General features: G+C 34.5%; 4 protein-coding genes, 1 long non-coding RNA gene and 2 pseudogenes across 7 annotated transcripts in view; 2 read left to right on the top strand and 5 right to left on the bottom strand.

The window, feature by feature from the left end:
- The window catches only part of LOC142607532 (beta-glucosidase 12-like), a 12,560-nt gene extending 9,596 nt beyond the window's left edge, over positions 1 to 2,964 (bottom strand). The window contains exons 1-2 of one of the 2 annotated variants that reach the window (XM_075779070.1): positions 2,809 to 2,964; positions 2,616 to 2,685 (exon numbers count right to left, since the gene is read on the bottom strand). In XM_075779070.1, coding sequence (XP_075635185.1) covers positions 2,616 to 2,685; positions 2,809 to 2,964 — 226 coding nt within the window. Of the gene's footprint in view, positions 1 to 1,804; positions 1,875 to 1,996; positions 2,239 to 2,615; positions 2,686 to 2,808 lie in introns of those variants that run through there. The other variant, XM_075779069.1, reaches the window with a different exon arrangement.
- Positions 2,965 to 7,393: 4,429 nt separating this feature from the next.
- On the bottom strand, positions 7,394 to 38,403 carry LOC142607531 (beta-glucosidase 12-like; annotated as a pseudogene).
- Positions 38,404 to 51,911: 13,508 nt separating this feature from the next.
- On the top strand, positions 51,912 to 53,350 carry LOC142606500 (uncharacterized). The gene is made up of 4 exons (XM_075777838.1): positions 51,912 to 52,289; positions 52,452 to 52,637; positions 53,016 to 53,225; positions 53,309 to 53,350. The coding sequence occupies exons 1-4, from the start codon at positions 51,912 to 51,914 to the stop codon at positions 53,348 to 53,350; spliced, it is 816 nt and encodes a 271-aa protein (XP_075633953.1).
- Positions 53,351 to 53,866: 516 nt separating this feature from the next.
- LOC142606499 (uncharacterized) lies at positions 53,867 to 54,301 on the top strand. The gene has a single exon (XM_075777837.1). It carries the CDS (start codon positions 53,867 to 53,869, stop codon positions 54,299 to 54,301), a length of 435 nt encoding a protein of 144 aa, XP_075633952.1.
- A 17,662-nt stretch (positions 54,302 to 71,963) lies between these two features.
- Positions 71,964 to 112,315, bottom strand: LOC142607534 (beta-glucosidase 12-like; annotated as a pseudogene).
- LOC142607536 (uncharacterized) lies at positions 76,382 to 78,646 on the bottom strand. 2 transcript variants are annotated; one of them, XR_012839346.1, is made up of 4 exons: positions 78,430 to 78,646; positions 78,205 to 78,271; positions 77,937 to 77,990; positions 76,382 to 76,846 (listed from the first exon to the last, which is right to left on the bottom strand). It is a non-coding gene; the product is annotated as an uncharacterized LOC142607536 (long non-coding RNA). The 2 variants fall into 2 exon arrangements; XR_012839345.1 differs by having other exon boundaries at positions 76,382 to 76,759; positions 78,430 to 78,643.
- A 13,771-nt stretch (positions 112,316 to 126,086) lies between the features above and the next one.
- On the bottom strand, positions 126,087 to 135,237 carry LOC142608008 (beta-glucosidase 12-like). Its single transcript, XM_075779710.1, has 14 exons — positions 135,082 to 135,237; positions 134,923 to 134,992; positions 130,497 to 130,555; positions 130,147 to 130,222; positions 129,907 to 129,984; positions 129,733 to 129,820; positions 128,953 to 129,208; positions 128,551 to 128,666; positions 128,189 to 128,409; positions 128,056 to 128,087; positions 126,972 to 126,974; positions 126,624 to 126,726; positions 126,388 to 126,496; positions 126,087 to 126,255 (listed from the first exon to the last, which is right to left on the bottom strand). Exons 1-14 carry the CDS (start codon positions 135,235 to 135,237, stop codon positions 126,087 to 126,089), a joined length of 1,536 nt encoding a protein of 511 aa, XP_075635825.1.
- Between the last annotated feature and the right edge of the window lie 8,942 nt (positions 135,238 to 144,179).

Genomic DNA, 144,179 nt, shown 5'->3' with positions numbered 1-144,179 from the left:
AATAATTATTTAAATTATAAATAAATATATTAAATAAATAAAAATTGAAAATTTAACTAAAATAATCCAAAACAAATATAGATAGTATTTTTTATAACATAACTTTCATAATACAAATAAGAATTATTAAATTCTAAAAAAAACATAAATAGCTATTGAGTTTCTAAATTATTTTTAAGTCATGACAATGCACACTTTAGTACCCAATAAATTTTATTTTATGAAATCCAATAAAATAGTTAAGAGACAAATTAGTTTATTTGCTCATGGCCAAGCCCATTTGAATAGTCAATGTTCACCATTTATGATGAATTTTAAAAAAATAAAAATAAAAAGCTAGATCTGAAGATGTCCATGCATTTAAAAATTGTTAAAGTTAAATAAATAACAAAACCCAAGAAGGAAGTGCTTGACAGCAAGCAAGCATTATATGTTAGTAGTTGACAGCAAAGCAAATATAAGTGGTTGACACTAAAGGGTGTTTGGTAGAATAGTTTGAGATGAGATTTTTTGAGTTTTTTTTTTATAGTTTTTTGAAATACGTGTGGGTGAAAATGTGTATGAAAATGTGTATAATGTTATTTAAAATGTGAAAATATGAGTTTAAGTTGGCCTACCAAACAGGCCCTAAAGCACACAGCAACAAAGGAGAAGTGTTCAGAAGCAACGAAGAAGTCTATAACATTTTAAGCAATACTTTCACAACAAAATTTATGTGAAAAGTTGTTATTAGTTCTAATTTAAATCTACCATTAAAATTATTTTTTTTACTCACCAATATTAACTAATAACAATCTATTACTTAAAATTTATTGTGAAAATATTGTGGTAACATTTTATATATTGTGATTTTTTATTCTTTTTCCTTTCTTTCTTTGCATCCATACATTTCTTTTTCTTTTCTTTTCTTTTCTTTTTTCTCTTGTTTTTTGTCCTCCACACATGTATCCCCATCCCCATCCCCATCCTCATCCTCACTCCTCTCATCTTGTTTTTATTTTTCTAGAACTCTTCCTCCACACATTTCTGACTACTCTGCTTTTATTTTTCTTTCTTCATCTCTAGCTCTCTTTCTCTCATACTCTCACCCTGTCACACACACATTACCAGTGGAGAACAAAGCCAAAATTTAAAGCTATGATGTACTCTAGTGGATTAGTTCTGTCAATTTAACCAATCACAAGACTCAAACACAAGCTTCGGCAGCAGCCGTCCTTCCCCCTTCGTCGGAATCCCTCGTTCCTTCGATCTCCTCTACAAAGACCGTTCGCTCCAACAATTGGCCCTCTCCACCATCAACTTCTACTCTGAAGGGAGCAGAATTTAGAGCTTGTTTTTATGTGTTTTTTTTTTTTTTTTTTTAAGGTTCAGATTCAAAGGGAAGTAGGGAACTGTGAGAAGCGGTCTGATCACGGTTCTCAGAACCATGAGGTCCGACCGCGGTTCGCACAAGTCTCTACTTTTTCCCATAGAGCGGTTCTTGAGGCTAAAAGAACTGCAAAAATAAGCATTTCGAGGATTTTCCAGTAGGACCGTACAGTCCGGTTCAAATTTCAAAACCATGGTTATTATAGGCGGACAAAAAATAATTTAAGTTGTGGATTTAAATTATAAACAATAAGTGTTGTGGACATAGCATTTTTTTAATTTTAAATAACAAAAACAGCAAATTTTATATTCCTTTAAATTTAATAATAACGATTCATAATAAATTTTATAAATCTACAAGTATATTGACTATCATATTACTCAAAATTTTAAATAACATGACATTTGGTACATTGTTGGAGAGAGAGAAAGAGACCTGGATGTTCATGAGTGTAAGTGTCCCATATATTTGGTCCTTTACCATCTTCATATGCTGCACCTTCATACTGGAAATTTGAAAGAACAAGAATTTGCAAATAATAATATTGATCTTATGCTTGACATCTCGGGAAATTTGCTGTAAAAACTATGATACAAACTAACATAGAGGAAATTGTGACTTTGTTACCTGATAAGCCGCTGCTGCTGTCCCAAAAATAAAACCTTCAGGAAAACTGGTCCGGTTGAGGGAAGCAGTGTCATAAGCACTGTCATGGCTTGATGAAACAGCAATGATATTAGTCAATAACCCAAGAAGAACTAGGAGGCCCAAGACTAGATAGCCTTGTGATGCCATAATCGATTTTGGATTTCTTTTTTTCTTTTTTTTTGGTGTCGAGCTCGGTATAATCTGCTGGTTTTTTTATTTTTTATTTTTTTTATTTATAAAGGAGCATTACATATCTTATCTATTTAGAAAAGATAAAAATTGAGAAGAAAAAAAAAAAAAAAAAAGGACAGGCAATATTAGTCAACATAGCTGTCCTTCAATTGATTGTTTGACATTGTACATAGATTATAGCTATCCTCCAAAATACATTGTCACTTTGATTAGCTTGACTAAAATTTCTCTGATTGGATTGATTAATTATTATACGAAATAATTGCCTAATTTTATATTCTTTTAAATTTAATAATAATGATTCATAAATATAAATGCGTACAGATTATAGCCTATCATGTTACATGTTATACAAAATTTTAAATAGCATGACATTCTATACATTGTTGGAGAGAGAGAAAGAGACCTGGATGTTCATGAGTGTAAGTGTCCCATATACTTGGTCCTTTACCATCTTCAAATGCTGCACCTTCATACTGGAAATTTGAAGGAACACACGTGCACAAAATATTATTATTGATCTTATGCTTGACATCTCTGGACATTTGCTGTAAAAACTATGATACAAATTAACATAGAAAAAATTGAGACTTAGTTACCTGATAAGCCGCTGTTGCTGTCCCAAAAATAAAACCTTTGGGAAAACTGGTTCGGTTGAGTGAAGCAGTGTCATGACTTTGTGAAACAGCAATGCCATTAGTCAATAAGTCAAGAAGAACTAAGAGGCCTATGGCTGGATAGCCTTGAGATGCCATAATTGATTATGCGTTTTAAGTTTTTTTTTTTTTTTTTTTTTTTTGGGTGTAATCTGGTGGTTTTTATAGAGGAGCACTGCATAATCTTATCTATTTAGAGAAGGATAAAAATAGAGATGAAAAAAAAAAAAAAAAAACGTGGAAAAGGACAGTGTCAGTAAAATAGTAGTATCATAGCTGTTCTTCAACCGATTGTTTGACGATGTCAGTGGAATGGTAGATATCCACCAAAACAGATTCTTCCCTGTATTGATTGATTAATTAGTCTATTCAAAGACTTTGTGAAGGGAAATGTTATTTTCACAACATTTTTACAATATTTTTATGCACGTTGCGCATGCTTAGAAACTCTTCTATTTATTATTAAATTCATATTTTAAGAATTTTACTGTTGAATCATATGTTCTATATGTATTTAACATGCATGTCAATTTTCATGTTAATCAGATGTTATTTACCATGTGATCCATAAACTTATCTTTTATGAATTATTTTAAACTACAAAAAACTTGAATTTAAATAATTAATTGATAACATGACTATTGATCTTTAATCATTGTTAAATTTTGCAAGCATGGAGAGTATATGAATATAGTATAATTCAACGGTAGATTTGTCAAAATTTACATCTAATAATAAGTTATTAAGTGGCGTAATATCACTTAGAGTTACACTAAGTATAACTTGAATCCAACTTATGATTAAAATTGCAATAGAGAATCTTTTCAAAAAAAAAAAAAAAAAAAAAGAAGTAATAAAGCACTGTAAGAAGTTCAGAATAGAGAGGCTCATGGAAGTGGGACTGTTGTCCTTGAGAGAGTAATGTTGTTAACAGAGATAGCAGCAGTAAGTCCTCCTTTCAAAGAAAAGCCATCTAACGATGTCGTTCTACAATCTACACGTGACAGAACTTAATCCCAAGATTGACACGCGTGTTTAACTTTATCAAACCTGTGTGAGTTGTATTATATAAAGATAAGTTCTTATTTTTTATTTTTGCTAAGATTACTCTCTCTCTCTCTCTCTCTCTCTCTCTCTCTCTATATATATATATATATATATATATATAATTACTCCATATACTATAAAACGGAAAATTATAAAACTGAAGTCTCTAACTCTTTTTTTTACTTCGTAAAGCTTGTCACGGGATTGAAGCTCTCACATTTTTCCATTTTAATACTATTTAAAACAAAACAAAAACAAAACAAAAAAATTCTCACTTTTTCTCCCCCGAATACTTCTTCTAAAAACTAAAACTAGACCCTAATGGTAAATAAATAAATAAACCAAACCAAAATAGTACACATGAACACAAACCTAAACCAAAACCGAAGGTTACTTCTTTTGGTCAGAAAACTAATAACAACCAGTAAATATCTTGAATTGAAAAAAAATTCGTGAGAGAGAAAAATTAGAGAGCCACATTCCCACCATCACTGAGATAGAAATTCTTTGATGTTGCGAAACAAGGTTGAGAGTTTGAAAGTTCTAACTGAGATAAGGAGAAGATGAATTTGAAAATTTCAAACTATGAGAGAGAAAGAGGGGAGATAAAAACGTGTGGAGGTAAAGAAATACGGTAAGAGTATTAGCATCAATATGTGTAAAATTTTCCTTCTATTTTAGCATAAAAACTTACTTTTTCAATTTTATTTAATCAGTTTTGCAAAAACACTCACATCAAATTATCTATAATACACCCTTTTTTATTTAAATAATATATTCTCACTTTTTTTTTTTAATATTATTTCACACCTATTTATCCACGGCCCCACCACCTTACCAAACACTCCAATAATATCTCTGAACACTCTCTATCTCTCTTTCTTTTTCTCCTCCTTTCTTCTTTCTGCTTTCTCGTTCTTTCTTCTTTTGCATTTCTTCTTCTTCTCATTCTATTTGAGTTTGATTATGGACAGTGATTTTGGGTTTGCAATTGGGGTGGTGATTTTAGGCAAATTTTTCCACTACAGTGGGTGGTGATTTTGGGGCTCTCCACTAGACTGCTGCTGCTGCTTCTTCTTTGGCACCTTCTTGTTCTTCTACTATTTCTTTATTTTCTTCTCCTTCTTTTGCAATTTGGGTTTGATTATTTATATGGGTTTGGTGATTTTTTTTTAGGAGAGGGTTTGATGAATTTGGAATCTAGATTTAGATTAAGTTTGAAGAATTTGATGATTTGTTGTTGGACTTAAGAGAAGATAAGAGAAGAAAGAGGGTTGAGGAAGAGAGAGATCGAACGAGAGAGGAGAGATAACCAGATGAGAGATGAGATAGAAAAAATAATAAAAAAATAAAATAGAAAGCTACAGTAACTGTGTAAATACGTACGGTTGTAATTTCGAAAATGAATAATAATATAAAAGGATTGATGTGGGTAGATTTTGAACAAAAATTTGTAAAATGATGCACTTTTTCTATTATAAAGGTATTGATGCAACTGCTCTAATACGTGGGCTGTAAAGTTGGAAAAACGTGTGAGAGTAGGAAAAGGATGTTGGGAGACATGAAATATGGTATTTAATTATTGGGTTAAGTTAATGTATACTCTTAAGACACACATTAATTATCTATATTTGGAAATATTTTACAGAGAATTGAAAAAATTGTCAAAAAAGTTTATAATTTTTTCATAAAAAGTTTCATAAAATTGTTTATTAGTGTATGCCTTAAAGACACACATTAGTGAAACCCTTAATTGTTTTACTTTTTTTTCATTGGTTTTCTAACCCGGGCACTAATAGTAGAGTAGCAGAGTACTAGAGACACTAGATAATAGGTTTTACTTTTTCTACTACTATTTAAGGGATTTTCTCTGTTTGGAATCCTCATTGTTTTTGTTCACCTACACCTCTATATTTAACTAGAGACAAAAAAAAAAGGATAATTTGATAAAAATACAACTCTAAATCTCACTAAAATATTGCCTAAAAAATAGGGCTACTCATCTATTGATTGTCAAATTGCTTTATCCACTTAAAAATTATATTCTCAAAATAAAAATTATATATATATATATATAATAAAAACATAGGTTTTTTTTTTAATTAAAAAAAAGTCTCATTACACGCACGAAGCGCGTGTGATGAGGTTAGTATTTATATAATACCCCTTTTTACTCCAGTGTCCAATGTCTCTAATTTCATACCAACATTAATTCTCTTTTTTCTTTCTTTCAGCCAAATATTATTTATTTTTTTTATTAATTTCTTTCTCAGTTCCTCTCTATCACAAAATCCAACAAAAAGCATAAGTAATTTTTTTTTATTCCTTTTTGCTTTGGTAAATTGCTAAGTTGCCAAAAAAATTTAGCTTTTACACCATTGATGTTGGACTCCTTTTGGTGCTTGAGGTGGTAAAATAGCTAAATAGTTATTTTACTACCACCAATACTGGTGCTCTAACTTACTACTCCTATATTAATATATTTTATTAATTTTTTTAATTTAGTTAGCTAAATTTTATCAAATAATTAAATTTATGAACATATAAATAATGTATATTATAAGTACATTTAAAGAAATACCATATTTATGTTTGCTTAGGATATGAAAAATACATTTGAAAGATCGTTCTCTTAATTAATTAGACTATTTTAGTTAATCGTTCAATTTGTATCAATTTAATATATTTATTTATATTTTCAATAATTATTAAATTAATTATGACATCATCATGGTTCAACATTAGTTCTACTTCAATCCGACCTCATAAACCTTGAACATTTTCCTTCTACTGCTGTTTGAACGGTCTAGGAAAGAAAACCATGACAATAACATTGCATAAGTGATAATTTTAAATTCTTCATTCATTATTGGATATTTTGGTCGTTGTCAAACGCTTTTCCATGCATTGCACTAGTCAGTAAGTTTTTCTTGAGCTGTTCTTGAGCAACTTTTGAGTTTTCAACTAGACCTTCAATTGCCACTTTCAAACACATCAAAAGTCATGGTTCATAATTTGACACATTTTTGCACAACAAAGAAGTTGACACATTTTTGCACAACAAAGAAGTTCACTAAGAAGAATATTCCAACCAGGTTGGGTGGGGCTGTAGTTGGATAGCTCAGTAAGTTTTATTGTAAATAGGTACTCTGGGATCATGTATATTCCTTATATTTGTAACCTCAATCTTTCTTACTAAATTCTTAAAGTTGCGGTTACCTTAAACCACTCGTGAGATTTTTTCCATTAGGGTTTTCCTCATCTTAACCAAATCATTGTGTCTTTAAATTTACTTTTCCATTACATGAAATTTAGTTTGGCAATATGGTTGTGCCTAATACATAAAGCCAAATAGTCAATATATTTTTCCATGTAAATAGTGACATTAATTTTATTAAGACACATTTGGGTTTGTAAACAGTGACAATTTTATTTTATCGAATACAGATTACAGCCATTATTTAAAATAGAGAAGAAATGATCTTTAAGTCTATATAAAAGAATTATTCGAGTTTGTAAACAGTGACATTAATTTTATTTTAATTTAATTTATTGAATACAGATTACAGACATTATTTAAACATGAGTATATCCATAGTATCTATATAGTTCAACATGAGTATAGTCATAAAGTCGTCATCTCATGGCTTGAGGAATTTCTTAAACCAACGGGCAGACAATTTGGGATGTCTTTTCAACCCATTTTTGTAGTCTACGTAGTTGATGTCAAACCGAACAGTGTAACCATTACTCCATTCAAAGTTGTCCAATAATGACCATGCAAAATATCCCTTCACGTTAACACCATCTCTACATTGAAAAATGGATCAATTGGACTTTAGACAACAATTTTCATAATTGTTTATTTGTCATATTGATATTAGTAGTAATAAAGTCATATTAGTATTAGATCTGAAAGAGAGAGGTCTTTTCTACTTACTTGATAGCCCTATTAAGATACTGAAAATGTTGATAGTAGAAATCAATTCTATAGTTGTCTGCAAGGGCTTCCTTAAGCGATAATGTAGCATCATTGAATTCATCAATTCCTATAATATAGTGGTAGATTTTCAGATTCATTAAAAAAAAAAAGGAAATCAAACTACTATTCCTTTCAAATTTTATATTTCTATGGCTAGCACTGTAACTTCATGAGAACATAATTGAAAAGTTCAAAAGAAAATTACCATTCTCGGTAATAAAAATTAGTGGATTATTGTACTTTTTCTTTGTGTATAATAGAATGTCTCGAATTCCCCTTGGATAGACATAGAGCCAATCCGAAGCAGCCTGAAATGTCATTTTAGAGAAAGAATAAGGATTCAGTATTAAAATCTCTTTACACACTCTAATGAAATGGTGCCACCTCATTTTTTTTTTCTTTTTCAAATGGAAGAATAGGGAATACCACACACAAGAACAACTTAACAACATAAAATCCTATTCATCCTGATTATTCAGATTTTTTTATAAAAATAAAAAACACAAGAACGAACTGGTTAAAACCTCAATGCCATAGAAGCCATCATAGAACTCAACGGCAACGCCAACCAGTACGATAAGCTGCCAGAGATTATCAAAAGCTCTAGGGTTCACCATTAGGGATTACAAATTTTAAAATGGAAATCTTTTTCTTCAGAATTTTTTCATCAAATACTACTTATTCATCAACTTCTATCCCTTCAAAGAACTTGTTTTTATTAATCAATTTAATTAGTATCTTACATCCATCAACCGAAATATTTTTCATCAACCTCTTTTTTTTTTTTTCTTTTTTTCCTGGAATTTAAGGGTTTAGTTAGAAAATATTTGTAGCTTTTCAATTTTGTCCAAGGCATTGAGTTTCAAGAATAAAGGAGAATGAGAATTCCGGTTAAGATTCCTGAAAGGCTTTTCATATTTTGTTGCATTTTTCGTTGTGTGTGTCTATTTAGAGATTTCCTGGTGGTTGTTGGCGTTCCTGGTGAGTTCTCCAATCATATTTCTACGGCATTGGGTTGTTTTTGGTTTTTTTATTTTATATATATATATATATATCTTCAAGTTGTGTGAAAATTAAACCATTTAAGAATTGCATAAAAGAAAAAAAAATTGAATCATACTATTGTAACCATCTTTAAGATCTGTATCAATATTATGTACAATTTCATACTCACCTTTGGACCAATGGGGATCCCATTGCGCTCAGCTGCCACAACAAAAGAAAAAGGCATGGTCTTGTTAGTACATATGAGTTACGTAAGAAAAAGAGAATCATGGCTCCGAATGTTTGAGTTCATACTAGAAGTATTAGTTTGCGAATCTGTCAAGTAGCTTTTGTTTTCAGCTTTGGAGTGATCTGAATCAGCTGCATAATTAGCAGTATAGTAGTTTAGCCCTAGAAAATCAAATGACCCTTTTACTAGCTTGGATTGCTCTTTCGTGAATTTGGGTAATCGGTCACCAACTAGAGATCGCATGCTATGTGGATAGTCACCGTTGGTTAGGGGATCCACAAACCTGCCACAAACCACAATCTTTTAAGCTTTTATTTTACCTATTATATTAAACTAGCAAAGGGTTATTCTTTTCTTTGAAAATAACTAACAAATAGTGAAATAGATGTCCAAAACAAAGAGTCGTGTAGTTTTAGTATACTTACCATCCAAAGATGAAATCAAGGGCTCTTTGTGCAGCATCACGGTCATGCCTCGCATTAGAAAATGGCTCATACCAGTCTGAGACTAGGGATATACCAATAGAGCCTTTCTGTACTTTCTGCACATAGCAAAAGCTTGCTTATTTATAAGGACACACTCAAGCTAATGGAATTTGTATTTTTGGCAACTTTTAACAAATTAATTGATAAGCTTTCAACAAAAAGTTAATCCGATCCCACACTAATGGAAAAAGATAATACTTACTCAATTACTAATACTGAAAAACAAATTTAACTTGCAAATTTATTTTCTCTGCAAATAGTTTTTAAATCAACTACCTAAGATTGTCCTGTATCAAGTGCATGTCAACCATGGGAACTGTAGCTAATAAGTGTGCCCTGAGTGGAACCCAACTTATACTCTTTCAACTACATTGGCAGGACGGGTGCCAGGTTATTATTGGATGTGGTACAATTTTCAACCAAAAAAAAGGTAAAAAGAATAAACATAAAACAATTTAGGCGTGGAACCTGATACTTTTGCTTGTACACTTTGACAGCAGATGCATGAGCAAGAAGTTGATTATGTGACACCAAATATGGCTCTGTCCCAGAATCTCCACCGGTGCAATTTAACTGTTGCCAACTAGAACATCGACCTGGTGGTGATTTCCCATTAATATAACCATACTTGACATAGCTCGATGGCTCATTTAGAGTGATCCAATGCTTGACACGATCACCAAATTCTCTAAAGCAAAGCTCAGCATAATCCCGAAAATCATCCCTAAACATATACATTTAAAAGTATCAAAACTATCTAATAACTGACATTACACCAATTAATTCTGCATTTGTATTTGAGCATGTCATTTATAGCATGATTCAGTTATGGATCTAACATTCTAATTTTTCTTCACAACGTTTTTCTTTCTCTCCTCTAGGTAGGAGCTTTTCCTCTCACATTAGGTGAGTTTTTTCTCCACTATCTCCATCACAGTAGCAATGGTTTCTGTTCTATTACATCCATTTGCCTCTCACGATACCATAGAGTCACAAACATGGATCCAGACTTACTCGAAAGAATGCAGAGAATAAACCTCACAGCAGAGGAGGGTGAAATTATCCAAGTGTGTCCACGGCAAAGGGAAAGATTACTAGAGGAATGTTCACTAAGTTTGTTTGGAAAATTCCTAACAAATAAACCAATTAATCAGAGAGCGGCGAAGAACTTGCTATGCACAACGTGGAATTTTGGCTCTGATCTCAAAATCATCGATGTGGGAGAAGGGCTATTCCAATTCAAATTTACTATGTAAAGCCAACTGGTGTGGGTACTTAACAATGGGCCATGGAGCTTTCACAACTATTATCTATTACTTCGGCGATGGGAAAAGGGAATGAATGCGAGCACAATCAAGTTTACACACTACCCGTTGTGGGTGCAAGTATGGGGACTACCTTTTCAATTGTTTAGTGAAGATGTAGCGACGAACATAGGAAAGGGGATTGGAAAGGTGGATGAGGTGGATTGTAAGGGCGTTGCTGCAGACCCAGGCAAATTCTTAAGAATTCAAGTAGAGATACCGTTGGACAAGCCACTCCGACGAGGAAGCAAAATCAAAGGCCCTGATGGGGAAGTCGTTTGGGTGGCATTCAAATATGAAAGATTGATAAGCTTTTGTTTCCGCTAAGGAATTCTTGGGCATGAAGCCAAAACTTGTGAGAAGCCACAAGGTACGAAGGAGCAGGACAATCATTATGGAGAGTGGATGAAGGCGGGATTCCTGCAAATGGAGGAGCCAAGCAACAAGAAGAATAATAGCCAATCACAGCGGAGAGAGGCGGCGCTGGTAGAACAGACACAAGCAGAATCAGACCAACACATTAATGGTACCTCCGAAAATCATGGGAACGCTCATGACAGCTCCGGAAATCACGGGATTAAGGAAATAAATGCCATTACCGTTTCAGGAGTAATGCAGCATCAGTTACGGCTGGGAATTCTTTTCCATCTATAACTGATTCCTCCCCAGTGAATCTGGACGTGAATACAGAGAAGGGGAATAACCAACGGCTGGATACTGAGGGGCAGAATGAAGATGATGGTGTGCAATTATACTCGGTCCCAATCAGCATTGATGTGGCCACTAAAAACCTTTCAAACCTTAAACCCAATGCCCCACCTCTCATGCCTAAGTCACATGAGCACTTAAGTGACAAACACACAGCCACCAAACTGAACACAACAGAGGGAAAAGAGAAGGCCAAGCCGCAGTCATACAGGAGGAAAATACCAAAGAAAAACAATCTAATTCTCATGGGTCCAACAATAGGGAAGGCAAGTGGCAAGAAGAGAGGATTGGAAGTGGAGGAAAAAATAGAGATAAGTGAGAAGAACACAGAATTAGAGAGTAGGAAGAGACAGAAGTGCCAAGAGGACAATGATAACAAGCAAACACCAATGGCGGCGATTGCTCCTCATCCCTACCAAGAGCAATGATCGTCATAAGTTGGAACTGCCGGGAGCTTGGGAACCAACGTGCAGTGAATGTGCTCTCTCACTTGGTGAGGGAAAAAGCTCCCACTATTTTGTTTCTAATGGAGACAAAACAAACCATTGAGGAGATGAGAGGAATACAAGGTGAGTTGCATTATGATTTTATGTTGGTTGTTCCATGTCTAGGAAGAAGAGGAGGCCTAGCAATGCTCTCGAAGAATGAAGTCGACCTGCACATCCAAACCTACACACAATCATATAGAAGCCCTTATTATGGAAAATCAAAATTCACCATGGCGAATTACAGGTTTCTATGGTAAGCCGGAAGAACAACTAAGGCATGAAATTTAGGAAGAGACAGAAGTGCCAAGAGGACAATGATAACAAGCAAACACCAATGGCGTCGATTGCTCCTCATCCCTGCCGAGAGCAATGATCGTCCTAAGTTAGAACTATCGGGGGCTTGGGAACCAACGTGCAGTGAATGTGCTCTCTCACTTGGTGAGGGAAAAAGCTCCCACTATTTTGTTTCTAATGGAGACAAAACAAACCATTGAGGAGATGAGAGGAATACAAGGTGAGTTGCATTATGATTTTATGTTGGTTGTTCCATGTCTAGGAAGAAGAGGAGGCCTAGCAATGCTCTGGAAGAATGAAGTCGACCTGCACATCCAAACCTACACACAATCATATAGATGCCCATATTATGGCAAATCAAAATTCACCATGGCGAATTACGGGTTTCTATGGTAAGCCGGAAGAACAACTAAGGCATGAAACTTGGTCATTACTCAAGCACCTGAAATCCAGAGTTCAGCCCCATGGTTGTGTATTGGGGACTATAATGAGATTTTGGAATCAAGGGAAAAGGAAGGGGGAAATCCTAAACCACTACAACTTATGAATAATTTTTGCAACACACTACTACACTGCAATTTGGTTGATTTGGGGTATAGTGGAAACATTTTTACCAGGAATAATGGAAGAGAGGGTGATGCTTTTGTTCAGTTAAGGCTTGATAGGGCCTGTGCAACAATGGAGTGAAAAGAATTATTCCCATAGGCTCGGGTCTCTCATGTTTAAGCTTCATACTCTAATCATGTCCCTAACCTACTCACCACACATCCTCTAAGCCACCAACATTGAGTTAAAAAAATTCCACGAAGATTTGAGGAGAAGTGGGCAACACACCTTGATTGTGAAGCTGTCATCCAACAGGTTTGGAGTAATATGGTGACTACAGGCAGCCCTATGTATTGTTTATTTGAAAAAATTAAACAATGCAAGAGTGCTTTAGTGGGGTGGAGTCGAGTCACCTTTGGTCAATCAAAAATTAAAATCCAAGAGAAGCAATGGATATTGGAGGAATTGACTAGGGATAATCCAGGAGGGCATTTGGAGGAAATTAGGAGGGTGAAGGAGGAAATTAATACATACCTGTACCATGAGGAGATCCACTGGCAACAAAGATCTAGATCTATCTGGTTGCAGGCAGGAGATAAGAACACAAAGTTCTTCCACTAGAGAGCAAGCCAAAGACGCCGGAAGAATAACATTTCAGGAATATTTGATAAAGATGGTGTGTAGCAGGTTACTGATGGGGGTATAGCATTAGCTGCTGAAAATTATTTTCAGGAGTTGTTCACTTCGGCAAGTCCCTTAGAAATGGATACGGTATTGAGTTCGGTGGATAGGGTGGTCACTCCGAAGATGAACCAAAGCCTCCTCCAACCCTATACAGTAGAGGAGGTCCAAAGAGCTCTCTTTCAAATACATCCGTCAAAATCTCCAAGTCCCGATGGTATGCCCCCTTTTTTCTTCCAAAAATTTTGGCATATTGTTGGAGTTGATGTCACAAATGCTGTTCTGTCTGTCCTCCATTCGGGTCATATGCTACATAAAATGAATTATACACATTGTATTGATTCCAAAAAATAATGAACCACTATATATGACTAATTTTCAGTCTATTAGCTTAGAAAATGTGGTAGCTAGAATTATATCAAAGGTTATTGCAAATAGGCTGAAATTGATCTTGCCAAATGTAATATTTGATGCCCAAAGTGCTTTTGTACCAGATAGGCTGATTACTGACAATACCCCAATAGCTTATGCAGTGTTACACAGGATGCGAAATAAGAGGAGTGGAAAAAAGGTACAAATGGCGGTGAAGCTAGACATCAGTAAAGCATATGATAGGGTGGAATGGGGTTTTCTTAGACAAGTGATGTAGAAATTGGGCTTTGATGAGAAATGGGTCCAATTGGCAATGGAGATGGTGAGGACAGCTTTGTACTCAATTTTAATAAATGGGGAGCCGAAAGGTTATATTCAACCATCAAGGGGTATTAAGCAAGGAGACCCCTTATCACCATACCTATTCTTACTTTGTGCTGAAGGTCTATCTGGAATGATAAGAGCTGTGGTGAATAGAGAGCTACATGGGGTCTTATCTAGCCCTAATGGAGTGTGCATTTCCCATCTATTGTTTGCTGATGATAACCTACTATTTTGTGAAGCATCATCAGAGGAATGTCAGCGCCTAATGGACATTTTGGTCCTTTATGAAGCAGCTTCCGAGCAAGTAATAAATAGGCAGAAAACATCATTGTTCTTTAGCAGGAATACAAGAGAGGAGGTCAAACACACGATTTAACGAATGTTGGGGGCAAGAATTATGACGGATTGTGAAAAATACCTTGGTCTTCCAATGGTATGTGGAAAATCTAAGGTCACTACTTTTAAAGAAATCCAAGAGCAGATTATAAAGCGGATCATAGGATGGAAGGAAAAATTTATCTCCAAGGTAGGTAGGGAAATATTGATTAAAACTGTTGCACAAGCCATTCCCACATATACTATGAGCCTTTTCAAGCTTCCAAAGTCCCTATGTGACTCTATCAACTCTACAATAGCTAAATATTGGTGGGGGCAAACAAAAAATAAGAAGAAGATACATTGGATAAATTGGAAGAAACTATGTACAACAAAGAAGGGGGGAATGGGCTTTCGAGACATAGAAGTGTTTAATTTAGCTATGTTGGCTAAACAGGCTTGGAGATTGTTACACCATACACACTCTTTGTTCTACCGGGTATATAAAGCAAGATACTTTCCTGAGTGTTCTTTCATGGAGGCTGAGTTGAGCCACAACCCATCCTATGTGTGGCGAAGCTAATTGGCTGCAAGAGAGGTGATACAAGAAGGCTCTAGGTGGAGACTGGGGAATGGAGTCAATATTATGGTTGATTGAGACAAATGGCTCTCCCATAAACCTGTCTTTAAAGGGGACGTGCAACCAAGCCAAAGAGTTGCGGAGTTGATTGACAAACATTCTTGGCAGTGGGATAGAAATAAAGTGGCTGGGATGTTTGCCACAAAAACATGTGACAAAATAATGGCCAACCCACTTAGTAGAGACCGAAGGAGAAACACATTGATATGGAAGGAAAATAAAAAGGCACGAGTTCTCCGTTAAGTCGGCTTATCAAGTTGCTATTCGACTGAAACAAGGGGTGGAGGCAGAACACTCACGAGCTGGGGAGGAAGACAAGCTGTGGAAGATGATTTGGGAACTCAATGTGCCACCAAAGATCAGAAATTTTATGTGGCGGGCTGTGTCCAATATTCTGCCAACACGAGATAACTTGTATAGAAGAAGAGTGGCTGTGGAGAGTACCTGCGAGTTCTGCCGCCAACACCCTGAAACAGAAGTTCACTTGCTGTGGGAGTGCCCCTTTGCCCGCAATGTGTGGTCGTTGGCTGGAGGAAGAGTGCAGAAATGCATCAACAATGCGAGAGATTTTTTCCAGCTCTTCAAGTTGATGCAAGAGAAACTGACACGGGAGGAGATGGAACAGTGGTGCACTACAACTTGGGCGATTTGGAACGCAAGGAACAAAGCCTACTTTCAAAATGTTCAGTCACAACCCAAAGTGATATATGATGGGGCCCTGGAGTTGCTTGCTAAATACCAGACACTCTCGGCTACTCAAGAAACTATGTGAGAAATGTCTAGTCAGTTTTGCTACTATGGTCCTTTGGTATACAAACACTGAGTCAATGTTCTTTTTTTTCAGCAGCTGCTTATCTTTCGCCTGGTGACACACAGCCATACATGTACCTGATTATAGTTTTCGTACATCAAATAAAATTCTATCTATTACCTCAAAAAAAAAAAAAAAAAAAAAAAGTTACTGATCTAGAAGGCCTAACTATCCAAAAAGCAAAAAGCTCTCTTTCAGTAGTTGGGGGAAGTGGATTTGAGTTTGAATGTCTCTAATCTCTATTGGAAACACTAGGAGGTACAAACTAGTTGAACTATAAATCTCTTAGCAACAAAAAACTTTTAAGTAGATAAAAAATTCTTTGTTAGTACAACACATTTGTAAATGGATAATAATAAAAATACTAAGTGATTGGTATAAATAATGACTAAATTACAAATTACTGAAATTGCACTTTCTAACTTTTACAGATTTTCAATTCAATCTTGTAAATTCCACATTTCTCATTTCAATCCTCTCTCTAATATATTTTCAATTTAATCATTCTATCTAATTTTGTCCAATTTCACTGTTACTTTCAATATTTTTCATTTTTCAAAAAGTCATCATTTTAGTGGAGCATATTGGACAGAGTTATACAGTAATACTGGAAAAAAAAAAATCAAATAACTCATTATAGGACTATTAAAAGCAAGAGGAAGTTAAATGTCTTATTTGAAATTGTAGGTTAATATTATGCTAATGTATCGTATCATGAACTCACATAAAAAAATTTCAATGATAAATTCTTAACAAATAATATCAAACTCAATAATTCTGTAAGACAATGAGCAAGAAACTTCACAAATAAGTCATTTATTGAAAATAATAATAATCTAAATGGGCCCCTCCATGATTCCTTATCTTCAAAATGGGTCATCAATTTAAATTTTAAACATCATAATAGTGACGAAATTTGTAAAAAGTATGCTAATTAGAATTCGGATGAATAAAATGGTCGATCATAACGTAAATTAACCACTTACACAATATGAGGACTCAAAAAAGCACCATACTCATCTTCCAGTGCTTGGGGAGGGTCCCAATGGAAAAGGGTCACAAAGGGCTGTAGACCTGCATTCATAAGAGGGCCACAGTAGTGAATTAATAATGCATGATAAGTTGATCACACACTACAAAAAAAATGCCTATTAGCGACCAAGAATTTTCGACGGACCCAAAAAGCCCTCTCAAGAAATATTATTTGTAATGGCAAAATAAAGCCCTCGCAAATACTTGGTAAAATATGAAATATTTGTGACCAACAAAAAAAGCTGTCGCAATTATGTCTTATAGCTGTCACAAATACTAATATTTTAGAGGGAAATTTTCCCTCCATATTATTTGTGAGGGACAATTAAAAAACTCTCCCAAAAAGTGTATTATTTGTGACGGTTAAAAAAAAGCCATCACTAATACTAAATTATTTGCGAGGGCTAGGATCGACCTTCACAAATAATCATTAAAATGTCAAAATTTTTGGAGGGAAATGCTTCCACTAAATTATTTCCGAGGGACAATAAAAATCCCTTGCAAAAAGTTTATTTTTTGTGTGGGTTAAAAATATGCCCTTACTAATAGTAAATTATTTGCGAGAGCTACGACTGATCTTCACAAAAAATCATAAAAAAATATATATATATATATTTTTTGAGATAAAAGTTATTCTAAAATTCAAAGAAAAAAAAACATATAAACATCTAGATATTTATATTCTTTAGATGAACCTTTTGTTTACAGTCTAAAAGAAAAAAAAAAAAACCCTTTTATATATATCCTATATAAGAAAGGTCTATCATTATTTTCTAAACAATTGTACCCATAAAAAAATTATTGCACTTTCAACTTCAAAATGGTAGCCTAAAATTCAAGAATTTCAGCCTTTTGTACTCTCTCTCTCTCTCTCTCTCTCTCTCTCTCTCAAAAGTGAATAAAAATTTCTTCCCATTAAAATAATGCATAAAAGACGAGTTTATAAATTAAATGGTAAATTCAATCTGATTGGCATGAAAATTGGGATGCATGTTAAGAACATATAAAGCATGTAATCCAACAGTTGGATTTTCAAAATATGAATTCAATAATAAGTTATTAGGTGATGTAACATTTTTTAGAGTTACATCACGTGTAACTTGAACCCAACTCTGTATTTCTTATTTCGATCTGAATTTGACAAATCTACCGTTAGATTATATTATCTTCATATATTTTTCATGCTTATAAAATTTCAAGACGATCAAATATTAATTGCCATGTCATCAATCAATTGTTTAAATTCAAGTTTTTGTAGTTTAAAATAATGCACAAAAGATGAGTTTATAGATCAAATGGTAAATTACATCCGATTGGCATAAAAATTGGCATGCAAGTTAAGAACATATAGAGCATGTAATCAAACGGTTGAATTTTGAAAATATGAATTCAATAAAAAGTTATTGGGTGGTGTAACATTTTTTAGAATTACGTCAGGTGTAACTTGAACCCAATCCTATATTTCTTAATTTGATGTGAATTTTGACAAATCTTCCGTGAGATAACACTATCTTCATATATTTTTCATGCACACAAATTTTCAAGGTAATCAAAGATTAATAGTTATGTCATCAATTAATTGTCTAAATTCAAGTTTTTGTAGTTTAAAATAATGCATAAAAGATGAGTTTATAGATCAAATGGTAAATTACATCCGATTGACATGAAACTTGGGATGCATGTTAAGAACATATAGAACATGTAATCTAAGGGTTGGATTTTCAAAATATGAATTCAATAATAAGTAATTGGGTGGTGTAACATTTTTTAGAGTTATGTCAGGTGTAACTTGAATCTAACCCTATATTTCTTAATTCGATGTGAATTTTGACAAATCTACCGTTAGATTACGTTATTTTCATATATTTTTCACGCTTACAAAATTTCAAGGTGATCAAAGATTAATAGTCATGTTATTAATCAATTGTCTAAATTCAAGCTTTAGTAGTTTAAAATAATGCATAAAATTTGAGTTTATAGATCAATGGTAAATTACATCCGATTGAAATGAAAATTGGCATACATGTTAAGACCATATAGAACATGTAATCCAATGATTGGATTTTCAAAATATGAATTCAATAATTAGTTATTGGGTGGTGTAACAATTTTTAGAGTTATGTTAGGTGTAACTTGAACCCAACCCTATATTTCTTAATTCGATGTGAATTTTAACAAATCTACCGTTATTCTGCGTGAGGTTCCGAGGACCCGAGAACCCGAAGACCCGAAGAGAGGAAGGCCGATATACAGTAGGTAAGATGGAGCAAAGGAGTAAGGAAAGTTACCTGAAAATACCCGAAGATGATGTGACATGGGCATTGCTGACATAAGGGTTACAAATATCCGAAGGTGGTAGGCTAAGTTAGAGAGATGCATTAAATGCCCAGCAACAACCATTCTGGCCGCATTAATTGGGAGATATCGAGATCAATCCTGTTGCATTAATGTGGATATGACTCGAAGTGTTGAATGCAAAGCTAGAACTCGCTCCATTACCGATGCATGTGTGTCAGAAGGAAAACATAGTAGCTTGTGAGGTGTGCAGAGCCATGATGAAAAGAGCAAATAGTATAAATAAGAGTCGGGGCATTATAGAGAGGGGCTTTTTGTTGTTGAACCCTCTCTACCAAATGTATTGTACGAGGACTTTGAAGTGAATAAAGCAGCAGTAACGTTTTTGAGCTGGTTTTTCTTCTTTTTTGGTCCTTACAATTGGCGCCGTCTGTGGGAACAACAACAGCGTAGCATAATCCATTTAGAAGTGTATGACGGAGGTGTATTTAGAAGGGGAAGAATCAGTAAGTTCACGAAGCAGGGACGTAGCTGTAAGTCTCCAGCGTGACAAGGGGAAAGGACATACTTCGGGGGTGGTGAAGGAATATGATGGCGGTCAGAGGGCTAAGCAAAGATCGTTAACTGAGGGGCACATGTCTCGCGACGATGTATTGCGACAGATGCAATCTGAGATAGCATACTTACGCAAGCGCGTGGACAGTAAGAAGCGTAGACGTAAGGGTCATGCTAGCTCTTCCAGTGATAGTTCGGAAGCAAACCCAGGAGGAATTCATCCCCCAACGTTTGAGCCTACTCGAAGTATGACCCGTGCTAGTGTGTCTTCGGGCGTTAGGGCAGAGCAGCTGAAAGTGACGAGGATGCCCGATACTGATGGAATATATCGCGAGGACGGGAGTGATGCAATGGGTAAAGCCCTGAGACAAATTGCCAAATCCCCTTTTGTGGCAAGGATAAACAGGGCAAAGCTACCTCGTAGGTTTTCCCAACCCATCTTTACTGTATAACGGGAGGACTGACCTCGTAGAGCACGTTAGTCATTTTAGTCGAAGATGGCCGTTTATTCGAATAACGAGGCATTGATGTGTAGAGTTTTTCCCTCCGGGTTGGGTCCCGTGGCTATGAGGTGGTTTGATGCTTGGGCGGTTTAAGGTTCCCCGAGGTCTTTTCGAGGAATTGACTAGTGGCATTTGGAGCAAGGTTCATAACTTGTACAAGGATTCCAAAACCTTTGGATGCTCTACTGTCTATGTCTATGAGGGAAGGTGAAACACTCAAAACCTATTCGACCGATACCGGGAAACGTATAATGAAATTGATGGGGATGTGGAGAGTGTAGCCGTGAGAACTTTCAAGGTGGGTCTTCCCACGGAGCATGGAGTTAAGGAAGTCTTTGACAATGAAGGCCGCGATAGACATGCGTCGGCTTATGGACCTCATAGATAAATATAAACGGGTAGAAGAGGATCGATGCAAAGCAAAGGCAAAATGAAAGGGTATCTAGAGAGGAAGGATCTTCGGCAGGGGGTTTCAAGGTATTCGGCCCAAGCGAGACTTTACAAGCCCATCCGAGGACCGCCGAGTCTCCCTCTAGTTAACTCACTATTTAAGGAACCCAGCATCACATACCTGGAGAAAATTCGGCATGAGCCATATTTTAGGCCACCAAACAAAAATGAGTGGAGATGCATCCACGAGGAACCAAAACCTCCAATCGCCATTACCACCGGGATAAGGGACATACCACGGAGAAGTGCCGGACGTTGCGTGACCATTTAAATCAATTGATTAGGGCCGGGAAGATCAATCACTTATTGGCAAAGCCGAATGGGAATCAGGAACAACTAGATACTCGGAAGTTTTGGGGTCAGGCCCCTCAACCATCTTTAGGCACTATTAACGTCATCTTGACCCAGCCGAGAGGAGACTTTGGGAAACCTTCTCGGGTCATGACCGTTCAAAACAAGTATGGGAATGAGGACGTGGAAGAGAATCATCAAACAAATAAAAGACTCAGGTCCTCGGTGACACTTACTTTGGGTTTTTCTGATAAGGATAAAGAGGGAACGTTTCAACCCCACGATGATGCCTTGGTCGTCACAGTCAGACGGGGATATGATGTGAAACGAGTCTTGGTGGACGATGGAAGTGGTGCCGAGATTATGTATCCCATTCCATTCAATGGATTAAAGTTGAAAGAGGAGGACTTGGAAAAATACGACCATCCCTTGGTCGGTTTTGATGGAAACCAGGTGATCCCACGAGGAATGATTAGGCCGCCCGTGCAGTGGAGTGGTTCCGAAGTACATGTAAACTTCATAGTTGTTATGGCATATTCTCCATACACGGCCATTTTGGCTAGACCGTGGTTGCATGCAATGGAGTGCGGCTTTCATCAACTTTACACGTGATGGTGAAGTACCCAACATGGGGAAGCGTGGGAGTGTTACATGGCAAATAAACGGTGGCTAGGCAATGTCTAATGTCCGCCACTATTCGCACAGTGGCCGAGGTTCGTTGGAAGGGGACGTTCCCGAGACATCATAGCAATTAAAGGAGGCCTGCTTCGTGAAGTCGGCCCGATTGAGGATGAAGGATCCTCGGAGAAGCTAACCAAGGTAATTATTGGGGAAGATAAAGAGAAGTATTTTCAAGTCGGATCCAAGCTGAGCACAGAAAGAGAAGAGTTGATTCAATTCTTGCGAGATAATATCGATGTTTTTGCATGGACGACTTATGATGTACCAGAATTAATCCGGTATTCGCCACCATTTGAATATTAACCCTCATGCTACGCCTAGACAAGGAGCCTCCCCTGCGAGCATCTCAAGAGCACGCCGAGGCGATTAAAGAGAGGTTGGTAAGCTAAAGCAAGCCGGTGCGATCAAGGAAATCTTCTATCCCGAATGGTCGTCAATACCGTTGTAGTAAAAAAGAAGAATGGGAAATGGAGAGTCCGTGACTTTACGTATCTTAATAGGGCATGTCCCAAGGATCCTTTCCCTATTCCTAGAATTGACCAATTGGTGGATGCAACCGCGGGGCACCCCGAATGAGTTTCTTGGATGCGTTCCAAGGGTATCATCAAATCCCGTTGTCACCGAATGATCGTGAGAAGACGGCTTTTCGTGCCCCGAATGGTAACTACCATTACCGAGTAATGCCCTTTGGTCTAAAGAATGCGAGGTCCACTTATCAACGAATGGTGACCGGTAATGTTTGATGCGCAATTGGGACGTAACATGGAAGCTTATATCGATGATATGGTAATCAAAAGTAAGAAAACGAAGACCATTTGATTTGCGGCAGAGACCTTCTCGGTGTTAAGAAAGTATAAGTTACGCTTGAACGCATCAAAGTGTTCTTTCGGAGTGGGCTCGGGAAAATTTTTGGGGTACATGATTACTCATCGGGGCATTGAAGTTAATCCTGACCAAATTAAGGCTGTCTTAGGATTGCATCCCCCTCGGAACCCGAAAGAGGTGCAGAAATTAGCCGGCATGATTGCAGCCTTGAACAAGTTCATTTCACGGTCCGCGTATTGTGTGCCGCCCATTTTATCGCCTTTTGCACGGGTGGAAAGATTTCCGGTGGTCTAACGAATGCAATTTGGCTTTTGAGGATTTAAAGCAATACTTATCTGTACCGCCGATATTATCGACGCCCGAGAAGGAAGAGGTGCTATATGCTTATCTAGTCGTTACAAATCACTCCGTAAGTCTTGTCTTAATACGGAATGATAACGGGGTCCGTAAACCAATATACTATGTCGCAAGTCCTTGCAAGAAGTTGAACATCGATACTCTAATGTTGGAAAAGCGCTTCTAGCCGTGGTGCACGCAACAAGGAAATTGCCTCATTACTTCCAAGTTCACACCGTGGTAGTACTCACTCGCTGTTCTACAAGCTATCACGCTGAAGTCGATTATACGGGTCGTGTAGCAAAGTGGGGAACCAAGTCGGGAGCTTATGATATCAAGTATATGCCCCGGACAAAGAATCAAAGGGCAAATCCTTGCCGACTTCGTGGCCGAGTTCACGGACGGTCGTTCACTCCCGAAGATGCCGTGATGACAATAATGTCCATTGGAACGGAAAATATCACTCCATGGGAAGTCTACACGGATGGGGCATCGAATCGAAAGGAGCCGAGGTTGGAGTTGTGTTAATATCCCCCGAGAAACTAGTCATTGAAAAGTCATCGAGGTTAGGATTCCTCAAAGAACTAATAATGAGGCCGAGTACGAGGCTCTCTTAGTAGGCTCCGCATGGTTAGATATTTGGGAGGAAAAGTAGTGAGGGTGTTCTCAGATTCCCGATTGGTGGTCAAGTTAATGGAGAGTTTGGAGGCAAAAGATGAGCTGGATGAAAAGCTATCCGAAACGAGTCCAGGGGTGTTGGGTTTGTTTGACAGCTTTCAAGTACAGCAAGTCCCAAGGGGACATAATTCTCATGCTTCGATTCGTTAGCAATGCTTTGCCACTTCGCCGGGATCGAAGTTACCGCGTATGGTTATGGTGGAGGATTTGTTGTCCTCTAGCTTGACAAGCATCCCTACAAGATGGGTTCACGGCATTCATGTAGGCCCAAGCCGGATGGACCCAATTATAGCCTTCTTACAAGACAAAATACTACCCGAAGATGGAAAAATGGCCGAGACGATACGAAGAAGCGCACCCCGTTATCAAGCTATCGGAGGAGCAAAACTCTATGCGTTCCTATGCAGGTCCGTACCTCCTTTGCGTACATCTTGAAGCCGTGGAACCTTTGTTTGGAAGAATTGCATGAGTGTGTGTGGGAGCCACACCGGAGGTAGATCATTAGCTCATAGAGCCATGACCCAAGTGGTATTGGTGGCCAAGCATGCAGAGAACCTCTCAAGAGTATGCCAAGAAGTGTGATCAATGTCAAAGGTTTGCGCCCAATGTACATCAACCGTGGGTAACTTAAATCCGTTGTCCAGCCCATGGCCCTTTGCTAAGTGGGGTTTAGATATCGTCTGCCGTTTCCTCGAGCAACGGGTAATAGGAGATGGCTCATTGCTCGGCATGGATTACTTCACGAAATGGGTGAGGCCGAGCCATTAGCCAACATTAGGGATGTGGATGCAAAAAGATTCATCCGGAAAAATATCATAACTCGCTTGGTCCTACACACCTTGATATCTGATAATGGTCTTCAATTTGATAGCAAGGTTTTCCGGCATGTACGCGTAAATGGGAATAAGAAATGGATATTCCACACCGTATTATCCCCAAGGAAATGGACAGGCCGAAGTAACAAATAAAGTCATCTTGGCGGGTTTGAAGAAACGATTGGATGACTCTAAGGGAGGCTGGGTAGAAGAATTACCTCATGTATTATGGGCTTATCGCACTACACCCCGAAGATCAACAGGCGAGACTCCCTTTTCAATGACGTATGGAATGGAAGCTATAATACCATTAGAGTCAGGTTTTCCCACCCTGAAGTCCGACCAGTATGACGAAGCGAGCAATCACGATCTGATGAATGATTGTTTGAATACTATCGAGGAAAGTAGAGAAATAGCCAATGTGAAGATGGGCAACTATCAGCAGAAGCTCGCTGCATATGACAGGAGTTAGGACCAGCCCGGTTCCAGGAGATTTGGGTACTAAGAAAGGTAGTGGGGGTAGCAAAGAATCCCGCCTCGGGAAAGTTGGGTCCTAACCGGGAGGGCCATATAGAATTACCTCAATGGCAGGTGTAGGGGCTTATCGTTTAGAGGATCTGGATGGAAGGGTGATTCCTCGCCCTTGGAATGTAAATAACTTACGACGATATTATTATTAAGAAAAGAATCTCCTTTTGTGTGAGGCTTCTGTTCGTTTTGATTCTGCACTTGCAAAAACCTAAGTGTTAAACTGACCTTAGTGCTTGTTCGGCTCCTCGGGCCACAAGCCTAAGAGAAATTAATCACTTGCAAAAAACCCTAAGTGTTAAATCGACCTTAGTGCTTGTTCGCTCCTGCCACAAGCCTAAGAGAAATTAATCACTTGCAAAAAACCTAAGTGTTAAACTGACCTTAGTGCTTGTTCGGCTCCTCGGGCCACAAGCCTAAGAGAAATTAATCACTTGCAAAAAACTGGTGAAACCTTAGTGCTTGTTCGGCTCCTCGGGCCACAAGCCTAAGAGAAATTAATCACTTGCAAAAACCTAAGTGTTAAAATGACCTTAGTGCTTGTTCGGCTCCTGCCACAAGTCTAAGAAAAATTAACCACTTGCAAACCATTACACAGAATTGTAAGTCCAACAAGATCACGGCTAAAGGATTTCAAACGTCTAAAGCAGTGGCATAAATAAATCATTAAGTCTCGTTGCTTGTTATCATATTGGATTTTATTCCTTCTCTCAAATGTCAAAAGGTTGAGTAATGAAGTTATGGAACTTAGGTTAAGCTTTTCATGTTTATTAAAAATCATAAGTACAACGAACAAGTTAAAGTAGTATTATGATCTTTTTTAGTAAGCTTCGAATGCGTATAAAGTAACAATTGCGGGGTAGCACATTGAAATTAGACTCGTGTATGAAACAATAGAAGAGGACTAAACATTAATCTCTTAACGAATATCCGTTACAAAATTGGGGCAAATATGTAACCCCTTACATCCGATAAAAAAGAAAAGAAGTAAAGAAAACAAGAAAGAAGAAGGAAACAACTATGATAGAATGGTTAGAGCGTGCCGTTTGTCCTTCCTTTTCTCGTTCTTTATCTTTTCTTCTTTTTTGGTTCTTCAGCCACATCACCCTCAACTACTCCTTCCACTGATCGAGTGGGAGAATGGCCTTTGGAGGCCGCTGCACCGAAGGATCGTGAATAGGAACAGCGCAATGCTTCACTTGGTGGCAATGGGGGATCAGAGCAAGCCGTAATGCCGAAGGATAGTAAACACTATCCGGAGCTCGAAGTTCGCATGGCGGCCACCCCGGCAAAGATCCATGGCATGACCCCATACCTCCAAGCAAAACGCCCGGCAACACCTTTGAGTTGGGCGGCCAAGCTATCCGAAGCCTTTTTCATGCCTCGCATCATATGTCGCTTGTTCCGCTACGGCTTGTTCCTCGCTCCTTGCGACGGCTTGTCTTGAGCTTGCTTAAGCTCAACGACAAGAAGAGCAAGTCCTTTGAGCTTGTTTTTTGAGCTTCAAGAGCAAGGTTTGCTTGAGACTCGTAGCTCTTCGTGGCCGACTCAGATTCTTGTGAGCCTTCTCCTCTGGACAGGTGGGTGAGGGTCTCTTTTCAAGTTCAAATTTCTTGCTTTTTGTGCCTCTACCGCCGCCTCGCATTCGATCGACCTTTTCGGCAAGATCCAAGAGTGATCTACCCATTCCTCGCCCATGAATGAAGCTTGGACCGCCTATGATGTATTTGAGTAAAAAAGAGTTAGTCATAATAAAGAGTTAAATTCATGTATAACATGTGCAAAGGTTTGAAAAAATACCTTGGCTAAGTCCCGCTTCAAAGACAAGAAAACCTCCCTCTTACGGAAGGATCTTAATTCTGCCATATCCTTCCGGAAGGCATGAGCCTTCTCTAGACACTCGGCCACCTGCCCGAGCTTCCCTTCTTCGGGTCTCTCAGGTTCGCGTCATCCATAACAGGGCTGCCCGAACTGAGAGTAAAGTTGGGTCGCCAAGCTGACGCCTTCTTTGTAGGCTCACTACTGGGGTCCTTAGAGGAACCAGTAGGAGCAACCTTCTTGGAAAGGGCTTTCGTAGCCCTGGCATCTTTAATGGAAGGGTCGAGATTCTCCCCTTCTTCAATTTCTATCACGTGCTTGCTGCTCTGGCCCCTTTTACGTTTCTTGTCCGTCACCTCCGAGGAAAGTGCACGGGTAGTAATAGGAGTGATCGGACGAGGAGGAACCGGAACCACCGGTGAAGAGTCGCCCGCATGCGCCTGCAGCAAGGCCAACAAGTCGGGCTCCTTCTCTTGAAAACCCATTTCTCTGGTTGACAGATTGGAGCTGGAAGGAGCGTCTGGACGGTAGAACACCTCGAAGTCCTTCTCGGTCACCTCGAAGGATTTGCCTAGGCGTATCAACTCTTCCCGCTACAAGATTAGTGGCCTCGGTCCAAGGGCATAAACTAACCGGGCCGCAGAGGGGCCGGGAGCCGTGCGTCTTGAGTTCCTTGGCCGAAGGAGGAGGTGCGAGCAATAAAAACCTGTGGGCCGCAACGTCAATCCGAGCTAAGCGTAGGTCTCTTGCTCGATTACGTTCTTCGGGCTTTGGAAGCGTTTAGTAGATGGTGTGTACCCGAGGATAATGTGGGCTGCTCGGAGTTGTCCGTCCCGTGTACAAATATCTCTCGACCGAAGAATCCGGTTTAGATCGCCTCGATTTACGGTAGACAAATTCGAGCAGTATGGAAGTCGTCTACAATAAGAAACGAAATGGTTAGAATGAATAAGTTAAGCAAAGCGAACATATAAAAATTTTTGGTCATTCCTAAGTGCCGTGCCGCTTCGGGAATACTACACGGCGTCCCTTCTGCCGGCGTTGGGCAGTGTAAGCCATCATGCCAGTTGCCCGAGACGACAAGGTAGTCTTCGTCCATCCCTTTACTCGAATCGGGTAAGCAGGAGATCAACCTAACGGATGGAAATCTACATTTCATGTAGTATTTAGTCCTATCCCCTTTTTGGCAGTTGTACACCCAGTTTACATCTTGCCATGTCAAATTGGTCCCCATTTTTCGGTTAAGCGCATCTACACATCCTAAGATTCTAAGGACGTTTGGGGAACATTGTGAAGGGGTAAGCCTGTAGTTTATTAAAAAGTCTCTGGTAACCCTACCCATAGGAATTTCCATGCCCCCCTCGATGAACGCAATCATGGGAATTAAAACGGACTCAGGGGGGCGAGGTGCGAGTGGAATTTCTTCTTCCTCACAATACGTGATGGTTACGTCATCAGGGATCCTATATTGGTTTTTAAAGGCAGCCTTTGCCTCATCCGTGTTTACTAGCTTAGCGTACCTACCCATTAATCCCCGCGGTAAGAGAAGAGAAGCAAGCAAGTAGAGAGAAACGAAAGGAAAAGGAACACACCTCTGAAGATTGCTTAAAGATGGTCCTCGGGAGCTCACTCTTCTTTCAATCCTTCAAAGTGCCAAAATGAACCACATCCAGCCAAAGGGTGTGCTTTTATAGGGGAGGGGTAAAAGAAATAAGAGCGGTAACTTTCCCGCTCATAATTGAAAGCGGGATCTGGACCGTATATTACCCATCCAGCCGTAGAACGTGCGTGGGAAAAAGAAACGCCAGGTTCCATAAATGCTCCATCGTGGGATACGAGGCGCCAAAGCGCGGTCATGGCCGGCGCAAATAAGAGACGGCTATACGTGTGAAAACAAAGGGAAGGTCAGAAGCGTGCGTAAAGTGTTAAAACTTAGTTATTAACTAGTCATTAATAACTCAAGTGTTAAAGGGGCTATTGTGAGGTTCCGAGGACCCGAAGACCCGAAGAGAGGAAGGCCGATATACAGTAGGTAAGATGGAGCAAAGGAGTAAGGAAAGTTACCTGAAAATACCCGAAGATGATGTGACATGGGCATTGCTGACATAAGGGTTACAAATATCCGAAGGTGGTAGGCTAAGTTAGAGAGATGCATTAAATGCCCGGCAACAACCATTCTGGCCGCATTAATTGGGAGATATCAGATCAATCCGTTGCATTAATGTGGATATGACTCGAACAAGTTGTTGAATGCAAAGCTAGAACTCGCTCCATTACCGACGACAAAGCGAAGGAAAACATAGTAGCTTGTGAGGTGTAGAGCCATGATGAAAAGAGCAAATAGTATAAATAAGAGTCGGGGCATTATAGAGAGGGGCTTTTTGTTGTTGAACCCTCTCTACCAAATGTATTGTACGAGGACTTTGAAGTGAATAAAGCAGCAGTAACGTTTTTGAGCTGGTTTTTCTTCTTTTTTGGTCCTTACAATTACATTATCTTCATATATTTTTCATGCTTACAAAATTTCAAGGTGATCAAAAATTAATAGGCATGTCATCAATTAATTGTCTAAATTCAAGTTTTTGTAGTTTAAAATAACGCATAAAAGATGAGTTTAAAGCTCAAATGGTAAATTACATCCGATTGGTCTGAAAATTGGCATGCATTTTAAGAACATAGAGAACATGTAATCTAACGGTTGGATTTCCAAAATATGAATTCAATAATAACTTATTGGGTGGTATAATATTTTTTAGAGTTACATTAGGTGTAACTCAAGCCCAATCCTATATTTCTTAATTCGATGTGAATTTTGGAAAATTTACCGTTAGATTACATTATCTTCATATATTTTTCATGCTTACAAAATTTCAAGGTGATCAAAGATTAATAGGCATGTCATCAATTAATTGTCTAAATTCAAGTTTTTGTAGTTTAAAATAACGCATAAAAGATGAGTTTAAAGCTTAAATGGTAAATTACATCCGATTGGCATGAAAATTGGCATGCATGTTAAGAACATATAGAACATGTAATCTAACGGTTAGATTTTCGAAATATGAGTTCAATAATAAGTTACTGGGTGGTGTAATATTTTTTAGAGTTAAATCAGGTGTAACTTGAACTCAACCCTATATTTCTTAATTCAATATGAATTTTGATAAATCTACCGTTAAATTAAATTATCTTCATATATTTTCATGCTTACTAAATTTCAAGGTGATCAAAGATTAATAATTATGTCATCAATCAATTGTTTAGATTCAAGTTTTTGTAGTTTAAAATAACGCATAAAAGATGAGTTTAAAGATCAAATGGTAAATTACATCCGATTGGCATGAAAATTAGCATGTATTTTAAGAACATATAGAACATGTAATCCAACTGTTGGATTTCCAAAATATGAATTTAATAATAAGTTACTGAGTGGTGGAACATTTTTTAGAGTTACATCAAGTCTAACTCAAACCCAACCCTATATTTCTTAATTCGATATGAATTTTGACAAATCTACCGTTAGATTACATTATCTTCATATATTTTTCATGATTTTAAAATTTCAAGGTGATAAAAAATTAATAATTATGTCATCAATTAATTGTCTAAATTCAAGTTTTTGTAGTTTAAAATAATGCATAAAAGATGAGTTTATAGATCAAATGGTAAATTACATCCGATTGGCATGAAAATTGGCATGCATGTTAAGACCATATAGGACATGTAATCCAACGGTTGGATTACATCCGATTGGCATGAAAATTGGGTGGGCTTGAGTTGACAAATGAGTTTATTTTGTCACTCCTGCCCAATATATAAGATTTAGATTTCAGTAGTCGCTAACCCGTGCTATGCATAGGAACCTACCTATTTGTATGGTAGACTAAAATAATTTTATGAAAAATTTAAAAAACTATACCATTGCATGATTTGCTCTTGTATGACTTCAATTTATGTTACAATTTGATGAAGAAGCCATTGCTTGAATGTGCAATGGCTTACAAAAAATTTGTCAGATAGTTTCATATACTGCAAAAAAATAACTCAAAAATTAAAACTTCTGAAAGAGCAAAAAATATTAAAGAATCAAATAATTTACTGCTTAGAAATTATTGAAACAAAACAATATATATATATATATATATATATATATATATATATGACTAAACAATAGAGAAATATAAGAGAAAAATAAGTTACATTCGAAAGAATAATTTCAATTATTGCAAGTTTTTTTATCTTGTAAAAAACGGTTAAAGAGAGTTTGGTGGTTCATGTATGAAAATTACTTTTTAAAAAATACATAAAAAACCATAAAATATATTTTTTTTATTAACAAAGTAGAGGAGAAGAAAATAACATAAGAAGAGCTCATACCTCTACTTAGCTTTAAAAAAAAATATTGGGGTTTGCTTTGCTTTTATAGTATTCATGATTAACTTCGCAAATTTTGAGATAAATTATCAATGTTTGAGTTTGAGTTTGAGTTTAAGTTGGACTTGTTATAGAAATAGAGTTTCACTCCTAGTTAAGTTTGGATTAAGCAAAAATAATTTTGTTTAAAAAAAATGATAATGATGAGTTTGAGTTTAAGTTGGATTTGTTATAGAGATCTAATTTCATTCATTTTTAAGTTTGGACTAAAAAATAATAATTTTATTTAAATCAAAGGATAATTTTATTTAAATATTGTACTTACATGAAAAATTGTTAGAATTTTAGAGCTTTCGGTTATATATATATATATAAATTAGAATAATTTTCATTTGGGAAAAATAAAATAGAGGCGGGCCCTCAATATTTTGGGCGCCAACTTTCAAAAAAAAAAAAAAAAAAATTGGGCGCTAGAATTTTTTTTCCCTTTAACCCTAAATCCCCAATCTCATGCCTCTCTCTCTCTGTCAGTCACACCTTTCTCTCTCTCTCTCTCTCTCTCTCTCTCTCTCTCTCTCTCTCTCTCTCTCTCAGTCACGCTTCTCTCAGGTACGATTCTTCTTCTATAGAGCCTAGGAAAATGATGGGTTTTATCACTTTTTTTAAGATAATTGTTGCTGCGTTTATTCATGGGTATGGAGAAGTCTAGTTATAATTCCTTGCTGAGATCATTTTTCATTTGGATGAGGGTGATAGTGGGTTTTATGGTTTTTAAAAACTAATTTTATAATCAGTCTCAAGTTATGAGGGTGAAATAGCTTGGACGCATTAAAGGAGCCATGGCCATGGTTACATGTCCATCGACTCGTGATGGAAATGTTTGCTGTGCTTTGAAATTTGAAAAAGAATATTATTATTATTTTTTAATTTTTGTCTCTTTAGGACTCATATTAATGAGAATTGATATGCTTATCACCTGACTTTAGATATATTGGTTCTGGAATTTATAAAACACATTGGAAATATATTGATTCTGTTATTTTTGTAGTAACGGTACCAATGTATGTAGGGAATCAAAATAATGGAGAACTTATGTAACCAGATACATTTGAAAAAATTTCACATGAACAACAATATTGTTCTTTATTATGTTGTTTTTCTTGCAAAGTAGCATAATTCATATGCAGTTTTTTCCACTTGTGTAATGAAGGCATTCTTTCTCCGTTTTATCATAAATTAAAGGATAACATATATGTAGATTAGGTGTAGGGTATGTACAATTATTAGGTATTTCTAATATATAAGAATACAAAAGACATTTTAGACTTATTATCATAATTTTACACATAGGTCTAGACTCTAGACTACCAAGTAATAGAATACAAAAATTTCGTTGGCATGTCCTTTTTTGGGAGAACCACATATATCTAGTGTTTTGTTTGTACTATTTTTCAATTCGTATTCCTTAGATCCTAGCTTAGGTTTCATATTCCCTAACAGCTAGAAGCCATAAGTTTAATAATTTACCAATTAATTACTAGTTAGAGCATTTTATACTCTCTAAATAGAGAACAAATTTAGAAAAAAAGACAATTGGCCTTCATTTTTTTGTTGTTACAAAATTTACAGAGGAAAAAGGGTGGTGAGAAATGATTCAGGGGCAACAAACATTGTAGAGTCACAGTGATCCTAGAAGTTGTAAAAAAGTGTTGTTTTGATTATTATTATTGGATGCGAACTAAAAACTATATTCCTTATGGGAAACCATAACTTGCATAAGAGGAAGTGCTCTTGTGGCACTAATGAGGACAATAGGAGGTGTTAGTGGCACGTTGGAGACTGTCTAAAGCATCTAGGATCATGTCCTATACTAAATATGTCTACTTTGCCATTAATAAATTTAAGATTTAGCTTACTTATTTGTCTCAACCTTGCAAACAGCTCCAATTTATTTCTTTGATACTTGTTCATTTGTGCATCTCATAAGTTTACTCATTGTGGTAGTAAAAAGTTCTAGCATTAGAATTTATGTTTTACCTTTATATTGTGACATTCCTCAAAAGATTTTAATATAGAATGGGCTATACCCACTGGGCTTGCATAGTACTTGTGGTTGTAGTTTCTTTTCTTCTTGCAGGTTGGTAATGAAGCACTAAGTTGCCAGTCATTATCATGATAACTCTTCTTCTTTTTTTTTTTTTTTTTTTTTTTTTTTTTTTTTTTTTTTTTTTTTTTTTCAGTTTCCAAATAATTTTCCTCCAGCATAGAATTAAGCTTAGTTTTCTTCTCTTGACAGGGCCAAACATTTAAAATGGTAGAAGCATCACTAAGGGTTTATGCTCTGGCTAGTGCAGGATTTAAGATTTCGCGATCAAAACTTGTTGACTCGCCGATTTACCACCTTCTTTATTAATGCAAACTGTCACTTGAATATATTGTTGAGGATTTACAACATATTTTGTTCTGTTTAGTGGTCAAGTTGTTGAATAACCAAATGGAGTAATTCCTTAAAGTTCTATATCATGTTAAACTTGGTAACCTTGTGGATTCTTTTGCCATTTGGCCTTAAATATCTCTGCTAACATTGAATAGCGTGGATGAGTTTGTGGTAATCTCACAAAACTGGTTTAGTTGATCATTTAGGTGTATATGAGGGCCTGCTTGATTTAGTTTTGGTTTATGCCATGGTAGTAGTACACTATCATTGTGTTTTTAGAATATCAATAAAACCAACACAAAGACTGGGTAGGTGCAAAAGATGGAAAAACATTCACTAACATCTTGCATTGTGGTGGTATGCAATTTATTATCTTTGTCATGTGTTCTTTATGCATAATGTAGCTCTTCTTTAATTATACTCTCACAGTGCGTTGACACTTGTGTAAGTGACTTGATAAGCTTATTAGCTTATTATTATTTTCTAGGATTTTATCTCATGCGAAGTTTCATTAACTAAGTCAGTTACTTGTATCAAACTTTATTTTTAAACTAGATCCATGATAGTAATACCAATGTATCAAATTTAATTGAACTTTGGGCGATCTTGTGATTAGTTGTATAAGTAGTTGTTTCTTCCAAAAGAGGATATGGTATTGATATATTTTTCTTTATACTTGTGCAGATATAGGATTGGTGGCAAAAAGACAATTTTTGTGGCGCTACTTGAACTCAAATAATTTTTTGTAAAGTATGGAAGATATCATTTATATATAAATGGTTGTAATTACTTTGTCAACAACTTGGTTCAATGGTTTAAAAGTATAATGGTTCTTTATTTCCTTTTTCAAATTGTATGGATGCTTTTTTTTAAAATTTTTTTATTTATTTATAGATGTGGTTGGAATTGAATAAATGATTTGTTTATGGATGTGGTTGGAAATGAACAGGTTAATGTAATAGGCTAATGTAATGGCAAGTAAATGTAAATAAAAAATTGGTTTTGTCACCATATGTCTTCGTTGAATAAATAAGAAAATATTTTGACGAAAAGTTTTGTCATCATAGTTCACTTTTGTTATAGTGGACATAAAAATTTGGTCATAAATAACTTTATAGTGACGACAAAGTCTCTCGCAGTTTATGGAATAACGACGCCACTTAACCCCTTACAAAAACATTTTAAGTGACAGTTTAACGTCGTTACTATTATTTATAACTAATTGCAAGGGGTTAAAAGTCCTCACAAATAAATTTTAATGACGACAATATTTATCTCTAAAAAGTATGTCATCAATTTGAAATTTGCAAATAATTAATTGCGAGGGTATGAAGGTCCTCACAAATAGTTGTTAACGACGACTGATTTTCCTTGCTAAAAATAAGTCGTCGACTTTTTTCATCGTTTAGTAATATATTTGTGAAGGCAAATTTGTTTAATAACGACGGTAGATTGCCCTTGTAAATTATCTATTTGCGAAGGTATGGTCGCAAAATCTCTTTTAGCAACAAGAGCAAATACGACGGCCTTCGAGGGCTATATGCTCTCGCTAATAACTTTTTGCGACAACATTTGAATTTTTGCGAGGGCATTTTATCCTCGCTAGTAGACTCTTTTTTTGTAGTGACATGTGATGGAATTTAAGAATTGTTCATGACCTCTAGCTAGTAGCTTATTGATTAGTTTGTTGTAGTATTTGATTCCTTCCTTATTCACACCCCCGGATAGTTTTCCTTCTGAAATTAATCCCAAAAAGGAGATTGTTAGGAACATAATTTGGTCACAAAACAATAGTCATTCAATTGCAACCTAAGGTGTGTACTTGATGTACTGATTCTTATGTCCATGTCTTTGGATGGTTCTAACCTTTTATGGAACTATGAATAGGATAATCTTACTTGGTAGTACCCGAGACCATGAGATTGAGAATCTGTATGCATCTAAGCCCATCTTTTTCATAATCCGAACATCCCCCTGCAATGTATAATCACAAAGCATATTAAAATTGTTTGAAAAACCTAAAATGAGGAGTTCTTATACTGTGATTATCTTGCATTTGATTAGATATGCTCAATACAGAAAACAAAACTATGCAATTATGTTACAAGACTCTTAGTAATTAGGAGCTAATGAATGATTATCTTTCTAATTTTCATCATAAACACATAACAACATATATACCTTGTAGCGATGATATTGATCAACAGCTACGTCTCCGTTGCTTCCATCCTTTATCTTACCTGCAATTTCATTGTAAGGATTTTTTTTTTTTTCCTTTTACTATTTAGGAACTAGTAATTACTAATTAGAGCCATAAGAAAAATGGAACTAGTACTTAAGACTCCTAACCAGAACATATAAAACTTATTTCTTGTTTGGACTTCAGTTATGGAAGAAAGGAAGGGGGGAAATGAACAAAAATAAATATCTTAAAGATAGTAATGTGAATGTTTACTGTTTACGTTGTTGTTGTTATTTCTTTCTTTTTTCTTGTTCTTTTTAAAATGCCAGTTGGGGATAAGCTCTCAAACTCCATCATAGCTCTTATTAATAAAATAAACAGTGTAGAATCTGTTGATAATGTTAGGTCATTAATATTTAAATAAACATTATTAATACTTATTTATTTATTTAAATTATTAATAATGTAGCAAAATCTAAATAACTTATTGTTAAAATTTTAACAATATTTAAATATACATTTTTAATTTTAACAATATACAGAAGCTCTATCAATCCTATCCACAAAAAAAAAAGAATAACAATAATTATTCCTTTGAATTTAACAATAATTATTCATAACAGATTTTTTAAATCAAAAAGTGTTTAGACTATCATGTTACTCAAAATTTTAAATAACATGGCAGCTCGTACATTGATGGAGAGAGAGAGAGAGAGAGATAGAGAGACCTGGATATCTATGAGTGAAAATGTCCCATGTACTTGGTCCTCTACCACCTTCTTTTGCAGCACCTTCATACTGGAAATTTGAGAAAACACAAATGTTTACGTAATAATATTAATCATATGACATTTGCAGTAAAACTATGATACAATTGTAACTTAGTTACCTGATAAGCCGCTGATGCTGTCCCAAAAATAAAATCTTTTGGAAAACTGGTCCGGTTGAGTGAAGCAGTGTCATGGCTTGGTGAAACAGCAATGCCATTATTCAATAAGTCAAAAAAAACTAGGAGGCCTAAGACTAGATAGCCTTGAAACGCCATAATTAATTTTGGGTTTTTTTGTTTTTTTGTGTAGCCCTAGTTATAATCTGCCAGTTATTTCTCAAAAAAATAAAAAAGGTATAATCTGCCAGTTTTTTTTTATAGAGGAGCACTGCATGATCTGATTTATTTAGAAAAGATAACATAGCAATCCGTTGGTCAATATGTTAGTCATCATAGTTGTCCTTCAACTGATTTTATGACATTGCCCAAAATAGATTCTTCCCTGTCAAAATCCAAAAGACTGAGAAAATTACTCCAACTGAATAGGTTGATTAATTAGTCTGTACAAAGATTTTGTTTATATACAATGAAAACAGAGCAAACCGTGATTATCTTTTCTGACGAACTTTCTCTCTTATAGCCTTCTCTCTCGAAACTGTTACAAACAGCAAATCCTAACAAATTTAACAGCCTAGAACCACAGGTATTAAACTATTAACATAACATGTGCCTCTCACCTGTAGGATAAATAAATCTAAAACTACAAAGAATTCAAGTAAGGAAAAGACTAAACGGCTGTCGTTTAACCATTATCTTCTTTCTTTGTTGATCTTTAACAAACAAAGTTTTTTTCTATCTTGAAACCCTCTCTAGGGATGGCTTATGTCCTTAAATTAACACAACAAATAGGGTTCAAATCAGGCTTTATATGAATAGATATGGGCTTTTTTGCTTTGTTGATATTTGTTAAATTATGCATCTCAATAGATCCACCAGCAGTTGAGGAAACATAAACTTCACTTCCGAGGCTTGATCAATCAAGAGAATCGAGGGTAGAGTAGAGCTCTTGAAACTTCTTTTTTCTTAAGCTGTTCTTGTTGGGAAAAAATTCATAAATTCCCTCTATAGGTGAATTAAAATATATAACTACCAGCAATATATATATATATATGGAAACAAAAATTTCAGCAAGCACCAATAGAAAAAACGTCAATTTTCCAGTGCAGTAGAAAATAGATATTACAATTCTCCGAAAAAACTACGAGGTAGCTCCGAAAAATATTCACTATAAAATAGATATTACAATTCTCAAGTTTATGTTAAACTTTGAGTCTACAATAAATTGGATAAATAACAAATAAATCTCAATGACTAAATACAATTTCACCGTAAAGTCAGTAGCAAAATTTTCCTTCTAACACTTCAACTCTCCATGATAATAGCACTCAAAAACTCGCAGTCAGAAACTCTGAGAGAATACTCAAATATCTCCTTTTCGTTTTTCACTTTCTTACACTCTCACTGTATTTCCCTCACCTCTCCTCCTGAAACTCCCCCTTTCCCTGTGTTTCTTGCTCACTCTGCGAAACACACACACCGGCCGAATGGCCTCCTTTTGCTTCAGCTCTTAGCGTGTTAGCCAAGCCTAAGTCATTTCTCAATAAATGAGAAATCAGACTTTTCACTAGGCTTGGTAGACCAGAGTGACAAGCTCATTGAATGAGCTCTTGACTTATGTGTGCTGGACAGGGCCGGCTGAACAACTTGTGAGGCGTTTGCCAAAAATTTTAAATGAGGCTTATTATAATTAAATATTAATCAAATAATATATATATATATATATATTAAATTTTTTTATTTAAAATTTATTTTTTAATTAAAATTTTTTATTTAAGTTTTTTTAATATTTTTTTTTAATTGATAATATAATTAATTTACGTAATCTTTCTTATAATATAAGAAAATTTGATTATTGTAATTTTTTTAAAATTATGGCTATTTTAAAATTTAAATTTATACAAATAAAAATTAATTTAATAAATTAATATTACTATAATATAAATGAATTGGCATCATACGCATCAAATTATTAATTAATATAATAATTTATAATAATCTGTAAAGTGTTAGATAAAAAAAAATTGGGGAAGCGGACCAATTGTTCAGCTGTACTCCACTGCACCTAAGTCCTATCATCCTATGCCTATGGCTAAGTTAAAGAAAAAACGTGTCCTACACTCCTACTCCTATCAATTATCATGGCAGAGAAGGGTGCAATTAAAGTGGGGCAGAAAAGCTATCATAGCAAAAAAAGAAAAAATGTGTCCCATCCCATCATGCAGTGAAGGTGTGAAATAAACTAAAATATATATATATGTATAATTTAAGTTAAATAAATAGAAAAGTGAGTCTTCATTTTTGGAAAGACAAAGTCACAGAGAAAAAGAGGGGAAAAAAATGAAGAAGAATACCTCTGCTTACTGCCGACTGGTGGACTGTTACGCTGGAATCAAGCTAGACTGACTGACTGAGTTTACGAAAAAGGATCTAGAACGAAGAATCAAGATGAAAATGAAGAAAAGAAAGGTAAAAGGGTAAGAATATAAACGAAGAGGCAGAGAGGTAGACAGACGAGAGTTTTTTCTTTTGTTTTTCAAATTTATAATATTTATTTTAATATATTTTAAGTATAATTATTAATGAATTTGTTTTGTATTAATTTTGATTTTAGCATATTTTAAGAATAAGTTAATAATTTTATCTCTTAAAATTTAATTTTGTTAACTGAAGTTTGACTGTTTTTATTTTTTATTTTTTACATTTTAGGATACAATAGAACCTTTTTAATATATTTTATTGACCAATAAAAATGCTTAAATTTTTTTAATTAAAATATATAAATAAATATATTATATATATAATTTTTTTTTACAAGTGGGGCCTTCTTTTATTTGGGGTCTTAGGTGATTGCATCACCCATTGAGCCGGCCCTAGTGCTGGAGACCAATGGTCATGTGCACCCATCAGTTTTTGAACAATATTTGGGTCATCAACAATCTTCAATTGCCAGCACATCTAGATTATTCAAGTTTGCGTTTTCAATGTTACATTTTTTTTTTTTTTTTCGTTTCTCCTGTTGAGGGACAAAGTGCGTAGTGCCCGTACTGTGTGCGCACTTTCAGCAATTTTTTATTAAAAATGAGACCCGTAGTACTATTTACACATTTAAAAATTATTTTGCTACAGTGTTTTCAGCAATAAGTTCTATTCAAACGAACCCTAAGTGCGCGTTTGAATCCGAATGAATAAACCTACGTTTGCATTTTGCGTTTTGCTTTTTGCTTTTTCTTTTTCTTTTTTTGCACGCGTTTCAACTTTAGGGGATAAGTGCACTGTTCATGCACTACTGAGTACTGTTCATGCACTACTGAGTACCGTTCATGCACTATTGAGCCGTGAATGTTGACTTTCTGTGTGAACATGCACCCGTGCACTGTTCACGGGACCCACAAATATCACGTTTTAACAACTTTTTCATTAGAAATAGGTACTATTCACACATTTAAAAATTATTTTGTTACAGTGTTTTCAGTTTTCAGTTTTCAACTGTATCCAAATGGACCCTAAAACATATGACCTAAACACAACAAATCTTCTGTAGACACTTGGATCTCGCATTAATGCATATACCATGGTCTTTGTTCAACTTCAAAATTTTCTCCATTGGTATTTTTTATAGTTTACAACCAATGAGCCCCAGCATTTTGTAAGATCTCTGGGACTGATAACTATGGTTGACCTTGCTACCTCTAGACCAAGGAAATATTTCAAGTTTTCTAAGTCTTTAAATTTGAATTGGTGATCTAAAAACTATTTCTGTTACCCAAAGTAGAGTTCCAAATAATGCAAAAACTCATCCACCAAAGTAGAGATGCAAGAAAAATAAAATAATCCACCAAAATATGAAAAAAAAAAAATTGAGAGGGAGAAAGAGGTAGAAAAGAACTTTTTGTGTGTGCGAAAATATGTATAGAATGAGAGAGAAAAGGTCAAGGGGGGAGGGGGATGGGGGGAAGTTGGATAAAGTATAATAATAAGCTGAGAAACTACAAACAATTTAAGGTAAAGACTAAATAGATGTCGTTTAATCATTATCTTCTTTCTTTGTTGATCTTCAACAAACAAGGCTTTTTGCTCTTCTGAAAATCTCTTTAGGAATGGCTTATTATGTCCTTTAAATAATATTGATATAATACTTTGTCTAGCCTCGACTACATGAAGGAAATTCTAATTATTCTGATCGAATATAAATCATTTTAATGATCCAAAAGTTCAAAATCTCAAATTTTCTATATGTTAGATTATATGAATAAATTCACCATCTTCTAATAGCTTTAGATTTTTGAAGAATCTTTAATTTAATAATATGCATGTTGTACAAAAAATAGAGAAGAAATGAAGTAAGATTTTTAATCCGCTTAAAATTATAAAACAAGTAAGTCATGATTATTTTTATGTTAGCACCGAAAACTTTAGATTAGGACAAACACATAATGAGTATCAGAATTCATAAATGACCCAAAGTTTGCATCATTATCTTGAATCCAATTGCTATAAATCATTTAAATTTTGTATGATTATATGCTGTTTTTATCTCAAAATTGCTGCAACTTCCGAGGCTCAATTAAGCACAAGCCGAGGAAACATAAACTTCACTTCTAAGACTCGATCAATTAAAGAATTGAGGCTAGAGTTGAGCCTATAGAAACTCAATTGTTTTGGGGCTGTTCTTGAGCAATCTTTAGGCCCTCAATTGGACATCAATTGTCACTTTAAGAAAAATCAAAACTCAAGATTAGATTCATAATTTGACACATTATTTATGCATAGCGAAGTTCATTAAGAAGAGTAGTCCAACTATGTTGAAGCTGTGTTTGGATAGCTTAGTAGGTTTTACTGTAGGTAAATACTGCGAGATTAGGTTTATTCCTTATACTTGTAAACTTAATCTTTTTTAGTGGATTCTTAAAGTTGGTTTTTTTTTTTTTTTTTTTTTAAAAGGAATCTTAAAGTTAGTGATTGCCTTAAACCACCGCTGGGCCAGGTTTTTTTTTTATTTTTTTATTAGGGTTTTCCTTTTTGACCATATATTTGTGTCTTGAAATATAATTTCCTACTACATGAAATTTAGTTTGGGGATATGGCAGTCCCTAATACAATAGAATTTGATTGTTGCATAATTATACTAATTTAATCAACATAGATAACTGGTAAAAATTAATCAGGGTTTGTTTGTTTGTTTAGACTCCTTAAAATAGATTGTTTAACCTAATGAATTAGCCAAGTGTTTACTTAGGTTAATTATGAGATCTAGGTTAAACAACAAAATATCATATAGTACACAGCAGAAAAAAAAAATAACACACAGATATGATCACCCAAGAAAACCAATGAAACGAACAGTCTCAAGGTAAAAACCTAGAAAGGATTTGATCTAGTTATCCTCAAGGTGAACAATCAACTAGAAAGAATTGAAGTTTACAAAAGATTTAACCCTAAATCTATTACTACCACCAGTCGAACTTACTGACACGACTACGTGCAAGCTCCAAATCCATGGATTCTTCTCTCTTGGATTTGCAGCACACAAGCTCCCATGCTTATGACTTTGAGATCCCACTCAAAGGTTTAGATCACCAGTTGTTGATCTTATATAGCAACTAAATTCCACCAGCACTTAATTGTAGATCTTATTCTGGTAGACACTTGTAGAGTTAAAAGGTTAGAGAACGTCTCAAATATCATAGGAGTAACTCACAAGTCTTCTAAGGGTTTTCAAAACGTAGTTAGGATTTTTCTTTTATACTTAGAAGTGTTGGTCTGAAACCCTATATGTTTTTGCAGACTTGGGCCTAATCTGTTTGTATTTTAGAAGTATTAGTGTTAGGTTCTAAGACTTTAGGAACTAATGTATAAGAACTTAAATTTGTATATGCTGGCAAACTATGATCAAAACATTAAGTCTTGGTTTAGACTTACTTAAAGTTTGGTTTAATGTAAGGTTGGAATCGAGTAATTAAGGAAATTACTATTCTATTTCTGCAATGCTCGATCAATTGAAGAATAGACTCGATCGATCAAGAATCGTGGGTTATAAATTTTTTGCAGAATTTTAAGTTCGGCCCAACAGCAATTCAAGCCCAAAAAGGATTAGGGTTTCAAATTTACTTCTTCTAGTATATAAAGGAAATCCTAAGCATGTTTTTAAAAAGGCTTTTAGAGAGAGAAGAGTGTGCCTCTTTTGTAAATCTAGGGTTTCGTACCCAAAAGCTCTTTAGAGTATTTATTGAGTTGCATGTTGAATCTTTTGTGAGATCTAGAGGTGTTTACTTTCATACACACACATTGAGCTATCAAGATCAAGATTTACATCAAGAACTTGATGGTTGTTTCAGTTGTTGCATAAAGAACTTTAAAGAAGATCTTAAACCTTTGAGTGGAGTTTCAAAGTCACAAGTAGGAGAACTTATGGTTGCAGCAGATCAAGGAAAGACGTAGTCTATGGACTCAGAGCTATCATGTGGTGATGGTAGTAAGTTTTCTACACGAGGTAGCAATATGATATTAGTGGTCTAAGTCTTATTGTACAAACTTCAATTATTTCATAGTGGATCTGTTTTTACCTTGAGGATAGTTAGGTTAAATCCTCCTCAGGTTTTTTACCAATTAAGTTTTCCTAGGTCATGAGATCTTTGTATTCTTTATTTTTCGCTACTTTACTATTTATGATTGTTTTGTTTTAACCTAGATCTAAATAATAAACCTAAGTATTCACTTGGTTAATCAATTAGGTTAAACAATTTAGTTTACAGTATCTAAAACTTTACTATTAGGTCTTTTAAGATTTGATTAAAAATAAAAGCTAGATTTTGTATTTGAATTTGAAAGTAATTCAAAATGCTTGGAGCCAATAGTCTTTGTATTGAGGTAATAGTAGGTTTTTTCAAAAAAAAAAAAAAAACTTTTTGAGAAATAGTATGTTTGGTAACTGTTTTTTTCCCTTATTTTCTGTTTTCAAAAACAATTTTATATTTTTTAGACAAAAAAACTTCTTTGGCAACTCAAAATGGACAGAAAAACAAAATCTGTTCTCAAAACTTAATTTGTGAAGGATATTGAAAACATGCAAAAGTTTTTAGTTTCAATTTTTCAAAAGCCAATGAAAATACACATTTAATTTAATGAACTTGTCTCTTTTAATGAGTTAGCATTAGAATGCAAATCTTAGTAACAAACATATTTTAGTATTTTCTATTTTTTCTTCAAAAAACTATGTTTTTAATTTCAACTAGCCAAACATATTTTTTATTTCAAAAATACAAGAATTTTTTTTCTTTATATTACCAAAAACAAGTTTTTGAAAATAGAAAAAAAAATTGTAGGGTTAATGGGCCTAGGAATATGTGTGAGGTTGGCCCAAGAATATTTTTAAAACTAAAAGCCCAATCCGAGGACACAAAATGTTCCGAGGATGTAAGAATATCAACTCACAAAGCAATACTAATAGGTAAAAAGGTGATACCTGAACAAGTATATCCAAGAGGGTAGTTTGAGGATGATTATGTCATCGATTATGTAAAGCCGAAGTAGGAGAATGATTGGTTAACATCCATAGACAATATTCTAGAAGACCCAATAGATAAGGGTAATCATAGTAAATGTGGAAGATATGAAGAAAGGCAGTGAAATGTCTAAGATAAAGCTGTTACCACCGTCCCCGCATTAAATATTCTGCAACTGCTTCTCAGACCACATTAATGGAGAAATGATACCTGAGCATCAGAGTTTAGCTTGATACTTGCCTCTAAAGACTTCAGGGGAGGTGGATGGGACAAGTATCTAAAAGAACAATTGGACCTTTACGTGGAGGATGAGGAGAAGAAGGGGAATGATATAAAAGGAAGAAGAGACCTTCCGGAGAAGGGGGGAGATAAACACAGTATACATCAAAATTGATAATTGTAACTTATCTTTGGAAAAGATCAAGGGAAATAACCAAATTCATCCCCGACTTATGCCCGAGGACAAATTCTGTCATATAAACTTTTCCTTGTGTGTAGTGTTTGAGTCGAGCTCATCATTTTTGCTATCCAATATCCCTAGAACCTAGATTACAAGCCTACTCTCTACAAATTTCATTGTATTGGGCTTTTGGGCCTATTCCCTTCTCACTATTGGGTTTGGGCTTAAATTGTGACCCTACAACTGTTATCAAACATAACCTAAAATTTTCAAATTTGATTGAGAGGATGTGTTACAAATTTGTATTTGGCTTATCAAAGTATTCCAGGAATGCTAGGAGTCAGTTGTGGTAAAGAGCTGTTTTTTTGTACGTGTAATTGAAGATTTAGTATTCCAATTTATATATATATATATATATATATATATATATATAAATTGGGTTTCATCATTTTGCATACTAAAATATGTAAGGTTGAATTTATTTAATCGTGTATTGGCTTTATTCCATACCAAATTTACTTGTAATTTAGCAATTAGATACCCTATATTTATGTAGAAATTATGTTAGGGTTGCATGTGTGAAAGTGTGAAGAAAACTCAAGATGTGTGCACTCAAAGGAGTCCCGTGACTGACTCGCGGCTGGTAAGTCGCCAAAGTGGCACACGTGAGCTGAAGGATCACGACAGCTGGAGCACTACATGACAAAAAGTACAGTCTAGCCTGATAGTTATCTCGTGACTAGTTCTAGTTACGAGGCCGAGTCGCCAGAATGTCCTATTTGGATAAGAAAAAAAATGTCTTTTCATATTCCTCACGTATTCTACTATAAATACCCTTATACCTACGAAATGTAGAGAGCTTCCAGAGAGAATTTTTAGAGAGAAACCCTAGAGAAAACTAAGATTGACTCATCCACAATCTTAGACATTTGATTCTCCAAATTCCTTTACTCTCACCCTCTCTATTGACATACCCTTGAGAGGTTCATTTGCCAAATCCTTATCTCATCATACCCATATCAGTGAGGAGATATTTTGGTGCTTGGAAAATAGTTCAGAGATGACCAATTCGTTTGGTTGATGCAATGGGCTTGTTGCGGGATCCGGTAAGCTAAAGAAGACAAGGTTCGACGTAACCCTGTTGAAGTAAGAATTTTGGAAGGCTTAGGTGCATCAGGTAGATTAGGCTTAGAGAGTTTATTGCTATTCATGTATCCCAACTTCATTCTCTAGTAGATTATTTGACCGTTTGGAGGGCGGCAGAGAGGTTTTTCACTGAGTATTTCGGTTTCTTCTTCGATAACACATCACTGTGTTACCTTTGTGTTTGCATTTCTCTTCCCTTACTCTTTACCTTTTAATTACTGATGTGCCTGTGATTAATTTTCGTTTAGAGTGTTTTACCAATTTGGGTGTAGCTTATATTCATCATTCTACACATATATTGTTTGTGTAAAAGCTTGTGTTGGTAATTTTGTATTTGAGGGTTTAAATGTTCATTGGTATTTTATACGCTATTTGAACTTTCAAAATATTTTCACATGAATTCTTAATTTCTCTAAAATACCCCTATCTTTTAGTTAGATAATTTTAAATTTAAAAACACAAACTGGTTAAAAGAGAAATGTATTATTTTTAAAAAAGTTCCTAAGTTTTAGGCTTTCAAATTTTTATCAACTTTCAGGTAGAGAAAAATTTTAAAAATTAGCTTGCTTTTAAACATTTTTTCACTAAACCAAAAAAAAAATAAAAAAGCCTCATCGCATGCGTAAAACTCGTGTGGTGAGGCTAGTGTGTGTATTTGAAAACAATAAATATATTAATTGTAGTTTTAGAAATTTAAACCTTTTTATAAGGGAGACTAGAAATTAAATGACATTCAATTAAAAAGTTAAGTTTTTGAAAAAAAAAAATATCCACAAAAAAAAAATTCTAATCACGCATTAACTTAGTAATGAAAAAAATGCAGTAATATTTATTACCATGCGGAGATCCTTCCAATATATGGAAGTTTGAATGTAATAAAGGGCAAGTCTGAAAGCAAAGATCGGAACATACTTAAATTTAAATTAAAAAAAAAAAAGATATAATCACCTAACCCAATACCCAAATATTTGGGTTGGGTTGTTTTCCTTCCTGCCAAACCACTTTGACCTGAACCGACCCGACCTCAGCCTAGACACAAATGCATTAGTCTTCTCAAACTTAAATTAATGACAACTATTTCACGAGTCATGATCCCAACTGATTATTTTAAGCCTTTTATTCATATGATTCATCCAAACTCAAACATACATATTATAAAAATCATGTTGAAATTGTTGTTTCACAAGACCATACATTCATAATACTCCAAATATTATTATTTTTTTCTTCTAAAACCCAGATGGAGAACAATATTGTACATGAATTTTCTTTATTGCAACACACCATATAAAAACATACATTTAACCGTCGTACCTAGAACACACTTCACCACCAGGTTTTTGAAAACAAAAACCAATAGGTTTAGCTTTAAGAATCCAAACACAAGTAGTGCATGTGTCATGCTTAACATCGTATACCATGTGCCAGCTGAGGGCTCCTCCTTGCCATCTGAATGAGCAAGCGACGCTTAGAGTATCAGAAATGATTTGATATTTGCCACCATAGGGAATTTCATAGGGGATATTATCACCCACTTCAGTTCCACATTTGGCTGTAACGTTCAAGTCCTTACGACTCACTAAATTATTGATTTCAATTGTTGCAGCTTTTACATTCATAGATAAAGTAGTAACATTTATAAACAGTGCAAGCAACAACAATGATGATACGTTTTTATTGAAATGACTCATTTTGTTTGTATGTAAATGTATAACTGGTGGTGGGTGCAAAACAGAGTTGTTGACATGTTCTTTATTTATAATGTGGCTGTAGATTTGTAGTTCTATTTTGCTTTTAGAAAAAATTGGATAAAATTTAGTTAACACCCGAAGTTTGGTTGGCATTAACTTAGATTTCGGGGTTGGTTGGTGTTAGCCCAAATTTTGGGGGGTGTTTCCAATATTTGACTTAATTAAGAAAACATGGCAATGATTTTAATGTTTATTAAGGCACAAAAATATATATATATATATTTGTTTACAAGTTAGGTAATGCTACATCTAGAAACTATTTCACAACATTTTTACAAACAGTTGATATGACCAATTCTTATTGATTCTTAGCGAAGATTTTGGGATTGGTGGTTGTTAGCCCAAATTTTGGGAGTGTTTACCATATTTTACTTAATTAAGACAACACAGCAATGATTTTAATGTTTTTTAAGGCAAAAAAAATATAATATGTTTACAATATTTGACTTAATTAAGAAAACATGGCAATGATTTTCATGTTTATTTAGGCACAAAAAAAATATATTTGTTTACAAGTTAGGTAATGCTACATCTAGAAACTATTTCACAACATTTTTACAAACCGTTGATGTGACTGATTCTTATTGATTCTTAGCCTAGATTTCGGAATTGGTGGTTGTTAGCCCAAATTTTGGGAGCGTTTACTATATTTGACTTAATTAAAAGAATACAACAAAGATTTTAATGTTTATTAAGGCAAAAAAAATATAATATCTATTTACAAGTTAGGTATGTTGGGATTTATGCCCTAAAATCCAATTTATTGGCATGTTATAAATAATTAAATAGTTTAATTATATGAGACTATCTATAAATGAACTAATAAGACATTATCATAGTCCATGAGATGCATTGTATGTGATTTAGTCACAGAAGATGTAAATCACAAGTTCCTTATAAACTCAAAATGTAGTTCGTAGTCAGTGATGAAATTGAACGTTTCATCTGCGAAGATTATAATATGTCAACTAAGATGATTTGTCTTGATCATGGAAGTGGAAACTTCTAGTTGATATGATGTTAAGACATATTGAACTGGACTGCTGTGAGATTTATTATTCTCCTAACGACTGTCAAATGAATAATAAATCTCGTGACTTCTATTTACATGAACCCTTAATCCTGAGAGAATAATTGACCTGATTATGAAGTGTAAGTTGTTTTGATATATCAGGAGTGAGATCTAAAGTCACAATCGAAACCTCAGTATGTTAGGCAGCCACATTTTGTGTTGATGGAACATATATTCTTAAGACGGAATTCATAATCTCTTAACGAGGATACAAAATATTTTATTGAAATAAATTTAATGGGTTTGGTTATTCAGAGAGTTGGGCCTAACCACTTTAGTAAAAAGTTATTAAAGTATATATTTATGGAATTGGATTTCATAAATATATGATAAATAACTTAAAGGATTAAACCGGGTACTCAAGGATTAAGATGTAGTAATTTTCAAAGTGGCAGTCTACATTTATGAATTTGTATTACTACGAATATTTTATGAAGTGATTGCATGTACAATAAAGTCTTGGGATATAATTTATAGATACGGCCTAAAGTGCAACTATATTTATATAGTGGTATTAAATATAGTTAATAGTAACTTTGGACTTGTCAAGAGTTGACAGATTAGCCCAAGACCCATTAGAGCTAGTGTCTTATTAGTCCCTTTTGGTCCCACTCCAAGCCACACACTTACGCCACACACTTAAACCCAATTAAAAAGGCCCAAAAGGCCCGTTCAATTAGATAATCAATTAAATATAAAGGAAGAAACATTCAGAATTATATAGGAAGGAACAACACTCTTGTGAAATGGTGTATGTGTGAGTGAAAGCCACACTCTCTAATTCTCTCTTGGAAATAGATTGAGAGACCACACTTCTTGGGCGTTAGTAGAATTAGAGTAAAGCTTAAAAGTGTTCCTATGTGTGAGTGAAAGCTGTGGTGAGTTAAAGGACTTGGGCAGATATTTGGGCATTTGGGCTCTGTTAAGAAGGGTCAGTTCGTTCCTGATTAAAGGCCTTTAGGACTGCGAGTTGGCGTACAAGCCGAGGGTTCGAGGAGTCATCCGAGGAAGAATTTCTCCTCGGACAGACTCGTGATGACTTGGAGGTTTGCTAGAAAGATCAAGGCAGAGTTCTGGAAAGACTGTAGGTTAAAGAGGGGACCTAAGTACCCTCTAGACGCATCGGTGTGAGAGAAATATCTCAGGAAAAAGCTGCTGCTGTCTCCACATTAAAGACCCTGCACCTACCTCCCTGGTCGCATTAATGGGGAAGTGACCCCTGAACAGTAAAATTGAACCCTCTGGCTATTATTTAAAGATTTCAAGAAGGTGGTGAAGGGGGAGGGGGTGACGCGTGGACAAAGAAAAAAGAAGTATTTAAGAGGAGAAGAGAGCAAAGAGAAAGGGGAGGGAGCCAAAAAGGGGACCAAGAACTATAATCTTCAAGAGAAAAAGAGAGATAATAGAGAAATTGTCATCGGCTTACGTCCGAGGAGGTTCATTTGTCACAATCGTTTGTTATTATCAAATACTGTAATACATAACCCATTTGTCAAGTCTCCAACACTCCTGAAGCTAGATTTCAAATCCATACTCTACAAATTTTATTGTTTAAGGTTCATTGGGCTTGAGCCCACTTTGTCTTTAGGTCCAGGTGCAATTGTGCACTTACAATTGGTGTCGTCTGTGGGAATCTAGTGTTGAAGGAGTTGGAACACCATGGCAGACTTAGACTCACACCATCCAGAATCTCAGGGATCACAACCTGAAGACCTTTTCGAGCGTCTGGAGCGCCGGAGGGATCGAGAGGGTAGTGTTCACACCCAGTATCCTGGTGCGAGTCATACTCATGGTGGAGACAGTACCACTTATGAGGATAGTGCCAAAGCCATGCAGATTGAAATTAATCATCTTAAGAGGAAGCTACGCCGCGTTAGACGGAGGCGTTCGCCATCCTCATCTAGTTCTTCCTCGGAAAGATCCTAGGGAAGTAGTTACAGTTCAAGGTCGTGGTCGCCCCCCACCAAAACATCCTCTTGTGAAGAGAATGGCCTACCAGGTCTCAGGCATAGGAAGCTCCCTTCTAGGGGCTTGGGGACTGATGCTATGAGCCGGGCGTTGCACCAACTTTCCAAATCACCATTCTCACGTTGGATTGAGAATGGAAGACTCCCCAGACGATTCACCCAGCCCACTTTCACCATTTACAACGATCAAACTGATCCAGTAGAACATGTGAGCCATTTTAACCAGAGAATGGCGGTGCATGCTCATAATGAGACCCTGATGTGCAAAGTTTTCCCATCTAGCTTGGGACCTGTCGCTATGAGGTGGTTCAACGGTCTTAAATTAGGGTCTGCAGGTTCGTTCGGAGAACTTACGAGAGCATTCGCGCCACGGTTTATCACATGTAGCAGAGTTCCTAGACCATTGGATTCACTCTTGTCTATGACGAAGGAGGGAGAAACATTGAAAGCATATTCTGACAGGTATTGGGAGATGTTCAGCGAGATAGATGGTGATTTTGACGAAGTGGCGATCAATACCTTTAAGGTTGGCCTTCCAACTGATCATGACTTGAGGAAGTCTTTGACCAAAAAACCTGTGTGGAGTGTACGTCGCCTCATGGATCGTATTGACGAGTACAAAAGGGTTGAGGAAGATCAGCAACTGGGAAAGGGTAAAGTGAAGGTTATCCCACAGGAGAGAAGAGATTTCAGGTCGGACAGATATCACAATAATAAGCCGAGGAGAGATTACTCCGTGCAGTTTGGCTCGGCAATGCCTTAGGTTGTTAATACTGTGTTCCGAGAACCGGTACACCAATTACTTGAGAAAGTTCGTAACGAACCCTACTTCAGATGGCCTAGTAAGATGGCGGGGGATCCCGCCAAGAGGAATCAAAATCTCTTTTGTCAGTATTATCAAGATGTGGGTCACACTACCGAGAAGTGTCGAACCCTCTGGAATCACTTGGAGCAGCTTGTCGGTGAAGGAAAATTAAAGCAGCACCTGTACCAACCTAATGGGCACGGCAGTCAGTCCGGCTCAAATAATCAAAAAAATAATCCATCTCGACCATCCTTGGGAACCATTAATGTTATTTTTGCTGCCCCCGGCAGGACCGGTTCGTGTCCCACTAGGGTGATGGCAGTTTTGCACTCTCATGCCGAGGAGATGGGCTCCAAGCCGAAGAAGATGAAGGTGAGTGTGCCTGTCTTGGGATTTTCGGAGGAGGATAAGATTGGGACCATCCAACCCCATGACGATGCTCTGGTGGTTACTCTGAGGATAGGGAATTACGATGTAAAAAGGGTGATGATTGATCAAGGCAGTGGCGCCAACATCATGTATCCTGATTTATTCAAGGGACTAAGGTTGAAACTAGAGGATCTTGCTCCTTATGACTCGCCACTCATAAGGTTTAAAGGTAAAGCCGTCGTACCAAAGGGACAGATTCGTTTGCCCGTGCAATTTGGTTCGGAAATGGTGGAGGTGGATTTTATCATGGTTTACGCATATTCCCCGTACACAGCCATCCTTGCCAGGCCTTGGCTGCACGCTTTGGGCGCTGTTTTCTCCACCTTGCATGTTAAGGTCAAGTTCCCTTCGGGAGAATACATCGAGGAAATTCTTGGCAGCCAGGCGGTGGCCAAGCAATGCATATTCGCTGCAATGCTGCATCAGGCTGAAACAGTGTTTTCGGCCTCGGCCGTGAAAGATTTATAGCAATTAACAACTCTGGATATGCCCGATATGGTGACAGCAGAGGAAGCCCTATGTGATGATTTGGAGAAGTTTCTGATAGCGGATGATCCTGAAAGGTTCTTCCAAGTTGATATACGTTTGCCACATCAGGAGAAGATGAACTTGTTGGATTTTTTGAAGGAAAACATTGCTGTTTTTGTGTGGGATCCCTACGAGGCTCCGGGGGTAGACCCAAGCTTCATTTGTCATCACTTGAACGTCAACCCTGCTGCTGTCCCTAGAAGGCAGCCGCCTCGGCGTTCTTCCAAGGAACACTCCGAGTCTGTCAAAGAGAAGGTGCTCAAGCTCAAGAGAGCTGGGGCTATTAAGGAAGTTTTCTACCCAGAATGGTTGGCGCACACGGTGGTTGTTAAAAAGAAAAATTGAAAATTGTGAGTATGCATGGACTTCACAGATTTAAACAAAGCTTGCCCAAGTGACTCATTTCCCATGCCACGCATCGACCAAATGGTGGATGCCACGGTCGGGCATCCTCGGATGAGTTTTTTGGATGCCTTCCAAGGTTATTACCAAATTCCACTGGCGGCCGAAGATCATGAGAAAATCGCCTTTATTACTCCAACAGGGAATTATCACTATAAAGTGATGCCGTTCGGACTGAAGAACGCTGGGGCTACTTACCAAAGGATGATGACCAGGATGTTTGAGCTGCAGCTTGGAAAGACTATAGAGATATATGTGGATGACATAGTGGTTAAGAGTAAAATGATATCTGCGCATGTGAAAGATTTGGACGATACCTTTCAGGTACTTAGAAAGTATAAGTTGTGTCTCAATGCCTCGAAATGTTCTTTCGGGGTGGGATCTGGGAAGTTCCTAGGTTATATGGTTACTCACAAAGGAATAGAGGTGAATCCAGTACAGGTCAGGGATATTCAAACCTTACAGCCACCTCGGAACCTAAAAGAAGTTCAGAAATTGACCGGAATGATCGCTGCTCTCAACAGGTTCATCTCTTGTCAGCTGACAGATGCCGGCCTTTCTTCTAACTGATGAATAAGTGGAGGGGGTTCCAATGGTCCGAAGAGTGCAATGTAGCCTTCCAAGAACTTAAGGAATATCTTTCACGGCCACCCATCATGTCCCGGCCCGAAGCCGATGAAGTCCTGTTTGCATATCTGACGGTTGCCATACATGCGGTCAATTTGGTACTCATAAGGGACGATGGTGGGGTGCAAAAACCGGTCTACTACGTCAGTAAATCCTTAAATGAAGTCGAGGTGCGTTATCTACTTCTAGAGAAAGCATTTTTGGCCGTAGTTCATGCCACTTGGAAGCTTCCACACTATTTTCAGTCCCACACCGTCGTAATTCTGACCCAACTACCTCTCAAGTCAATGTTGTGCAGTGCGGACTACTCTAGAAGGGTGGCCAAGTGGGGAACCCTCTTGGGAGCTTTTGATATTAAATACATACCCCGCACCTCGGTGAAGGGCCAGGTTCTTGCAGATTTGACGGCTGAATTCGCGGAACCATTGTTGGAAGAAATTGTGATGGAATCACACATGGATGAAAAATTAGTTGGCGTGATCACGCGCGCAGAACCTCCCATTTGGAAAATATTCGTCGATGGGGCAGCTAACCAAAAAGGGTCTGGTATCGGACTTGTCCTGATATCTCCTGAGGGAATCATCTTTGAAAAATCCCTAAGGTTGGCATTCTCGACTACTAATAACGAGGCTGAATACGAGGTAGTCTTGGTCGGAATGAGCATGGTGTATAGCATGGGCGGAAAGGGAGTACACATGTTTTCAGATTCTCAATTAGTGGTCGGTCAGGTGACAAGGACTATAGAGGCCAGAGATTCAAGAATGAAAGAATACTTGACCCGGGTCATAAACTTGCAATCTAAGTTCGATTCCTTCACCTTGTCTCACGTTTCAAGAGGTGGAAATGCACATGTAGATTCTTTGGCTACCTTAGCGACATCCTTGGCTTAGGGTTTGCCTAGAATTATTCTTGTTGAGGATTTGTCAGAGCTAGCTCTTGCCACCGTTGGTGCACCCCGTATCCATTTGATAAGGTCTGGACCCAGTTGGATCAACCCTGTGGTATCCTTTCTCAAAAATGACGTTCTTCCCGAGGATAAGTCTGAGGCAGACAAGATCCGACAAAAGGCACTGCGTTTCTGGTTGTCCGAGGATCAGAAGCTGTATAAACGATCCTTCTCTGGACCATATCTGTTATGTGTGCACCCTGATTTAACGGAGGCACTTTTGGAAGAATTACATGAGGGAATTTGTGGAAGTCACATTGGAGGAAGATCGCTCGCTCATAGGGCTTTGACTTAGGGATATTGGTGGCCGAATATGCAGAGGGAAGCTCAGGACTATGTAAGAAAGTGTGACCAATGCCAGAGATTTGCTCCTAATATTCATCAGCCTAGAGGAGTTCTCAATCCTCTCTCCAGTCCTTGGCCCTTTGCTTAATGGGGATTAGACATTGTAGGACCATTCCTGAGGGCTGTAGGAAACAAAAGGTGGCTGCTCATGGGAACCGACTACTTTACCAAGTGGGTCGAGGCTGAGCCCTTGGAAATATCAGGGACGTTGATTCCAAGAAGTTTATTTGGAAGAACATCATTATTAGGTTCGGGGTACCACATACGCTCATTTCTGACAATGGCGTTCAATTTGATAGTAAAGCTTTTAGGAAATATTGTGGTGACATGGGCATCATAAATAGATACTCTACTCCAGCTTACCCTCAAGGAAATGGGCAGGCCGAGGCCGTTAACAAGGTCATAGTCAGTGGATTTAAGAAAAGGCTGGACGATGCGAAGGACCGGTGGGTAGAAGAGCTATCACATGTCTTATGGACATATCAAACTACGCTACGAAGATCCACTAGGGAGACGCCTTTCTTTATAACTTATGGGGCTAAGACAGTGATACCTTTAGAGTCTGGTTTCCCCACGCTAAGGACGAGTTCCTTTAGCCCAGAAAATAACCATAGCCTCCTGGAAAAGAGCTTGGATTTAGTTGACGAACGGCGAGAGGCAGCTATGGTCCAAATGGCTTATTATCAGCAGAAGCTTAAATAAGGGTATGACGCCCATGTGAAGCTGAGACCCCTCGCGCTTGGGGACCTGGTACTGAGGAAAGTCGTGGGCACTGCTAAGAACCCAGCTTAGGGTAAGTTAGGACCAAACGGGGAAGGACCTTATCGCATTGTTTCTGTAGCAAGCATAGGGTTGTATCGGCTGGTTAATCTAGATGAAAAAATTGTACAACGCCCATGGAATGTAAACAACCTTCGAAGGTATTATTATTAATGAAAGAGGCTTTCGTTAATTCGCAGTTCAAGTTACGAATATATATAGGCTTACAAATTATGAACCCCGAAGTATCAAACAGAAACTTGGTTTTGTATGGTCCTCGGACCACATACTTAGTGGAAATTGATATCTTATTATTTGTTAAACAAAACCTTAGTTAAGCCGGGTCCTCAGACCTTCTACTTTGGGGAAATTAACATCTTATGTTACTGTTACTAAGTATCAAACAGAAACTTGGTTTTGTATGGTCCTCGGACCACATACTTAGTGGAAATTGATATCTTATTATTTGTTAAACAGAACCTTAGTTAAGCCGGGTCCTCGGACCTTCTACTTTGGGAAAATTAACATCTTATGTTACTGTTACTAAGTATCAAACAGAAACTTGGTTTTGTATGGTCCTCGAACCACATATTTAGTGGAAATTGATATCTTATTATTTGTTAAACAGAACCTTAGTTAAGCCGGGACCTCAGACCCTCTACTTTGAGAAAATTAACATCTTATGTTACTATTACTAAGTATCAAATGTTAAATAGAAATTTGTTTAAGTATGGCCTCTCGGATTACATGCCTTGTGGGAATTGACGTCTGATTATCTGTTAAATAGAACCATGGTTAAATTGAATTTTAAGTTGTACATCTTTGAGTATTAATCAAAAATTTGGTAAGGTAGGGTCCTTGGACCCCACGCTTTACTAAACTTAGCATTTCAAGTTACATGGGTTTGCAAAGGTAAGGCACTGCTTACCATCTACACCAAATTAGTCCTTGTTAGATTTTTGGACGTTTTACTTTACAAGGCAAGTATGAGTATTGTTGTTGAAGGTTTTAATTGTTTAACTACTGGAAATGGACTTGTCTATCTCATTATACCTTTCTTTGTGTGCTAATGAGAACTTTCATGGTAAGCATAAAGATGAAGAGATGAGATAAACACAACTTAGATGAAAATCAAATAAACTGTCTTTCATTAATTATCTTGGTATACATCGTTACATGGAAAATTCTAAGCACAGAGTAAGAGAAAAGCCTTAGGCTCGGCCCTAAGCTTTCGGAGGATGGTCTTGCTGAGAAGTACTGGTAGCCTCGGTGTTTTTCAGCTCCAACTCAAAGGAAGACAGGACTTGCTTCCCTTTGTCTATTGTAGTTGTTGGAGGGACAATGGGCTCCACACCTTGGCTTGGGTCCTTCTCGGCACCTCCACACCCTTCTTTCTCTTTATTGGACCCCATATGTTCTGTAGGATCTGGAATGGGCTTAGGAATCACAAGAAGAAGAGCAGAAGTGGCTGTCTCAGGGGCAGTTGCGACAGTAGGAGCCTCTTCTATCTCTTGTATGTCAAGGGGAAACCAAACGCTCACGAGCTTCCTTAGCTCGGAAGATGAAGGAACACTTGCTGCATTTAAGGCTTCACCCCAAACCTGCTAACAGTATTCTCGGCACACAGCCGCGAATGCTTCTATCAGTTGGTCTTCTGTCGCAGCCACCCCTTCCTTGTAACTAGCCTACTTCGCAGCCTCCAATGAAGCCTTGAAGGTGCGAGCTTCTTCCTTCATCTGCGCGAGCTCCTTCTCCAAGTCAGAGCGTTCCTTCTGAGTTTGGGAGAGCTCCTCATCCTTTTGATGAAGAAGTTTGCGCTGCCCTTCCACTTGAGTCCTCATCGTTCTCAAGTTGGTCTCGGCACCGTCCCTTTCTCGTTTTAGGTTGGCTAGCTGAGAAGAGAGCTTCTCGTTCCTAGAGAGGGCCTGGCCTAAGGACTTCTCAGTCTCCATCCGGATCTCTTGCTCCATTCCAGCCTTCTTCCGAGAATCCTCCACGAACTTCTCGGTAGCAAAGACCTCTTGAATGGCCTGTGATAAGGTAACAGAAATTTAAACGCGATAAAAAATTTACTAATAACCAGACATCATGAAGGACGAAATACACGTAAAGAATGAAACTTACCAGGGCTAAGTCCCTTTTTAAAGAAAGGAACAGCTGAGGCTGGCTCATCTTTTCCAAGGCTTCCATATCCTTGGACAGCAAAAGGGGACGTTCCCACACATCGGCCAGGTGGAGGGCATGGCCTTGTTGAAACGCCTTGATGTTGGACTGAAGTAGAATTGGTGCTCCATCCAGCCTTAATTCGGGAGACTACATAGCCGGTACTCGACGCACTTCAGCCATGTCCCTGATCTCCCCACTTTTAACTGAACGAGCATGGCCTTTACCCTTGTCCAACTTCTGTTGCTGAGCGGGCTGTGGCTGCTGTTTCAATTTTTTCTGTCTTTCGCCACCAGTCTCCTCGGTCTCCCCCTTTCTCTTCTTTTTGGGCTCCTCAACGGGCGGCTTGGGGTCGGTCGGAGGAGGGGGTGGTGGCAAGGAAGGAGGAACTTGAGATCCCCCCGTTTCTTTCTGGGCGACTCTCTCGCCTCTCTTAGTCAGGAGACCTTTGAGTACGTCCATGTCTTCGTCCTCGGCGCTATCGTTAAGACGCGCAACTACTAGACCTACAATCCCGGAGGCCTCGGCGGGCTCTTCTTCCTTAAGCTGAAACTTGTCTATCTCGTCGTCCAACGTGTGCGAAGAGGACACTTGTTCCTCCGGGATGGCGGTAGTCTGAGAGTGCATCGAAAGAGGGATCGCCGCGATGGGTCGCGTGTATAGGATGGTGTTGAGGTCGTCAGGAATATCGTGGTCGGCAAGGAAGTTAGGCCTTGCTACGTTTATCCTCCTGCGCCTTTTATCCCCCGCGATGATCTCGTTCTCTATCTCTTGGAAGTCCGAGGATAGAGGGACGTACCCTAGTATTAAGTGAGCCGCTTTAAGTTGCAAGTCTTCACTTACGAAAACCTTTGAGCGTAGTACGCGGTTTAAGTCAGCGATGTTGCAGTGGCTCAGGCGTGGGCGCACGTGTTGTTTATCTGCGAGGAAAGACACCAAAAAAGCCAAGTATGGTTAGATCTATAATGCAAGCGGGAAATCGAAATTCATAGTTCATAAAAGGAGATAAACATTCAAAGACTTTGAGATTGAATCGCGTGGTAGGAGAAAAGGTTAATTCCTAAGGAGTCACACCTGGGTCTCCCCATACGACCGAGCAATGAGGGTCGTCGTTCCAGTTGCCTGAGGCGATGAGGTAGTCGTCCTTCATGCCTTTATTAGACTTGGGTAGACAAGAAATTAACCTAACTACACTAGACCGGAATTTGATGTAATAGCCTACGCTTTTAAGCTTGTGGCATTCGTACATGTAGACAACGTCATGCCAAGTAAGGTTCAAGCCCATCTGCTCGTTTAGAGCGTTGACACTTCCTAAGACCCTAAATACATTGGGTGCGCACTGGTCAGGGCACAACCTGTGGTTGCGATGGTATTTCCTAGTTACGCTTCTCATAGGAAGGGTCATTCCACCTTCTATGAAGGAAATCATAGGGATGATGACCTCTCTCGTCTTCCTGGAACTACCTACGGCTTTCGTTGGACAATATTTCAGGCCTACGTCGCTGGGAATTTGGTATTTGGCCCTAAAGCCTTCCATCCCAGCGGCGGTATCAACTAAACACTTAAATCTACCCATCTATGAGAAAGGGAAGGTCGAGTTTTAAGAAGGAAATCGTTAAGAAGGGAGCCGAGGATGAAATCTGAGGAGAAATGAGTAAAAGAAAAAGTAGGAACTTACGAGTTCGTAGTTATGTGAGTTTCCACGGGTTTTTGGAGAGAAAAGGCAATGACTGATGTTTTGATATGATTAGGTTTTGAAGAAATAAATGAAGGCGCATATTTCCAAAGCGTTATGACGTGCGGGAAACTGCCTCGAAATTGGATTTGTCCCGCCAAAATTTCAGGGGGCAACGCGGACCGTTGGATGTTCATCTCACCGTTGAATATGGGGAACAAGGTGTAACTTGCGGTCATAAATGCGCGCATTTTGAAATTCGAAGCGCCAAATAGTATCTTCTGGGGAACGAAACGATTTCCACATGTGTGGTGAAGTACGACACGTGTAGGGGAGCTTCTCGTCGGATCAAAACCCTATTTTTCTCCTCGGAAGAAGAAAAATAAGGTTTTAAGGGGCTATTGTGGTAAGTTAAAGGACCTGGGCAGATATTTGGGCCTTTGGGCTCTGTTAAGAAGGGTCAGTTCGTTCCTGATTAAAGGCCTTTAGGACTGCGAGTTGGCTCACAGGCTGAGGGTCCGAGGAGTCATCCGAGGAAGAATTTCTCCTCGGACAGACTTGTGATGACTTGGAGGTTTGCTAGAAAGATCAAGGCAGAGTTCTAGAAAGACTGTAGGTTAAAGAGGGGACCCAAGTACCCTCTAAACGCACCGGTGTGAGAGAAATATCTCAGAGAAAAGCTGCTGCTGCCTCCACATTAAAGACCCTGCACCTACCTCCCTGACCGCATTAATGGAGAAGTGACCCCTGAACAGTAAAATTGAACCTTCTGGCTATTATTTAAAGATTTCAAGAAGGTGGTGAAGGGGGAGGGGGTGACACATGGACAAAGAAAATAGAAGAAGTATTTAAGAGGAGAAGAGAGCAAAGAGAAAGGGGAGGGAGCCAAAAAGGGGACCAAGAACTATAATCTTCAAGAGAAAAAGAGAGATAATAGAGAAATTGTCATCAGCTTACGTCCGAGGAGGTTCATTTGTCACAATCGTTTGTTATCATCAAATACTGTAATACTTAAGCCCATTTGTAAAGTCTCCAACACTCCTGAAGCTAGATTTCAAATCCATACTCTACAAATTTTATTGTTTAAGGTTCATTGGGCCTGAGCCCACTTTGTCTTTGGGTCCAGGTGCAATTGTGCACTTACAAAAGCCACACTCTCTAATTCTCTCTTGGAAACTGATTGAGAGACCACACTTCTTGGGCGTTAGTAGAATTGGAGTAAAGATTAAAAGTGTTCCCAAGTACTTCTAGTCTTTTGTTTTGAATTTTACCACACCAAGGTATGCTCCTCTTGTTCTTAAATTCTGAAACTTACATAGTACATGTTATCAATTGCGAATGAAGTAAATCCATTTATTTTCCGTTGCGTATGCTTTATATGAGATACAAGCATGTATTTTTCCAACAAGGTAATGCTACATCCAGAAACTATTTTACAACATTTTTACAAATTGTTGATATGACCAATTTTTACTAGTTCTCATCTGTGTCCATCACTAATATTACATTTTCACTTACTAATAAGTAATAACCACTCAACACATCAGCAATTTGAAAAAATATTATAAAATAGTTTATAGCTCTAGCATTTTTCATGAATTAAAGTGTGCAAGTGTAACATGTATTAGTGTTTGTTAGGAAGGAGTCAAGGTATCTTTGCATGTAACCGATATGTATAGAAATATTCGAAGGTGTTCCTTATCAATATCTTGTTTAATGAAGAAGCTTGACACAAGCTCAACACAAACTCGATCTATCGAGTTCTTCACTTAATCAACAATGAAGATCAAGAAGTACTTGGTTACAAAACCCTAAAGTGCAAAGACGCAATAACTTCTTACAGAGAGAATAAGATACTCAGTCACTTTTTTATATGTTCTCTATGTGCATACGATCTACGACGGTCTTTAAAATAAGCCTTATACATGCCTAGGGTTGTGAGAAAAGAAACCCTACATAAATATTTCAGCATGGGCCGAAATTAAATCTAGAAATCTGAATTTTGTAAGTCTCGATAGATTCTCGAATCTATTGAGCTTCTGTCAAGTTTCGTTCATTAAATCTTGATAGATATGTTTATGTCGAGCTTCTGCTAGCTTCTGTCTAGCTTTAATGAACAACTTTTCTTTACTTGTTTCTTGGTCCAATCTTCATGGTAACACTGGACTTGAACAACATGTTTCTTGAAGCCTTAAACCATCCTAGATCTACCCAATTACAAGGAAAGTGTGTTTTGTCAAAGGATTAGCCAATTTACAATAATATATGTTCTAACAAGTTCCACATATGTCCTAACATGAAGAAATGCTATATTTTAAAACTCAATAGATAGCTCAATAGATTGTATCTATCGAGGTTTAAAAGAGAATTTTAACCTGATACTCAACAGCAGCTCGACAGATAACCTATCTATCGAGATTTACAAAAATCAGATTTCTAGATCTGTTTTTCACACATATCTAAGCTATTTGTGTAAGGTTTTTTTTCCTCACAACCCTAGATATAAATAGGAATTATTTTAAGGGTCGTCAAAGGTGATGCAACTTAATGCAAAGTGATTATTCACTCAAATTATGACAGAAGACAATTTGCCCTAGTTCATCTTTCTCTTGAAGAAGCTGTTGTGTTTGTACGCTGTAGGGTTTTGTAACCAAGGAGCTTCTTGATCTTCATTGTGTGGATGAACTGAAGAACTTTGTAGCCAACATCTTTTTAAAGTTGGTATGTTAGTCACGTATTGAGATTCGTGCAAAGGAATAAGCCGTATACTTAGATCAACGCATCGATTGGTTAGTCACGTACTGAGAGTTGTGCATTGAAATGAGAGATTTTCACTACATTACAAGTCCAATTGTGTATTGGGGTAAGGGTTCAACTGTAGGTTGGTATAAGGTACTGGGATTCCTTTACTTGGAACCACTTGTTTTTTATAATAGTGGATTCTCGGGAGTGGAGATCTTAAATTCACCCGGTGGGGTTTTGCTTTGGTGGTTTTTTCCATTCCTAAACAAATCACCCATGTCAAAATTAATTTCCGCTGCATTTAGTTATTTTGTGATTTTTTATGCTACCACGCGTATTGCATGTTAAATTGACTTAATTAATTCACTTTGCTAATTAATTGGTTAATTTACCTAAGTGGTCAATACATTCTTGGCCTATTATAGAGCTATCAAGATCAAGATTTACATTAAGAACTTGATGGTGAATTCAGTTGCAGCATAAAGAATTTAAAGAAGATCCTTTGAGAGGTGTCTTAAAGTCACAAGTAGGAGAACTTGTGGTTGCTATTGATCAAAGAAGTAGTCTGTGGACTCAGAGCTGTCACGTGGTCGTGGTAGTAAGTTCTTTACACGAGATAGCAATAGGATGTTAGTGGTCTAAGTCTTATTGTACAAACTTCAATTCTTTCATAGTGGATCTGTTTTTACCTTGAGAATAGTTAGGTTAAATTCTCCCAAGGTTTTTTACCAGTTAGGTTTTCCTAGGTCATTAAATTTTTGTGTTCTTTACTTTCTGCACTATATTTGTGAAAGCTCAGAATTGTGTTAAAACACAAGAGCTTGTTTAGACCCCAAATTAAAATTACGGATCGGTTGATTTTACTCTTACTTAAACTAAGTGCGGAAACAAGAGTAAATGTGAGCGAATAAACAAACAAGCTACTCTAATCCATAATCATAGCAACACAGCAATATAATGGAATGTAAAAGAGTAGGGAAGAGAGATGCAAACACAAGATAACACGTCGATGTGTTATCGAAGAGGAAACCAAAAAACTCGACGAAAAACCTCTCCGCCACCCTCTAAGCGGTAATCGATTCACTAGACAATCAGTTGGGATACATGGGTTAGCAAGAGACTCTCCAATCCTAATTTACCCGACGTACCTAAGTCCTTCAAGCTCCTACTCCAACAAGGCTACTCGGAACCGTGTCTTGTCTACCTCTCCGGATCTCGTAATACGCCCGATTGCATCCGCCAAAGCTTGGCTTCTTCCCAAGCTTCCCAACAGCACCAAATCCTCACTTGACACTCTGAAAAGGTGTGATAAGTATTTGGGCTATCAACCTCTCAAGGATTTAGAAGAGAGGTAAGAGTAGAGGAAAACCATAATGGATTGTGTGAAGAATTATGGGTATGACAATCTCACACTCTCAAGCGTTGAGGCTAGGGTTTTCTCTTATGAAAAGCTCTCTACTCAATATGTGGGTAATGATGGTATATATAGTGTGGTTCAGAATGTAGTGGAGCAGATAGGACAAATTAGCAAAACAGATTGTTTCGCGGGTGTCTCGTAGGAAGGCCTTACTCGCGAGACACTTGCGAAAACCAGCTGTCATCATCTGTCATGACTCTTCGCATTCTAGTCATGTGCAGGGCACATGCATCTCTTCTCGAGATGCTTAGTTGCGAGATACCCGCGAGAATTCTTTTGGCTTTAAAAGCTTAAGTCTTCACATTCTCTCTCTCTCTCTCTCACACACACACACACACACACACACACACTACCCTTACAATAAAATCCCACATAAAATATAGGGTATAAAAGATTGAATAAAATTACAATCAAATTTAGCACAAAATTAAAGCCAATACATAAACAGTTGTAAATCACAACTTTATAATCTCCCCATTTGGCTATTCCACGACAAAACACCCTATAATAGACTCTAGACTTAACGTAAGTTGCAAAAATCACTCACACTTAATTTAGAAGCTGTGAAGCACTTGCACGAATACACTTGTATCCTGAAACACTCACACACAAACAAAACTTTCATTAAGCTTATGACAAGTTGAATACAAGGTATGTCTATGAGCAAGTATAATGCGATCAAGGTAAACATCAAGAAATAAGCAGTGAAACATAACTTGATCATACAAGAACAGTCATTATGAAAAAACTACAATGATCATTTAACTAGTAAACAATCATCCGGACACACAATGCAATTAAGTGCATAGCAAGAATCAATTACATGTCCAAAACACTCAACCAATGCAAAATACCAAAGTACTTGCATTTAGGATACACGATCCAACAAGGGCACAAGAGTGAAGTACTCAAGATAATCTTTAAGTACACAAAAAATGCTACAAAGCAAAGATATAAACACAAAGTACTGGAAATAAACTGAATTTAATTCAAAGAACTTAAAGCTTTAAAAGAAAGCACTGTAAAAGAAAGAGTTCTAGACTATGGCATAAGCAAAAATAAACACTAATAAAAAAAAATAACCAAAAGTCTGAATCTTTATGTATCTACCCCTCAAAAGGTGCTTACTCCCCCTTAAACTTTTCCACCCCTTTTTGACCAGAATGGCCAAAGGAACTAGAACTGATCAGATTCAGAGTCGGATCCATGAGCCATTAATATATCCTCAATTTGAGAAGATAAAGCAGTGAGCTGACCATGAATGTAAGCAAATTGATCCGTGGTGTGCTGCACATGAGACTCAAGTAAGCCATATGTCTGATCGACCATTTCTACAAGGTGATCAAGACGATCGGATCCACGTGTGGGTGTTGAAGATGATGGCTAAGATGAAGTCTTAGAGGCAGAAGTGAATCTATCAATCTCCTCATCTATGTCTCAGCCTTCGTCTTGAACAGCAGCCCTTAAAAATTGATAGGCGCCAATCTTTGATCCCTTGATGTGAGCTATGCTTCGAGTCACTGTGTGACCACCAATAGGATAGTCTCTATGCACTACAGAGAGACCATTTGGAAGTTTGAGCTTTGCTTTTGCAATAAGGCCCATAATGAGAGTGGAGAATGGCATAACAGTCCTAGTGTTCTACTTCTCAATGCTCTTCTTTAACATATGGAAAATGTGTCCACATATATCAATCTCCTTGTGCGTAAAGAGATCATACAAGAAGATTGTCCTTGGAGCGGACAACGTTGTCAGGTTAGTGACGGGATACAAATTATGAATCATCACATAAGCAAGAGCTCTCATCTCTAGACTTAATGGAATTGTGTTCATGAACCTATTGGTTGGTTCACCACCAAGAATTTTTATCATTTCTTTAATGGATTCCAAACGATCATTGTATTGCACTGTCATTGGCTGCGAGGGAGGACGAATCTCCAAAAATTCTTGAATGCTGTCCTGTGTAATGACAAATTCCTTGTGACGTACCCAGCAATTGATATGATCTCCTTCAACACTAGCATTGGAGAAAAACTCTCGGATGATCTTCGAATATATTGCTCCACTAGGAGTTAACAACTTCGTCCATGTCCTTTCCTTGAATACTTCAGGTATGAAAGTGTCCTTAAGGGTTTCCAACTGAACAACCCTTTCCATAATGATAGTTGCTCCTTTGTAAAAGTCATTGTACTTCATGTCTGCTTCAATAGACTTGAAGTTATCTAAATCTGTGCGAGCATGCTTGGATGATTTCTTGGAAACAGATTATTCTTTCCCTTTGTTACTAACTTCTTTCATAGCTGACTTCTTGAATGGAGACATCTGCAAAACCAGACATAGAACACAAAAGGAAAAGAAAAGGCACAAAACAAACCACAAAACTTGATTAGATTCAAGTTAGTCCAAAACAAAAATAAACACAACTAAAACAGAGTATAATAGCCTCAAAACAAAGCAAACAGACACAAAAACAACATGCTGTAAGTGTTTAACCATGTAAACAAAAACAATGCATGGAGTGCATTACAGTGCATGTGTGTGTCTGTGTTGTGCTTGTGCTGATGCATCTGTGTGCAACATATGATGCATGGGGTGTGCTTAGAGGGTGCCTAGGTGTATGCATGGCATGACATTGAGGCACAAAATGGACAAAGTGTGTAAAACACACACACACTGACCAAAGCATGGTAAACACGATCAATTAAGACTAAAACTGAACATTGGAACTTAGTTGAGTCCAATTCAACACAAGAATGTCACTCGGACATTCTGTCAAACACCTAGCATGCAACAGTGAATACCAGTTATGAACAATGAAAGAACATGGTGAAATCTACCTCAATACATGTTTAAATTGCCACAAGGGGCCAACACAGAAACACAAACATCAAATGGGACTCAGCCCAATCAAAGATTTGAAATTTTTTTCACAAAGATAAGAACCCCAACCCATTTTTGAAAAAAAAATCCCAATTCAAGAAACCTTAACTTAATTTTTGCATAATCTAAGACAAAAAGAAGAAAACATGTTTTAGAAAACATACCTTGAAGATGAAAACGCATAAAACAAACTTGAGAATGATGGGTTTAGAGTAAAATGAGATTTGGGTTGAGATGGGTTCAAGAGAGGCAAAGTGAGGGAAATGACTACGTGTTTAAAAAAAAAAACTGTCACATCTGCCACATAAAAACTGAAAACACGTGTTTTTTGCTGGATAGATAGTCGTGAAGTTAGTCACGAGACACACAGAAGCTTTCGCGAGAAGTTTTTAGTAGCGACACAGTCGCGAGATACTTGCGAAAGTTTCTGTGTAAACTTGAAAATTTCCAGTTTTTACCTAAAACCATTTTGCGAGTAGAGTTTAGTCGCGAAATAGTCGCAAGGCAGTAGCGAGACTCTTTGGATGAAAATGTGAATTTTTAATTTCCCTTATTCACAGGAAGCTCTAAGTCGCGCGATACTTGTGAAAATGCCTCTGAACCAGTTTTTGAAGAAAACACAAAAATGCATTTTGATACAAAAAAAACTTAAAGCACAGAAGTATAAAAACACTTTCAAAAACATATAAAAATACTGAAAAATCTTTTTGGTTTTGATCAACAAGCACTTGAGTATATACATCACATTTGATCATGTACAATCACACAAATGAAATAAGCATCCATTGAACAAAGTCTTGTGTGTTGTGTGTGAGTATCAAATGCGGTATAGTCCTTAGTTTAGAGTGAAGCTTCAATGATCAATTTAATCAAGTCATACACAACTAGTACTAAGTTAAGTAGACTATCTCAATTGTAGAACTGAACATATATGATCTCCCATACGAAAAATTACATGACTTTGAAGCTTTTCATTTGGCTCCATTTACAAAACAAAACATATGATCATTTTTTTATCAAAGTATATCTCATTTTGAGATCGATGCCTGAACTTTTTGATGTTTCAACATTGAGAATAAGCCTTTGGCTTTTTGAGGCACCATACATTTCAATACAAAGTCGTTTTCCCTTTTTCCTAGTCAAATACTAGTATGTGCGACGACTTTTGCAGCTCAATACCACTTTTCAAGATTTGACATTTGATGAGCTCTTTAAGAAAAAACATAAAAATGTGGGAAAAGATATAGGCACAAGTCTATGCATGTGTCAAGACCAACAAGACTATTGACTAATCATTCATGACAAGGTTGAAGATCAATTTACAACAATCACACATAGATTTCAAAATTTGTCCCACAAAGATAGATGTGCATACAAAACAAGCTAAGCTCGTAAATGCACTACGCCATTAGTACGAATGTACTGGGCCAAACTCACATGAGATATACACAACATAAGCGATCAAACTTTTTGAAGATTTTTCAAATTTTTATGAGTTTTTGAATTTTTCAACACACTCAAAACATAACACAAAAAGTAAGATCAACAAAAGCAATGCATACAAATAAATGCAAGATACAAAAGAAATGCATATAAAGAGATGCATGATGCATAAATGCATGACAATGAAGTATCTAATGCATGAAGGATCTTACAAAGATCGAAAGAATTAGATCAATGACCAAAAGAGCAAAAGCTTAACCATAGGAACCCTTTCTCATCCAAACAGAATAATTGTTTGGAATGAGTGTCTCATGAGAAGTGAGACGAAGGTTGGAAGAATGAGAATCGAAGATGCACATAGACAAGGAGGTAAGAACTTCAAAAACTTTCTTCAACAACTTACCATTTTCCCCCAAAACCTGTTTTACTTTCATAGCACAACTTTTAAGAAGCTTAAGTTTCTCTTTTCTTTTTATTCTTTTAACAGCTTGAAACTTAGAGCAATGAGGTCTAAGATGACCAAATGCACAACAATGGTGACAAACAATGTGTTTAGGTCTACTAGGCTTTTTAGGGAGGTATCTAGCAACATGGTTTTGTTCTCTCTTCAACTTGGAACATTAAGGTCTTATATGACCGATCACACCGCAATGGTGGCAAGTTGGAACAAACTTAGATCCATTCAAAACCTTAGGTTGAGACCTAAACGGAAGCTTTGGCTTAAGAGCCCTTCTCTCCACTTTTTGGTTTCTTTTGTGTGGAGGAATGTACATCGATTTGTCCTTTGAGGTAGAACACACAATAGGCACAAAATCGAGCACCACAACGTGATTGCAATAAAGATTTTCTTCATTTTAAGCAATAGGTTCAGCAACCAAACACTTGGCATGCATCTTAAGAGATTCATTTTCACATTTAAGATCATCAACTAGTTTGTTAGACAAAACAAGTTTAACATCCAAATCCATATTCAAACATTCAAACTCTTTCAGCTTTTCAAGAGAATTTTCAGCAAGCTTTTTATACTTTTCAACCAATTTATTGGATTCATTGAGTTTAGCAATCAAATCATCATTTTCACAATGAAACTTGCTCAAATTTTTATGAAACTTCTTAGCTTCTTTCTTCAAGAGTTTGATGTTTGGAATATCAATAACAACCATAGATTCATATAACATGGCATCACAATCATGTGGATAAATACTTATAGAGGAATTTTAACAAACACAAGGCATGTTACAATCAACAGCATCCATAGAAGCATACAAAATATTATCCATGGAAAAACACACAAAGGGGTCAAGGATCACATTTAGGTAATGAAACCAAAACAAGTGTACCCGCTCTGATACCAATTGAAAGCTTGGAATTGCGTTAAAACACAAGAGCTTGTTTAGATCCCAAATTAAAATTACAGCTTGGTTGATTTTACTCTTACTTAAACTAAGTGCGGAAATAAGAGTAAATGCGAGCGAATAAACAAACATGCTACTCTAATCCATAATCATGGCAACACAACAATATAATGGAATGTAAAAGAGTAGAGAAGAGAGATGCAAACACAAGATAACACGCGGAGGTGTTATCGAAGAGGAAACTGAAGAACTCAGCGAAAAACCTCTCTGCCGCCCTCTAAGCGGTAATCGATCCACTAGACAATCAGTTGGGATACATGGGTTAGCAAGAGACCCTCCAAGTCTAATCTACCCGATGTACCTAAACCCTCCAAGCTCCTACTCCAACAAGGCTACTCGGAACCGTGTCTTGTTTAGCTCTCCGGATCCCGCAATACACTCGATTGCATTTGCCAAAGCTTGGCTTCTTCCAGTGCTTTCTAGCAGCACCAAATCCTCACTTGACACTCTGAAAGGGTGTGGTAAGTGTTTGGACTATCAACCTCTCAAGGATTTAGAAATAGAGAGATAAGAGTAGAGGAAAACTACAATGGATTGTGTGAAGAATTGTGGGTATGACAATCTTACACTTTCAAGGGTTGAGGCTAGGGTTTTCTCTTTTGAAAAGCTCTCTACTCAATATGTGGGTAATGATGATATATATAGTGTGGTTGAGAATGTAGTGGAGCAGATATGACAAATTAGCAAAACAGACTGTTTTGCGGGTGTCACCTTACTCGCGAGACATTCGCGAAAACCAACTGTTACCATCTATCATGACTCTTTGCATTCCAATCATGTGCAGGGCACATGCATCTCTTTGCGGGATGCTTAGTAGTGAGATACCCGCGAGAATTCTTCTGGCTTCAAAAGCTTGAGTCTTCACATTCTCTCTCTCTCTCTCTCTATCTCTCTCTCTCTCACACACTACCCTTGCAATAAAATCCCACATAAAATACAACGTATCAAAGATTGAATAAAATTACAATCAAATTTGGTACAGAATTAAAGCCAATACATAAACAGTTGTAAATCACAACTTTACAATCTGTTTTACACATATTTGTCAAACCTAGACTTAATTAACAAACTTGTTAATCAACTTGAATTAATATTAGGTTAAACATATTGTGTTAAGGGGTCTAAAACTTAACAAAATGTATTATGTTTCCTCGTAAGAAAAAAAAATTTACAAATTTAAAACATTTTCAAATTAAAAATATAGATAGCATAATTTAAAAAATCTAATATATTGTATCAACATTAATTTCTTAGAAAAAAAAAATCACATTATTTTAAAAAGTGTTTGACACTAACACTTATTGTGGGGAGTAAAAAGACCCTGATGGGAATATGGGCCGTTGGGCCATGCTAAAGAAGGCCTACCTGCTCTTGGATTTAGGACTTGTCAGTACTACGGGTCGGCCCATACGCCGAGGATCCGAGGATCCAGCCGAGGGTGATTTTATCTTCGGACGGACACAGGAGAACCCGGGATTTCATGATAAAGGTTAGGGAATGACACGGTCAAGACCGATGGTTAAAGGGGGGAAGCCCTTGAATGTCCCAGAAGCACCGATGTTAGAGAGATACCAAAGATAAAGGCTGTCACCTCCACATTAAAGACCCTGCACCTACCACCCTGGCCACATTGATGGGGAAGTGACACCCGAATAGTGGAAGGGAAACTTCTGGTTACTATTCAAAGGCACTGAGAAAAGAAATATCTAGGCTAAGGGGGAGTTGGGGCAACACGTGTATAAAGTATCAAAAAGAGGAGTATTTAAGGAGAAACTTAGAATGGAAAGAGAGGATCCCTTTTTTGTAACCTAAAAGAAAGAAAACAAAGAGAAAGAGATTATATAAGAACAGCCCTCGGCTTACGTCCGAGCAGGTTGATTTATAATTTTCCTTGTTGTTTTTCCAGTGTTTATAATCTTTGGCTTGTCATTTAATCCTCAAACACTTCTAACCTGGGTTTCAAGCCCACACTCTACAAATTATATTGTTTAAGGCTCATTGGGCCTGAGCCCGTAACTGTTCTTGGGGCCAGGTGCAATTGTGCACTTACACTTATAAATCTCATTTTCTATTTCTAATTTTCACTTCACAAAAGAATAAATTGTCAAAGTTTCCGCATATCACATGGGTCTGCAACTAATAATAATAATAATAGTTTTTATTTTTATTTTTAGAAGAATGATAACTCCTCAATTGCGATAAATGTTGGAGTGATAAGGGACAGGGGTTGGGCCAAAAGCTTCTCGACCTAGAAAGGTTGTAATGTCTAATAAGCTCAATTGATGTATTCACCACGAAATTTAAAGGATCCTATTTGGGATCGATTGCTATCTGCAAAATAGGACTTTCATGTGATCCAAACCAGTCCTCCAGGTCTTCTAAGTAATTCGACTACCATTAAGGCAGGGTAGCCTATTTTTGTGAAAGCCTCCAGATGGATGATGAATCACAAAGATTCTAGATTATGCTTTTGGGCCTCAATTAATTAATTTAAATCTCTTATTTCAGGGCCTCAACGACAAATGCGATTAATCTTAGTGATAACTATATGGCTTCGCCCAAGGGAGAAACCCAATATTATATGCTAGTAGTATATGTATAGTAACTTAATTAAGAAACATTTGAGTTTGTAAACAATAACATTAATTTTCTCTTATTTTATAGGTTACAGACATTATTTTGGAGATGGTATGATGCTACTATATATTTCGACATGAGCATAGTCATTAATTTGTTATTTTATTTGATCTCAAAAAAATTTGTTATCTTATTCCTTGAGGAATTTCTTAAACCAATGGGCAGACAGTTTGGGATGTCTTTTCAACCCATATTTGACTTTTTGTAGTCTACATAGTTGATACCAAACCGAACAGTGTAACCTGAACTCCATTCAAAGTTGTCCAATAATGACCATGCAAAATATCCCTTTATGTTAACACCATTCCTACATCGAAAAAATTGGATCAATTGGGCTTTAGAATCAACAATTTTCATAATTGTTTATACGGCATATTGATATTAGTACAAACAAAGTCATATCATCATTAGATTTGAAAGAGAGAGGTCTTCTTTACTTGCTTGATAGCCCTATGAATATATTGAAAATGGAGATAGTGATAATCAATTCTAGAGTTGTCTGCAAGGGCTTCCTTAAACGACAATGTAGCATTATTGAACTCATCAATTCCTACAATGGAGTAGCAAATTTTTAGATTTGAATGGAAACCAAACTAGCATTCCTTTCAAATGGCTAGTACCATAACTTTATGCAAGCATAATTGAAAAGTTCAAAAGAAAATTACCATTCTCGGTAATAAAGATTAATGGATTATGGTACTTTGCCTTTGTGTATAATAGAGCGTCTCGAATTCCTCTTGGATAGACATGAATCCAATCTGAAGTAAGTTGAAATGGCATTTTAAAGAAAGATTTTAAATTCATTATGGATTCAGTATAAAACTCTCTTTTCAAACCCTCAAATGAATTGATGCCACATTATTTTTTCTTTTCATTTTCAAAAGAGAGAGCCGGGAATACCACAAAAAATAATGTATCTTTTCAGATCCGAAAAAAATAAATTAATACTTCTATTCGTTAATCATTAGGTATTACATATTTTTGCCATGGAAATCTTTTTCTTCAAATTTTTTTCATTAAATACTACGGGACGGTGTTACTCATTCCTCAACCTGATACTAAAATCATTATATGATAATTTCTTATATTTATGATCTGTTTTAGAAATGTTTTTATTTGGAATTTTTTTTATAATTAATAGAAATTATATTCTAATTTAATTTAAGTGTATGTGTGTGAAATTTTCTCCTTAAAAATAAATCCCGTCTCCCCTCCCACCCCACCCCACCCCACCCCACATCACAAAATTTTGTACTTGTGGAATAACTATCACGCCAAAGATATGGGCAGTGGTCATTTGAAAATAATTTCTAGCCTAATCTAAGTTGGATTACAAAGATCCTTCTTTTTAATTCAAAAACTTGTAGCTATCTTCCCTTTTATATGTTTTTTATTTTATTTTTATATATTGATAGTTGGGAGTAAGAGGATTTAAACCTTGAATCACTTCGTTAAAAATACTAAATGATGTCAATTAGTTAAATTAAAAGACTCTTAAATTGTTATATCCTTTAATTCTCTAGAATTTTTAATAAAAATGACATGCGACATTTTGAAAATTCAATGATCTTAAAGTTTAATTTTTACTCACAGAAAATTGCTAATAAACAACTAAATCGTTATACACACACACACATATATGGTGGGTTTAAGTTACATCTGGTGTAACTTTATAAGAGTTACACTTTTTTTGGACCATTGATTTGTATTAGATCTAAGAGTGAAAAAAAACTCATGGTCATGTCATTATTGTTCCCTAAAAATTAGTAATTAAGTCATTAACTCTTCTTATTAAAAATAGAAAAATAAAAAACAGCATTAACTCTTTACTCTCCATCATCAGCTTCATCTTCTCTCCCTCTCTCACGCAGTCTTTGTGTGTTTTATGTACTTTTAGGCAACCTTTAATTATACAATTGTTAGATTGTATAACCAACTAAGATCTAAGGCAAATTGCTCTAGAACAAGAAACACAAAGTTGTCAGGCTAACCCCAAATATTCATTATTATTATAATTATTATACAGGCCACCTTAATTAACATGCTACCTTTCTTCCTAAAGAACGCTTCTGCCCAAATGCTTTAATCCTATTTTAGCAGATGATACAAAGCTGGTGTATGGACAAAAATAGTTCAGGTCGTAAGGCACACAAAGTTGGGGGATAAAGAAAAATCCAAATCATTGTTTCCTTGGATTTCTTTCAATCGTTTGTATAATCTAATAACTGGAAAAAAAAAATGAAAAGCCTGTAGAAAATCATATTTTTCAAACAAGGCGGAGCTATTTGTATGGTCTAATCTCGTAACCATTTTTTATTAATTTTAAATCGTTTAAGTATTTTTGAGTGTTTTTTTGTCTAGTTAAAAATTATTTCACGGGATATAAAAACAATATTCCCCAAAGCAATATCACGACTGACCTCTCCCTTCCACATTACTTTACTCCTTTCCAATCACTGTGTCATACAAATGTCAGCTACTTTACTCCTTTTCAAGACCATGTGACAGAGGGAGAGAAGATGAAGATAATGATGAACACAAGAGAGTTAATGTTTTTTTTTTTTTAATAAGAAGAATTAATAACTTAATTACTAATTTCTAAGAAACAATAAATAGATGATTATGAATGTTTTTTTCACCTTTAGATCTAATATAAATTAATGGTTTAAAAAATGTGTAACTCTTGAGAAGTTACACTAAGCGTGTGTTTGGATTGGGCGTCCAGCGTCCAGCGCCTGCGTCCAGCGTCCAGCTTCAGTTTTTTTTTTTTTTTTTTTTTTCCTTCCCAGCCGTAGTTATTGACTTTTCTTCCGTGAACAGTGCATTCGTACACTGTTCACGGACCCACAAATTTTACTTTTCAGCCACTTTTTCATTAAAAATAGGTCCCACGGTACTATTTACACATTTTAAAATTATTTTGGTACAGTGTTTTCAGTTTTCAGTTTTCAACAATAAGCTCTATCCAAACGGACCCTAAATGTAACTTGAACTCATCTTTTATATATACTAGCGTTTAACCCGCGCAATGCGCGGGGTCATTTTACTTATTAGAGGACAATAAAATACATTAAGATTCTTATAGGGCATGTATAATTTAACTGATGGTTAAAATAAACCATCGTCAAATTGTTAAACTTTAATTACGGAAACAATATTTTATAACAACTCTAAAAAAGCTGTATAGAACAACCTAACATAAAAATTATATACATAAAAAATCAATAGACATATACAAATGTTATAATGAATTATAGAATCAATTTAAAATGTAAGATAAATATATATGGTACAAATAGATAAATATAAGGTTTGTCAAGCAAGATGAGGTTTGGGAAGAATAAAAAAAAGTCTATCTACATCTTCTGATAATGACGAAGACACAGCAAGGTATTAGTGTAATTTCTATCATTGATAAGGGTAATTTCTATCTTCACCTTCTAAGCATGATGAAAATGCAATCACCAACAACCAATTATGATATAGCACATCAAGGGAAATAATTAATAACTCTATCAAAGAATAAAACATACATACAGAAATATAAACAAAAGAAAACATAACTCTAACTAAAGTGTTTTAACTTCTTTAGACAATGTAGCTCAAGCCACAACAAACCCTTACATGTAAATTAATGGGGGAAAAAACCCAAAGACTATGACACTTCATAGCAAAGATTGAGTAATTATTAAAATGCAAGATAAATTGAATCGAAATTAAGTCAAATCATTTTTTTCACAGCAAATTTAGTATAGAAAATTAAGTATAGCACATATACATCATTGAAATAGTGAAAAGTAAAAACGGAGAAAGGGAAATATACATTAAGTTTGAATTATATCACATCCCAGTAAAGAAAATTGTCAAAAAAAAAAAGAAAAACACTTTCAAATGCTCCAAGTTCAATCAAACAAAACTATCAATTTGTATAAGCAAAAAAGCTAATATGGTAAATTCACCCTTTTGCTTAGAATCAAAACAAAACAACTAATTATGAAATTCAAAGGTTACTCCAAAAGAATAAGGCCTAAAGCCTCATCCTTGGACTTGCTCATAATACAACAATAAATATAATTAATAGAAATAAAGAAATGCACTTGTTCAAAAATAATAATTAATTAAAATAAAAAAGAAGTTCTACTCATTAAAATCTTTCAAATACTTTATTCCTTGCTTCATAACTTCCTGTTTCATCTCTAAATCTTGTAGGTCCAAAGTTGTTAACAACCATGCTTTTGAACATTGCATTTAATCTCATAATTTCTTCATCGGCTAAACATAAATTAAATATCCTTCTCACGCTTTCACCCAGTGAAAGATTTTTAAAATTCTGTACTTTGAAAAATTAAATTGAAATCTTACAAACATGAGAATGTGCTTAGTGACTCTAGTGGAAAAAACTTGAACAACATGACTAACCCTCCAAGATAGCAAAATATTATAACAAATTAAGATGCATCAAACATGAAAAGAGCAAGAAACTAAATGCATATGAATGGATAAATAAGAAAGGATAACACGTTAAAATTTAAAACAACAATTCCATAGTGAAAGAGAAAAGGGTTCTTCAAATTGTTCATATTGTTAAACTCGTATCTCAAAGGAAACAACAATTTCTGAAAATTTTATTGATTCTATTCTTTTAAAAAACAGGTGGAGCACATCAATAAACAAATATTTGAAATAAATATTGGGACTTCAAGCTCAAATATTTGACATCTAAAAATATTTGTCATGGTCTGTATTTCTCTGCACCTGTTGGTCTGCATTTTCTGCAATCTGCATACTTGTTGCTCTGAATTTCTCTGCGCGTACCTATTGGTCTGTACTTCTCTGCTATATTTAGCTTCTGGTTCTTTCTGTTTTCAGCTTCTTGTTTCCTCTGTATTTGGATTTCAGGGCTGTCTTATATGTATTTGTTTTCATCTGTTATCAATAAATAGGAACGAAAATCCAATTCAGATGCAAAGTCTGCAATCTTAGCCCTATTGATCAAATATGGCCAACCTCATTCTACATTACAAAGTGTGTGGGAAAAAAAAGTAATACAATCATTGTGATATGTGAACTATATGGGAAAAAAAATCTAATACGCAGAAGTATATACTGGAAAAACTTGATAACAATGCTAGAAAAGAAACATGGGAAACAAAATTGTAAAGGGAAAAAATGTTTTAACAAAAAATTTAAAACAAAATAAATAAAATGAAAGCTTTAAAGTGTAGAGATATACTCAGAACAAATTGAACCCAATTATCCAAAAGGAAAACCAAATCCAACACAAATAACGGATATTAAAAACCATTCTTAACCCAAATTCCTTATTCAAAACCAAATCTAAGCCAAAAAGCTCTATGCAATCCAATCCAGTCAAAATACCCCTGCCTAAATCAGATTTGACCCCAAATTAAAAATTAAAAATAAAAGTAAAAAACCAAAAAACAGAGACTATACTGGTGGAGGGAATGGGTTTGACGATGGCAGAGACCTGGACTGTTGCTTGACGCAGTTGGGGGCAGATTTCTCAGTTTTCTCTCTCTCTCTCTCTCTCTCTCTCTCTCTCTCTCTCTCTCTCTCTCTCTCTCTCTCTCTCTCTCTCTCTGCAGATTGTAAACTTTGTTACAGAACAGCCCCAAAACCAATTCAATTCCTAATATCCAAAACAAAAACAAATACTCACTAAACAAATTCTAATTTTCTAACCCAAATACCTGAATCAAAACCAAATCTAACCCAAATGACTAAATCCAACCAAATACCCAAACATAAATCATACTATCTCTGAGAAAATTATCTTTTTTTGATGAGTTAATCTCTGAGAAAATTATTCTCTACCATAACAAACAAAGTAATCAATTTTGTACAAAGAACATCTTTCTTTCAGATTTAAGAATTTAAAACATGCAAAACCTAGAAAAACCCAACATCAAAAATAACAAAATCATGACTTCAAAGTATCTTTTAAATAAATATCGTCTAAAATCTTCAATGTATAAACAAATTTTTTTCAGATTTCAAAATCCCATAATTTCAATCCTCCTAGCAAATAACAGAACATGTAAGAGAGGTAAAGTTGGAGAATATTAGGAAAAAAAATTGGAACCTTTGCTTTGATGAAATTAGAGACTCCAGATTGAAGAAAGATTCCACTTCATCTCTGCAGAGAAAGAAATTGAATGTTTTACATCCAAAAGAGACGAATTTAAACAAACCCATTACTAAAAATATCTAATAAAATAGTCACATATCAGAATTTCAAATTCCTTAACCCTAATTTCTGGAACCAAACCCAACTGTAATTGTAAAAGTTTGAAACATATAAGTATAACAGATCTAATTTGTGAGGAAAAAGTCAGAGAATGAATACTAACCCCGTCGGAGGCATTGTTAATAGGCAGAGTGATTGTGTTGTAAGGTATGACTTTTCATAGTTGAAATCTACACGTGTTATTGTTTAGTATAAACCCGAAATTGTAATTTTTGCATAGAAAAAGGAACCAACCCATCTATTTTTCAAAGAGTCAAAGAAGAACCCTAGAAAATTCGGCAGGAATTTTTCATTGAAAAACAGATATTCAGAAAAGAAAGATGCTGACCTTCAGAAAAAATTTGTTGCAGAAAAGAGATGAAACAGACCAGAAGATCAAATCGTGATGGCCGGCCGCACGAACGTCCACTCGATCCCAATTTCTTTTTCCCCTTCTTCCCTTTCTCTGAGTCGAAGTATCGGTAGGTCATTTACTTTAGAGAGAGAAGATATTAAACGTAATCTGATTAAGGATTTTTTTTGCTGAAATGGTTTTTTTTCCCTTGTTTTTTTAAACGGACTTTATTTTTAATGTAACCCTTCTTGCTTTTTAATTATTAGACGTGGCAGGGTTAAAAAACCAACTTTTGTACCGTACGAAAATCTTAAAAAAAGTGTATACGTGTCTGAATTTTAAATAGGTAGTTATCCTATTTGTCAGCACGCCCTTAAATGTAGGAATTAATTTTCTCTCAGCTTTGTCTATTATATATATATATATAGATATAGATATATATATATATATATATATATATATATATATATATATATATATATAAAATTGAATCAAACTACTATAACCATCTTAAGATCCGTGTCAGTATTATGTATCACTACAACAAATTAGACTTTTTTCAAGGGTCAAAACCCCTAAAAAAAGTATTAAAAAACCTTGAAAGAAGTTATTTTAAGAGTCCAACCGACTCTTGATAACCTTTGAAACATATACCGTCGAAAAGGAAATTTTGAGAGCCTTCGTGCCCCTCAAAACAAGTGCTCTAATCTTATTTTGAGGGTCAAAAGACCCTTAAATAACCTTTCACCAAGGTTTAAAAGATTTATATTTACAACCCTTGATAAATAAGGTTATTTAAGAGGTCTCTTTATCCTCAAAATAAGATTTTATTTTATTTAAAAAAAAAAACCACAATCATACACTATATATATATATATAGGTTTTTTTTTTTTGACTAGAAACTGTTTCTATGACTAGAAACAGTTTTTTTTTTTTTTTTTTTATGTGAAAAAATTATTTGGTCATTTTAGAAAGTATATTTATTTAGTGCATATACGTGTTAATGCAGCAAATCAAAAACTCATTGGCAAGCTGAGCAGAAACTTTTCAAGAAGTGACTTGCTTTATCCTTACTCAGGATCTTGCTCATATGTGGTCATTTGTAATATATATATATATATATATATATATATATATATATATATATATATATATATATATATATATATATATATAAATTATCAAAATTCTTTAGCTCAGATGTGTTTTTTTTCTCCAAACTAAAAATTTCTAATCCCAAAATCAACCTCAGTAATTAGAGCTTTCAAATGTAATTTTACTTATTCAAAGCAATAGTTAATCTGTAATCAGCACTACTTTTAACACCATGGATCTGTAATCAGCACTACTTTTATTCTGTGACAGACAGACAAAAAGAGGATTGAGACCAGTTATTACTCGGAATTCCCAAATCTGATGGTATTTAAACATCAACCACCTTGAGACCAATCTGATGGTATTTGGAATAACAACAAAAAAACCTAAATATAAATATCTTCAATAGACTAATCACGGTCTACTAGATGAGCATTTGGAATAACAGCAAAAAAAAAAAAAAAAACCTAAATATAAAATATCTTCAATAGACTAATCACGTTCTCCTTGATGAGCATCTCCTTAAGGAGATGCTTATCTAGAACTTAGATCCAAACAAAATGCACCAAACGGAAAAGGCCCCACCAAACAAAAGGAGCCAAAGCTGCCGCTATCAAACGAATGGTTAGAGCCAAGAAGCTTGAAAGAAGCACACGCTAATGACGGAGACAAAACAACAATAATTAAAGTTCAAGTCACTTGCAAAATATGATGATACATGCCACTGGTTTTGTAAGCTTTCTTTATTTTTGGTCTTACTATAATACATGACACTGGTTTCATGAATTTCTTTAATTTTTTGGCCTTAGCTATGTCATTAAAAATGCCATTTCCAACTATTTCTCTCCGAAACCAACCCCAACTTTCCATTCTTCCCCATCAGATTTACATGAGAAGCATAAACAAACTATAGCAAATTATTGCACTAATTAAATATAACAAAGCAGAGCTTCCAAGAACTGAACCCATCAAACGTTCAGGGAGCAGTTCATAATCTTAGGAGAACACAAGATACCTATCAAAACAGTTGATAAGTTCATTGAGAAACTCAATTTTTTTGCTTACTAATTGATCTTATTTCTAAACTATTAATTACATAGCTGAATTCCAGGTCCAATTCTTAATTTAAGGTTAAAAGATCATCTGAAATAAAAACTCTGCTATGTCACAGACAAATGTAATTTTATCAAAGCTAGTGTATGAATACATGCCAAATAAGAGCCTGGACTTTTTCATTTTTGGTATGGATCCCTCAGAACCTATTGTATTTAGTAGGGAATGACATGTGTAATTCTGTTATCAGGTTGTCACACTACAAAACACGCGGATCTTAGGCCGCGTTTTTTTCAGCCGCGTTTGTAAAAACGCGGCCTAAGACCCTACTTGGGCCGCGTGTGACGAACGCAGCCCAAGCCCAATTCTGTAGCCGCGTTTTTTGGACCAATGGCCGCGTTTTTCTGGAATGGGCTGAAGCCGCGTTTTAAAAACGCGGCTTCAGACCCATCTGAAATATATATATATATATATATATATATATATATTTTAATATATGTCTTGAAGCCGGGTTTTAAAAACGCGGCTTCAGCCCTCTCCTAAAGCCGCGTTTATTCAAAAACGCGGCCATAGTCTACACTGAAGCTGCGTTTTTAAAACGCGGCTTCAAGAATCCCTGAAGCTGCGTTTTAAGAAACGCGGCCACCATCCCTACTATAAATAGTTTAGAAAAAATCAGTACCCAAACACCAGCCTTCCTCTGTCTAAAGCCCTTCGAACCTGATTCCCTCAAGACCCAACTCGAATTCAATCCGCCCCACCCGACACCGCCCGCGCCGTCGTTCATCAAAGCATCGTCACTGACCTCCAGACCAAGCGCTGCGGCGCCGCCTCCACCCTCACCCGCACCGAAGTCCGATGCGGCGGCAAAAAGCCTTACCCTGAAAAAAATTTAAAAAAACCCCTAAAAAAACCGAATCTCCACCGCCGATCGTACACACCGGCGCTGCCCTAAGTCTCTCCCTCTCTCTCTCGAACTCTCAATCTCACTCAAGACACTGAGGCATCCAACTAACAGTAAGTATTTTAAATTGGGCTTTTTTGATTTATGTTTTAGGGTTTCCATTTTTGTTTTACGGTTTCAATTTTTGGTTTAGGGTATTGATTTTAGGTTTAGGGTTTCGATTTTGTGATTGTAGGGTTTCGATTTTGTGATTCTAGGGTTTCGATTTTAGGTTTAGGGTTTCGATTTTGTGATTGTAGGGTTTCGATTTTCGATTTTAGGTTTAGGGGTTCGATTTTGTGATTGTAGGGTTTCGATTTTAGGTTTAGGGTTTCGTTGCACTATATTTATTACCAAATATTCCAAAAACTGATTATGTATTTTAACTTATTTTAATCATCTATTATAATTTGTGTTGGATGTTAGAACCTCATTCCTTATCATTTGTATGTGTATTTGTTTCTTAAAAAAATGATTGGCGTAGCATGCATACATCATATAATGTGTTTCTACTTTCTGCCATGTGATCGATTCACTATATATAAATGCATTTAAAATTTTCTTTTTGAGAGTTCATTTAAATTATTGAGATACTTTAGTTTGAAAAAAAAAATTATTAATAATGTTTAAGAAATTTAATATACAACTCTGATAGGAAAATTGGAGAAACTTAACAATAACATAATCTTTCATAATCAACTACTATTATTTAGTAGTTGATTGCTGAAATTTGAAGTTATCAGAAACATTATAAGTTATCTTATGGTAGGTTTAGAATAAAAAAGATTTCTGAACAAATAAATTTAACAGATTAAATTAAAAAGGCTAAAATGAACTATGAGTAATTAATTAGTCTTAACAAGAGCAACTAATTAGTAAGTAATATTTTAGAAGTTCTTGAAATATCTAAAGAATAGAAAGAAAATGAAATAGCAACAAGTTAATTTATACTGTATGATATATAGTTGCAAAAAGTTGTACATTCTTTCTTAATTTATACAATATGATATAAACTAGTTTAATTTGTGAATTTCTTAAAAAAGAAAAATACTTTTATGAAAAGTAAACATTCTCTCTCTCTTTATAAATCTTTTTGTCTTTATGGATAATTAAAGTTTCCACCTACATTATGCACTCATGACTCAACATTCAACTAGCCGGCAAATCCTTATAAAAAAAAAAAAAAATAATTAGCTCTTAATTGTTACCTCTACAGTATGAGATTGAGAACCTTAGTGAAACTTCCGTTGTATTATTTATGTATTCTAATATAAGATCAACTTAATTTTTTCCATGGAGAATTGGTGATGGTATATGAAGAAGAAAGCAAACAATCTAAATATAACAGGAAGAGGCATCTGATCCTATGCTTTCAAATCAGCCCCCTTTTTTTTTGCATTCTGAGAGATAGATAGATTCTAAGCTAAAGTTAATATTAATAATTCAGTACTACTGTAAATCACCAAGGAAAGTGAATATCAACATATATGGGAGACGAATATGTGTATAGAGAATCAATTTGTTGGGGAATAGAGTTTTGTTACCCCTTTTTAGTTATATGATCCGCTTTGTAGTAATACTCAGTCTAAGTTCCGACCACAACCTAGTTTGTCTCTCTTATTTTATGCAGAACATATGTAACTTTTGCTTACACTTTATAATGTACACATTCATGAAAAACATCCCTATAATATTCTTGGAAAAAATGGTAGAGGCTGATACAAAAATAAAGAGATGTTAACTGGTTAAGTTATAGACTACTGGCCCAAGTAAAGTTAAGTGATTGGCTTAATTTAGAATTTATAATACTATGAAATAAGTAGAAGACAGTATGTCCACGAAATCCCTTTTATTATTAGTTTGTGTTCTTTACTTCTTTTCGATTTCTTTTACTTCATGGAATACAATATATAGAATATAATCATATATAATATACATCCGAAATACTATTACTAAAGCCCATTAAATTTATTATTATTAGGTTAGATTAAAACAATTTGGCATTATCTTAAACACGCCTAGCTAGTTGCTCACGCATGAGCACTTAAGTCTGTGGCAAGGTCCATGCTTTACCATGTGGGGGCATGCCTTGTCATTTTCTTCTGAAATAATATATATATATATATATATATATATATATATATATTTATATATATAACACTTTTAAATTTGTTACATAAATATTCTCCAAAAAATAAAATTTGTTACGTAAGTAGTAACCAAAGTTTCATAAAAATGCAAGAAATACTTCACCTAAATTATATAGTGGTTTGGTCAAAAGTTTTATAGCTCAGTGATGTTATATGTTCTCTTTTATTAGGAGAACTACGGTTCAAATCTCTCTCTTTAGTTGTTGTAAGTAAATTTGACTAGTTGTCTTGAAAGTAAAAGGTTGGTAGCTAAGATTAAAACGATTTTTTCTCATGGATAAGGATGCACAATGATACAGATAGTGGCCCAAACCCTCCCACCTATGTAAACCATATCACCTTTGAAGTTCTTGCTAAGGTATGTAACAGCCTTGACTGTCTCACTAGGGGTTTTGATAAAAGGGTATTTTTCCATAAAATGTTTTGGAATTGTGTGCATTTAAAATTAAAACCAAAAGTCTTGTAGCTTAATTGATATTCATTGAGGTTCAATAGAAATGTCTAGAGTTCAAATTAAATTCTTCATTGACTATTGAATTATCAAAAAAAAAAAAAAAATCAAATAGAGGAAGGAAGAGTATGAGAATGAGAGAAGCAAGACATGGCATACTGGAAAATCACATAAATGTTGGGAAATGTATGAAGAAGGGAGTGCAGGAAAGCCTGAGTAAAGAGAGGGAGGGTTGAGCATTTAGCATGGAAAACGTAGTAGAAACTTAAAAAATCAATAGAAAAGCTTTGTGAAAAAATGAATCGCAGTAGGTTATAGAAAGAGGACGGATTCTAGATTATTTTTTGAACAGCTTAGAAAACTATTTTTATTGTGGGTTATGGGATAATGTTGCAGCAATAAAAAAGATAAATATCATATATATGTAGGTAATATGAATAAGGAAAAGATTTAAGAAAAGAATGAAAAGTTGAGCTAATTGGTCTATTCGAGCCTAAAATTAGAGCTATTCTGATCTAACTATCAATATCATCCAAAAAAATCAATGTCAAGAGGATTGGCCAAACGTATCATAATAGGGGTTTTTTTCTCTCTCTCTCTCTCTCTCTCTCTCTCTCTCTCTCTCTCTCTATAAGATTTGCATATTAGGTTTTTTCTTTTGCTCACATATAATTTGAAAATTTACATATATTGATCGAGTAAAAATTTTGGTAAAAGAAATTAGTTAGAAAACTGAAATCTACCAATGTAAATCAAAGTATTAAAAGGAAGAAAAAGAAAAGAAAAATGAAATTAAAGAGAACCCCATCCCCATCCACTCTAATGAATTATGATGATGACTAATTTATGATTTCCTCCCATTCCATAAGACCATACTTTCTATAGTCATGGTTGGGATTACAGGAACATTAATGTAAGACAATTAAAATATAGTAATTGAAAACAAATGGTCAAATACTGAAAAAAAGTAATTACTTGAAACATAAAGTCAAAGTTCTTCACAAATAGATGTTACGGTTCTTATAAGAAAAACTGAAATGGAAATATAGCCATATTGTTTACTAAAATTAGGGAGAATTTGCTGGGATTAAGAAACTAAATTAGTGAGGATTTGCAGGAAAATGTGCAATTAAAGAGGAAACAAGATCAAATGGTATGACACAAGTTAGCCAATCTTTATATCCCACAAAATGTTATGACTGGTAGAGGTGACAAAGGTCATTAATGAAAACCATGGGTAACAGGTGGTTTGGAAATACAAAATTAGTGATTCTTGAAAACGGTAGGAAATCATCCATAGGGCTCAAAGTCTCCTTTGTGAAAGGTTGGAGTCACATGAGGACTTGGATACTAGTTATATACTTATCTTATTTGAAATTATTCTGCATATTTAACGTATTACACATTTATCTCACTTAAAGGTAGATTTTGTGTACAAGTTTCATATATTGAATCCAAATTATGCTGGCAACAAAAGCACTAAAACTTAAACTTGTACACTTTATGTTCACAATTATAAAAGCTTCCGGACTACTTATAAAAAAAAAACAATTATTATATATACATTTTATCAAAACCTTGGTACTAGTAATGGAAATGGGTCTCTTCAAATTATTGCTTGTTCTTGCATAAGCCACTGGTTGAGTTGGAGTTATCATTCTTATAAGTTATAGCTCAGCTGTCGTATTTGTCTTTGACAATGCCGTCATTTAGATATAAAAAAAAGTGAATATATATATATATATATATTCTCCATTATGATATGATCTTGATAATGATAAATATTGCCCTTTTTGTTTTCACCTCACTAGGTTGGGCACCAATTGAAATTCTAGGTGAATGTTCACCTTGTTTGCTCAGTCTATGCTTCAAGCAACAAAGATGGACATGTTCTTTTATTTCTCTCTCTCACTTTTAATGTGTCAAGTTCCCTTTGTGGTTTGTAGGTGAGGCACTTGTAAGGTTCAGGACAGCAGTTGTTAGTTCAGATGGAGTCCTTGTACAATGGAGACCAGAAGATCCTAACCCATGTAATTGGAAAGGGGTGAAATGTGATTTGAGTTCAAAAAGAGTAACATACTTGTAAGTTTCTAGAATAACCTCTAAATATGCTTGTATCGTCATTTTCCTCTATTGCTTTTTTTTAATGCATAATTATTGATTGTTTATTTTTGTAGTTACTGATAATTAACCCAAAACATATTGCATTTTATCTAATTTCCATGTACTCCTGGAGGGACCTTTGTTCTTCTTAACATATATCCAACTCCCTCATTGGGTTGCAGTTGCACAGACTATTCCAAAAATTGGGTACCAAAATTTCCCATCCCACCAAAGTGGAATAAGAAACTCCAAGAACTTCAAGTATTCTGGCCAAATTCTGACCAATGGTTTGTATAACATTCTTAACAATTTAAAACAGTCATACTAGATTACATTAGGAAATTCTCCTATAAAAGTCTTGTTCCATCACAAGAAATTTTGTGGAATTATAAATTCCTAACTTGGCGAATGGGACCTAAAGTGATATGCACTTGTTTTACATTCTTAAGTGCTAATTTTATTGAGTTTGAGGATAAAGGTCTCATATTTAGGATCAGGCATTGAGTACTTTATTCTTCCTTTCAAGCCAATGACCTTTAGGTTAACTAGCACTCCCTGGTGTTTCCAACTAGGTGTCTAGGATTTGAATCCCTCGCTTTGACTTCAGATCTATTAAAAAAAAACTTTATTCTTCCTTTTGATGGTGAAAAATTTTGCACTTCTTAAAAATATTTTTTGAAAGTAGCATGTATCCTATTCTTTTTTAGTTAACTTTCCCTTTTTGCTTTTTTATTTTGTGAAAAATGTGTATCATATAATGCATGATGCATGGGATGGATTTGTGGGAATGGAAACATGATAGGACACAATTTACCAAGTGCAAAATGTATTGCCTTTGAAACTATGATACTACCTCTGTTTGTTCTTGATATCTTCCAGGCGTCTTCCGTATCACAAATTGAGTGGTTCTCTATCACCATGTGAGGTGAAGCTAGACCAGTTGAAGTTTTTGTACGTTTTTTTGTTGACCTTTTTTTGTTTAATTTGCTATGTTAAAATGTGATGCTGCAGCTGATGGTATTATGATGTATCATGTTCTAGAGCTCTTCATGACACTACAAAAAACGCGGGTCTTAGGCCGCGTTTGCAATAAGATTTTTTTGCATATTTTGAAAAAAAAAATGTTTTTCCTTGCTTAAACAATAGATGCCCATTTTTAACAATAAGATTTATTTTTGGATAACAATAGTATTTATGAATTGCTTGCGATACCAAATTCTTAGGTAAAGTTCTGTCCTGAAATAAGGAAGATATGGTTTGAAATAAGGTTTGGGTGCTCTGATATTTCTTTTGGTACACAGATATGAGATGTAAGCTTATATGGTAGATATATAATGCTGTTATTATAGATGCCAACAGAAAAATTAAATTGCCTAAAAATAGTATCTTCATTACTTAAGATTGCTTTTTTTTTTTTTTTTTCTTATATTCAAACTGATATATGCTTAGACCCGATGGCTTGGGTTTGGTTGCAAGTATCTGATTTCATATTTAGCTCTGAGGACCAAGCGAAGATACTACAAGTATTGGTTATGGGCATCGGAGACACATGGATTCTTTTGGTTATTATGTAGTCAAAGTTGGCTTTGAGGTTCAATTCCTTAAATAATTTAACTATTTTACAATTTTTGTTTTTTATTGGCAAGTTATGGAACTGCCATTTGAACCCACAACCCAGTTATATATATGTGTGTGTGTGTATTAGAAAAAAAAATTTCTGTTCCATTAAATTTCAGACTTGCTAATGATAATTGCATTTAAGGCTAATATTGATATGGAAATTTGATTGGAAGGTAGTAAACTGGGTTTGTTCATATGATATGGCCCTTAAGTCCTTAGGTCATTTAGTATTTGTAACTAGTATAATAGGCATCCACACCATGGTCATTTGGTTGAAACTAGTGGCAGGAGATTGATAGCTCCAGGTGTTAATGGGAAAACATAGCATTACTCTCATGCAGAGAACTAAAATTTGTATCATTCAGTTGAAGGGGATGAATATGATGATGCACACAATAGTCCACTAAATGCCGTAGGTAATACAAGAGAAATTTTGAGTTTAATCTGACTTTTACGTCCACTTGTCACAGCCACAAAACATTCATGCCACACATAGATAAGATGAGTTTAATATACGTGAGCTCTGTATTTACCAAAAATGATCTTGACCAAATGTAGCTGCTTATAAATGGTTTAATAAGATTAGTTTTCCAATTTTTACCTTTAATTGTCCCATGATGGAAGAGACATTTACTATTCTCCCTGAATTGGATAATTCAATAAGCTGAATAATTGCTTTGCTCAGTTGCTTGATCCCATAATAGTTTGTTCTTAAACAATTCTTTGCTGTTTCATGGATGCAGGTTTACAAGCTCCTTTAGAGGTATGAGATTTGCACCTAGAAGAATCTGCATTATCATAAGCAATGGTAAATGATGTTGCCCTCATGTTTAAAAAGTTTTAACTGTATGTTTTTGTGGGCGCAGGTCGTCCAGTTACTCAATCCACAATTCCGGAGAGATGGTCCCAGGCCTCTTTGACTTCACCAAATGCAAATGGTATTTCATTGACCCTCCACATGTCTACTTCTTGAATATTCTAATTGTGCTTTTTATTTGTTGGGGGTGAACTAGTTTAACATGTATAATACACACACACACACACACACACACACACACACATTATATATGGTACATTATTAAGCCAATTAAAGTTTTAAATCAATGACATGACATTATAATAATTAGTCTCAATTATGAACTACAGAGACACAAAAATGAAGAAACTGTAGTGATGCACAAGGCCAGCAACGATCAAATTGAACATCCATACATATGTAGGTAGTCTTGCATTTGCATGGTAACTTAGCAATTGAGAGTAGCTTACAAATTGAAGGGATTAGGATTTAGGGGAGGGGGTTGGGAAGTTGCTGTATGCATCACATCATGCCTGCATTTGAAGCCCAGACTTGTCTTTTCTTCTCTTTGCCTATTGTTGGTAATTTGAAATTGTTTAGGTCAAGATAATCTCTATTTGGTTGATGAGAAAAATGTAGTGATGGGTTTATATAATTGGGTTTTTTATTTATTTAAAGAGTTATCTTCAATGAATAAAAATATTTCATTGTGTTTAATATAGGTAAGCTGTTGGTTAATTTCCTCAATTAAATTAGACTGTTTTTACTGTTATTTAATAATGTCATTGGGTTTTTAACCTTGCAAACAAACATCTATACTTATCTTGCACTGCTTCTCCATCAAGTCATTACCTCCTCTTTTACTATAAAAAACATTCTTCTGCTCCTTTTTTTAACTTAATCTTATCTGGGTTTGCTTCACCTTCAATGTTCTTTTGCTTTTGCTTTTGTTTTTTTGTTTTTCGTTCCTACTATGTAAGTTGTTTACTTTATTTCTTTATCATTCTTTTTTAGTTTTCCAAAGATTGTTTTTTGAATACTAGTTTGATTAAAAAACTAAATAGGTTGTCTTCGTGTTTTAGATTGAACTAGATCCTGCCATCGTCTGAGCCAAGCCGAGTTAGCTGCTGATTTTGAAGGAAAAAAGGGCAAGAAGGTGAATTTTCTGTTCAAGATTACTTAGCTACAAGAACTTAGTTCAAAGATTGGAGGTTTTGGTGTTTGTATCTAAATCAACTGAATTTTTCACACAGTCATAGGTTTCTGTAGAAGGAAAGAATTGCTTTATTTAATTTCCAAAAAAACTTTGGTACTAAGATACTTCCCAATGGAGTCGTCATAATCTTCTTCTTGTTCCAACTTTGGTATTTAAGAGATTTTTTTCCCTTGCAAAATCCCATATTGGTGGATTGTGAAGAAAGCAAGAAAGATGGATATAGATAGCAAATACTAGAAATCTAGTATTACTGTAAATGGAAAGTAATAATAGTTTTATGTTTCATATTATAGGAAGTATGAAGTTCTTGGTTTTTTCTTTTTTTGGTCCAGCAATTGTCATTTTCAGTGGAGAAAACTTGTTAATGTGAGTTATTTAATAAACTTTATGCACCTGGTTCTTCGTTTAGTCAAAGGATCGACCATATCAATTAAGAAGTTTTCTGCATTTTATTATTGCAAAGAAAAAAAAAAAAGTAATTTGGTTGACAAACTTTATGCTCGATCGTTATATATCTCAAGCAAATATGATTGTAGGAATGAAAAATTCCTTCTGCTTTCTTTGGACTTTGTTGAAAATTCTCACATTTTTATAATATCTAATTTATAGTTATTGTTATTTGATCATTGGTGGTTCCATGTCAAGTGTGTACATTAGTAGCTGTGTTCAATAATATTTATCCTACTATAATATTAGTACATTAATTAATGAAAGAACTCACATTTAATTTTGATTTAGAAACCCTTTTTTTTTTTTGGAATTGAAGTAATAGCTCAGTGGTGGTGGCATCTTTTGTGGTGTATGATATAGTTTGAACTCTATCACCCCCCCCTACCATCTATCTACTAAAAATCATTATTGTTTTGGGCCTATATTAGACTCATTCAAAGCCATTAAAACCGTTATGGTGTATTTGGATTTGGGTGATTAAAATCAAAATTTCTTGTTTAGACAATCAAAAAATGTCAAGAATTTGGATTTAACAAATCCACCAAAGATTTTAAAAGTTTAAAATTTTTGAATTTGAAATTACACGTAAAATCAATAGATTTGAAATCAAGGTATTTTAAACGTATTTATTTAAAATCCATATCAAAATTAAAATCCAAGTTCCCAAATGCAATCTTAAGTTTTGAGTCTTACTTTCTAGTTGACTGATAGGAACTAGGGAGGCTAAGATGCATGCTTACTGGAGTTTTTATGTTGCTAAATACTCATAAAAGAACAAAATTTTCTATTGAAAATTTTCTAATGAGTTGCTTGTATTCCGGTTCTCATATTGAAAGCCTATTCATAAAGAGGAAAATCCTAGTTGTTGCAAGTTCCTACCTTCTCCATGTTGGTGACATTGCTTGAAGACTGTCAAGATTGAAAGCCTTAAAGGACATGTAGATAGAGAGATTTTGTACAAGTATTTTTCTGAAAATGAAAAAACTTTGGAGAACTTCCAGTTTCATGTTGGGGGCATAGCTTGAAGAGTATTTAAATTGTGACCTTGAGAGGATATGCATTCATATACAATGTTCTCTCTTTGCTATGTTTTAGAGAAGTAAAACTCTTGGAAATGGCCCCTTAGATGTGACTGTTAACTTGTGAAATCTTTTAGTCAAAATGAATTTCGTAAAAGTGAACGATTTATAAGATTACTTTAGACATCTTAAATTATTTTTAAGGAACGGATTGTCTCGTGTTTGGCACTAAAGCTAGTATGATTTAGATAAATTATTTGATCTTCTTAATGTAACAGTCTACTGCTTGCATATGAGAATGAAGTATGCCCTTCTACCAAACAAGCATGAAAGAAAAAATAATAATATTTTCTTCATTTATACTTTTATCCCCCCTACGTACGTTCTCATTCTCACATTTTTCCTTCCAGTGAAAGAGCACTCAAAAGTCTCAAAATACCAATGTGCTTTACATTCCAGGCTTTTTTTATAAAATTTGTAGAATACACAATTTGAATGATGAACTATGTAACCCAATGCAACATTCTTTCTAAATTGCATAATTTGTTCCTCATTACTAGCCAACACAAGAATAAATTTCTTTGTTAATGTTTGAGAGAACTAAATGATTTTCCACCATCCTACTATTGTGAGCCTTGCTTTGATGTACTAGCCAACACAAGAATGAATTTCTTGAGACAGTTTGAGAGAACTAAATGATTTTTCCACCATCTTACTATTGAGAGCCTAGCTTTGATGTACTCCCATGTTTCTGCATTTGAATTGTATTGGAAGTCATAATTGAGAATTGTATTTTATGGTCCTCACCACGAATTTAAAATTGTATTAAATGTATTTTATGGAAGTCATAAGTGAGACTAATGCAATATTAAAAATGTATAATGAGGACTTGCTTTATGGTGAGTGTACTAGTATAATGGGTTGTGCACATCAGGAACTCTCTTATGTAGAAAATAGATTTAAACTAGCTTGCTTAATGTAAACTCAGGTGTGGAGGTCCTTCTCTCCTTTATGGATCCCAAGTGCATCGTTATGGAGATTCTTAAGTCAATTTCTTTAGGCTAGTAGACAAGCATATCTCTCATTCATTGTCATCTCATGAATAGTTACATGTAACAGCCTGTAGAGAAGCATATCTACAGGCAATTAGAATTTAACTTTTCTATTCGTTTCTTTTTAATGCAGGCTGTTCAATTTCTCCTGCTCTGTCGTGAACACTAAGCATTCTCATTACTCTGATAGTAAGGCTGAAGAGACAAATTTGCAACATGGCTATCCTTCCTCAAGTGAGTTGTAGTTTCGCAATGACAGATTGCACTTGTAACATTCCAATAGTATAAAACTAAAAGGAAAAGGGAGGATTTTACTTTATGTTTCATACTAATTGAGTTGCCATTCAGGGAGTGTTCTATAGAACTTAGAATACTAAGGTTTTAGCCCTTTACACTCACCAAAGCATTACATCTACTCAACCAATGAACAAGACTTTGGTTTTATGTGGATAATGACTGTACAAAGCATGCGTTCACCAAAATGCTGTTGTCATCTCGTTTAATACTTATGGAGTAATAACAACATACTCACATATATGATGATAATAACTCATATATGTGAAACACCATTTATGCATTCACTCTTGTACATTACTGTTTTTTGTTAAATGCAACCAAAACTCATGTTATTATGTGAGTATGGAAGGAGTTTATAATACTTACTAATTAGCAAGTCAAAGGCTACTGAATAGATAAGGATGGGCACCAAGTCATGAACCTTATTATTAAAACAAGAAATTGATTACTACGCTCTTATTGGAGAAAACTCATCTATAGTATGGAATTTGAAGTAGCCTTTTAAATTATGCCATTGGTACTTATAGAAAATGGGAGGAGAATGTTAATCATATTTCATGTAATATTATTGAACCACTTGAGTGTGCCATATGCTTGGCTTTCACTTTTTATATGTTCAATGGTAATATAATAGAGACATAAATATACACCGGAGTTATTGTGGACCCCCGAAAGTTGATGTAGTTCTAGGGATGCTTAAACGTAGTAGAGACATAAGGCCCACCAAAAGATGCAAAATGACATAAGGCCATTGGTTTCTTAGAGACATTATTGTCCTATATATATATATATACATATTAATATACACACACCCGCACATACACGCACATTACACCTACCACATTCGTATTTGTAAATGCAAAAAACCCTTTATTGTTAAACTTGCTTGAATTGGATGAACCCTTGTTGACAGTAATATGTGTGATGGAAATTTTGTGGATTGCAGGTTAGGGAAGAGCTTTTTTGAAGATTGTAGACGAGAATAGTCAACTGGTATATGAACTACTTTCCTTTTCAACACCTGCAACTTTTTCTCATGAATTGAGTGTGATTGCATTATTTACTTCTGTGATGACACTGTGTACAACTGAAAGGAAACAACATGAGTCGTTTATTTACGCATTGTTGATGGATTACGTTCATATAGGTTATTTTGAAGCACATATTTCGTATGATGCTTTAACAACATAGAAGACCAAGAGGATTAAATAGTGAAGTCATGCATTCTCATTGTAAGTTTGAAATTTGAACAATACCATTTCATAATTTGTGGTTTGATTTGTTTTCTATATTGTTATTTTAGTACTTTTTGCTGGTTCAATTTCTGTAATTTTGTTGTATAGGAAAGTTTCCATTATCGCTCGTGTTGATAATGGCAATTCCTACCTTTGCTGACAGGCTTTTGGAGCGCATTAGGACCATTAAGACAGGACATGGTCAGCCTCAGTACCTTCGCAAGTTGCAGGTATGACGTCACTTTTAAAAGATTTGTTGTTGTTGTTGTTTAGAAAGAATTTGACCTTTGGTATTCAAAGGAATTTGTATTGCATTTCGAGTGGGCTAGTTTAAGAGTGATGAGTGAAATTTATACTTGTCACATTGTCTAGGAAGAGACATGCATAGGGAATGATATGAAATTATTATTGCTTTTGAGTGTATGACAATTGAGAAGTTATGAATTTTTACTATTTACTACGAAAAAGTGGGTAAAAAGTTGCAAATCTTGTCTAACTGCTGCCATTATATTTTTGTAGCGCCATTGAAACATAAACTGTATTCTACCTGGAAGGCAACGAGGGTATTCACATGTAGACAAGAGCTTGGAGATGGAAGGAACCCCTAGAAGCATCTATGTAACGTTTGTAGTTGAGGATGGTTGAAAAATCATATGTTGATGCTTATTTATGTAGACAAGAGCACTATGTAACTGCATATTCCTTGAAGGTTGATAATTTTCCATAGTCTTTAAAGCTTGATTGAGATTGTGACAGATTTGAGATTGTTATTTTGTTGCATGTGTTGGAATTTTACAGGAATAAGAAGTTGGAATTGTGTATGTGACAGGTTGAATTGTGTATGTGACAGGTTTTTTATAGTAGCGTTTCTATAATTTATAGCAGCGTTTGTTGCTGCATCTGAATGTGTACAGATTTAAAAAAAAAAAAAGAAAAAGTCTATAGCCGCGTTTTAAAAACGCGGCTATAGAAAAATTCAAAAAACGCAACAAGGCTTATAGCCGCGTTTTAATGGGCAATGGCCACGTTTTTAAAAACATGGCTAAAGCACATACTATAGCCACGGTTTCAAAAACGCGGCCATAGCCACGTTCTATGGCCGCGTTTTAAAAAGTCTATGGCCGCGTTTTAAACGCGGCTAATCTTGCTTCAGGGCAAGTTACCAATTGCCCTATAGGCACGTTGTAAACGTGGCTATAGATCGTGGCTATGGCCGCGGTTCTGAAACCGTGGCTATAGAATGTCCTGTAGCCACGTTTCTAAAAGCGTGGCCATTGGTCTGCCTATAGCCACGGCTACAAAAAACGTGGCCATAGGCCTATAGTTACGCATTTTAGGCCACGGTTAAAAACGTGGCCTAAAAAAACGCGGCTATAGACCAAATGGTGCTATAGCCACGTTTTTTGGAGCTATAGCCACGTTTTAAAAACTCGGCTATAGCTCCTTTTTTTTTGTAGTGTCAAGAAACTCACCTACCCAGAATGAAAGAAATGATTCTTCCTGGCCAATTTTGTTGGTGTTGACTGATAGAAGTTGTAGCAGGTCCAAGCAAGCTGCAAAAGAAGAAATAATAGAATCTAGTCAACTGCCAAAAGGATAAGAAATTAAAAATACTATATCATCACTGTATATGCTACTATCAATGAACTGTATTTCGTCAGCCATTTCTAAATTAAGGAGAATTTGGCATGTATAAAAGGTTACTAGATGATATAAATTAAAGAACAAACCCAAATATTATTGAATTTATGGCACTACCAGCATTAAACTTCACCAGAAGGGAAAGTAGTAAGGCCAGGAATATGCTGGGTTGCAAATAGCAGTCCAAATATCCAAATAAGTTACACTTCCTATAACATCACATGAAAATGCACATACATAAAAAAATAAAAAATAAAAATAAAACAAACAAGAACCAATTATATCTGCAATTTTTAAACGAAAATGGCAATAAAAGGATATAAGAACCACCACTTCCACAGGTTGGTCTAGGCAGTTGTAACAATAACTTATGTTCCACATGTAAAAGAGTGATAAAGAACCAATCAATGGATTCATCTGAAACCTCAAATTTCCTTTTCTCACTGTTGATTTTCCAAATTCACACTACAAAAATGAACATCACTTCATGATTTAAAAAGGGTAGCACTATATTCACCATTACTTTTAGTCCCTGGAGTTTAAAGTCATTGTTGTTAGTCCCTAACAAACATAACGTTATCACTTTTAGTCCCTATGAGGTAATGACATGTCGGTTTTTAATTTGGCCACATAAAAATATAAGAGATTAAAAGCAAACTTAAGGGACTGTGACCAATAGTGTAGGTAAGCCTACCTATTGCAAGTATAAAGTCATCATCTAGAATAGGAAAGCCATCCCAAAATGTCTTGACACAAGACAACTTGTGTCAAATTGAATAACACAAAAAATATAATCAAAGTATCAAACATTGCAACCTTATTAATTTCAACTAGAACTGCTAAAACACACTTAAAAAAAGTGACAATAAAAAGCAGAAAACAATAATCACAAAAATTAAAAAAATTAAAAATAAACACACACACACACACACACACACACACACACAAAGAAGTGTAATTTATCATTTATCTACTTTGTGGTTTCTGCAATGCTTTCCCAAACAGCTTTAACACACACAAAGAAGACTTGAAATATACAAAATAAAACGAAATTCTGTTTGGTAGCTAAGAAAGAAGAAGAAAGTAAAGGAACCCAAATTATAAATACCTGTGATTACAGGGAAAATGGTTTAACAGTTGAGACAGTCGGAAATGGCGAAGGGAAATTGGGTACACAAATTCATGATATCCAGGAACTCTAGAAAGTCTGCAGTGGAAAAAGTATAAGACATTGAAGTCCATTCATATAAAGTCTTCAAAATAAGCAAGATATGAAAGCTATAGCTAAGCCCTACCTATATAGCTCAATTTTCAAGCAACAGAACTTATTAAAGAATCTAACACGCAACAAATCCGAATTCGATAGTAGACATGGAAGAAAAAAAGGTATTAGAAAAATATATGGGAGTTCATTAAAAAAAAAAAAAGTACAAATGGGGGGGTTGGCCAAAGAAGCACAGTTCTGAAACAACATTCTACACAAAATGTGAAAAGTTAAAAGACTTTGAGAGTACACAACAAAACGTATTCTAAAACCATCAATTCTCTACAACAAACTCACAGATATTTTCTCAACCTTAATTTAGCTCATTCAATTCAGAGTCTTGGTAGCATGACCACCACCACCACTGCTTTGTTGACTGAAAGCAGCAGCTGTAGCCGAAAGCGAATGCAACCCATTAATGGAGTAACAAACAAGTTACCATTTCGCAATCCATCCAAATACACAAAATGATCAAAATTTAAAAACTAATTAAGCATCATCAAAGGTTAATATACATATCAATAATATTCTACCATAATAACTTTTTACAAAACTTCAAATTCAAAGAGGCATCAATTCTCAAATTTGATAATCCATGAAGTTTAATATTTTTAGATTCTTCTCGTGAAGTAGCTCAAAACCCAGTCTACGTCATTTAAGCATCATCAAAGGTTAATATACATATCAATAATATTATACCATAATAACTTTTTACAAAACTTCAAATTCAAAGAGGCATCAATTCTCAAATTTGATAATCCATGAAGTTTAATATTTTTAGATTCTTCTCGTGAAGTAGCTCAAAACCCAGTCTACGTCATTTAAGCTAAGACCTCTATATTTCCTTTTCATGCACTTGGACTTCATTTTTTTCCCCTTTTTTACTTCCCACTCACCAAAAATATCCCCCACAGCACATAACCAGCAAAAAATTACATGAGAAATAATTTCCATTTGTTTGAACCAAATTTTACAAATCTTGTAACAAATCTCGAAACAGAGTATGAGGTAACAAAAAAATAATTCTATGATGCCCACCCCATAATAAACAATTCAACACAAAAGCCTAACTTGCTTCACATTTATTGCACTCAATTTTCACATTTAGCAAACTGAAGATACTCATAAAAGCCAAAAATAGAGTTGTCAAATCACCATGTTGCACCTTCCGCTAAATTAAAACAAACAAACAATAAAACAAATTTCTTGATAATCAGTGACACTCTAAAAAGTTCATATACATATACAATATATAACATCACACATTGAGCACATTTAAGATCAACAAAAAAAAAAAAAATCAAAGAAATTGAAAATATTTCAATGATCAGTGAAACTCCTAATGCATCTCTAGCAAGTTCTTCAACTAATAACATAGCACTATGAAAATAATACACACACACACACACACACACACACACACACACACATTTTTCCGATCATTACTAAATTGGACTCTATTTGTAACAATTAGCAATATATAACTAAGCTTGAGCTTCATCGAACTCTTTCTTCTTCTTTTTTTTTTCTTTAATTTTCTAGTAGGTTCGAGAACTATAGCTTAGGAATCACAATGAAAAGAGGAACACCTAGCATTTGATTTGACAGTTATGGAAATTTTCAGTGACAAATGAAACCCTAGATCAGTCACATTACAAGTAAAACACGTATTGTTTGGAAATGGAAAGTGAATTTCGAAAAGCAAAAGCGGCAGAGAGTGAGAAACAGTGCACAGTGCACAGTGAGTTTGCTGGAATATCATTACCTGATGGTGCTGCACAGCTTTCTATAGGGAAATCGATGATAAGCTCTGTTTTCTAAGAAATGTGAAATGAAATCATGGGGAAATCGATGAAAAAGTGTGGTTAAACCAAAAAACAAAAAAATCAAAGACGAAATTAGGGTTTGTGATTCATACCTAATCGGAGCTGAGAAATGGTGATCGTCTAAATCGGCAGAGAGATGAAAAGTCACAAAACCGAGATGAACTCGTACCTAATCGGAGCTATGCAATTACGTACCAAATCGATGATCGTCGAGCTCTATGAGATCTCCATGATCGACGAGCTATGAGATTTCCATGCTCTGTGAGATTTCTATGCTCTGAGAGTGATAAGAGCTCTGTGTGTTTGTTAGTTACGTTGGGCTATCGTTTTAAATTTCGTTGTGGGCTTTTTGCAAGGGATGAAAATTTTGCTGTGGGCTTTTTTCAAGGGCTGAAAAATTTGTAATATTTTTCCAAGGGTTGTTGGCTGAAAAAACTGGCGGTTTTTTTTTTTTTTTTTACATTTATTTCATGGGTGCTTTAACTTATTTTGAGGGAACAAATAACATTTGAAATAAAGTTTAGTAATAAAGCCCTCCGCATTTTTATTTATAGGTTGTATCGACAGATTTTAGTAAACTCTTGATAAAAAAAGGTTGAAATAACTACACTTTGTTGTAGTGTTATTCACTTTTATATGCACCTTTGGACCGATGGGGATTCCATTGCGCACACCTGCCACAACAAAAGAAAAAAAGCATGGTCGTTTTAGTATGTATGAGTTACAACAGAAAATCAAAATCATGGCTTCAAAAGATTTAGTTCATACTAGAAGTATTAGTTCGCGAATCTGTCAAATAGCTTGAGTTTTCAACTTTGGAGTGACATGAGTCAGCTACATATTTAGCAGTATAGTAGTTTAGCCCTAGAAAATCCAATGACCCTTTTACAATCTTAGATTGCTCTTTCGTGAATTTGGGTAATCGATCGCCAACAAGAGATCGCATGATATGTGGGTAGTCACCATTGGCTAGGGGATCTATAAACCTGCCACAAACCACGAAATTTTAAGTCTTTATTGTACCTATTATATTAAGAGAGGTGCTACGTCCACAACATTTTTATAATATTTTTACAACAAATCATAGGTGGTTAGTTGTTATTGGTTCAAATTTGAACCTAACACTAAGATTACTTTTTTGCCCCAACAATAACAACCAGTAATATCCTGCCACTTAGGATTTGTTGTAAAAATGTTGTAAAATGTTGTGGACATATCATTTCTCTTATATTAAACTAGCAAAGGGTTTTTCTATTCTTTGTTAATAACTAGCAAATAGTAAAATAGATGTCCAAAACAAAGAGTCAAGAAGTTCTAGTATACTTACCATCCAAACATGAAATCAAGGGCTCTTAGCGCAGCATCATGGTCGTGCGTCGAGTTAGAGAATGGCACAAACCAGTCTGTATTTAAGGATATACCCGTAGTAGCTTTTTGTACTTCCTACAAATAGCGAATGCTTGCTTGTTTATCTAATTTTATCATCACTTAGATAAAATTTTAACAAATTAATTTATAAGCTTTCAACAAAGAGTTAATCCACTCGCACACTAACGGAAAAAATAAATACTTAATTACTAATGCTGAAAAACAAGCTTAACTTGCCAATTTATCTAAGTTTATCATCACTGCAAATAGTTTTAAAATAACGTATCTTAGATTGTCTTGTATCAAGTGCAATGCAACCATGTTTATTGAATGGAGTACAATTTTGAAACCAAAAAAAAAAAAATTGGTGCATGGAACCTGATACTTTTGCTTGTACACTTTGACAGAGGATGCATGAGCAAGAAGTAGATTATGTGAAGCCAAATACGGTTCTGTCGTAGAATCTCCACTAGTACAATTTAATTGTTGCCAACTAGAACAACGACCCGGTGCAAATTTCCCCTCTACATAACCAGCATAGACATAGCTGTATGGTTCATTTAGTGTGATCCAATGTTGACACAATCACCAAATTCTTTGAAGCAAAGCTCAGAATAATCCCGAAAATCATCCCTAAACACATGCAAAAGTTTTCAAACTATTTAATAACTGCATTACAAAAATTAATTGTGAATTTGTACATGAGCACTTCATTTTTAGCACAATTCAATTATAGATCTAGAAGGCCTAACTATCCCAATAGCAAAAAGCTCTCTTTTGCTTAAATTAGTGTGTAACCCCGTGTATATTTATGGATACAATTAAAAACAATCATAATTATACGGTTCAAATTATACATTTTAAATAAAATGTTGAAATTATACGTGGTATTTAGCTTACATCTTTTTTAAACTATAGATTTTTAAACTATGTCATGGTTTCTCATATATATATATAATTTAGAATTTAGTTGGATCTAGATTTTTTGGTTTTTGCATCCAATAATTCGCTTGTCACAAAAAAAAAAAAAAAATTGAACATGTGGCACCAAATTAGACTCCACTTTAAATCCAATTTTTAATCTATTTGGATTTGAAATTTGAAATTTTCATACTCAATAATTCACATAGCACAAAAATTAAAAATTAAATAGGACGCATGACTCACAATTGAACTCCAATTGAAATTCAATTTAGATTTTAATTTGATTTTCTCTAAACTTTGGCTACACACACACACATATAATCCAATAATTAGGAAAGGGGAATTTGAAGGGGCCAACCAGTTTTGCTATAAAGCACTTGGCAAAAAAAAAAACGTTTTTACATTGATTAAATTTTTCTTTGTTAGTGTAATACATTTGTTAATGCATCATAATAATAATACTTAGCACTTGATATAAATATTTATTAAATAACATATTAGTGAAATTACACTTTCTAACTTTAACAGATTTTCAATTCAATCGTGTAAATTCCTTGTTTCTTATTCCAATCCTTTATCTTTAATATATTTTCAATCTTTAGTCATTCTATCTAATTTTGTCTCTCGCTGTTAGCCTTAATATTTTTCATTTTTCAAAATGATATCATTTTAGTGGAGCAAATTGGACAGAAGGGTTATATTGGAAACAAAAAGAAGTCAAATAACTCAATATAGGACCATATTGAAAACAAGGGGAAATCATTGTTTTTATTAAAATTGTAGGTTAATATTCCGTTAAGGTATCATATTATGATCTCACATAAAAAGTTTTCAGTGATAAATTCTTTACAAATAACATCAAACTCAATAATTCTGTAAGACAATGAGCTTGCAACTTCACAAATAAGTCATTAATTAAAAATAGTAGTAATCAAAATCCCCCCCCCCCCCCCAACCTCCATTCCTTAGAATTTTAGTTATCAATTAAAATTTTAAAGATCATAATCACAATGAAATTTGTTAAAAGTATACTAATTAAAATTCAAATGGATAAAATGGTCGACTATAAGGTAAATTTACCACTTACACAATATGAGGACTCAAAAAACTGCCATACTCATCTTCCAATGCTTGGGGAAGATCCCAGTGGAAGAGGGTCACAAAGGGTTGAAGGCTTGCATTCAATCATAGCAAACAAAAAGGAATTAATAGCACATGATAAGTTGATGATATGTGATAGACTTTTAAGAATTATTCATGGCCTTTGGCTAAGAGCCTGTTGATTAGTTTGTTGTAGTATTTGACTCCTTCCCTATTCACACCCCCAGATAGTTTTCCTTCTAAAATTAGCGCCAAAAAAGAAATTGTTAGGAACATAATATGGTCACAAAGCAATAGTCATTCCATTCCAGCCTTAGATTTGTACTTGATGATATTCACTTTTATGTCCTTGTCATTGGATTGTTCGGACCTTTTATGGGATTATGAAAATGATAATCTTACTTGGCAGTACTCGAGACCATGAAATTGAGAATCTGTATGCATCTAAGCCAATCTTTTTCATGATCCGAACATCTCCCTGACATGTGTAATCACAAAGCATATATAAATTGTTGGGAAAAGGTGGAATGAAGGTTACTTATATTGTGATTCTCTTGTATTCTGTTACATATGGTCAATAATTAGAAAAAAGCATGTGACAAGCTTTTATATATATATATAAACAAGTGGAGATAGAATGATAAGAACCCCGGTTCTCCTTAAGAACCCCGAACAACATATATACCTTTAGCGATGATATTGATCAATAGCTACGTCTCCATTGCTTCCACCCTTTATTTTACCTGCAATTTCATTGTAAGGATTTTTTTTTCTTTTACTATTTAAGAACTAGCACTTAACCCTCACAACCATAACATTTACAACTTATTTCTAGTTTGGAATTCAGTTAAGGAAGAAAGGAAGGAAGAGGGGGGAAAATGAAGAATAATATATACCAAAATATAGAAATTTGAAGGTTCACTGTTTACGTTGTTGTTGTTGTTTCTTTCTTTTTATTTTTTATTTTTTATATTTTCTGGTTTTCTTAAAATATCAATTGGGGGTAAGTAACTAAGTATTCTCAAACTCTATCGCAGATCTTGTTAGAATAAAATAAATGGTGTAGATATTGTTTTTTGTTTTTGAGAACACACACACATATATATAAGGGAAGAGAGATAAGACAAGGAAATACACTCACACGTCAACACCAAAACTGCATGCGGCACTTAGTGTCGCGGAGTAAGTGATAAAGCCCTTCTCAATATCATACCTTACCGATGTGAGACAACTAATGGTGTAGATATTGTTAAGTCATTAATATTTAAATAAAAAATTATTAATAATTTTGATATTTATTTAACATATTAATAATGTAGCAAAATCTAAGTAACTTATTGTTAAAATTTTAAAGAATCTTATAATGAAATTACCCTAAAAATTTCAAAGAATCTCAATGATACTCCTTTTCCACAGTATTTTTTTTTAAATTTATTGAAAATGAGTTCCCTTATATATATATATATATATGAGAGAGAGAGAGAGAGGTGTTTTTTCTTTAACCACTAAAGTGTCCAATTCCAAGTGTTTACTAATTACTCTAGACTAAAATTTTACATTTACGCCTCATGCACTAGTATTGGCTTACTAATGTATCAAAAAAAAGAAAAAAATTTGGCAACAAACTTGATTGTAGCCTAAGACTACAACTCTACTCAATATATTTTTATTATATGTGAATTGTAACAAACCATCATTGGATTACATTTTTTTATTATATCTTCCATTCTTTCAAAATTTTCAGAAGATCATAGGTCAATAGATATGCTATCAATCAAATGTATAAATTTCAAAATTTTGTAATTTAAAATTATGTTTAGAAAATAAGTTATTGGATCGAATAGTAAATAAAATATCCGATTGGAATGGAATTTCACGTGTATTAAGAACATAAAAAATAAGCAAACCAACGGCTAGACTCTTAAAATGTTAATTTTTTGAATGTAGCCATTTTAATATTTTTTTTGAGTGTTGTAGTCTTAAATTACAACCAAGTTTGTACCTTACTAAATTAAACTATAAGTTCCTATTAGCAATAATTTGACTATAAGCGTTTGCTTCCAAAAAAACAATTCACACTAACAAATACTAATAACGACAAATATAAACATCTAATGACACATAAACAACCATAAACAAGTTATTTATTTGATAATTAGATAGTTGGGAGAGATGAATTTAAATTCTGAATATCTCATTTGAAGACACCAACAAGTATCAACCTATTGAGTTACAAGGGTCTTAACTAAACACACAACATTAAGATCCTCCTAAATTGAAATGAATTATTTCATGATTTAAATTAAATATTATATATTTAAAGTTGGCCAACCATCCATACCCTATGGCTGGTCAATAGTTACAACTTACAACATTTAACTCCTTTATTTTGCTTTTTCTCAAAAACAAAAAAACACCTTTATTTTCCTAATTTTTTGGTGTAAAGAAGGTAATTTTCCTTGGGCTAAAACATAAAACCAATTCTCTAAGTTTCACCAAAATTCATTTTAGTCCTCTAATTTTGTTTTTGTTCATTTCTGTCCATTAAGTTTCAAGTTTATTTGATTAAGATCTCTCTGTCTCAAATTTTTTTAATAAAACAAATTCTCAAAAATATTTTTCAATCATTAATTGATTTTTTTTAATTTATAAAATTTGAAGAAAAAAGTTAAAAAAAAATTGGACAATTAATTGCAAAATTTAACAAAGGTTAATGTAAAAGCCTTAATTGATGAATAAACTTTAAACTTAGATGACTGAAATGAATAAAGAAAAGTTAAGGGAACGAAATGAATTCTAGTGAAACATAAAGGGTGAGTAATGCATTTTGGCATTTTCCTTACTAATATTGACATGTTCATAATTTGGTCTTACCGAGTATGTCATTAAGTATAGTTCTGCATTTTGGCATTTTCCTTTCGACACATAAAAATTTTCACAAACTTGATGATGATTTGCATGACCTTTACAATACTAATTTGGCCTACAGGTTTTCACAATATACAAAAACTCTATCAAGCAAGAGTGAATTTTCTAGCCTCCCAGAGCTAGTTTTGTAAAAAAGTCAAGGCCAGTGTAAAACAGGAAGAAGTAAAAAGAATTTCAAAGTGCGACTACTTGTACAGAAAATTGAGCAGCTAATTTGCTTGGTCCTAAAACCACGTGCTTTGATTTAAGTCCTATTAAACACCTGAAGTCCTCATAGTTATCTCAATTTTCTAGCCTTATATCAACACGTACAATGTGTTTTTGTTTGTTTTTTGGTTCCTGAGGTAGGAAAAATGATTTTCTTTGTTTGAAATGGATCAATCTATATATATATAATAGGTGAAGCAGAGAGAAACTCCAATTGCAATTCTAAATTAAAATTCTAATCTATATTGTGCCATGTGTCAATGTAAATATGAAATTAGAGTTTAATTTTCCTCCATCTGTTGTAATTCCGACGTTTTTTTTTCCCCCACACCCGTGTATTTTCAGGTTCACCTCTCTTTTCCACACCTACATATTTTCAGGTTCACTTCCCTTTTTCACACCCACGTATTTTCAGGTTCACCTCCCTTTTTCACACCGATTCAGGCACCTTAATATACAGCTCTCCTCTTCTTCAATCAATGCTATAGAATTTCAAAAGAATCTCTCGGTATCAATGATGCATGTATTTGGGTATTTTTGTATCTTATATAAGAAGAGGTTCTGTAGATATTCCGATTGTACTTGTTTTTACAATTTTCATGGTCTTGGTAATTATGCTCTACAAAACGAATTTCAACTATTCCTAAGGTTTGATTACTGCTTTCTTTCATCTGCCTATACTGTTGTTCCTTTTTGTGTAAATTTTTTATTATTTAATTATATAATTTTGCGATTTTCCTATGATTGATGTTGCATGTTTATTTTCTTTCATTTGCCTATGCTTTCTTGCCTTTTTGTCAATGATTTTTATTGTTTATTATAAAATTGTTTTGTTTTCCTATCATTGATATTGCATGTTTCTTTTATTTTTCATAATACGTTATCAGCACGAGTCTCTACCTAATTTCGAAAGGAAGTTGTAATTCCATTATTCTTCAAACATCAAAGATTATTTGTGTAGTTTTTTCAACTCATTATAAGTTCTCTTTTAAAGAATTAGTACTTATCCTATTTATTTGTCTTTACGTTTTATGCTCATAATTTTAGTGATTTTTAATTGATTTAAATTTTTTTTATGAGATTCACGTTATTCTCTTGTTATATATTGTTATGAGATGTATATTTAATTGAGATTCACATTTAATTGATTAAAATATTTTGCTAAAAATGGTTTGTGATAAAACAACTAAATCATAGCTATATGTAGTGTGTACGAATCAACCTTGAATATATATGTCTATGTAGCATTCTTTCATTAGAATTTTGTATAATAAAATATTTGTTAAAAAATTACATAATGCTAAGTTTTATTAAACATGAATAAACTAAGTCTTTTAAACATGACTAAACTCACGATTAATAATAAAAAAAAAACCAACAATATCACTTAAATAATAAAATGCAATATATTTATTTTCATTGTTTTATTAAATTATATCCATTCCTGTGCGGTAGCATGTGTTACATACTAGTTTTGATAATATGATGATTAGCGAGTCCAAGTCAAATTCGAATATAGCTAAAAATCGGCTACCAAATATCACTCCATTTAATTCTCTTTACACCATATGTTACAAGTCAATGATTTAATTTGTAAAAGTTGTCCTTATATGGGTGAATTTGGTTCAGTTTTTTTAAACTGTGCTTTTTGAAAAAGTGGCAGTTTTAAAAGTGAGATATGAAATTGGGTCTTTTTAAAAAGCAAAGTATTTGGTAAAAACTATCAAAAAGTGCTTTTGGAAAAAGCTGAGTTTTTGGCTAATACTTATAAAAGCGGTGGTTTGAGTTGTAAATTATCAAAAAGGACAAGATGTATAAAAAGAGAATTCTTTGTATTAATTACCTCTCTTAATGCATGATATGGACACAATATTTTGACAAAAATTTTACAATAAAGTCTATATGACAAGTTGTTAATGGTAGGAAAAAAAATAATGTCACTAGTAGGTCTAGATGATAACCAATAATAATTTACTATGTAAACTTTTTTTTTGGCGAGAACTTACTATGTAAACTTTATTATGAAATTGTTATAAAAATATTCTATTGATAGCGCTATTTTTTTTCTAAAGAAAATAATACTAATTTAAAAAGTTTAGCGATATAATAAAATGTCACAATATTTTCACAATACTCTTTGTTTTTAGTTGTGGTCAATCCTAATCTAATATTTAATTATTTTATTTTATTTTATTTTGACATATGAAAGATTTGATACCTCAACTGTTGTGAAAATTTGTTGTGTTTTATCACAATTGTTATTTAGTAAATTTCCTTACATGATATACACGTGTTCCACTCACTACCTTTACTTACTTATTTTTTCCTTCACTTTTTTTCTCATCCACCCGTTTCTTCCCCCATTCCCATCAAATATCTTTTCTTTTCCTCCACTCACCATCTTGTCTCTTCTTCAGGTCTTCTTCCTCACCCAAAATACAATTCTTCTTCTTCACCCAAAAGACAAGAAGAAAGAAATATATTACACACAAAAAAAAATGAGAGAAGAAGAAGCCGCAACTACAGAAGAAGAATCATGCAGTAGAAGAAGAAGCCTAATCAAACGTGCACTTTGTTAGGTTCTAAAAGTTTAGAACAATTGGCAAATCATAAACAAAAACTTGTTTAGATATAGATTTCTAAGTCTGTAGGTTTGATTAGACAATGTTCTGGGTGCTGCAAGTCAGAATACAAGAAAAAGGAAGCTGCAGGTTCAAAAAATTAGAACCATGCTGGGTTCAATCGATCAAGACTATGGTTCGACTGATCGAGACATGGATCTGCAAAGTTTAATTAAAGCCCAACAACTCATTAAGCCCATTAAGTTATTAGGGTTTCAGATCTAATTTTCCTAGTATTTAAAGGAAATCCTAAGGCACGTTTTGAAGAGACTTTGGGTGCTCTTGTGAGATCTAAAATGTACTATTCCTTCTAATTTCAAAGTCACTACCAGAATTCCATCTACATATTATTAGAACTGGTAGATCCAAAATTGCTGCAATAAGATCATACATAACTAATGATTTAAAGCTTTGAGTGGGATCTCAGAATCATAAACATGGGTGTTTGTGTTCAACAAATTTAGATAGAAGAGTTTCTGGATTCAGAGTTGCATGTGGTCGTGTGAGTAAGTACTACAAGAGGTAGCTTTAGATTAAGGGTTTAAATCTATTTTAAAAGTTCTATTATATATTAGTGAATTTGTTGCCTTGAGGATAGATTAGGTTAAATCCTCCCCACGTTTTTTACCTTGAAACTTTTGGTTTCATTTGTTTTCTTGAGTCATCATATTGCTTGCCTTCTTTACTTTTCTGCACTATGTAATATGATTAGTAAAGTTGTGATTTACAACTATTTTGTGTTGGCTTTAATTCAGTGACAAATTTGATTGTATTTTTATTCAATCTTTTGTACTCTGTATTTTATGTGGGATTTTATTGTAAGGGTTGTGTGATAGAGAGAAAGAGTGTGTGAAGACTCAAGTATTTGAAGACAGAAGAGTTTTTGAGGGTAGCTCGCGACCAAGCATCCCGCAAAGTGATGCATGTGTCTTGCATATGACTGGAATGTGAAGAATCATGATAGATGGTTTTCGCGAGTGTCTCACGGGTAAGGCCTTCCCGCGAGATACTCGCAAAACTGTTTGTTTTGCTATTTTGCCCTATCTGCTCCACTACATCCTCATACACACAATATTTACCATTATTACCCACATATTGAGTAGAGAGTTTTTAAGAAGAGAAAACCCTAGCCTCAAACCCTTGAGAGTGTGAGATTGTCATACCCACAATTCTACACACCATCCATTGTGTTTTTCCTCTACTTCTACCTCTCCATTTCTAAATCCTTGAGAGGTTGATAGCCTAAACACTTACCACACCCATACTAAGTGTTTAGTAAGTTTTTGGTGCTGCTGGGAAGTATTGGAAGAAGCCAAGCTTTGGCGGATGCAATCGGGCGCATTACGGGATCCGGAAAGCTAGACAATACACGGTTTCGAGAAGCCTTGTTGGAGTAGGAGCTTGGAGGGCTTAGGTGCATTGGGTAGACTAGGCTTGGATGGTCTTTTACTATTTGTATATCCCAACTTATTGTCTAGTGGATTGATTTACCGCTTGGAGGGCGGTGGAGAGGTTTTTCGCCGAGTTCTTCGGTTTCCTCTTTGATAATACATCGGTGTGTTGTTTTGTGTTTGCATCTCTCTTCCCTACTCTTTTAGCTTTCATTTTACTGTTGTATTTTATTGAATATGGCTTAGAGTAGTTGTATTGTTTGTTCGCTCGTATTTACTCTATTCCACACTTAGTTTAAGTTAGAGTAAAATCAACTGAGCCGTAATCTTTTAATTTGGGGTCTAAACAGCTCTTGTGTTTTTAACACAAATCCGAGCTTTCATGATTGTATGTATTTAATCTAGATTTGAAAAATAAACCTAAGTATCTATTTGGTTAGTTAATTAGGTTAAACAATCTGAGAATACAAGGGTCTAAACTAAAAAACATTATCAAAAAAAAAAATTTGTAAGAGTCGTGCATTCCTTCAGTTTAGTTGATTTTGTAAAGCCTATATTTTTTTGGTTGACAACTATGAACAAATGTAACCTTTAGAACTTAGTTTTTTCTAGTTGTTTAGAGTTGAAATAATCTTTGGAACAAGACAAATGAAGTTCAACATAGATGAAAACTCAAGAAATCAAAAAATTGGACTGATGGAGGTTGCATTTTGATTGCAGGCTTGATAGATCCATATCCACCTATCTTGACCAATCAAGATTTAGTGTTGAGATAATCTTTGGAACAATACAAATGAAGTTCAGAATAGATGAAGACTCAAGAAATCAGAAAATTGGATTGAAGAAGACTGCATTTCGATTATAGGCTTGATAGATCAACATCCACTTATCTCGATTGATTGAGATTCGTGCAAAACAAATTTGTAGCTTATTTTCATAGCTGTTTGATTTATGGTTTTGATGGATCTTAAAAACATATAAATAAATCCCTAAAGATCGTGTTTGCCCATTCAAGAGGAAAGTGTTTTGTACACAAATTTTGAGATTTTTCAATCCCTGTTGAAGCTACAGCTAGAGACCTTGTGCAAACAATAGATCCAATCATAAAGTAAAGTTTTTGCATTCAATCAACAAGAGTTGCTGATCTAAATCTGTGAGTGGAGATTTAAAAGTAAAAAAAATAAGAGTTTGTGTGTAGCAGTCTTATAGTAGAAGAAGAGTCTGTAAAATTAAGAGCTGTGCGGCACCCGACCCACGTTAGAAGGGAAGACTAGCAAAGTGAGAAAAGATAGAGCGAAGGGGAGTAGCATCTTATTCTATTCGCAAAAATGTGTAGTCATGTGAGTAAGTACTATATGAGTTAACAATAGATTTAGGGTTAAGTCCATTTTACAAACTTCTATTTTATTTAGTGAAATGTTTCCTTGTGATTGCTTAAGTTAAATCCTTCCCACATTTTTTACTATGAAACCACAATTTCATAAGTTTTCTCAGGTTATCATTCTTGGTGTTCATGTGATCTGAGCTTATTTGATGCATTAATCATTTTAATCAAGATCATAATTAATTAATTGGTTATAATTTGATTAATTTGGTAATTACTGGGGTCTAACACCCTAATAGATTTGTTATAACGGTAAATCCCTATAGTTTAGCTAATTTGTTGTAGGAAAATGCTAAGTCCTACAAGTTTTACTATACATAAAATTTACAGATGAATGTGATAATATATATGATTGGACAAAATCACTATAAACTTGGTTGTAGCCTAAAGCTACAACTTCTTTTAAAAAATTTAACATTGCTACAAGTTTTGAAAATCTATTTTTTGGATTACATGTTTTTTACTCTCTTAGCATGGATATCAAATTTTGTGTAAATTAGATGTTATTTACTATATGATCCATAAACTTATTTTTTATGTATAATTTTATACTACATAAACTTACAATTTAAACGAATGATTGATAACATAACTATTGATCTTTGATTTTTTAAAAATTTTGCTAGCATGGTGTATATGAGAATAAAATGTAATCGAATGGTGGATTTGTTAAAATTCATATCTAATAATTGATGAATGGATTTGTTAAAATTGATGACATAGCTATTAATCTTTGATCTTGAAAAATTTAGCTAGTATGAAAAAATATAAGAAGAAAATGTAATCGAATGATGGATTTGTTAAAATTCATATCTAATAAAAAGATATTAAGTGAAATTGTAGACTTAAGCTACAACCAAGTTTGTACCCAAATTTTGGCCATATATTTTAGAGATTGGTGACACATAAGTTTGTTAGCTTCATGTATGAAAAGTGATAGTATGAAGGAAATAAGAAAAAAATGTAATTGAATGGTGGATTTGTCAAAATTCATATATAATAAAAAGATATTGAGTGAAATTGTAGCCTTAAACTACAACCAGATTTATACCCAAACTTTATCCATATGTTTTAGAGATTGGTGACACATAAGTTTGTTAGCTTCGTCTATGAAAAGTGGTAGTATCCCTAGCATTACTTTTGTTATAATTGTAAATTACTACAATTTAGGTAGTTGTGTCTGTAATCTTTACTATATAATTTCACAACAACTGCTAGTTCTTATTTAGGTCCATCACTTACATTGCCTTATTACCTACCATTATTATCAATGACAAAATCTCCTTATTTTGTTTTTCTTTAAATTTAATAATAAAAATAAATTTTATAAATCCAAAAGTGTATAAGAGTATCATGTTATTCAAAATTTTAAATAACAAGACAATTTGTACTTTGTCAAAGAGATAGAGAGAAAGAGACCTGGATATCTATGAGTGAAAGTGTCCCGTATACTTTGTTCTCTACCACCTTCTTTTGCTGCACCTTCATACTGGAAATTTGAATGAACAGACATGTGCACATGATAATATTTATCATGAAGAAAAACTATGATTCAAATTAACATAAAGGAAATTGTGACATAATTACCTGATAAGCCGCTGCTGCTGTCCCAAAAACAAAACCTTTGGGAAAACTGGTCCTGTTGAGTGAAAAGTGTCAAGGCTTGGTGAAACAGCAGTGCCATTAGTCAATAAGACAGGAAGAACTAGGAGGCCTAAGACTGGATAGCCTTGAAAGGCCATAATTGATTTTGCGCTTTTATTGTGCAGCAACTAGATATAATCTGTTGGTTTTTTCCTTTTCTTTTTTTATTATTTTTATTTTTATTTTTATTTTTATAGAAGAGCACTACGTAATCTCATTTTTTTAGAAAAGATAAAAATAGAGATGAAACAAAAAGAAAAAAAATGGAAAAGGATAAGCAATATGCTAGTCATCATAGTTGTCCTTCAACTGATTGTTTGACATTGTACGCAGGGTTATAGATATCCTCCAAAATAGATTCTTCCCTATCAAAATCAACAAGATTTTATTTATATACAGTGAAAACAGAGCAAAACGTGATTATCTTCTCTAACTAATATTCTCTCTCTAAACTATTACAAACAGCTAATCCTAACAAACTTAACAATCTGGAACCACGGGTCTTAGTACAACATGTGCCTCTCACGTTGTAGGATAAATATATAAATCTAAAACTACAAACAATTTAAGGAAAAGATTAGACCGCTATTGTTTAACCGTTATCTTATCTCTTTGTTGATCTTTGACACTCCCCCTCAAGATGAGCTTCGGATCTATGAATATTGATGATGGTAATATGTAGTAATTTGAGCATACCTTCTTGGACTTTACCTCTCAATACATGACAATCCATCTCTATATGCTTGGTCATCCTCTCATGAAAAACTTGATTCTCTCCAATGTCCAGTGCTGCTTGATTGGCACAAAACGGCAAAGCTGGTTTAGAGTGATCAATCTGGAAATCTTTTAAGATAGCTAATATCCCTGTTATCTGCCATGGCTCAATGTTCAGCATCTGTTGATGACCTAGAGACTCTAGGCTAGTTTATTTATTTCTAAGAGATTAAAGATTCACCTAGGAAGATGTAGTAATCTGTAGTTGATCTTCTACAATCAATGCAATTTGCCTAAACTGAATCGATGAAATCTTTGATAGGTAGCTCAAATTTTTTTGGAAAATAGATGCATTAACCAAGACAACTCTTGATGTACTGCAACACTTCATACATAGGGATTTTTAGGAGTAGCCATATGTTGGTTTAGTTTATGAACTGCACTTGTTATATTTGGCATGGTAATGGTAAATATAGCAATCTTCTAACTTGTTAGGGATTTCAGACCCTGGTCGAATGAATTAACCAATTAATCATATTATATTGGTTAGTGCAAATAATCACTAATATTGTGCAAAATCAAGAGGAGCAGAAAAATATATAATGCACAACAGTGGTGCAGCTAGGATTTTAGTTTAGGGGGCAAAATTAAAAGAAAAAATTAATTTGAAAATTATAAATAAATTCTTATAACAAAATAAATATACAATTGTAAACTAATGCTATTGTCATACAAAATCTAATATAAATGTAATTTGAAATAATTTGTCACTTGCAAAATAGTATATACAATTACTTTAAAGATATGACTTATCAAAAAACAATTACTTTAAAGATATATAGAATTCAACGTGCTTTCTCTATTATTTTAAGTATTTAAGATTTAAGTTAATAGCAAAAACCTAGAATTTGAAATTGTGAAAAAAAAAAATTTGAAGAAAAAAAATAGTAACAGTTTTATTACTATGAATATTTGGGACCCATGAATTAAAATGGAGAAAGACATGATAAAATTCAATAATTCTAGGGTCACAAAAAATTAATAGCTATTGGGGTGGTTTTATAGGTTTAAATTATTATCGGCATGAGAGCAGTTCAATTCATTTTGGAATTAGGAATTTGTCATTAATGCAATTCCAAGATAGTTGTAAAGGTGAGATAGAATTCTATTTTTTAAGGTGATTCCGAGATAGTTGTTGAAAGCTCGGATTTGTGTTAGAACACAAGAGCTTGTTTAGACCCCAAATTAACAAATATGACTTGGTTGATTTTACTCTAACTTATCTAAGTGCGAAAACAAGAGTAAATGTGAGCGAACAAATAATAAAACTACTCTAAGCCATATTCAACAAAACACAACAGTAAAATGAAAGCTAAAAGAGTAGAGAAGAGAGATGCAAATACAAGATAACACGCCGATGTGTTATCGAAGAGGAAATCGAAGAATTCGGTGAAAAACCTTTCCGCCGCTCTCCAAGCTGTAAATCGATCCTCTAGACAATAAGTTCAGATACACGAATAGAAAAAGACCATCCAAGCCTAGTCTACCCAATGCACCTAAGCCCTCCAAGCTCCTACTCCAACAAGGCTTCTCGGAACCGTCTCTTGTCTAGCTTTCCGGATCCCGCAATGCGCCCGATTGCATCTGCCAAAGTTTGGCTTCTTCTAATGCTTCCCAGCAGCACCAAAAACTCACTGAACACTCAATATGGGTGTGTTAAGTGTTTAGGCTATCAACCTCTCAAGGATATAGAAATGGAGAGGTAGGAGTAGAGGAAAACCACAATGGATGGTGTGTAGAATTGTGGGTATGACAATCTCACACTCTAAATGGTTGAGGCTAGGGTTTTCTCTTCTGAAAAGCTCTCTACTCAATATGTGGGTAATAATGGTATATATAGTGTGTATAAGGATGTAGTGGAGCAGATAGGACAAAATAGCAAAATAGACTATTTCACGGGTATCTCGCAAGAAGGCCTTACCCTCGAGACATTCGCGAAAATCAGCTGTCACCATCTGTCATGACTCTTAGCATTCCAGTCATGTGCAAGGCACATGCATCACTGCACATGATGCTTAGTTGCGAGATACCCGTGAGAAATCTTGTGTCTTCACATGCTCGAGTCTTCACACACACTCTCTCTCTATCACATAACCCTTACAATAAAATCTCACATAAAGTACAGGGTATAAAAGATTGATCAAAATTATAATCAAATTTGGTACAGAATTAAAGCCAACACAAAATAGTTGTAAATCACAACTTTACAATCTCCCTATTTGGCTATTCCGTGACAAAACACCCTAAAACAGACTCTAGACTTAAACATGAGTTTGGGAACAGTGGTAAAACTCACTCACACCTAATCTAGAAGAACTTAATTATACAAGAACAGTCTTTACAGAATGACTACAATGATCATTTAACTAGTAAACGATCATCTGGACACAAAATGTAATTAAGTGCAAAGCAAGAACCAATTGCATGTGCAAAACACTTAACCAATGCAAAATACCAAAGTATTTGCATTAAGGATACACGATCCAACAAGGGCACAAGAGTGTAGTACTCAAGATAAACTATAAGTACAAAAAATGCTACAAAGTAATGAGATAAACACAAAGTACTGATTTAAATCAAAGTACACTTAAAACTTTAAAAAAAAGCAATGTAAATGAAAGAGTTCTAGACTATGGCATAAGCAAGTAAACAACTAAATCACAAAAAGGTTAACCAAAGAGTCTAAGTCTATGAAGTGCATGTGCTACACTATGCTCCGCTATGCTCTATGTATCTCCCCCTCAAAATGTGCTACTCCCCCTCAAAATTGTCTCCCCCTTTTTGACTGAAATGGCCAAAGAAGCTAGTCGACATGATGAGAGTGCATGATAGATGCAAGTCCGAATAACTTGGTGCTTATGTCTTGCATGGATTACATAATAATGTCTAACTTCTCATTAAGAGCATGAGAGTTAGAGCTTGAACTAGCATGAGGAGCATGACTCTCTTGCTTGGTTGCCTTTCGGTTATGACTAATGCTGGCACTAAGAGAATGCGTGCCGATTAGATTAGGTCGTGGGTATGGTCTCTCATCTTCCAACGAGTGAACACCTTTGAGCTTTAGAATTTTTGAGATAAGGCAACTGAAAGGAAGGCAGTTCCTTGAGGCGGTCCTCTCGGCAGTTTTTAAAAGGATGTGGAAGATATGCGAGCAAATGTCAATCTCTTCATGATGGACCAGGTCATGGAGAAATAAAGCTTGACCGAGATTCATGTAACCGGTACTTGAGAGAAGATAGAGGTTGTGGAACATGATTGATGTGAGCAGCCTCAATCCTGGTGATAGTGATGCAACATTCACCACTTTTCCATTGGAAGAGAATTTCAAGTTCTTTCCTAGAGTTTCTCGAAGAAAATCCTGCTCGGGATCTAACTCATCGTACACCGGAGGCTTTGGAAACATAGGTTGGTTAATGTGAAGAATGTTAGCAAGATAAGTTGGAGTTATTGAAAAATTCTTTCCTCTAGCTCAACATTTTAGCTCATCTCCCTCAGCAATGGCGTTCGCATAGAATTCTTTCACCATATTCTCGTATGGTTCATCAAAGCTTGATAGAATGAAATTCCAGTCCTTGGTAGTAAACCATTTTGGAATGCTTGTATCTAGAAGAGAGGTTTGGTCAACTGCTCTTTCAACCAGCAAGGGGCTATCTTTGAAATATTTCTTAAAATTCTGAGATGCGGCGTACAACTTGAATTTGTCAACATCATAAACCCCTATTGAAGATCTTGTCATCTTTGGCTTCGGGGTAAAACTGTCAAGATCTATCACTGGTTCTTTTCCTTTGTTACTTCCCCCTTTAACAACTGATTTCTTGTAGAGCAACATCTGCACAATAAACATAAAGCACAAGAAGAAAACAGAAACACAAAATAGACCACAAAAACTTGATTAGATTCAAGTTAGTCTAAAACAGAAGTAAAAACAGCTTAAAATTGAGTATAACAAACTCAAAACAACATGATATAAGCATTGAAACATGTAAACATAAACACATAGCATAAATAAATGACTGTGCATGTGTGTGCATGTGCTGATGCATGTGTGTGTGTGTGCTGATACATGTGTGTGCAGTAGGTGATGCATAGTATGGCATTGTGAGGCACAAAATGGGAAAAGTGTGTAAAACACATGCCCAATGATCAAAACACGTCAATCATGTTTAATCAAAGGTAAACCCAAGCATTGGAACTCATGAGTCCAAAACAACACAAGAATGTCACTAGGACATTTTGTCAAACACCTAGCATGCAACAGAGTTCTTCATGAAAAAACAATGCATGAACACAAATGAAAATGCCTAAATACATGCTTAGAATGCCACATGGGGCCAACACAGACACAGACACAGCATATGGGACTCACTCAACCTAATCCAAAATTTGAAAATATTTTGCTTAAAAATCATGAACCCAACCCTTGTTTCGAAAATCCACAAAATTTGTAACCCTAAGAAAATTTTTACATAATCTAAGACAAAAATGAAAAAAATGTTTAGAAAAAACATACCTTGAAGAGATCTTGCAGAGATTTTGCTTGGAAAAAGATGAGTTTTGAGTGAAAGAGAGTTTTAAGCATATGAAGTTTTGTGTCCTTGACCTTTTTGGTACTTTCGTAGGTAGTCTCAAGAATCATCCAAGCTTCCTTAGTGGGTCTTCACATGCGATATCCTGTGAAATTTATCAGTAGACACATCACAAAATATAGCGTTAATTGCTTTGCTATTGGCATTTTCCAACGCAAGAGCTGCCTTGTCCCATTCGGACTTGGCTGTTATGGGTCTAACATACCCATTCTCAACGGAATCCCATACAGACTCATCTATAGAATAAAGAAATGACCTCATACGAACTTTCCAAAAAGCATAGTTGCTCCCATCAAAGAATGGTGGAGTATTGAGAAGTTGTGATTGATCTATCACAAAAAGGGTTTTGGATCGCACTTAGGTCATGAAACCACACAACAAGTGCACCTGCTCTAATACCAATTGAAAGCTCGGATTTGTGTTAAAACACAAGAGCTTGTTTAGACCCCAAATTAAAAAATATGGCTCGGTTGATTTTACTCTAACTTATCTAAGTGCGAAAACAAGAGTAAATGCAAGCGAACAAACAATAAAACTACTCTAAGCCATATTCGACAAAACACAGCAGTAAAATAAAAGCTAAAAGAGTAGGGAAGAGAGATGCAAATATAAGATAACACGCCGATGTGTTATCGAAGAGGAAACCGAAGAACTCGGCGAAAAACCTCTCCACCGTCCTCCAAGCGGTAAATCGATCCACTAGAAAATAAGTTGGGATATACGAATAGTAAAAGACCCTCCAAGTCTAGACTACTCAATGCACCTAAGCCCTCCAAGCTCCTACTCCAACAAGACTTCTCGGAACCATGTCTTGTCTAGCTTTCCGAATCCCGCAATGCGCCCGATTGCATCTGCCAAAGCTTGACTTCTTCCAATACTTCCTAGTAGCACCAAAAACTCATTGAACACTTAGTATGGGTGTGTTAAGTATTTGGACTATCAACCTCTCAAGAATATAGAAATGGAGAGATAGGAGTAGAGGAAAACCACAATGGATGGTGTGTAGAATTGTGGGTATAAAAATCTCACACTCTCAAGGGTTGAGGTTAGGGTTTTCTCTTCTAAAAAGCTTTCTACTCAATATGTGGGTAATGATGGTATATATAGTGTATATGAGGATGTAGTAGAGCAGATAGGACAAAATAGCAAAACAGACTGTTTCGCGGGTATCTCGCGGGAAGGCCTTACCCACGAGACATTCGCGAAAACCAGCTGTCATCATCTATCATGACTCTTTGCATTCCAGTCATGTGCAAGACACATGCATCAATTCGTGGGATGCTTAGTTGCGAGATACCTGCAAGAAATCTTCTGTCTTCACATGCTTGAGTCTTCACACACTCCCTCTCTCTCTCTCTCTATCACATAATCCTTATAATAAAATCCCACATAAAGTACAAGGTATAAAAGATTGAACAAAATTACAATCAAATTTGGCACGGAATTAAAGCTAACACAAAATAGTTGTAAATCACAATTTTACAGTTGTAAAGGCTCTTAATCAATGCAATTCATCTTCTTCGTCAGCTGGATATCTTGTAAAAGACATTCATTCAATCTATTGTTGTTTACTTGTGAGCTACTCTTTCTGTCATATTAGGAGGTTGGGCAATGTTGTAACCCATGCCTTAGCAAAGAGAGTTAGCTTTTCTTTATCCTATTTTAGTTTGGATGGAGCATGTTCCTCCAGACATTATTCCCTTGTCGTTTTTGATTTTTCAATGACTTGATAAATAACATGCACTGATTGGTTCCTTAAAAAAAAATTGTACACTTTTTGCAAATGTTTACAACGTTGTTCACATTTTGTGCGTCTACAATGTAAGTTTACATTACTAGGACAATAATACAAGGTAAACTAAGAATTTTCCTAACCATTACTAGTAGAAAAATAAAATAATGTCAAGATCTATGGTTCCAAGCAAGAATAACTAAAAATTTACCAACTCAATTATTGTGAAAATTATAGTATTTCTAACATTTGAGGGGGGAAAAAATGTTGTGATAGTATATTAGTATCTGTTTGGGAACAACTTATTAAACTTTTTGTTGAAAATTTTTTGCTGAAAACTTTTTGTTAAAAGTTTTATAAAGTATACTTGTGTGCTATATGAGAAAAGTGAAAAGGTGAGACAAGCTCAAGTTAATATTGATTTTCTTTTAATATAACTTAACTTTGATGTGTCCAGATAAAATATAAAAAATTCACTTTGTTGTGTCCCAATAAAATATAGAAACTTAACTAGACTGTCATTTTATGGTTCATACTTGTTGTTTGTGTTTTCCTCTTTTAATGGCTCAAAGGGGGCAAAGTCATATAGAAGAGATGCATGGTTATGAAAGTTTTGGAGGAGTCAAGGGGCAATTGCCGCTCCTTGACACCCCTGGCTTCGCCCTTGACGCACAATATGGTAATCTAGGGAAAACCAATGAAATAATGTTTGGGAGATAAACATCTTGGGGAGAGTCCTTGAGTTGTTAATATAACATACAGCTACTTTACTTAACCCAAATGGCCTATGCTCACTGGATATAAACTCTACTATATTATATTAACTATTGATTCTTCTCATTAACGTGGAACTTTACTTTTAGGTATATACCCAATGAAAAATTGTCCCAATGTAAAAACCATTAGGGGAAAAGTTTCCTAATGAAGCAAATCTACTATAGTAAGAGAAGTTTTACAATCTCAGGAAAAATATTTTCCTAGAATTCATGACCTGTAGACAACTTATAGAGAAAACCTTTCACTACATTAGATCATTTGAACTCTTCAAATATATGGATCGCCTCCATGAATGATGCAACCTTGATCATGACTGAAATCTCTAATCATCTTCAAGAACTTCTTTAAGGTTTTCTTCATAATAGCAAGTCTATGGAGGAAGCTTTGGCTTCATGTTGTTTACCAATTGATGTTCAAATTTACTTGAAAGTTGAAACTCTCTAGTATGGTGGGATTTAGAGAAACTTGGTTACACAACCCTAGCAAAACAAACAAAGTTTTTTCCTCTATCAAAACCTCTCTAGGGATGCCTAATCATGTCCTTTAAATAGCACAACAAGCAATATGAGCTTTTTCATGTTGCAAATTATTAAATCTCACTTCTCAATAGATCGAGTAGGACTCGAGGAAACATAAAATTCACTTTGGGGCTTGATCCATTGAGTAATCAAGGCTAGAGTTAAGCCTATTGAAAATCCATTTTCTTGAGTTGTTCTTGAGAAATCTTTAGGCCTTCAACTAGATCTTCCATTGTCACTTTAAGGCACATCAAAACTCGTGATTAGATTCGTAATTTGACACATTTATACATAGCGAAGATGTTCACTAAGAAGAGTCTATGCATGGATACTTAGTAGACTTTACTGTAGGTAGGTACTTTGGGATCGGTTATATTCCTTGTACTTGTAACCCCAATCTTTCTTTGTGGATTCTTAAAGTTGGTGGTTGCCTTAAACCACCGATGGCGTTTTTTCCCATTAGGGTTTTCCTCATCATGACCATATCTTTGTATCTTTAAATTTACTTTTACATTGCATGAAATTTAGTTTGGAAATATGGTAGTGCCTAATACAATATAATTTGACAATTGCACAATTAGACTAATTTAATCAACATAGATTCTTAGGAAAAAAAAAAAACTAATCAACATAGATAATTGTTTACAATTAATTGTGGGTGATAGGCCAAGGATGTATTGATCCCTTTGGTAAATTAATTAATTAAGTAGCAAAGTACCACCACACACCCTTGGTGCAATGGTCATTCCACAAGTATAAGTGTTTGTGGGATGTGGGGGCAAGGACTGGGGTTCAAGTCTCTAGGAGGGAGCTTCACACACATATACATTTAGATTATGTTAGAGTAGAATTCTATCTTGTATCAAAGAAAAAAAAGTAGCAAAGTTAATTAATTAGACTCAATTACATGCAATAAGCATGGTGGCACAAACAAATTACCAACTAAATTAAATGCAGAGAAATAAATTTGACATAAGTGATTTGTTTAAAAATGGGGAAAACCACCGAGGCAAAACCCTACCAGGTGAATTTAAGGTCATCGCTCTGGAGAATCCACTATTATCAAAACAAGCGATTATAAGTAAAAGGAATACCAGTACCTAATACCAATCTACACTTGAACCCTCATCCCAATACCCAATTAAACTTGTGATGTAGTGACAATCTCTCATTTCAATGCACGGCTCCTAGTATGTGACTAACTAATTGATACACAGATCCAAGTACGTGACTAACACACCAACTTGAGGAAGATGTTGGTTACAAAGTTCTTCAATTCATCCAACCATAAAGATCAAGAAGCTCATTGGTTACAAAAACCTTGGCGCAAAGACGCAATAACTTCTACAAAGAATATGATGAACTAGGGAAAATTGTCTCTGGTCACAATATGCATGAATAATCACCTTGCATCACCTTTGACAGCCCTTAAAATAACCCTTATATATTTCTAGGATTGTGAGAAAAGAAATCCTATACAAATACACTTAAATATGCGTGAAATCAGATCTGAAAAATCTGAATTTCGTAATTCTCGATTGATACAGCTTCTGTCGAGCTGCTGTCGAGATCCATCATTAAACCTTGATAGATATGTTTTTGTTGAGATATCTGTCAAGTTTTAATGAACAACACTTTTTTACTTGTTTCTTGGACAGATTTGCATGGTTTCAATACTAAACCTTTTTGTTCATATTATAATTCAGTTTGAATTCCTTGAATGATATTGGTAATGACTGGAGTATCATATTCACTTGGGATTCTCCATCAATGTCGGCACGTAAAACCTCTAATGTATTCAGATTAGAGATCATTGTAAGACAATTCTCTCTCACTGAACTACCTTCAGCCATTTTGGTATTATAAATTTGCCTCATGGTTTCTTGCCTTGCTGAACAGCCTTACTCACCAAATATCTCCTTTAGACTATGCATAATATCTGAAGCTAGTTCTACATCCTACATTTGATGCTGTAGAACATTTGAGATGGATGCTAGGATATAGCACTTGACCATTTCATTAGATTTCTGCCAACGATCATATCATTTTTTTTCCTCAGAAGGAGCATCTAATGAAGGAAAGCTAGGACATGGTTGAGTAAGCACATATTTGTGCTCTTCAGTAGTTAAAACAATGTCCAAATTTCTTTTCTAGTCAACATAGTTGGATCCAGTCAGTTTGTTTTGATTAAGAATAGAAACAAGTGGGCTAAATGATGCCATGTTCAAATCTGAAAAGAATAAACATGAATATAATAAGTAAACTGGATATTATCAATTTAGCATATAGCATATAATATAAAACCTTAATAAAACCATAAAATAATATATGCAACGACAACTCAATCCCATGTTTAAAATTCCTTGGAAGTAAGTAAATTATAAACACTATGATTGATTGAAAACTATTCTCATTATTAGTGCTATCATGATAACTCTTTTCAAACACTAATAATATGCCGTTTTTCCTTTAGCCTCTAAGTAATAATGACATAACTTCGAAGGGAGGTTAACATTAAACTTAGTCTAGTGTACACCATTGACTGAATTCTTTGTGAGTCATTAAGTAATTCCACGGTAGCATGGTCGTTTTTAATGTAAAAACACATATTATTCATCATTAAGAAGTTTAACCTGTAGTATCATGAATTAAACACCCTCCGAAGGGAGTAAGGCATATACGCCAGGGCGAAGTGCTTAATCACACTACTACAAACCATCAATGGAGGTCGTGAGATCCAACTCTTGTATCTCTCTCCCACTAGATGTTTTAAAATAAAAGTTTTTAAATTTAAAACATGCATAAACAAATTACACATAGCTTTGCTATTTTATATATGTAAAAACACTTAGATAAAATTATGGTTGTTCGATTGATCCTTGACAGATTCTCGATCGATCGAGAAAAAGTTCTATGAAGCTCGATTGATTCTCGACAGATCCTTGATCAATCGAAAAAACTTCTGTCAACTCGATAGATGCTCAACAGATTCTCGATCGATCGAGCTTCGCGAATTTTCAATTTTCTAGAATTTTTCTAAGACAATTTTTAACGTTTTCATGTACAAAAATAACCATCATATGATCATAACGAACATAAATTGATATCAAAACTGAATTTCATTGATGCTATAGCCTTAACGTTCAGTTTAACATACTTAAACTCAAAATTAAACAACATCATAACATCAATATCAGTTTTAGCAAACAATAATTTCAACAAACATGCAGAAAACTATTTTCTAACAACATGAAATCATTGTTACCAATTCCAAAACTCAAAACATGTTAAACAGATATGAAAATGAAGACCACTCTGATACAATTTGAAGGAAATAGGCATGCTTGTAACGCTTACAAAACACAAAATATATGCAGCGAAAAAATAACGGATCTACTTCATTCATAAAAGTTAACATGTATTATATAAGTTTCAGAATTTGAGAACAAGAGAGTGTATCTTGGAGCGGTGAATTTCAAAACCGAAGATTAGAAGCACTTGGAAACACTTTCAATCTTCACTCTAGTTCCACTAACGCCCAAGATGTGTGGTCTCTCAATCAGTTCCAAAGGGAGAATGTCAAGGACTGTCTAACACTTCTTACACCACTTCACCATAGTGTTCTTACAAAATCCTCTATAGAAAATTCTGTATGTTTCTCCCTTTGTATCTAACTGATTATCTAATTGGACTAGCCTTTTTGGCCTTTCCAATTGGGCTTAAGTGTGTGGCTTGGAGTAGGACCAATAAGACACTAGCTCCAATTGGCCTTGGGCTTTTCTGTCAACTCTTGACAAGTCCAAAGTTACCATTAACTATATTTAATACCACTCTATAAATATAGTTGCACTTTAGGCCTTATTTATAAATTATATCCTAAGATTTTATTGTACATGCAACCCCTTCATAAAATATTCGTAGTAATACAAAGTCATGAAAGAAGACTGCCACTTTGAGAGAAAAGAGAATGATTCTTTCCGATCGTATAAATATTTTCTCCCTAGGGTGGAACTTAGTTGTTTACTAATTCAATATAACTTTCAATATATGTCGCTTACAGGCAAGACCAAATGCAAGTAGATGAGTCAAGTGCTTAAAGAATTTTCTACACCTATGTCAACAAGAAATATTATTTTAAAAAATCAATACAATATCTAATAATTGAAATGTATTTACTATTGTTACGCTCCTGTTGAGCCACATTAGCACAACATTTCAGTTTATTTTTATCAACTTCGGTCCAGTTTAAACCGTGTTAGAGATTGAACTATTTATAAGAAGCACTAGAAACAAATTCAAATCATACTTTACATTATTTTACAAAATACATCACCTTATATATATATATATATAGTAATTTAATTAAGAAACATTTGTGTTTCTAATCATCATGGTCTTTAAACCTGGACTAGATCCGGTCCGGGTTAATTGTGAACCGTTTAGGAAAACGGTTTTTTATATACAAGAACCGGGTATGTAAACAATATGAGAGAATCGCTTGAACTGAGGTCTAACCTGAAAAACCATTCAAATAGTAAGTCGGTTCAACCGTATGTTTGTGAAGAAATTTGCTTTCTGATCTGAAATTTTGGCATGGATCTGAAGTGAGAAAAAAAATAAAAAGAGAAAATGATGAAGAAGATCCAAAAAATGAAGCAAAAAATATAAGAAGCACCAATGGTATGGTGAGACTGAGATGAGATGAGTCGCAGACATGAGGAGGAAGAAGGAGATGGGAGTAAGAGCTGGCGCTGGAAAACTATGTAAAGGAAGTAAAGCATCACAAAAGGGAAGTAATAATGTGAAGAGATAAATTTGAAATAACGTGGGTGGGAGTTAGAATATAATAATGAGATTAAAATTGAAAATGAGTTTTGAAAAATGCAAATGGTCAAATACCTCATAGTTTTTTTTTGTTTTTTTGTTTTTTAATTTTTATTTTGATGAACGTCAATTACTCCATTGTACTAGTAGTACTACTTTATTTACTAAAAGTCCTAAGTTTTTACTCCCTTTTTTTCCCTTCTTTTTTTTATTTTTTATTTTTAAATCTCATCATCTCTACTTTTATTTGGATTTTTTTAAAAATATTATAGGTAATTCATTAATTTATATCATTTAGGTATAATAAGAATAAGTAATAATCTTTTATTTGAAAGTTTGTTTCAATTTTTAAAAATATTTTAGTCAAATTTGCTAATATTTACAAATTTAATATCTTTATATTTATTTTATTTTATTATAAAATTAATTATGACGTTATCACGGTTCAACCTTGGTCAAACCTTTAAAACCTTGAACCTCTCTCTATAACTGTTTTTTGAACGGTTCGGGTCTGAAAACCATGTTAATCATACTTTACATTATTTTACAAAATACATCACCTTATATATACACACACACACACATACACTAATTTAATTAAGAAACATTTGTGTTTGTAAACAGTGACATTAATGTTCTTTTATTCTATAGGTTACAGACATTATTCCTTGAGGAATTTCTTAAGCCAATGAGCAGACAATTTGGGATACCTTTTCAACCCATTTTTGTAGTCTACATAGTTGATACCAAACCGAACGGTGAAACCTGAACTCCATTCAAAATTGTCCAATAATGACCATGCAAAATATCCCTTCACGTTAACACCATCCCTACATCGAAAAATAGATCAATTGGACTTTAGAAACAACAATTTTCATAATTGTTAATACAGCATGTTGATATTAGTACTAAGAAAGTCATATTATCATTTGATTTGAAAGAGAGAGGTCTTTTCTTCTTACTTGATAGCCTTATGAAGATAATGAAAATGACGATAGTGATAATCAATTCTATAGTTGTCTGCAAGAGCATCCTTAAGCGGCAATGTAGCATTATTGAGCTCATCAGTTCCTATTACATAGGCAAAATTTTTAGACTCAGATGGAAATCAAACTACCATTCTTTTCAGATTTTATATGGCTATGGTTAATACCATGACTTTATGCAACCATAAATGAAAAGTTCAACAGAAAATTACCATTCTCAGTAATAAAAATTAATGGGTCATGGTACTTTTTCTTTGCGTATAATAGAATCTTTCGAAATCCTCTTGGATAGAGATGGAGCCAATCTGAAGCAGCCTGAAAGATTTTAAATTCATTATGGATTCCGTGTAAAACTCTCTCTTTAAAGCCTCTAATGAAACGATGCCACATCATTCTTTTTTCTTTTTTCTTTTTTCAAATGGGAGAATAAGGAATACCACACTCAATAACAAATTAACAACTTAAAATCCTATACATCCTGATTGTTCAAATTTTTTTAGAAAAACAAAAGGTTAAAACCCCAACGCCATAGAGGCCATAAAAGTACTCACCGAAAACACCAACTGGAAGGAGAAGCTGCAAGTGATTTTCAAAATCTCTAGAGTTATCACAAGTTAACATGTTTTTTAAACTACTTACACAAAAAAACTAATTTGTATTTTTTTTTTACAAAATAAAAATTTTACTTTAATTTAATTTAAGTGTATGTGTGTATATGTTTTTTCTTTCTCAAAAAAAAAAAAAAAAAAAAAAAAGATCAGAATTTTTTTTATCAATTAGGTATTACATATTTTTATCGTGGAAATCTGTTTCTTCAAAATTTTTTCTACAAATACTACTGGATGTTGCTACTTATTCATCAGCCTGGCATTATGGTCAATTCCCTTCAATGAACTTGTTTTAATTAATCAATTTAATTTGTATCTTATGTCCATCAAATGAAATATTTTTCATCCACCTGAAATGGAAATTAACTATTTGTTGCTTTTCAATTTAGTCTGACGCAATGGGTTTCGAGAAAGGAGATTAGTGAAAGGCTTTTCATACTTCATTGCATTTTTCAAACTATGTGTCTCTATTTTTAGGATTAATAAAATACTTTAATTTAGGATTAATTAAGAGAATTTCTGGCGGCTTATCCTAGCTATTAATTTGGATTCCCGATGAGTTCTCCAATCATATTTCTACGGCATTGGGTTGTTTTTGGTTTTTTTTTTTTTTTTTTTAAATTTAAATCTGAAAAATATAAGGATTTACTGGGTTGTAATTTGTAATTATTGAAGTGTTACAACCATAATTTTTGGAATTATTTAGAATATTATTTTTTATTACTTTTATAATTTTTGGAATTCTTTAGAATCTTTGTTGTCATTTTCTAATCAACCTAAACATCTATGTAAACCACACACAATCTGTTAAATGAAAATGACATTCGTCTCACATAATTACTCTTCTTTCAGTATCATACTATATACCTTAGAGAATGATGCTAATAAACAACTATTATTATTATTATTATCTTTAAGTTGTGAAAAATTTAAACCATTTAAGAATTTTCATAACAGAAAGAAAAAAATTGAATCAAACTTTTGTAACCATCTTGAGATCAATATCAATCGTATGTTTGTTCATTTTCATACATACCTTTGGACCGATGGGGATCCCATTGCGCTCAGCTGCCACAAAAAAGAAAAAAAGATAAAGATAGAGGTCTTGTTTGTACTTGTGAGTTACATAAGAAAATCAAAATCACGGCTCGAAATGTTTGAGTTCATACTAGTAAGATTAGCTCGAAAATCTGTCAAGTAGCTACTTGCGTTTTTGGCATTGGAGTGATGTGAATTGGCTGCATAATTAGCAGTATAGTAGTTCAGTCCTAGAAAATCCAATGACCCTTTTACTAGCTTGGATTGCTCTTTCGTGAATTTGGGTAATCGGTTGCCTACAAGAGATCGCATGCTATGTGGATAGTCACCATTGGTTAGGGGATCCATAAACCTGCCACAACCCATGAAATTTTAAGTCTTTATTGTACCTATTATATTAAACTGCTAAGGGTTTTTCTATTCTTTGTAATTAACTAGCAAATAGTGTAATAGATGTCCACAACAAAAAAGCATTTAGTTCTATTATACTTACCATCCAAACTTGAAATCAAGGGCTCTTAGCGCAGCATCACGGTCGTGCCTCGAGTTAGAGAACGGCACATACCAATTTGTATTTAGGGATATACCTATAATGCCTTTCTGTGCTTCCTGCACTTAGTGAAAGGTTGCTTGTTAATAAAGACACACTCAAGCTAATGGATGTATATTTTTGTCAATTTCACACTAACGGAAAAGATAATTTCACACTAACGGAAAAAACATGTTTAACTTTAATTTATTTAAGTTTATCCTCATTGCAAATAGTTTTCAAATAAAGTACCTTAGATTGTCTTGTATCAAGTGCAATGCAACCATGTTTATTGAATGGATTACAATTTTCATGCAAAAAAAAAAAGTAGTAAAATTAACATAATAAAAATTTGGTGCATGGAACCTGATACTTTTGCTTATACACTTTGACAGCCAATGCATGAGCAAGAAGCTGATTATGTGCCGCCAAATACGGCTCTGTTCCGGAATCTCCACCAGTGCAATTTAACTGCTGCCAACTAGAACATCGACCCGGTGGTGATTGGCCCCTAACAAAACCTTGACTGACGTAGCTTAATGGTTCATTTAATGTGATCCAATGCTTGACACGATCACCAAATTCTTTAAAGCAAAGCTCAGCATAATCTTGAAAATCATCCCTAAACATAGACATGCAAAAGTCTCCAAAATATTTAATAATTGACAATGTACTAATCAATTTTGAATTTGTATGTGAGCTCATCATTTATAGCATAAATAAATGATTTGAACTGGGATATCTCTAATCTCTATTTGAATTACTAGAAAGTAATAACTAGTTAAGCTATAAAGTTCTTGGTAGCAAAAAGATTTTATGTAGATTAAAAATTTTCTTTGTTAGTATAATACATTTGTGAATTGATAAAAAATAATAAATAAATTAAAAATTTATGAAATTACACTTTCTTTACTGATTTTCAATTCAATCATCTAAAATCCACATTTCTCATTTTAAACTCAATAATTCTGTAAGAAAATGACCTAGCAACTTCACAAATAAGTCACACTAATTAAAACTAATAATAATCAAAATGGGTAATCAATCTAAATTAAAAATTATAATCACAGCGAAATTTGTGAGAAGTATACTAATTAGAATTTGGATGAATTGAATAGTTGATCACAGTGTAAATTAACCACTTACAGAATATGAGGACTCAAAAAACCACCATACTCATCTTCCAATGTTTGGGGAAGATCCCAATGAAAGAGAGTCACAAAAGGCAGTATACCTGCATTTACTCATAGCAAACAACAGTGAATTAATAGTGCATGATAATTTGATGACTTATGATGGAATTTAAGAATCATTCATGACCTCTGTCTAGGAGCTTATTGATTAGTTTGTTGTAGTATTTGATTCCTTCCCTATTTACACCTTCAGATAGTTTTCCTTCTGAAATGAGTCTCAAAAATGAGATTGTTAGGAACATAATATAGTCACAAAACAATAGTCATTCCATTCCAGCCTAAGATGTGTACTTGATGTACCCATTTTTATGTCCTTGTAACCGGATGGTTTTAACCTTTTATGGAATTATAAAAAGGGTAATCTTACTTGGTAGTACTCGAGACCATGAGATTGAGAATCTGTATGCATCTAAGCCCATATTTTTCATAATCTGAACATCTTCCTGTAGTGTTAAATCACAAAGAATATATAAATTTTTAGAAAAGTTTGAGTTGAGGATTTCTTATATTGTGATTATCTTGGATTTGGTTAGATATGCTCAAAAATTAGTGGAAAACATAATTTATTTTTATAAGTACATGTGGCAAACATAATTGGACCCTAAAAATGTATTAAAAAAAGTCAAAACACAAATGTCAATTAACGGCTTATTAGGAGCTAATTAGTATGAGTGGTCTTCTATTGAATTTTTATTATGAACAGAACAACATATATACCTCGTAGCGATGATATTGATCAACAGCTACGTCTCCATTGCTTCCATCCTTTATCTTACCTGCAATTTCGTTGTAAGGATTTTTTTTTTCTCTTACTATTTAAGAACTAGTAATTAGAGCAATAAGAAAAATGGAAATAGTTCCTAGGACTCCTAACCATAACATAGACAATTTACTTCTAGTTTGGAGTTCAGTTATGAAGAAAATAAATACCAAAACATAAAGATGTGAAGGTTTATTGTTTACATTATTGTTCTTCTTTCGTTCCCTCTTTTTTTTTTTTTTTGGTTCTTTTTAAAATATCAAATGGGGATAAGTATTCTCAAACTCCATTATAGGTCTTGTTTTTTTGAGAATAAACAACAGCATCATAAGTCTTGTCAAAACAAAATAAATGGTGTAAAATCGGTAGATATTGTTAGGTCATTAATATTTAAATAAAAATTATTAATTTTTTTATATTTATTTAACTTATTTATTGATAATTTTTATTTTAACTTATTTAAATAAAAATCATTAGTACTTTTAATTATCAATACTTTAAATTTTGCACCAAATCTAAATAAAATTGTTAAATTTTTTAACAATATTTGAATATACATTTTTAATATAATTTTGATATTTATTTAGCATATTAATGACGCATAAAAATCTAGTAACTTATTGTTAAATTTTTGAAGAATCTTGTAATGAAATCACCCTAAAATTTTCAAAGAATCTCAATGATGTTCCCTTTACACAGTAAGTTCTTTTAATTTACTTTTCCACAGTAGGACAATGAGTCCCCTTTTATATATATATATATATATATATATATATATATATATATAAAAGTGCTTGTGGGGGTGTGAGTGGTAAGGGATAGGGTTTAAGTCTCCAAGAGGGAGCTTCACACACATATACACTTAGATTAGGCTAGAGTAGAATTCTATCTTGAATCAAAGAGAGAGAGAGAGAGAGAGAGAGAGAGAGAGAGAGAACTTTTTATTACCAACAACAGTGTTCAATTTCAATCGTTACAAATTACTCTATACTAAAATTCCTCATTTTCAACTCATGCATGAGTGAAGGCTTACTATCCAATAAAAAAAAAAATGCATCACATTACTAAATTAGGCTATAAATTCCCATTAAAAAAAATTAGACTATTCACACATTAACAAATACTAATAACAAAAAATTGAAACATCTGGTATATGATACATAAACAATCATAAACTTTTTTCTGTTAATAATTTGATAGTTAGGAGAGAGAATTTGAATTTTGAATATCTCATTTAGAAACACTAGCAAGTTTCTCTCAAAAAAAAAAAAAATACTAGCAAGTATCAACCAATTAAGCTATAAGAGTTTTGACAAAAAATCTTGTTTTGTTCAGAATATTTAGGTTATATGTTTAGATTCCAAATTTATGTATGTTGGCATACGAAGAACAAAAACATATCCAGGTTAGGTGTTAGACATTGCTCAAAGATTGTTCAAGTCAAGATTCAAGAACTATCAAGCTGCAGAAAGAAGAAGTAAGTTTTAGTGAAGCTTGACCGATCGGAAAAAAGGCTCGACCAATCAAAAGTAGCAATATGTAGAACTTTAATCAGGCATAAAGCTCGTGAAAATGTTTAGGGTTTAAGTCAAACACTACATAGTATAAAAAGAAAACTCTAACTACATTTCAGAAGTTCTTAGAAGTTTTGTGAGTTATTCCTATGAAAGTTTTGAGGTTTCTATAGCTTTTTAACTCAACAAGCATCCACTAGAACGAGATCTACAATCAAGATCTGGTGGAAACAAATTGGTGCATAAAGATCTACTATTGATGGTGATCTAAAATCTTTGAGTGGGATCTCAAAGTCACAAACATATGTTTGTGTTCAGCAAATTCAGATAGAATAGTCTGTGGAGTCGAAGTTGCACGTGGTCGTGTGAGTAAGATCTACAAGAGGGAGCCTTAGATTTTAGGAAGAAAATCTATTTAAATTTTCATTCTATTATAGTGAATTTGTTTACCTTAAGGATAGCTAAGTTAAATCTTTTTCAGGTTTTTACCTTGAAACTGTTGGTTTCATTGGTCTTCTTGGGTCATCATATTGCTTGTTTTCTTTACTTTTCTGCTCTAAGTAATATGATTGTATATTTTTAACCTAAATATGAATAATAAACTTAAGAATCCACTTGGTTAATTAATTAGGTTAAACAATCTGAGTATACATGAGTTTAAACAAACAAACACACACGACATTAAGATCTTCCTAATTTAAAATGAATTATTTTATGGTTCAAATTAAATACTATATATATAAAGGTGGCTTACCATCCATACCAAATGGCTTTATTCAACGCCTTTATTTTCCTAGTTTTTTTTAATAGAAAGAAGGTAATTTTCCTCACTAATTTTGACATGTTCATAGTTTGCCCTTGCCAAGTATATGTATGTCATTTTTGTTTTTGTCATTTTCCAATAAGGTAAGCCTTCAGACGCACAAAATTATGATTTGCATGACCTTTACCATACTAATTTGGCTCACAGGTTTTCACATTATACAGAAGCTCTGTTAACCAAGATTGTATACTCTAGCCTCCTAGAGGCTGGAGCTGATTCTGCGAAAAAAGTCAAGGCCAATGTAAAACAGGAAGAAGTAAAAAGAATTTTATAATGCCACTTCTTGTACAGAGAATTAAGCAACTATTTTGCTTGGTCCAAAAACCACATGCTTTGATTTAAATCCTGTTAAACTTGTTACATAATTTAGACCTCTGTAAACTCATATTGTTTAACCTTATTTGAAGCCAAGTTATTACTTAGTTCAATTAATCAAATCTAGGTTAAATAGTTAACAATCATATCACTAGAACTAGAAATGTAAAGAACACAAGTGATATGATGACCCAAGAAAACTAATAAAACAATCCAGTTTCAAGGAAAAAAAATCTGGGAATGATTTAACCTAAACAATCTATAAGGTAACAATGCACTAACAGAATTGAAGTTTTTACAATAAACTTAACTCTAAATCTACTGCTACCTCATGTAGTACTTACTCACGTGACCATATGCAACTTTGAATTCACGGACTCTTCTATTGTGAATATGTTGTATACAAACACTCCAGTTTGTGACTCCAAGACCACCCTTGAAGGTTTAGATCTCTATCACCTTTGATGACTAGTAATGGTAGCAACTTCTACAGTACCGGATCTTGAGTTTCTTCAAGAAATATTGCCGGTAGAAGATTTGAGAGAGCTTTGGATACAAAAACCCTAGATCTACAATTGGAGGCACAAGATGCGCTCTTCTTTCTCTAAAAACCAATCTTAGGGTTAGGTTATAACATCCTTTAAATATTGCAATAAGCAAATCACAATTTAGGCCTCAAATGGACAAGTTTGGCCTAATGGGCTGAACTTAAAATTTTGCAGAACCGCATGTCAATCGGTTGAGCGTTCTTCTCGATTAGTCGTACCTGGTATGTTTCGAATTTCTTGAACCTATAGCTTCCTAATTCGTGTGTTTAGACTGTATCACCTTGAGTATTGTCTAATCATATCTATAGACCTAAAAATCTATATTTAGACAACTTTGTGCTCACGATTTAACAATAGTTCTAAACTTCTAGAACCTAACAAAACTCTTGAAATCCTCAAAACTAGTTATCTCAATTTTCTAACAACTCGCATTGAGTTTGTTTGTTTGGTTCTTGAGGTAAGAAAAATGATCTTCTTCATTTGAAAAGGATCCATTTTGATAATAAGATGATTAATGAGTCTAATTCAAATTCAAATAATACAATTAATGAGTCCCAATTCAAATATCACTTCATTAATTCTCCCCAAACCATCATTACAAATCAATGATTTAATTTGTAATAGTTGTACACACCTTAAATTTAGTTGATTTATTATATTTGTAAATCCCTACAATTTAGCTAATTTATTTTTTTGGTAAGAAAATAATGAAGGTTCTACAAATTTTACTACATAAAATTTATATATGGATGTGACAATGTATGTGATTAATAGGTTTCAACCACTTAATAAATGAATGTTTGAAATATGTTTTAATAATTAGTAAAAAATAAGTTTGTTTGCTTCACAACGTAAAATTCACAATTTCCCTAGCATTACTTTTGTTGTAATTGTTAATCCCTACAATTTAGGGAATTGTGTCTATAATTTTTACCACACAATTTGACAACAAAGTTGAGGAGACAAGCTATTACTAGTTCTCTTCTGAGTCTATCACTTACAACATCGTATTACCTACGATTATTTTAAATGACAGAAACTCCTAATTTTGTTTTTTTTATTAATATTTAACAATAATGATTCATAATAACTTTTATAAATCTAAAATATTATTTTACTTAAATTTTTAAAGAACATGATAATTTGTAAATTGTAGAACACTGTGAGAGAGGGAGAGAGAGACCTGGATATCTATGAGTGAAAGTGTCCCATCCACTTGGTCCTCTACCACCTTCATTTGCTGCACCTTCATACTGCAAATTTGAAAGAACACACGTGCGCGTAATTAACATAGAGGAAATTGTGATACAAATTAACATGGAAGAAATTGTGACATTATTACCTGATAAGCCGCCGCTGCTGTCCCAAAAATAAAACCTCTGGGAAAACTGGTCCGGTTGAGTGAAGCAGTGTCATAGCTTGGTGAAACAGCAATGCCATTAGTCAGTGAGCCAAGAAGAACTAGGAGGCCTAAGACTGGATAGCCTTGAAAGGCCATAATTGATTTTGGGTTTTTATTGGGTAGCAGCTAGGTATATTCTACTGGGTTATTTATTTATTTATTTATAGAGGAGCACTATGTAATCTTATTTTTTTAGAAAAGATAAAAATAGAGATGAAAGAAAAGAAAAGAAAATAAAAGAAAACATGGAAAAGGACAGGCAATATGTTAATCATCATAGCTGTCCTTCAACTGATTGTTTGACATTTTACGTAGAATTGTAGATATCCTCCAAAATAGATTACTCCCTGTCAAAATCCACAAGATTGAGAAAATTCCTCTAATCGGATTGATTAATTAGTCTATACAAAGATTTTGTTTATGTACAATGAAAATAGAGCAAACCGTGATTAGCTTCTCTTACTAACTTTTTTTCTCTCTTAATCTTCTACCTTTAAACTATTACAAACTAATACTAACAAACTTAACTTTATATATAAACCATAAAAAATCTAATCATATATCTAACTATATATATAAAATTAGAATAAGAGAAAGTTTGAATGATTTTACTTTTATGAGTTATTTCTTTGTATAACTAAAAATAATTTAAATTTATAAGTCATTTATATGTAATACTATGAATATGTATAGCTCGTTACTAATTAGGTAAAAACATATTTTATGTGTGTGTGTATTAATTGTGATTGTTTTTAATTGTAGATGTGCATATGCAATAGTTATAAACTAGCCTTTGTTAAATCTTGTGTCTCAATAGATCAACCAGGAGTCGAGGAAACATAAACTTGGCTTCCCAAGGTTCGATTGATCTAGAGGAATTGAGAATGGAGTCACCTATTGAAACTCCACTTTTCTTTAGCAATTCTTGAGCAATCTTTGAGTCTTCATCTAGATCTTCAATTGCCAACACATCAAAATTAAGGTAGTCAATATTGTATTGGTACCGGCTAGTATATACCGTACCGGTGCGTATACCAGTATCAAAACACCAACGTTTCATACTAGTTTAAAAACCAGCCATACCGGCCAATTTCAGGTAATACTGGCCGGTACTGGGCGCACCAGCCAATACAAGGAAAAAAAAAAAAAAGCCTTTTTTTGTTTTGTAATTTTTGAATTTTTATAAGGGCAGAATGGTAACTTACTTGCATTAACTTATTAGTATGATTTGTTTTCTTAGTATGCAATGAACAATTAAGCTTTCTATTTTTTATATTGTGTTTTTTTTTAATAATTGATGCTAAAGTCTAAAACCATGAATAATTTAATCTAAATTGAGGTAATGTTTTATAGTAAGCTTTTATATTTATTATAATACACACACACACACACACACACATACATACATACATACACACACACACACATATATATATATATATATACATACATATATATATATATATATATATCTACACACACACACACACACACACATGTATATATATATATATATATATATAAAGAGGGAAGGACGACAGCGTAGAAGGCGGAAGCACAACAGATAGCAGATATATGGAATAATTCAAAGTAAATGATAATTGAAAGTAAGGCGGTAGAACCAGCCAAGTAGTTATATATCAAAATAATTCAAAGTATTGAAAACAGCAGTGTTTATTGAATATAAATCAAAATACTTACAGTAGTAGTAGTAGCAACAAGATTACAGTGATCAACAGGTTGGGTAAACTGTACAAGGCTTGAAAGCTAGTCCTGGTTCCTAGTTACAAGCTTTGTGTAATCAGTGTGATATCTTGATCTAAGGAAGTCCTAGGGAGAGTTCTAAGGGAAATCCTAGAAAAGATTCTGAGTTTAACAATAAGGGACAGCCCCCTTATATAAGTGAGTAAAGTAGTAAATAGTATAAAGCAAATAGTGACATTTTACTATTCATATCAGGACCCGTGAGGGGCAATAAGAGAGCAATATCCGGAAGGAATCAGATCAGCTTTTGAGACCAAAAGTAGTTTGGCATGTTGTGCCCAAAATATCAGCAAAATAGCAAGTAAATAGCTTTATCTTTTGGAAAAGTCTTCATCTTGGAAAGTCAACAATGGAGGAAAGTTGATACGTAAGGATGGTGCCAGAATGGTTTGTCCTATAGATAAGAATATAGTCAACAAGAAATCATTATTATCAGGAAAGCATCTTCGGCAAATAGTAACTAGTAACATCATCTGGCTAGACCAATAAGAAAGTCTTGTACTGGGATCACTATGCTTCTAGGTAGAAGCTGCATTAGACGGGTAACCAGCATAAGGGTCCTCTGGAGAGGGATTCCATGGGGGATCATCATTGCATTCATGTTTATGATAAGTTGAATATTGGTTACAGAAACCACAATACATTAATGATTCGTAAACAGGATCTCTTGTGAGAAATATTCTTGGGTCATCATGTTCTGCCCATTGTAAGTGTCAGACCGCAGAAGCATAAGGTTTGTTAACAAAAACAGAAATTATGTCTGTACATCCAAAGAAATGGTAGTCTTTCCATAATTCTTCAGAGACATCAAGGATTCGATTATTAAAGTAACTTCTCCAACATTCAGCAAGAGCATAGGGATGTTTATGTGAAACATAAGCATTTCCTTCATACCATTGACCTTGGTGAGTATATCCATTAATGAGAACAAGATGCTTGGAAGGTTGAACATTCATCCAATTATTCTTTTCCCATTTGGGCAAAGTACTCCAACATTGGATTGAAACATAAGGGGTTGCTGCAACATCTGCAACAGCCTTTTGGATAATATCAGGAAACTGGTTAATTTGATCATGACTCATTAATTTGATGAGTCTGACAAAACCAAATTCAAACATTTGAGAAAGCCAGAAGGGATCATTATCAGAACCATCTTCATAATTAATCAAAAGGCCAGAGAAATGATGGGTTTTTTCATGTACTCTAAGACTGCTTCCAAAGTATTTTTCCCATTTCTTTTTCATGTAGCCTTTGTTGGGGCCATCAGGTTCAACAATAGTAGGGGCAATTGAGACAAGGGTTTTGAAATGTTTTAACCAAAGATCAAGATCTTTAGTCATAGCCTTGCTTTCAAAAATACAAGTTTGTACTTCTGGAGGCAAGTTGGCAACAGCACTTTTAAGCAATGATTGGGTTTTTAGACTCAATCTAGCAAAATCAGTACCCATTATAGTCTTTCTATCTATTGAATGGATTTCCTCTTTGCCAAAGAGTTGACTAATCAAGTTCGATTCATCATGATGGTTTTGAGTGTAAACAAGGCAATTAAAAAGTTGGTCGGCAAAGGCTGCATTTTCAGTAGTGGGGTCAACAATTTGGGTAGTAAGGTTAACAAGGTGAATTTCAAGTGCTCTTATGGTTTTGTTGAATAGTTTGTAGTGGTTTGAAGAATGGGCAGTTTGAAGGTTGTCTAGAATGAATTTAATGGAATTTGGTAATTTACTATAGACTCCATTATGGAATTGCAAGTCTTTGTTCAATATTTCTTGTAAGGTTAATATGATATCACCACTAGAATATGTCACCTCTGCCGGGACAAATTCCTCAAGGGATGTTGCATTACTGGATTTTACTCCAGAAGATGTGCCTTCATGCATTACAAAAGAGTGTCCCACTGGGAACCTTTTGTCTCGAGGAAAGTCCTGTGCAGGTGCTTTCCCCTTGTCCATCTTTTCTGCCGAAGAGGTCATAATATTCCACTTAGTTGTGGTAGTATTAAATCTTACTGTGTCCTACCAAGTAAGGAAGAGGATGTTAAGCCAGGTTGCCATAGTTAATAGTATGATAGAATATTTTTTGGAAAAGTGAGAGTAAATAGTATCAATAAAATTCTTTTGAAAAGTATGTTTCAAAAGCCAAATGTCAATAGTAATATATATTAGTTGTGCTGGAAAATGAGTGTTAGAATGACAATGATTATTTTGGAGAATATTGTGGTAAGAGGATAACATGCTATGGACAAATTTGGACCAAAACAAAGACTTGGTCAAAAGCCTAATGCAAAGAATGCTTTTTTTGAGTTTTAGCATTCGTAGGACATTCTTTGGTGAAAATATGCCTTTCACTGGAGTTTTTGTCATCATGCAAGTAGTCAACAAGAGAGATATCCATATTGTCAGGGTAGCTATCATTCATCAAGACACTGTGACAATTGGCAATTATTGTTGGCAACAAATGAGCAGAGAGTTGTCCACCAGTCTTCTTAGAGCTATCCTTTTGTTTAATGAAGCTAAGATGTTTATTATCAATATGAGTTTAACACTTTGAACAAAATTTGAATTTTACTTTCTGTCCAAAAGGATCAGTAGTAATTCCATTATCTTCAGTAAGAAAATGATACAAAGAATCAATAAAAGGCAAACCAAGAATTACTTTATCAGTCATGTTTTTAACAAGTATAGAGGAGATCTTAAAGCAAACATTATCATGGCAAATGTGAGCATTGTTTAATTCATACTTGATTTTCATTTTAGTTCCATTAGCAGAAACTAATCTTTTAGTAGATTTTTCAAAATATTTAGAAGGAATCAGTCCTTCTTGAATACAATTAACATCAGCACCAGAATCAATCATAGCAACAACATCAAAGGCATAATCATGAGCAACAACAATTTTGACTTTAGTGTACCATTTGGGCAACATATGTTTAACAAGAGACAATTGATTATCAGTCAAATTAATCAAGGTACGATCAGAAACATTACCAGAAGGAGAGGCTTGTTGACCGGATTCATCTCCATCCTTTTGCTCATCATTATCAGATTGGTGTTTATCCATAGTTTTATCAATCTTTAGAATTAACAATTCTTGTTTAAGATGATCATTATCATGTTTAATAGTTTTAACTTCATTTTTTAATTGAATTATTTCTTGTTTAATAGTTTTTATTTCATGTTGAAGATTGTTAATAGTTACCTCTTTTGATTTATTTTTATTAAATCTTTTTAGAGTTTCTTCAAAAATTATCGTAGAATTAGGTCTTTTAACCTTATCTTCTTTTGTTAAGTTTTTCAAAAACTTGTCAAGATAATCTTTCTGTAAATTAGGGTCTTCAATTTTACTTATCATTGTTAATAGTAAATCATCATTTTCTTTACTTTTGGTTAACATTTTAACAGATTTAATCACATTACAGCAAGAATCTCTACAGCCAAGTTTAATATTAGGAGATTTAGAAACATCACTACGGGAGTGATAATCAGAATCAGATGAGGAGGAAAAATCCTCTTCAAAGGAATCAGTTGAAGCAGCATATTCAAGAATCTGAAATAACTCATTTTGATCATTATTATTAATGTTTAACATGTTCAACTTATTTTTCAACTTACCAGGCTATTACAGTTTTTACTAAAATGGCCAAATTTGCCACAGTTAAAGCACTTACCTTTACCTGATCTCTGTTTATCATGTTTTCGAAAAACAGATTTGTTTTTAGCATAAAAATTATTGGATTTAACAAAGTGGGTTCTGTATCTTTTATGCTTTTTATGGGAATAACTTTTGTAAACCTTATCATGTTTACTTTTTCATTTTTGCCTAGAAGGGGCAATAGGAGGTAAACCATATTGTTCACAGAAATTACCCATTTCATATTTAGCTTTCTTTTTATCTTTTAACTGTTGTTTTAACCATTTTTCATCATTGTACATATTAATTCTAATTTTCTTAATAGTGCTGAAAATATCACCATAGGTTAAATTATCAAAATCAATAGAATCATTTTTACCAATTAATTCATTTTTTACCTTATGAGCAAAGATAAGAGGTAGACCGTCAATAAACTTCTCTTTCCAATAAGGCTTCGTAGAGTCTTTTCTGAGCATGACTCTGGAAGTAAATACATCTTGGTACCATCTGTAATCAGACATAGTAGGACATCTTAAATTATTCAAATAGTCAGAAATTCGAGACGAAATATTGGAAGAAGTACCAACAAAATTTTTAAGAATGGTGTAAACCAAAGTAGTAACACCATCAGGAACGCCACGATTAATATTTTCATAAAAAATAGGCATACTATCAGTATCTCTTTTAATAGCATGTTTAATAGATTCTCTGGATTCTTCTGTGAGATGTGAATCCCACCAACCTCGAAGACAACCAGTAAAACCCAATGCAAGCAAATCAACAATATCAGGATGATCAAGATTGTCATGGTTATTTATGTATGCAATACCAACCATAGACATGTGAGCCATTTTGTTAATAATTTCTTGTTCAGAAAAACCATCAATATTCCATTCATAAAGTTTATCAGCAGAAACAGAAAATTGAGTTTGAGAAGATCTTTCTTCAAACTGTACATCAGGAGGAGTGGGTCTAGAATACCAATTTTTTGTAAAAGACGTTCAATTGGGCTTTCCAACAAATCTTTTAATTTCTGGTAAACTTATGCCATCATCAAAAGCATTTTTAGAAGATTTTGAAGATAATGAGTCAGAGTTTGTGTCGTCATCAGAAATAATTTCTTTCTCATTTCTTGAAATAACACAAGTAGCGCTTCTAAAAGTAGAAGTTTGCTCGGTTTTAACTTTTAAATCAGCAAGCATTTTTTCAATCTTTTCAACAGTTGATCCTTGGGAATTAACTAAGTCAAAAGTCTTACTCTGAGAAGTTTTGAAATCAATATTTTTTCTTTGACTGGGTAAATCAATCAAAGGTTTCTCAGGCTTTGAAACAGCAGGTTTTTCAACAATTTTTTCTTCAATATAGTCAAGCTGTTGACCAATAATATGCAAAGATTCATTAGTGAAATTGTTTTGTTCAATAATGGCAAAAACAGAGGTTTTATCATCAGCAATTTTGAAAGGGGAGGCTTTCACCTCAGTGCTTTCTTTATCATTTTTGCAAGTAATCAAAACAGTTTTAAGGGGTGGATGACTGGATTTAACAACAGTTTTATCATGTTTAACAAAAGCAGATTTTTTTTATTACGTTCAAGGAATTGGTATGAACCTCATTTCTTGAAACATAATAATTCTCAAGATAATCAAAAAACAAAATATGTTGTTTTAACAAATTCATTTTTTCTCTCCATTTCCTTTTGATTTTGTTTTTTTCAGACTGGGCAAAAGTACTTTGGTAATACTTTCTTTTATCACGGTTTGCTTTAGAAAAGAATTCATTACTCAAAGCAACCATATCAATTTGAAAAGTAAGGGTTCCAACATCCATATCCATCAAATTTATCACATGCAAATGTTTGAAAGGAGGAGGAGTTTCAATAGGTGGAAAATTAGATCCAGAAGGAGCATCAGATTTTGCATCTTCTTCTTCTTCTTGGTCATATTTTGGGAGAAATTCAGGTTTAGTTGAATAAGAAGTATTGCTAACCTGGGAATTGTTGCTAGCAACTCCTTTTAGCTTTAAATCAAGTGGTTCAAAATTCTTTTTCAAAAATTCCTCAACATCAGCATTTCTTTTAACAACACTTTTAGATCCAACAAAAGACTTTCTTCCTTCATTGATACTTAAAGGTTTGTGAGTAGGAAAACATTTGGTATCATCAAAAAATATTTTAACAGTTCCATCAGTATATTGTGCAATCTTAGTAAGATCAAGTTCATCAAAAACAGGTTTAACAGGTGGTGCAACTTGTTCCAAAGTCCATTATTTGGGAAGAGTAATATCTTGTCATTGAATCATTTTAGGGACTTGGATCTTAGCATCAGGAGTGAAACATTGAATTAACATAGTTTTTCCAGTAGGATCACGTCCTCTAGACCGAGGAGTTAGCTAGGAATCAAGCAATCTATAAAAAATTCGGTAAATAAGAGTAAAAGGTCTACTACCATCATCCATATCATAACCAGATGTCAATATATTCAAAGTTAAAGCTTTAATAATATTAGGATCATCTAAAGCAAGAGCAAGATCAAGATTAGGATAACAATAAAAGTAAACAGGACCATCATACAAAGAAGCAGTAATCATGCCAAGAATGCTATCATTAAATTTCTTAAATCTAGCATCACGTAAACACATAAGCACAGAAGCATCAATTCCTTTTCTAGTTAATGGTTTAATAGCAATTTGAACCAAACCAATGTGTAAATATTTAAGATTTTTCTTGGACAAAAACTCGTTAATATTTTTCTTGAAAAATAAACAACATTTTTCATGAGTTTTGGAAATAGAAAAGGTTTGTTCAATAGTTCTAGCTCTATATTCAAAGAAAATATTTTTTTTTTCAGTCCAAGTAAGATCATAAACAGATTTAGTAGAAACCTTAGGAATATTTCATTTTTTAAAATCTGGGTACTCACTTTCTCCTACAGTGAGGTCTTCTTCATTCACAATATCAGGAGGACAATCAGTCCTAGAGCTAACAGAGGAGTCGGATCTCCACATTCTATCAATATCTAATTTAGTTATAACACTCAATTATCATGTTTTTCTCAAAACCGTTGCATTTCGTAACACATACCGGTCATCAGCCCTATTCTTCTCACGCCCTTACGCTCTCCTGGCTTCACGGACCTTACTGTTCAGATCTGGGACTTTTTACAATGGCGGTGGCGCCAACGACGGTGAGACCAACACAACAATGAAGTATCACAAGGTCAGGTAGACACGGACAGAATATGAAAGACACAACAACACTATTGGCTAAGGAAAGAATGGCTTTGATACCATAAAGGGGGAAGAACGACAGTGCAGAAGGCGGAAGCACAACAGATAGCAGATATATGGAATAATTCAAAGTAAATGATAATTGAAAGTAAGGCGGTAGAACCAGCCAAGTAGTTGTATATCAAAATAATTCAAAGTATTGAAAACAGCAGTGTTTATTGAATATACATCAAAATAACGGTAAACCCGAAACGATACACTAGTATTGACCAATACCAAAATATATAGTTCCATTAGTCATACCGGTACAACTACTGATACGAGATTGACTCTCTTGATCAAAACTCACGACTAGCTAGGCTCATAATTTGACACGCATGTTATGGTTTATCAACACTAAAACATATGGACCTAACACAACT

Source organism: Castanea sativa, chromosome 8 (genome assembly GCF_040712315.1).
Source record: "Castanea sativa cultivar Marrone di Chiusa Pesio chromosome 8, ASM4071231v1".
Taxonomy (NCBI): Eukaryota; Viridiplantae; Streptophyta; class Magnoliopsida; order Fagales; family Fagaceae; genus Castanea; species Castanea sativa.
This window is presented reverse-complemented; position numbering and strand designations above follow the sequence as displayed.

Coding starts and splice junctions, on each gene's coding strand:
- LOC142606500 (XM_075777838.1), top strand. CDS start 51,912: ATGATTGATCAAGGCAGTGGCGCCAACATCATGTATCCTGATTTATTC. Junction 52,290..52,451: donor TGCTGCATCAGGCTGAAACA/GTGTTTTCGGCC, acceptor TTGCCACATCAG/GAGAAGATGAACTTGTTGGA. Junction 53,226..53,308: donor TAGAGGTGAATCCAGTACAG/GTCAGGGATATT, acceptor TGCTCTCAACAG/GTTCATCTCTTGTCAGCTGA.
- LOC142606499 (XM_075777837.1), top strand. CDS start 53,867: ATGGATGAAAAATTAGTTGGCGTGATCACGCGCGCAGAACCTCCCATT.
- LOC142608008 (XM_075779710.1), bottom strand. CDS start 135,237: ATGGCCTTTCAAGGCTATCCAGTCTTAGGCCTCCTAGTTCTTCTTGGC. Junction 130,556..134,922: donor TTTCACTCATAGATATCCAG/GTCTCTCTCTCC, acceptor ACGAAATTGCAG/GTAAGATAAAGGATGGAAGC. Junction 128,667..128,952: donor TGTATAAGCAAAAGTATCAG/GTTCCATGCACC, acceptor CACTAAGTGCAG/GAAGCACAGAAAGGCATTAT.